This window comes from Somniosus microcephalus, unplaced genomic scaffold, assembly GCF_052327205.1.
Source record: "Somniosus microcephalus isolate GS21.2 unplaced genomic scaffold, FLI_Smic_1.0 scaffold196, whole genome shotgun sequence".
Lineage (NCBI taxonomy): Eukaryota > Metazoa > Chordata > Chondrichthyes > Squaliformes > Somniosidae > Somniosus > Somniosus microcephalus.
In genome coordinates, this window is record NW_028225383.1 from 378,414 (window position 1) to 522,592 (window position 144,179).

Below are 144,179 nucleotides of genomic sequence, written 5' to 3' on the forward strand. Positions count from 1 at the left end.
TGGTTGGTGTCGGGAGCTGGGACCAGTGAGCCGAGGTCCGGTGTGTATAAAAACTCACTTTCGCGGGCTTTCCCTTACAGCGGTTGGAGTCGGGAACTGAGACCAATCTCAGACCGGCGGTGTTATTCCAGAGCCACGTCACGATTCGGAACGTGACGCGAGCAGGAGGGAACAGCTGATTGGGTGTGTAGGGCCAGGTTAATTTGAAAGATAAGCTTCATAGTTTGTAAAGTTTAGAAGGTCTTAATTTTTTTTTTGTGTTGTCATAGTTTCTAGTGCTAGTAACTAAGGGCCCTTGAGTATTTCATTTAATTGGTGGTACTTCATTGATTAAGTTAGTTTAAATTAATTGGTACCTGTGGTAGGCTCCTCCTGCGCCATGTGGGAACACAGGGGCACTTCCTGTGTCCCTGACGACCATGTCTGCAGGAAGTGTAACCAGCTGCAGCTACTGGCAGACCGCATTACGGCACTGGAGCTGCGATTGGTTACATACTGGATTTATTCGCAATGCTGAGGAGGTCAAGGATATCATGCTTAAGCTATTGGTCACACCGCAGGAAATGCTTGCATGGGCAGAAGCGGAATGGGTGACCAAGAGGGAGAGCAGTAGGCGCAGGCAGGTAGTGCAGGAGTCCCCTGTGTTCATCCCCCTCTGAAACAGATATGCCTCCTTGGCTACTGTTGGGGGGGGTAGCTTACCAGGAGAAGGCAACAGCAGCCGACTTCCTGGCACCAGCGGTGGTTCTGCTGCACAGGACGGGTGGAAAAAGAGGGGTAGAGCTATAGTAATAGGGGATTCTATTGCAAGGGGAATAGCTAGGCGTTTCTGCGTCCGCAAACGAGACTCAAGGATGGTGTGTTGCCTCCCTGGTGCAAGGATCAAGGATGTCTCAGAGCAGCTGCAGAACATTTTGGAAGGGGAGGGTGAACAGCCAGTTGTCGTGGTGCATATAGATACCAACGATATAGGTTAAAAACGGATGAGGTCCTAAATGCTGAATATAGGGAGTTAGGAGGTAAATTAAAAAATAGGACCTCAAAGGTAGTAATCTCAGGATTGCTACCAGTGCCACGTGCTAGTCAGCATAGAAATACAAGAATATTTCAGACGAATACGTGGCTAGAGGAATGCTGCAAAGGGTGGGATTCAAATTCCTGGACATTGGCACCGGTTCTGTGGGAGCTGGGACCAGTACAAATCGGACGGTTTGCACCTGGGCAGGACAGGGACCGATGTCCTAGGGGGAGTGTTTGCTAGTGCTCTGGGTTCAAACGAAAATTGTAGGGGGTTGGAAACCAGAGCAGGGAGACAGAGGAAAGGGAAACAAGGTTAGAGGCAAAAGACAGGAAGGAGAAAAACAAAGGTGCCGGTCAGTGAAATCAAGGGTTTAACTCAAACATGGCCACAGTAAATAATAATTCTAAAAGGTCTAAGAGCGTTAAAAGAACAAGGCTGAAGGCTTTGTATCTTAATGCGAGGAGCATTAGTAATAAGGTGGATGAATTAGCTGTACAAATAGAGGGAAACTAATATGTTATGATTGGGTTTTCAGAAACATGGCTCCAGGGTGACCAAGGCTGGGAACTCAACATCCAGGGGTATTCAATATTCAGGAAGATAGGCAATAAGGAAAAGGAGGTGGGGTAGCATTGCTGGTTAAAGAGGCGATTAACACAATTGTAAGGAAGGATATTACCTCTGGTGATGTGGAATCTGTATGGGTGCAACTGAGAAATACCAAGGGGCAGAAAACGTCAGTGAGAGTGGTATACAGTCCCCAAACAGTAAAACGGAGGTTGGGGATGGCATTAAACGGGAAATTAGAGAAGTGTGCAATAATGGCCACAGCAGCTATCATGGGTGACTTTCATCTAAATATAGATTGGGCTAACCACATTAGTAACAATACTGTGGAGGAGGAATCCCTGGAGTGTATAAGGGATGGTTCCCTGGACCAATATGCCGAGGAACCAATCAGAGATCAGGCCATCTTTGACTGGGTATTATGTAATGAGAAACGATTAATTAGCAATCTTGTTTTGCGAGGCCCCTTGGTTCGTAGCGAACATAATATGATTGAATTCTTCATTAAGATGGAGAGTGAAGTAGTTGAATCAGAGAATAGCGTCCTGAATTTAAAGAAAGGAAACTATGATGTTATGAGGCGCGAGTTGGTTATGATTGATTGGGCAATATTAATGAAAGGGTTGAGGGTGGATTGGCAATGGCAAAGATTCAAGGATCACATGGATGAACTACATAATTGTTTCATCCCTGTTTGGCATAAAAATAAAACAAAAAAGGTGACTCAACCGTGGCTAATAAGGGAAATTATGGATAGCATAAGATCCAAAGAGAGGACATATAAATTGGCCAGAAAAAAACAGTAAACCTGCTGATTGGGAGCAGTTTAGGATTCAGCAAAGGAGGAAAAAGGAACTAATTAAGAGGGGGAATATAGAGTATGAGAGTAAGCTTTCAGGGAACATAAAAACTGACGGTAAAATCTATTATAGACATGTGAAGAGAAAAAGATTAGTGAAGTCAAGCGTAGGCCCCTTGCAGTCAGCATCAGAGTAATTTATAATGGGGAACAAAGACATGGCTGACCAGTTAAATACATACTTTGGTTCTGTCTTCACAAAGGAGGACACAAATAACGTCTCAGATATGCCGGGGAACATAGATTCTAATGAGAGGGAGGAACTGAAAGAAATCAGCATTTGTAGGAAATTTGTTTTAGCAAAATTGATGGTATTGAAGGCCGATAAATCCCCAGGGCCTGAAAATTTACATCCTAGGGTACTTAACGAAGTGACCCTAGAAATAGTAGATGCATTGCTGGTCATCTTCCAAAATTCGATAGACTCTGGAAGAGTTCCCATGGATTGGATGGTAGCGAATGTTACCTCACTCGTCAAAAAAGTTGGTAGAGAGAAAACGGGGAATTATAGACCTGATGTAAGCCTGACATCTATAGTGGGGAAAATGCTAGAGTCCATTATAAAATGTGTAATAGCAGAGCACTTGGAAAACAGTGACAGGGTCAGACAAAGTCAACATGGATTTACAACAGGTAAATCGTGCTTGACTAATCTACTGGAATTTGTTGAGGATATAACTGGTAAAATAGATAAGGGAGAAGCAGTGGATGTGGTGTATTTGGACTTTCAGAAGGCTTTTGATAAGGCCCCGCATAAGAGATTGGCGTGTAAAGTTAAGGCACATGGGATTTGGGGCAAGGTAATGACTTGGATAGAGAACCGGTTGGCAGACAGGAAGCAAAGAGTTGGAATAAACATGTCCTTTTCCGAGTGGTTGGCAGTGATTAGTGGGGTACCACAGGATAGGTCTTAGGACCCCAGCTATTCACAATATATATTAATGATCTAGACGAGGGAACTAGACGTAATATCTCCAATTTTGCAGGGGACACAAAGCTGGGTGGGCGTATGTGCTGTGAGGAGGATGCCGAGAAACTCCAGTATGATTTGGACACGTTGGGTAATTGGGAAGATGCATGGCATATGCATCATTATAATGTGGATAAATGCGAGGTTATCCACTTTTGTGGCAAAAGCTGGAAGGCAGATTATTGTAGAATGCCAATAAATTGGGAGAAGGGGAAGTGCAACGAGATCTGGGTGTCCTTGTGCACCAATCGCTGAATGTAAGCATGCAGGTGCAGCAGGCGTTTAAGAAGGCTAATGGCATGTTGGCCTTCGTAGCGAAAGCGTTGGAGTACAGGAACAACGATGTCTTGCTGCAGTTGTACAGAGCCTTGGTGAGACCACATCTTGAGTATAGTATGCAGTTCTGATCGCCTTATCTGAGGAAGGATGTTATTGCCATGGAGGGAGTGCACCGAAGATTCAGCAGACTGATACCTGGGGTGGCAGGAATGATGCATGAGGAGAGATTGGGTCGATAGGGCTTATACTCGCTGGAGTTTAGAAGAATGAGAGGGGATCTCATGGAAACCTATAAAATTCTAACATGATTAGACAGACTAGATGCAGGAAGGCTGCTCCCGATGGCGGGGAGTCCAGAACCAGGGGTCACAGTCTAAGGATAAGGGGTAAGCCATTTAGGACAGTGATGAGGAGGAATATCTTCACCCAGAGAGTGGTGAACCTGTGGAATTCTCTACCACAGGAAGCAGTGGAGACCAATTCATTAAATATACTCAAGAAGGAGATAGATATACTACTTAAGGCTAAATGGATCAAGGGATATGGGGAGAAGGCAGGGGCATGGTACTGAATTTGGATGATCAACCATGATCTCATTGAATGGCAGAGAAGGCTCCAGGGGCCGAATGGCCTACTCCTGCTCCTATCTTCTACGTTTATATGACAGAGCAATGGGAGATCCCAGTCTCTTTGCTCGACCTGTGCTGAGTGAACTGTCCCCTCTCAAGCAGTGTGGTACTGAGCCCCACACACAGAGCAAAAAGATCACAGGTTCCATTCCCGGCCTGTGCTGAGTGAGCTTACCTCTCCCACCAGGTGTGGCACTGAGCCACACAAACCGAGCAGGAAGATCCCAGGCTCCATCCCCAGCCTGTGCTGAGTGAGCTGGCCTCTCTCACCTGGTGTGGTACTGAGTCACACAAACAGTGCAGGAAGATCCCAGGCACTGTCCCCGGCCTGTGCTGAGTGAGCTTACCTCTCTCACCCTTTGTGGTACTGAGCCACAAAAACCGAGCAGGAAGATCCCAGGCACTATCCCTGGCCTGTGCTGAGTTAGCTGACCTCTCTCACCCTTTGTGGTACTGAGCCACACAAACCGAGCAGGAAGATCCCAGGCACTATCCCCAGCCTGTGCTGAGTGAGCTGACCTCTCTCACCCGGTGTGGTACTGAGCCCCACAAACCGAGCAGGAAGATCCCAGGCACTATCGCCGGCCTGTGCTGAGTGAGCTGAACTCTCTCAACCGGTGTGGTACTGAGCCCCACAAACCGAGCAGGAAGATCCCAGGCACTATCCCCGGCCTGTGCTGAGTGAGCTGAACTCTCTCACCCTGTGTGGTACTGAGCCACATAAACCGAGCAGGAAGATCCCAGGCACTATCCCCGGCCTGTGCTGAGTGAGCTGAACTCTCTCACCCGCTGTAGTACTGAGTCCCACAAACAGAGCAGCAAGATCCCAGGTTCCATGCCCGGCCTGTGCTGAGTGAGCTGAACTCTCTCACCCGGTGTGGTACTGAGCCACATAAACAGAGCAGCAAGATCCCAGGCACTATCCCCGGCCTGTGCTGAGTGAGCTGAACTCTCTCACCCGGTGTGGTACTGAGCCCCACAAGCAGAGTAGGAAGATCCCAGGCACTATCATCGGCCTGTGCTGAGTGAGCTGAACTCTCTCACCCTGTGTGGTACTGAGCCACACAAACCGAGCAGGAAGATCCCAGGTTCCATGCCCGGCCTGTGCTGAGTGAGCCGAACTCTCTCACCCTGTGTGGTACTGAGCAGCACACAAACAGAGCAGGAAGTACCCAGCTTCCATCCCCGGCCTGTGCAGTGTGAGCTGCTCTCACCCAGGTATGATATTGAGCCCCACACACAGAGCAGGATGATCCCAGGCTACATTCCTGGCCTGTGCTGAGAGACCTGCGCTCTCTCACCCTGTGTGGTACTGAGCACCATACACACAGAGCAGGGAAATCTCACGCTCCATCCCTGGCCTGTGCTCAGTTTGCTGCCCTGTCTTACGCAGTTTGGTACTGAGCCCCACACACAGAGCAGGAAGATCCCTGACTCCATGACCGGCCATTCCTGTGCGAGCTGACCTCCATCACCCGGTGTGCGAGCTGACCTCCATCACCCGGTTTGGCACTGAGCCCAACACACAGCCGGAAGATTGCAGGCTCCGTCCGCGGGCTTCCATGATTGAGCTGCCCTCTCTCATCTGGTGTGTACTGAGCACCACACACACAGAGCACACGAATATCCCTGTCTCTTTGCTCGACCTCTGCTGAGTGCGCTGACCTCTCTCACCCAGTGTGGTACTGAGCCCCACACGCAGAGCAGGAAGATCCCAGGCTCCAACCCTGGCAATTGCTGTGTGAGCTGCTTTCAAGCAGTATGTTAATGAGCCCCACACACCCAGAGCAGGAAGATCGCAGTTTGCATGCTCGACCTCTGCTGCGTGAGCTACCCTCTCCGGGCAGCACGGTGGCATAGTGGTTAGCACTGTTGCATCACAGCGCCAGTATCCCGGGTTCAAATCTGGCCTCGGGTGTCTGTCTGTGTGGAGTTTGCACATTCTCCCCGTGTTTGTGTGGGTTTTCTCCGGATGCTCTGGTTTCCTCCCACAGTCCAAAGATGTGCGGGTTAGGTTGATTGGCCATGATAAAAACTGGCCCTTAGTGTTAGGGGGGATTAAATACTTGGGGTTACGGGTTACGGGGATAGGGCTTGGGTGGGATGGCTGTCGGTGTAGGGACCGGGTGCTAGGGTTTGGATGATCAGCCATGATCTCATTGAATGGCGGAGCAGGCTCGAAGGGCCGAATAGCCTACTCCTGCTCCTATCTTCTATGTTTCTATGTTTCTCACCCAGTGTGGTACTGAGCCCCACACGCAGAGCAGGAAGATCCCAGTTTCCTTGCTCGACCTGTGCTGAGTGAGCTGATCTCTCTCACCCGCTGTGGTACTGGGCCTCACACACATAGCGGAATGATCACAGACTCCGCCCCCGGCCCGTGCTGATTGAGCAGCTCTGACCCGGGTGTGGCACTGAGCTACACAAAAAGTGCAGGGAGATCCCAGGCTCCATCGCTGGTCTGTGCTCAGTGAGCTGCCCTCTCACACATGGTGTCGTACTGGGTACCACACACAGAGCCGGAAGATCCCAGACACCATGCTCGGCCTGTGCTGAGTGAGCTGTCCTCTCTTACCCGGGTGTGGTAATGAGACTCACTCACAGAGCAGTTCGATCTCAGGCTCCATCCCCGGCCTGTGCTGAGTGAGCTGCCCTCTGTCATCCGGTCTGGTACTGAGCACCACACACACAGATCACAGGAAGATCCCTGTCTCCTTGCTCGACCTGTGCTGAGTGAGCAGCCCTCTCTCACCCGGGTGTGGTACTGAAAAACTCACACAGAGCAGGAATATCTCTGCTCCATACCAGGCCAATGCTCAGTGAGCTGCCTTCTCTCTACCGGTGTGTTTCTGAGCAACACACACACGGAGCGGAGGAAGATCCCAGTCTTCTTGATCGACCTGTGCTCAGTGAACTGCCCTCTCACACCCAGTGTGGCACTGAGCCCTACACACGGAGCATAAAGTTCACCGGCTCCATCCCCAGCTGGGATTGGAAATGAGCCACACAAAGAGAGCAGCAAGATCCCAGGCACGATCTCCGGCCTGTGCTGAATGAGCTGAACTCTCTCACCAGGTGTGGCACGGAGCCCCACAAACCGAGCAGGAAGCTCTCAGGCTCGATCCCCGGCCTGTGCTGAGTGAGCTGACCTCTCTCACTCAGTGAGTTACTGAGCACCACAGACAGAGCTTGAATGTCCCAGGCTCCATTCCCAATAGCAAAATACTGTGGAAGCTGAAAACCTGAAATTACATCAGAAAACGCTGGAAATACTCAGCAGGCCAGGCAGCATTCGCGGAGAGAGAAACAGAGTTAACATTTCAGGTCTGTGACCCTTCATCAGAACTGGAAAAAGCTGGAGATGTAACATATATTAAGTAGTTGCAGAGACAGGATGGCGTGGTGGTGGGAGAGGAGGAAGGAGTTGAAGGAATACACTGTGCTGAGGTAAGAAGCAGGAAAGATAAAATGTTGCAAATAGGAATGGCAAAATCATACATCATGAAAAATAGTTGCAGGGGTTATAGTTTGACATTGTTGAACTCGATGATAAGTCCAGAAGGCTGTAATGTGGCTAATCGAAAGATGAGATGCTTTTCCTCGAGATTACGTTGAGCTTCATTGGAACAATGTAAGAGGCCGAGGACAGAGAGATCAGAGTGGGAGTGAAGCGGATAATTAAAGTGACAGGTGACTGGAAGCTCGGGTTCCCCCTTACAAACTGAAAGGAGGTGTTCTGCTAAGCAGTGACCCAATCTGCGTTTGGTCTCCCCAATGTAGAGGAGACCACATCGTCAGCAGCGAATACAGTATACTAAATTGCAAGAAGTACAAGTAATTCGCTGTTTCACCTGGAAGGGGTGTTTGGGGCCCTGGATAGTGGGAAGGGAGGACGTAAATGGGCAGCTGTTGCATCTTCTGTGCTTGTACAGGAAGGTGCCGGGCAAAGGGGAAGGGGTGCTGGGGGTGATAGAGAACTGGACCAGTGTGTCACGGAGGGAGCGGTCCCTTCAGAATGCTGAAAGGGGAGGTGAGGGGAAGACGTATTTGGTGGTGGGATCACGTTGGATGTGACAGAAATGGTGGAGGATGATCCATTGAATGTGAAGTCTGGTGAGGTGAAAGGTGAGGACAAGGGGAACTATATTGTTTTTCTGGGAGGGAGGGGAAGGGGTAAGATGAGACATGCGGGAAATATAACGGACATGATCAAGGGCCGTGTCAACCACAGTAGAGGGGAATCCTCGGCTGAGGAAAAAGGAAGACATGTTGGAAGTACTGGTATGGAAGGTGGCATCGTCAGAGCAGATGTGGCACAGATGGAGAATGGAGCAGAATCTTTACAGGAAGCGGGGTGGGAGGAAGTGTAATCCAGGTAGTTGTAGGAGTCAGTGGGCCTGTAGTGAATTTTTGTCAATAGCCTAACCCCAGAGATGGAGACAGAGAAGTCGAGGAAGGGAAGATAAAAGTCGATGATGGACCACGTGAGGCTGAGGGAAGGGTGGAAATTGGAAGTGAAGTGAATGAAATTATCTAGTTCAGGGCAAGAGCCGGAAGCGGCACCAATACCATCATCGAAGTACTGGAATAAGAGGTGAGGGAGGAGACTTGAGTCCGACTGGAACATAGAATGTCCCATATATCCCATGAATAGACAGGCATGCCTGGGACCTATGCGTGTTCCCATAGCAAAACCTTTAATTTGGAGGAAGTGAGTGGAGTCAGAGAAGAAGTTGTTCAAAGTGAGAACAAGTTCAGCCAGGCGGCGGAGGATAGTGGTGGATGGGGACTGGTTAAGTCTCTGTTCAAGGAAGAAGCAGAGCATCCTTAGGCCGTCCTGGTGGGGAACGGAGGTGTAGAGGGATTGTACGTCCATTGTGAAATGGAGGCTTATTTTGCATGCTTAAACGAGATTCGGAGAATACAGGCCTAGTTTACTCAATCTCTTCTCATGCGATAGTCACACCATCCCTGGAATCAATTTAGTGAACCTACGTTGCGAGCCCTCTATGGCAAGTATATACTTCCTTAGGAAAGGAGAACAACATTGTACACAGTACTCCAGGTGTGTTCTCACCAAAGCCCAACATAATTGGAGTGAGACTTCTTTAATCCTGTACACAAATCCTCTTGCCTACCATTTGCCTTCCTAATCCTAGCACAGACTGTCCATTTAGTTCCTTTCTCCCCTCCCCCACATTCCCTGCCTCTGCACCTGTTACATATTAGTAAATACTACCAAGTCCGTCTGATTGTTTCTCTGGTCCAGGGAGAATGATGAATATTTAATTATGTTAATCATAACTTTTCCTGCTTTTGTTTTTAATTCAGTGACGCAAATTGTGTATGTGTTTTTCTGCATTTGTGAATCAGTGCTGCATTTCTGATATTATACATGGTGGGTGTGCTGGTTCAACATGACCACGTTTATTAATGGAAGTGATTGAAGTTGGAAATACGGATACCCGTTTTGGTTCAATTCTTTTTAATACTGTGAACTAAAGAATTGCAGCACTTTATATTTGTTGTCTGGCTGCATTGTAATTAATATTCTGATTACATATCTGGATGTACAGCAAGTCAGCGCCATAGGAAAGCCGCTGCTCCTGCTGCTTGTGCAATCATTGCTATATTGAAACGAGGGATGGGCTAATACGTTGAGAACTTTAAAATTAATACAACTTGCACGTATAGGTATGCCTCATTCAGCTCAGCTTGGGCTTTTGAATTGTTTGTCGATGCGTAACTGAGTGACGTTTCTGAATTGTTAATGTATTTTCTGTAGTTCTTTTATATCCCAGTCAATTCGGCCAAGTACTTATTTAAATAGAGTTTGTATATGACGAACTAAAAGCTTTTAATTAATTTTACAGTAAATATACTTGCAGAATGGGCATGTAAATTACAAATTAATTTCAATATGGGTAAGTCTGAGGTGGTGCATTTTGATGGCAGGAATCAGGACCCTAGCTATTCCTTGGAAAATAAAAGTCTAAATGGGGTAGATGTGCAAAGGAATCTAAGGGTATAGATTCACAAATCATCAGAAGTAGCAACGCAGGTTAAAAAGCCCAAAAAGTGCAAATAACACATGGGCTCATTTCTAGAGGAATATTTTTCAAAAGCAGGGAGGTTATGTTAAACTTGCAGAACCTTTTCTGATTGTCTGATGATTTGAGCTGAGGGGGTGGCAATATCTCAATACTGTATATAGGATTTAACTGGTTGTTGTTGCTGTCGTTGTTGTAAAAGTTCCTTTTCTAAAAGTTGCTGTAAAGCTTTTGTTGTAAAATTTGCCCACGGAAGAAAAGGTCATGCTCAAAGGAGTTCATGGCCACTCAACACAAAAAAAGTCGAGGGAACATTGGTGGGGAGGAGCTGATAATATTAGGTCGGGTGTGGAGGAGTTCAGGAAAACAGGTGGGTTCAGGAGGAACTGAGCATATTAGGTGTGGTGGAGAGGAGCTGAGCGTATTGTTGGGTTCAGGAGGAGCGGAGGATATTAGGTGGGGTGGGGAGGAGCTGAGGATATTAGGTGGCAGGGAGGAGCTGAGGATCTTAGTTGGTGTGGGGAGGAGCTGAGGATATTAGGTAGAGTGGAGAGGAGGTGAGGATGTCAGCTGTGGTGGGGAGGAGCTGAGGATATTAGCTGGGGTGGGGAGGAGCTGAATATATTAGGTGGGGTGTGGAGGAGCGGAGGATAATAATGGGGAGGAGCTGAGGATATTAGGTCTGGTAGGGTGGAGCTGAGGAAATTATTTGTGGTGTGGAGGAACTGAGGATATTAGGTGGGGTGAGGAGGAGCTGAGGATATTAGGTGGGGTGGGGAGGAGCAGAGGGTATTAGATGGGGTGGAGAGGAGCTGAGTATATTAGGTGGTTGTGGTGGAGCTGAGGATATTGTTGGGGTGTGGAGAAGCTGAGTATATTAGGTGTGGTGGTGAGCAGCTGAGGATATTAGATGCGGTTGGGAGGTGCTGAGAATATTAGGTGTGTTGGGGAGGAGCTGAGGATATTACATGGGGTGGAGAGGAGCTGAGTATATTAGGTGGGATGTAGAGCAGCTGAGGATATTAGGTGGTTGGGGAGGAGCTGAGCATATTAGTTTTTGTGGGGAGGAGCTGAAGATATTCGTTGGGGTAGGGAGGAGCTGAGGATATTTGGTGGAGTGGGGCGGAGGTGCGGTGGCGAGGAGCTGAGGATAATATTTGGGGTGGGGAGAAGTTTAGGATGTTCGATGCATAAATCGATGTCGAAAGTCACGAAGTAAGGCTGAAGCTTACAGAGCAGATCTGTTATTTGAAATAAATACTATCTTCACCAACCTCTTCTTCAAAATATGTGGTAGAATGTGACAAGCCAGGAGTGTACTCTGCAATAAATCCTCAGATTTCCTGGTATAATTCGAAACCCACATACAGTTGTAGATGTCTGCCTTTAGTAATTATTATTGTTTTTTAATCAATACACTGATGCTTTGCTTCCAATATTGTAAAGACATTTCTCTAGATGGCATCTCACAATCGACATTAGAAAACGTACAGACTGCGCAGTTAAGTGACACATGAACTTGAACATAGATGAATGCGAAGCGATGCACTTTGGTAGGAAAATATAAGCATCATGAGGGTAGTGTGATTAATGCTGTGTATGTGGACTTTGACAAAGTACCACGTGATAAACCTTGTCATAACATTGTAGTTCATGGGATTATTGGGACAGGGCAGCATGGATATCAAATGGGCTAAGGGTCAGAAAGCAGATAGTAGTTGTCACCAGTTGTTATCCAGACGAGAGGGAAGTATACAGTGGTGTGCCACAGGGGTCGCTATTCGGACCAGCGCACTCTTTGTTATGTTTCAATGACCTAGAGTTGGGCATACAGGGCATTGAAACTCGGAAATGTAGCACACAATGAGGAGCATAGCAACATACTTCAAGAGGGTGTGGACTGACTTGTCAACAAGAGAATATAAGAAATAGGAGCAGGAGTAGGCCATTCGACCCTTAGAGCCTGCTCCACCATTCAATATGTTCATGGCTGACTTTCGGCAGAAAAGTCATTCACGCAACACCTTCTAACTGACCCTCATTCCTGTATAGAATGTTATCTCCTTACTCAGTTTACTGGCATATTTTGCAATAAGAAAATAAAATATAATTGGAGCCGAAAGCATGAATCTAAATGCCAAGAATATTTAGCTGGGTCTTTACCCTTATAAACTGCGCATCAGGCTGCAGGGTTTTAGAGCTTCAGATACGACCCTGACATGATCCTACACTTCTCTGACGGCGTTTCTTTCCGAATTAAATTCCTTTGGTTACAACAAAGCCCAAAGTCTGATTCAGTTAGGCAGACACTTGGCAGATGCTATTTAGCACAGACAATTGTGAAGTGAAGAATGAGAAGAGGCAATGTGAACTAAATGGTACAATCTTAAAGGGCTTGCAGAACAGAGGGACCTTGGCATGTATCTACATTTATCTTTGAAGGCGGCTGGAAAATTTGAGAAGTATGTTAATAAAGCATATGGGATCCTTCGCTTTATTAATAAGCAATAGAGTACAAAATCAAGAAAGTTATGAGAAAACTTTATAAAGCAGTGATTTGGCTTCAGGTGGAGTATTGTGTCCAATTCTGGGCACCACACTTTAGGAAAATGTCAAGGCCGTGGAGCGTGTGTAGAAGAGATTTACTAGAATGGTACCAGGGTTAAGGGACTTCAGTTATGTGGAGAGACTGGAAAAGCTGGGGTTGTTCTGATTACAGCAGAGAAGGTTAAGAGGAGGTTTGCTCGAGGTGTTAAAAAGCCTAAATTCATTTAATAGAGTAATTAAGGAGCAACGGTTTCCAGTGGCAGTGGGTTCGGTAACCAGAGGGCATAGATTTACTGTGATTGGCAAAAGAACCCGAAACAACATGAGGAAGCTTTTGTATTACACAGCGAGTTGTTGTGATCGGGGATGGACTGCCTGAAAGGGTGGTGGAAACAGATTCAATAGTAACTTTAAAAGGGCATTTGGAAAAAGTGCTTGAGATAAAATAAAATACTGGGGATAGAGCAGAGGAGTGCGATTAATTGGACAGCTCTACCAAAGAGCCAGCACAGGCACGGTGGGCCGAATGGCCTCCTTCTGTGCTGTATCATTCCATGATTGTATAATCACCGATACCTCAGAAAATAAGAAGCTGAACGTGGCAGAGGAGCAAAGGGCTCTGTGGGAAAGGTGAACAAATAATTAAAAACAGTATCACTGGAGAGCAAAGCAATTAAAATGCTAACAATGAATTGGGGTTTATTTTTAAGGCGATAGAAGTCAAAAGAAGGGAAGTTGGCCAATGGTGGGAAGTCGTGTTTCACAATGATCGGTGCTGGGAACACTTTTGTTCACCATTTACTTAAACAATTAGGATTCAGGAATCGGAAGCGCAATTTCAAACATTATGGATGCCACCCAAATGGGGGTTTACACTTAATACAGAGGAGGACTGCGACAGAATACACGAACACGTTATTAAACTGGCAGAATGTGAATGCAACTTGCAAATTAACCTTATATAGTGAAATGTGAGGTAGCACATTTCATTAGGAAGAATACGGAGGTCACATACTCCTTGGAAAATAAGTTCTAAACGGGGTTGAGGAACAGAGGGATGTAGGTACAGTTACATCAATCAATAAATGTTGCAATGCAGGTTGCTAAAGCCATAAAAACAAAGAAAGCACTGGGAATCATTTCTAGAGGGATAGCATTGTAAAGAATAGAAGTTATGTTAAGCTTGTATGGAACATTGGTTTTACCAAACTTCGTGTGCTGAGAACATGGTCTCCATCTTATAAAAAGGACATAGAGGAACTGGCGAAGGTACAAACAGTATTTACTAGAATGATACCAGAACTGAGACGTTATACCTGTCAGGAAAGACTGAACAGGCCGGGGCTCCTTTCTTTAGGAAAGTGAAGACTGAGGGATAATCAGATAGATTTTTTTGAGATTGTGAAAGAGTTTCATAGGGTAGATTAGAGACGGTGTTTGCACTTGCAGAAGAGACCAGAACTTGGGGTCATAGACTTAAGACAGTCATTAATAAATGTAATGGGGAATTCAGGAGAAACCTTTTCACCAAGTGAATGGTCAGAATGTGGAGCTCGCTACCACGAGGAGCGGTTGATGCGAATAACATCGACACAATTAAAGGGGAGCTAGACAAGCACATGGGGGCAAAGGAATAGAAGGATATTTTTACTGGGTTAGATGAAGGAGGGTGGGTGGAGGCTCCTATGGCGCAAGGACACCAACATGGACATTTTTTGTCGAATGGTCTGTCTCTGTGCTGTAAAAACTTTGTAAATTTTATTAAACATGTGTAGGACCCGGGTCAGGTCACACTTAGGGAACGGTGCATAGTTATGTTCTCCATAATATAAAAAGGACACAGAAGAACTGGAGAAAATGCAAAATATACGTACAAGAACAACAACATATATTTATATAGCGCCTTTAACATAGTAAAATGACCCAAGCGATTCATGGGAGAGTTATTGAACAAAACCTGACCCTGAGCCACATAAGGAGATATTAGGAAAGATGACCAAAAGTATAGTCAAAGAGGTCAGTTTTAAGCAGATTCTTAAAGGAGGAGGGAGATTTAGAGAAGCAGAGAGGTTGTGGGAGGGGATCCTGAGATTAGGCCCCAGGCAGCTGAAAACACAGTAGCCAATGGTGGAGCGGTTATAATCGGGGATGAGCAAGATGCCAGAATTAGAGGAGCACAGAGACCTCGGGATTATAGAGGGGCTGCTGAAGCTTGTGGAGTTAGGGAGGGCGAAGCCATGTAGGGATTTCAAAGCAAGGATGATAATTTTTAAATGGAGGTATTGCCGGAACGGGAGTTACTGTAGGTCAGCGAGCACAGTGGTGGTGGTTTACCGGGATTTGGTGTGGGTTAGGTTACGGCAGCAGAGCATTGGATGAGCTCAAGTTATGGAGGGTGGGAGATGGGAAGCCGTCCAGGAGAAAGTTGGTGCAATCAAAATTAGAGCTACCAAAGGCATTAATGATGGTTTGAGCAGCAGATGAGCTGAGGCAGGGGCAAAGTTCGGCAATGTTACCGAGGTGGAAGTAAGCCGCCCTGGTGATGGAGTGAATATCTGTTCGGAAGATCATCCGGTGGACAAACACGACACCAAGGTTGCAAATAGCACACTGGTGCTCAAGAGAGGGATGGAGTCGATGGCTTGGCAACGGAGTTTGTGAAGGGGGCCAATAGCTTCAATCTTACAAATATTTAGTTGGATGGCACCAGAACTGAAAGATTGCAGCTATCAGGAAAATTTAACAGGTTGGGGCTTTCTGCTATAGAATAGAGAGGACGTTGATGAGGCCTGATAGAGATCTTGAAAATGATGAATGGGTTGGACAGGGTTGATGTGGAGGGATTGTTTGCACTTGTGGGAGAATCCAACACTTGGGGTCATAAATACAAAATAGTTACTAATAAATTCAATAGGGAAATAAGGAGCAATGTCTTTACTCAGACAGTGGTTAGAGTGTGGAACATACTAGCACAGGCAGTGGTTGAGGAAAATACTTTACATTCTTTCAGAATGAAACTAGACGAGTAAATGCTAGAAATGGGATAGAAACAAATTCTGAGAGGCTGAGATGAGGTAGATGCAATGAGAGGAGACTGGTGTGGAGCATATTCACCAGCACAGACTGATTGGGCCGAATGGCCTGTTTCTGTGCTTTTGATGCCATGTAATATAATCGCCTGAACTGCAGCTCAGCTCTGTCTGCCTATCTACTGACCAGGTTCTTACTCTGGAAGCTGCGAATGAATCGCTGCCCTCAATAGCTGAAGGGACACTTTACATAAGAGCTCAGGGTGAAAGCAGCAAACTTGTGGTCCAGTCCCGAAAGAAAATGTGGGAAATGTCAGTCAGAAACAGTGCCGAGTACTAAACACAGTGGTCACCCCGCCGCTGTCTGTATCTTCAGATCTCCAGCGATTGCTGGTGCAATTCAGTGGATGGCAGTCTGGGGATGAATATTACATTCCTGGACTGGAAACACTGGGAGCCACCCCTGGGCTGTGCTCAGTTGTTTCTGATTAATAATGAATTGAATAATTGAGGTAAGCGGATATTTCATCGTCTTCTTCACCTGCTCTCTGAACTTGGACTGGGTCACCCCATAAATAAATGTGTTTGTGCAGCAACTTAAATTCTGCAGCATAAAACCAACTCGTTGAAAGATAAATAAAGAATCATTGTAATACATGGTTCCTGTAATGGTATAATATAAGAAAAAAGTAAAGTAGACCAGCCACACCAGTATGAAGCTGGTGGATATGGTGAAGAGTAAACTCACAGACTTCTTTCTGCTCTCCATCTCTGGGTCTCTGCCAATCTCTCCCTTGCTCTCACCCCTCGGTCCCTTACGGACCCGACCAGCCACTAAAATGTGTCTGAATGTCAGAGCGTTGAGAAACAGAATTAAAGCGAATGGGAGCATTGGGTTTAAAACCGTATTAAACCAATCAAATCCCACCCACCCGGGCTCAGTATAATAGCAAATGATTGCGACACAGTCCCAAAGTACATTGTCGATTATCCTCCTGGGATGATCAATAATGATTGCGACACAGTCCCACAGTACATTGCCAATTATCCTCCTGGGATGATCAATAATGATTGCGACACAGTCCCACAGCACATTGTCGATTATCCTCCTGGTCTGATCAATAATGATTGCGACACAGTCCCACAGCACATTGTCGATTATCCTCCTGGGATGATATATAAAGTAGAAGGGGACGTTTTTTAAACAGAGCAGAATGCCGGTTGTTGCCAGAATCAGAGCCGCAGTTTTCTCGGTGCAATATTTAGTTTTCAGCTTCTGGCAACAAATGGCCAAAAATCGATCAAAGGTGAAAGTGACGGTGAACCAGAATGAACAGTCTGCGGCTCCATGAGACAGGACAGTGATAACACTACATACAGGGGTGATATCCAGGAAACTCACTGGGAAATAATACAGATTGATACGGAACAGTAAGATCTCAGTTCCAATGATCATGAGATCCACCGCTGCCATGCCCACCAGGTAACGAGTGGTGCCGGTAGAGAGGCCGTATTTTCCCCGGGACAGGATCACAATCGCCAGCAAATTCACTATAAAACACAGAAGGGAAAAGAGACAGGAAATTACTGACCACACATTCTCCGTGTCTGGGCCCAGACAGTAAGGGCTGGACTTTAACACCCCCAAAAACAGGTGGGTTGGGGTCGGGTCAGAATTGGACAATATCTTCCTGACCCCAACCCGCCCACTTCCGAGTTAAAGGGACAAAGGACAGGGGGCGGGCAGTGAACCGCACAAAGAAAGCGGGTTGGCAAGGTGAATATTTTAATGAGGTAGGCAGTTTCTGATTTAACCTGTTAAACTATGGCTGGCCAGGCACCCTGGGCCCCGGGAATGATTTCCGCCCCCAAACCCCAAGATCTAAACTTCCCCGAACCCCCATGGATAGAACCGGGCAGTCGGGGTTGGATTTCCCAAAACTGGGGATTGGACACACCCCCCCGGTACCGGTCAAGCCCCCAGAACCAGTCAGACCCCCGGGATCAGTCACACCCCCGGGACTGGTCAGAACCCCGAAACCATGATCGGACACACCGTGGGATCAGACGCCCCATCCAACCCAGTTTCATCCATCGGACCTACCTGGTCCTGCTCCGGAGCGTCCCCACCCCGTCTGACTGGAAGCCCGATTAACAATCAGGCTGACTTCGAGGGTGGGGAACCAGTCAAGGACAAAGGACGTACGCTATGGAGTTAAGACAACCCAACGTTCGAGAATACCTGGACTTCCAGGTATCCTGTCTGATATTCTGCATCCACCCCATACACTCCAGCCATCATACATAACCCGCCTCTGTTAATATCCATGCGAATTTATATGAGCAAATGCAATATACTGAGGCTGATATAAATCTGATATAAACATTAGAAATAGGAGCAGGAGTAGGCCATTCGGCCCTTCGAGCCTGTTTCTCCAATCATTGAGATCATGGCTGCTGTTCTGCCTCAGTTCCATTCACTGGGCTCAAAGCCATGTTGGAAAAATTCAGTATCGCACCGTATGGGGCGCCATTATCGGCCGTGCGCAAAGTTTAGCGCCTGGCGCTAATTATCGCCTCTGACAGCAAACTTGGCTTTTATTGCCCCTGGAATTGATTTGAGCGCTAAAGCAGGTGCTTCACACCAGTCTTAAGGGGCAAAGGCCGAGGAGCGAGGCTACCTCTGAGCGCTGGTGAAGCAAGAAAGGGCCAATCAAAATAAAACTGCAAAGTGCTGCTCAGTACTCAAAACTCCTTCACACAGCGTTAAATATCTCCAGAAGTCTCTCTCTCTCTCTCTCTCTCTCTCTCTCTCTCAGAATGTGTGTTGTAAAGATGTCACTGACAAAAGAAGGCAGGAAGCGGTCACCTTTAAATAGCACTCCCTTAGCCCCTTTCTGACAGAATAACGCTCCGCTCAACTTGCCCTATCACCATCTCGTCTCGGTTTGAATACCTCTTAATGTCTCTTCACTTCTCATTTGTTCACTCCCAGCCTGGCTTCTTAATCTATTTCATTTCCGGTGTTTTTCTGGTCCTGACAAATGGTTTGCCCCAAAACGATGACTCTATTTTCTCTCCACGGATGTTGCTTGGCCTGCTGAGTTTTTCTAGCATTTTCTTTTGTTATTTCGGATTTCCTATATAATTGGAGTAAGATATCTATACTCCTGTACGTAAATCCTCTTGTAATGAAGGCCAGCCTACCATTTGACTTCCTAATGACTTGCTGCACCTGCACATTCACTTTCAGGGACTCATGTACAAGGACAACAGGGTCCCTTTGAGCATCTGCATTTCCCAATCTTTCACCATTTAGAAAATATACTGCCTTTCTGTTTTTTCTACCAGAGTGGATAACTTCACATTTATCCACATTATAATTCATCTGCCATGCTCTTGACCACTCACTGAACGTGTCGAGACCCCATTGAAGCCTCTTCACATTCTCTTCGCAAATGACACTGCCACCTATCTTTGTGTCATCACCAAATTTGGAAATGTTACATTTCGACCCCTCATCCAAATCATTGATATAGATTGTGAATAGCTGGGACCCAAGCACCGATCCTTGCAGTATCCCACTAGTCACAGCCTGCCATCCTGAAAAAGACACGTTTATCCCTACTCTTTGTTTTCTATCTGTTTACCAATTCGCAATCCATTTTAGAATATTACCCCCAATTCCATGTCCCCTAATTTTGTTCACCAACCTCTTGTGTGGGACCTTATCGAAGGCCTTCTGAAAATCAAAATACACCACATCTACCGGTACTCCTTTGTCTACTCCACAAGTTACATCCTCAATGATCTCCAATAGGTTTGTCAAACAGGACTTCCCTTTCATAAATCCATGTTGACTCTGCCCAATCTTACTATTACTTTCTAAGTCCCCAGTTATTGCATCGTTTATAATAGATTCCAGCATTTTTCGAACTACTGATGTGAGGCTAGCAGGTCTGTAGTTCCCCGTTTTCTCTCTCCCACCTTTATTAAGTAGCGGGTTACATTTGCTGTCCTCCAATCTGCCGGAAACGTTCCAGAATCTATAGACTTCTGGATGATGACAACCAATGCGACAACTATTCCAATGGCCACCTCTTTCAAATCCCTAGAATGTAGATCATCCGGTCCTTGAGTCTTATCAACTTTTAGTCACATTAATTTTGCTAGTACTGTTTTTTTACTAATAATAATTTCTTTAAGTTCCTCATTCTCGCCACACCCTTGGTTTTCTCGTATTTCTGGGAGGTTTTTTGTGACTTCCTCAGTGAAGACAGGAGCATAGAATTTATTTAATTTCACTACCATTTCACCATTCCGCATTATAAATTCTCTGTCTCTGACTGCACAGGACCTACATTTACCTTCGCCATCTTTTGCTTTTCACATACCTATAGAAGCTTTTACAATCAGTTTCTATATTTTTCGCTAGTTTGTACTCCCTTTCTTGGTCCCCCTTTGCTGATTTCTAAAAAGATCCCAATCCTCAGGCTGACCGCTTTTTCTGGCAACCTTATAATCTTCCTCCTTTGAATTAATACTGGATTTAATTTAATAAACATACAATGCTGAAAACACTCAGCAGGTCAGTTAGCATTTGTGCAGAGAGAAACAGAGTGAACATTTCAGGTAGATAACCAATCATCAGAACTGGCAGGCATCAGAGATTAATCGTATTAAAGCAATGATAGAGTCAGAGAAAAGTGTGGTTCTTTAAGGAAAGAACAATGTCTGTGATTGGCTGGAGGGCAAGTTGATTGAATGACAAAAGGGACGATGGTGCAAGGCAAATGGGACAATTAGGGAAACAGAAGATGGGTGCAGAGGAGGTGTAAATTGTTACAGCAGAATAACAAGGGGGAGGGCTAGTAGGGAACATGTGGCAGAGTAAGTTGGGCAGACCCCAGGAGTTTGGTCCAGACCGCTGGTCGTGTACCGGGATCACCACCCCAAGCCCCAGCCCACACCTGCTCCACTCTCAGTGGCTCTGCTGGAGCCATACTCCATTACCAGCACATGTCGTCCAAGAAAACGGAGTGGAGGTTATGATCTGAATGTATAAACTTAGTGTTGCGTCCGGAAGGCAATAAACTGCTGAACTGAAAGATATGGTGCTGTTCCACATTGAGTTTAAAAGGGGAACAGTGCAGCAGGCAGAGAAAAGTGAATTCAGAGTGGGCATGAGATATAGAATTAATGTTGCAAGTGACCTGAAGCTCAGGGTCACACCTGCGGACTGAAGGGAGGCGTTCAGCAAAGCAATCACCCAACCTGCGTATAGTCCACACAATGTACAGGAGACTGGATCGTGGGCAGCGAATATGTTATACTAAATTGGAAGAAGTACAAGTAAACAAAGCTTACACGTGGATGGAATGTTTGGGGCCTTGGCTGGCGGGATGGAAAGAGGGGAAAGGGGAGCTGTTGCATCTCCTACGCTTCCAAAGGAAGGTGCCAGGGAAGGTGATTGCTTTTAGGGGTGACAGAAGAGTGCACCAGGGTCTTGCGAGCGCTGGGGGATTGGAGGGCAGGTAAAGATATGTTTGGTGGAGGCCTTAGCTGGTCATGACGGTAATGGCAGAGGATGATCTGTTGAATGTGAAGGCTGTGGCAGTGGAAGCCGAGGACATGGGAACACTATCTGGGTTCTAGCAGGGAGGGCAAGGGGCGATGGGAGCAATGCAGGATTGACATGGCCGAGGGCTCTGTCAATCATAATGGAGGTGAATACTCGACTGAGGAAATATGAAGACAATTCAGAAGCACTGGTGTGGAAGGCGGCATCGTCAGAACATGTTCAACGGTGGTGGTGAATCTTTGAGAATAGAATAGAGCCCTTCCATGAAGCCTGGTGGGAGGAAGTGTACTCAAGATTCCTGTAGAAGTTGGTGGGCTTATAGTAGATAATTGTGGATGGCCTAGACCCTGAAATGAAGGTCGAGAAGTCGAAGAAGGGAAGGGAAGACCACTGTGGTTCACCATTTACATGTTATTCCTGTATTTAAAATGGAAGATAGAACAATTCCAAGGATCTACAGACCAGTTAGTACAAATCGATGGAAGGAAAAATAATGGAATCCTTACACAAAGATGCAGCAGATAAACATCCAGAAACACAAAATATAATAACAAGTAGTCAGCAGGTATTCCAAAAGGGAATCATAGAATGGTTACAGCACAGAAGGAGGCCAATCGGCCCGTCGAGGCCGTGCTCTCTCTCTGCACTTGCACTTCAGCTAGTCTCAATCCCCCACCCTTTTTCCGTAGCTCTGCAATTCCTTTCCTTCCATTCCCTTTTGAAAGCCACGATTGAATCTGCCTCCACCACCCTTTCATACAGTGAATTCCAGATCATAACCACTCATTGCCTTAAAATGCTTTTCCTCATGTCGCCTTTGGATCTTCAGCACATCACCTAAAACCAGTCTTCTCCGGTTCTCGACCGTTACACCGATGGGAAAAGCTTCTCTCTATCTACTCTGTCTACTCTGTCTAGACCCCTTTTGATTTTGATCATATCTATCAAATCTCCTCTCAACCTTCTCTGCTCTAACGAGAGCCACCCCAGCTTCTCTAGTATATTTATGTAACTGAAGCTGCTCATCCCTGGAACCATTCTTGTAAATCTTTTCTGCACCCTCTCTAAGGCCTTCATGCCTTTCCGAAAGTGCCATGCCCAGAATTGGACACAATACTCCACTTGTGGCCGAAAGAATGTTTTATACATGTTTATCATAACTTCCTTGCTTTTGTACTCTATGCATCTATTTATGATCTCAGATTCCCGTAAGCATTTTCAATGCTTTGTCAACCAGCCCTGCCACCTTCAACGATTTTTATACATGCACCCCCAAGTCCCTCTGTTCCTGCACCCCCTTTGGAATGTCTTGCTGGAGTAACCTTCGTGAATTATTTGAATAAGTACCAGAAAGAGTAGTTTAGGGAAATGTAGTAGAAGTAATATACTTTGATTTTTTTAAAGCCATTCGATAAGCTTTCTGATATTTACATATATCAGAAATGCTGTCTACAGAGGTCACGGTCCGTCATCAAAGACCCTACCCACCCCAGCCACAGTCTGTTCACCCTCCTGCCATCTGGGAGACGCTATAGATGCATTCGCACCCATACGACCAGATTTAGGAACAGCTTCTTTCCCAGGGCTGTCATCCTACTGAACTCCACAAATAAACTCTAAAGCCTGCACATCTGCCAATGCAGTTTATTATGGTTATGGTTATGTTTATTTTAATATACTACAAGCCAAATGTATGTTGAATGTTTAAATGTCTTAATCTAAATGTACACTCTCGGGAGCCGCAAGCATACATTTCGTTGTACTGCACTTGTGCACTTACAATGACAATAAAAGTTGATTTGATTTGATTTGATTTGATTTCAAGTACCACATACTGGACTGAATAACGGAGCAAGTGGAGTTAGGAGACAAGCACAGAATGGATTGCAAGATGGCTGCAAGAACAAAAAATAGGGAGTAGAGGAAACAGCTATTTACTCAGATAGGTGGATGTTGAGTAGTGATGTTCCACAAGGATCGGCGTTGCGACCACTGTTGTTCAACATTTACATAAACGCTATTGATTCGGGAAGCAGAAGCACCAATTCTAAATTTGCAGATTAATCCAAATTGGGAATAGTTAATACACAGGAAGAATGCAACACAATACCTAAAGACATTAATAAAGTTGCAGAAAGGGCGTTCAAATGGGAAATTAATCTCAATATAGCTAAGTGAGAGTTACTGCATTTTGGTCGGAAAAATAAGGTTCCCAAATACTCCTTGGAAACTTAGAGTGGGAATGGGGTAGAGGGGTACCGATTTGCAAATCATTTAAAGTAGCAATGCATGGTAACAAGGCCATAAACATGCAAACAAAGCACTAGGGCTCATTTCTAGAGGAATACAATCGTAAAGAAAAGAGGTTAGTTTAAACTTATATAGAATCCTTGGTTATACCACACTTAGCGTACTGTGTGCAATTCTGATCTCCATTTACATAAAGGATATTAAGACACAGGAGAAAGTGCAATTTTTTGACATGGATGACACCAGAACGGGGACATTATAACCATCAGGAAAGATTGATCAGGCTGGGGCTCTTTCTTTACAAAAGATAAGGATGTAGGGTGGCCTAATAGAGGCCATTAAATTTGGAAACGTTAGCATAGGGTAGATGTTTATGCTTGTGACGTGAGTGCAAAATTGGAAATTATCGATTAAAGATAGTCACTAATAATTCCAATACGGAATTGAGCAGAAATTGCATTACTCAGAGATTGGTTAGAATGTGGAACTCGGTAGAACTTGGAGTACTTGAGGCGAATAGCAGAGATGCATTTAAGGGGAAACGAGAGAAGTACACGAGATAGAAAGCAATAGAAGGTTATACTGATAGGGTGAGATGAAGAGGTGTGGGAGCAGGCTCCTGTGGAGCATAAACAGTGGCATAACCTTGTAGGGCCGAATGGCCTGTTGTGTGCTGTAAATTCTAAGGCATTCTCCGTAACTTGAGTACAAATAATCACATTCATCAGTTCATTTAATCATTGTGGATATTGACATGTTTTATTTATTGAAGCATTGCCCTATATATTACAGTATTATCAATGTATTAATGCTATTATTTGCTGCCCCCGGGACTGATCTCTGTATTATGAAAACCTGATATCCATGTTAATCAGTTATATGTGTCCCTCCTCGCAGGGACTCACCTCACTGAGCGAAGGCCAGCGATCAGTGCAGTTTACCTGTGTAGAGACTCTGAATCAGAGATAAGAACTGGTTCGTTAAACTTTAATCAGTTACAGAAGTGGAACAATCAATAACCACAGCCCAATATTAATCCCGTCTAACGATAACATAATGAAATTCAGCGCTGATGACCCACAGATTCTCAGGGCCGTTTTGGGTGAAGGGGATTAATCAGCACCAAAACAGTTAAAGTGTTTACAGTAACTATACATAGAGTAAGAATAAGTCATTATAAAAAGGATTTCAATATTATAACACTGCTGTCCTGCTGTTTACCTTTCATTGATTAGTAAACATCAGTTTCTGTTGGTGCAGTTCAATAGGAAACAAAGCATTATCAATACATTTCACCTTATATATGAAAATAAGCACATAAGAAATAGGAGCAGGAGTAGGACATACGGCCCCTCGAGCCAGCTCCACCATTCAATACCATCATGGCTGATCATCGACCTCAATAGCACTATCCCGCCTGATCTCCATATGCATTGATTCCCCTGGAGTCTAAAAATCCATCTACCTCAGTCTTGATTATTTTCAAAGACTCAGCATTGGCAGGCCTCTGGGGCAGAGAATGCCAAAGATTTACAACCCTCTGAGTGAAGAATATCCTTCTAATCTCAGACTTAATTTGCCTACCCCTGATCCTGAGACGATGCCCCCTAGTTCAAGAGACTCCAACCAGAGGAAACAACCTCTCAGCATCTAACCCTGGCAATCCCCTTCAGAATCCTGAACGTTTCAATGAGATCAACTCTCAATCTTCTAAACTGCAGTGAGTATAGGCCCATTCTACACAATCTCTCATCATAGGACAGCCCTCTCATCCCAGGAATCAATCTCGTGACCCTTCGCTGTAGCACCTCATATGCTTATAACCAAACATCTTCAACAAACAGCAAAAACCTAGCCCTTCGCCATTCATTGCATTCGGAAAACACGAATGCAGCTCCATGGAGGGGAGAGACCAGTTATCTAAAACAATAATTTCAAATTGGAACCGAATTGTTCCACTCTGGTTTGAGAAATTCGGTATAGCCCCGTTTGGGGCGCTAGTCCTGGCGATGCGCAGTTTAGCGCCAGGTGCAATTTAGCGCCACCTAGCGTGATATTGGGCCGTAGCGCCCCTGAAGGTGATTACGGCGCTCAATCAGGCGCTGCTCGATATTCTTAGTGCAATAAAGTCAGTATAGCCGCGTTTGGGACGCTAGTCTTGGCGATGTGCAACTTCTAGCGCCAGGTGAAACTTAGCACCACCTAGCGAGATATTGGGTCGTTGCACCCCTGAAGGTGATTGCGGTGTTAAATCAGGCGCTGCACGAGGCTCCTAAGGCGCTAACCCGGTGGAACAAGCCCAATTTTGCGGCGGTTGGGCGCAGTGCAGGTGCTGTCAATAATCACTTTCCCCGAGACACACTGGCGCTGGACAGCTCTTAAAGGGGCGGCTCAATTAGCCACTGGCACAGAGGTTAGCTCTTGTCCCCGAGAAGCCAGCCTCCTGGGTGAGTCAGGGCCTCGAATTGGTCTGGCACAGGATGAAGGCATCGTGGTTACTGCCTGGGAACTGCACATTCACTGCGAGGATCAGCTGTCAGTGGTCACATTCCAGCTGCACAGTCAAGGAATGGAACCGCTTGCGGCTGCAGAACTCCTCCGAGTTGAATGCAGGTGCCCGCAAAGCCACGTGTGTGCAGTCAATGGCACCCTGCACCATGGGGAAGACAGCCATTGCTGCGAAGCCCTCTGCACCCTCCCACTGCTTGTCTGGGGTCATTGGGAAGGTGATGTTCTGCCGCCTCCTTTTACACAGGGCATCAGTCACTTGACGGATGCAGCAATGCACTGCAAACTGCGAGATGCTGGATATGTCCCCAGATGCAGCCTGAAAAGAGCCGCTCGTGTAGAAGTTCATGGCAACAGTCATCTTCACAGCCACCGCAGAGATGTCCTGCACCTTATCTGAGGCTGCAGATCAGTCCGAAGCGGATGGCACAGCTCAGTCACCACTTCCTTTCTAAAGCGCTGCCTTCTGATACACGGCTCCTCCAACATGTTCATGTAGGAAAACTGCTGTCGGAAAAACCTGCCAGCGTAAGGTCTGGTGTGGCGTCGTCTGTTGGCCCTCCTCCGTCTGGCCATGCCTGCCCCTCTCTCCCTGCATCTCTTTGCCCTTTCCAGATGATTCAGCAGCAGGAAGTTCACCTCCAATGCAGCCCCCATAATAAGTGCGCACAGGATGTTTTCCCATTGTAAATGCTCACCAACAGCAAGGCGATGGTCAGAAGGCTGAAGTTCCTCTGCTTGCGCGGGCTCAATGGTCAAAAGGCTCTCTGTGTGCAGCTCAGCAACTCTTTGTAACTCTCGAAGAGGTTGTGCTCCAAAAATGGCTGCCGCTTTCAAACCACACCAGTCCCCTTTAAATAACGCCCCTCCAGACTGTGAGCGACTGGGGAAGACGCCAGGTAAGCTGTCCTAATTAGCACCAGGTGGTACGGAGGGGGGCGCCACTGAATTCCGGTCCGGGGCACCCAAAAGGCATTGCACACTCAAATGATGTCATGATCTGCCTGCGCCCGGAGCGGACGATGATTTACCGCCGGCGCTAAATGTATGCCCAATATGGGGCGAGGTGCTAGGTTCGCTGCGCCCGGCCGGAAATTGTCTAGCGCCCCACTTCTCAGCCTCTTTAGGCGCTAATTGGTGGCGTTAACAACCGAATTCCTCCCAACTAACAGGAAACAAAAGAGTCGGGGTCAATGGGTCATTTTCCGGTTTAAAACTGTAACTAGTGGGGAGCCACAGGGATCAGTACTGGGGCCTAAAATGTTCACAATAAAGAAATTCGATTGCAAGCGCCACCGATTAACGCCTAAATAGGCCAAAAAATGGGGTGTTAGCCAATTTCCGGGCGGGTGCAGGGAGCCTGGCGCCTCGCCCCATATTAAGCATGGTTTTAGCACGTGCGCTAACTCTTAGCACCCGCTCATGGGCGCAGGCTGATTATGACGTCATTTGAGTGTGCAACACCTTTTCACAGAATCACAGAAACCCCACAGTGCAGATAAAGGCCATTTCGGCCCATCGAGCCTGCACCGACACATATCCCACCCGATCCCCGTAACCCCTACACCAACACATATCCCACCCTATCCCCGTAACCCCACGTATTTAATCCCCCTAACACTAAGGGTCAATTTATCATAGCCAATCAACCTAACCCGCACATCCTTGGACTGTGGGAGGAAACCGGAGCACCCGGAGGAAACCCACGCAAACACAGGGAGAATGTGCAAACTCCACACAGACAGTCGCCCGAGGCCGGATTCGAACCCGGGTCCCTGGCGCTGTGAGGCAACAGTGCTAACCACTATGCCACCGTGCGCACCAGACTGGAAATTCAGTGGCCTAGAAATTGGGTTTTGGCGCAGCGATGGCTTTAGCGCCGGAAGTTAGTGCCGGAGCTAAGTCGCGCTGGGCGGGCCGAAAATTCACTACTTCTGCGCCCAAACGGCTGCCGGCGCTGCTGAAAGCTGTTAGCGCCTGAAAACTGGCGCTATGCGCTGAATTTCGGCGCTATTCCGGCGCTGCGGTGCGGCAGGTTCGGGAAGTGCAGGCCTCCTCCTTCCCTTAAGGAGGAGCTGCCTGCACCCGGCCGCGGCCCGCGCTAATCTTTTTAAAAATGAGCCCGGCACCTCGGACAAGTGCCGGGCTTGCTTCTGTTCCGGTGGGGGGGGGGGGAAGTCCGGGGAGGGAGCTGCGGCCAGGCGGGCGGCGGGAAAGCGGCCGGCCGCCGCGGGGCCTTTAATGCGTCGGCGCAACGTTCTGTAAGGCACCTCTGCCAGAACGTTGCTTGCGGCTGCCACGGGCGAGGCGGCCGCAACTCAATTTCCGAGTTCGGGCGGGTTACCATGGCAACCGGGACGCTGCGCACACCGATGACGTCATCAGTGCCGGCGCAGCGCTACCGGCCTAACGCCGATTTAGGGCCCCTGTCAATTTCAAAACTGGCCATAACTTCGCCGCTAGGCCCTCTAGCGCCTCAAAAGCGGCGCTAAGGCCAGTGAATTTTTGGCCAGTGCCCCCCCCCCCCGCCGTTGCACCTGGTGCTATTAGTGACAGCTTACCTGGAACCTTACCAAGTCGCTCTCGGGCTGCAGGGGCTTTATTTAAAGGGGACTGGTGTGGTTTAAACGCGGCAGCCATTTTTGGAGCACAACTTCTTCGAGAGTTACAATGAGTTGCTGAGCTGCACACAGAGAGCATTTTGACCACTGAGTCCGTGCAGGCAGAGGAACTTCAGCCATCTGAACATCGCCTTGCTGTTGGTGAGCATTTACAAAGGAAAACTTCCTGTGCACACTTATTATGGGGGCTGCATTGGAGGGGAACTTCCTGCTGCTGAATCATCTGGAAAGGGCAAAGATATGCAGGGAGAGAGGGGCAGGCATGGCCAGACGGAGGAGGGCCAGCAGACGTCGCTACACCAGATCTTACACTGGCAGGGTTTTCCGACAGCAGTTTTCCTACATAAACATTTCGGAGAAGCAATGTATCAGAAGCCTGTGATTTAGAAAGGCGATGGTGACTGAGCTGTGCCACCTGCTTCGGACAGATCTGCAGCCTCAGATAAGGTGCAGGACATCTCTGTCGGTGGCTGTAAAGATGACTGTTGCCCTGAACTTCTACACGAGCGGCTCTCTTCAGGCTGCATCTGGGGACATAGCCAGCATCTCGCAGTTTGCGCTGCATTGCTGCATCCGTCAAGTGACTGAAGCCCTGTTGAAAAGGAAGCGGCAGTACCTCTCCTTCCCAGTGACCCCGGACAAGCAGTGGGAGTGCACAGAGGGCATAGAAGCAATAGCGGACTTCCCATGGTGCAGGGAGTCATAGAGTCATAGGATCATAGAGTTATACAGCACAGAAAGAGGCCCTTCGGCCCATCGTTTCTGCGCCATCCATCAATCCCTGTCCAGTCTAATCACATTTTCCAGCATTTGGTCCATAGCCTTGTATGCAATGGCATTTCAAGTGCTCATCCAAATGCTTCTTGAATGTTGTGAGGGTTCCTGCCTCTACCACCCTTTTAGGCAGAAGTTCCAGATTCCAACCACCCCCTGGGTGAAAAAGTTCCTCCTCAAATCCCCTCTAAACCTCCTGCCCCTTACCTTGAATCTATGCCCCCTTGTTATTGACCCCCCTACTAAGGGGAAAAGTTCCTCTTTATCTCCCCTATCTATGCCCCTCATCATTTTGTACACCTCAATCAGGTCCCCCCTCAGCCTTCTTTGCTCCAAGGAATACAACTCCAACCTGTTTAGTCTTTCTTCATAGCTGAGGCGCTCCATCCCAGGTAACATCCTGGTGCATCTTCTCTGCACCCTCTCCAAAGCATTCACATCCTTCCTATAGTGAGGCGACCAGAACTGCACACAGTACTCCAGCTGTGGCCTCAACAGCGTTTTATATAGCTCCATCATAACCTCCCTGCTCTTATATTCTATGCCTCGGCTAATGAAGGCAAGTATCCCATATGCCTTTTTAACCATCTTATCTACCTGTTCCGCTGCCTTCAGGGATCTATGTACATGTACACCAACGTCCCTCTGACCCTCTGTACTTCCTAGGGTCCCACCACTCATTGTGTATTCCCTTGCCTTATTTGTCCATCCAAAATGCATCACCTCGCACTTTTCAGGGTTAAATTCCATTTGTCACATTTCCGCCCATCTGACCAACCCGTTTATATCGTCCTGTAGCCTGAGGCTTTCCTCCTCGCAATTTACCACCCCACCAATTTTCGTGTCATCTGCGAACTTACTGATCATACCTTTTACATTCTCCTCCAATTCATTTATGTCGATCACAAATAGCAAGGGACCCAGCACCGATTCTTGAGGTACCCCACTGGACACAGGCTTCCAGTCACAAAAGCAACCTTCGACCATCACCCTCTGCCTCCTGCCACTCAGCCAGTTTAGGATCCAATGTGCCAATGCACCCTGGATCCCATGGGCTCTTACCTTCTTGACCAGTCTCCTATGCGGGACTTTGTCAAAAGCTTTACTGAAGTCCATGTAAACCACATCCACAGCATTTCCCTCATCCACACACCTAGTCACCCCCTCGAAAAATTCAATCCGATTGGTCAGACATGATTTACCCTTGACAAAGCCATGCTGACTATCCCGATTAATCCTTGCCTCTCCAAGTGGAGACTAATTTAGTCCCTCAGAATTTTTTCCAATAATTTCCCTACCACAGATGCTAGGCTCACTGGCCTGTAATTACCTGGTTTATCCCTGCTACCCTTCTTGAATAATGGTACGACGTTAGCTGTTCTCCAGTCCTCTGGCAGATCCCCTGTGGCCAGAGAGGTTCTGAAAATTTGTGTCAGAGCCCCTGCAATCTCCTCCTTTGCCTCACACAACAGCCTGGGATACATCTCGTCCGGGCCTGGGGATTTATCCACTTTTTGGCCTGCTAAGACCACTAGTACCTCCTCCCTCTCGATGCTAATATGTTCAAGTATGTCACACTCCCCTTGCCCGATTTCTATGTCTACATCGTCTTTCTCTATAGTGAACACAGATGCAAAAAATTCATTTAAAACCCCGCCTACATCAGATTGCGACTTTGGTCCCTAATGGGCCCTACCCTTTCCCTGGTTATCCTCTTGCCCTTAATATACTTATGAAACAGCTTAGGATTTTCCTTTATTTTGCTCGCCAGTGTTATTTCATGGCCCATCCTCGCTCTCCTTATTTCTTTTTTAAATATGCCCCTGCACTTTTTATACTTCTCTAGGGCTTCCTCCGTCTTTAGTCTTTTGTAACTGCCAAAAGCCCCCCTTTTTTTCCTAATGCATTTTTGTATATCCCTTGTCATCCAAGGTTCCCTTTGCTTGTTGGTCCCACCCTTGACCTTTACGGGAACATGTTGGTGTTGTACTCTCTCTATTTCCCTTCTGAAAGTCTCCCGCTGCTTTGATGTGGATTTTCCTATAAGTAGCTGCTCCCAGTCCACTTTGGCCAGATCCTGCCTTATCATATTAAAATCGACCTTCCCCCAATTTAGAACCCTTATTTCCGGGCCGCCTTTGTCTTTTTCCATGACCACCTTAAATCTCACCGAATTATGGTCACTGTCGCCAAAATGCTCTCCTACTGACGCTTCCACCACTTGCCCGGCTACATTCCCAAGAATTAGGTCCAGTACCGCCCCCTCTCTTGTAGGACTTTCTACATGTTGGCTCAAAAAGCCCTCCTGGACGCACTTTAAGCATTCTGCGCCCTCTAAGCCTTTCACAATCTGACTATCCCAATTAATATTGGGGAAGTTGAAATCCCCCACTATTATTACCCTATTATTTTCGCACTTCTCTGAGATTTGCCTACATATCTGTTCCTCTATCTCCCCCTGACTGTTTGGGGGCCTATCGTACGCTCCCAGCAAAGTGCTTGCTCCCTTTTTGTTTTTAAGTTCTACCCATATGGCCTCATTAGAGGAACCCGCTATATATCATCCCTCCTTACAGCAATAATTGACTCCTTAATTAATATAGCAACACCCCCTCCCCTTTTACACCCCCCTCTGTCTCGCCTGAAGATTCTATACCCCGGAATATTGAGCTGCCAGTCCTGACCCTCCCTCAACCATGTCTCCGTGATCGCAACAATATCGTCCTCCCATGTGTTCAACAACAACTTCAGTTCATCCACCTTATTTGCAAGACTCCTTGCATTAAAATAAATGCCTTCCAGCCTTGCCATATTCCCTTTTGCCTTCACATATTTGCCCTGCCTTCCCAGCTGACTTGTTTTTTCTTCCGTATTTGGCTGTAAATCACCCCCTACTATAGCTCCACTCTGTATCCCATCCCCCTGTCAAGTTAGTTTAAACCCCCCCCCAGCAGTGCTAGCAAACCTCCCCGCAAGGATATTGGTCCCCCTCTGGTTCAGGTGTAAACCGTCCGACTTGTACAAGTCCCACCTTTCCCAGAAGCAGACCCAGTGATCCAGGAAACTAAAGCCCTCCCTCCTGCACCATCCCTTCAGCCACGCATTCATCTGTTCTATCTTGCTATTCCTATACTCTCTAGCACGTGGCACCGGGAGTAATCCAGAGATGACACCCTTTGAGGTCCTGCTCCTTAATCTTCTACCTAGCTCCCTAAATTCTTGCTGCAGGACCTCATCCCTCTTTTTACCTATGTCGTTGGTACCAATGTGGACCATGACCTCTGGCTGTTCACCCCCCCTCCAGAGTACCCTGCAGCCGATGAGTGACATCCTTGACCCTGGCACCAGGGAGGCAACAAACCAACCTGGATTCAAGTCTACGGCCACAGAAACGCCTATCTGTTCCCCTTACTATACAATCCCCTACCACTATTGCTCTCCCACTCTTTTTCCTCCCTTCCTGGGCAGCAGGAGCACCCCCAGTGCCAGGAAGTTGGCTGCTGCTGCCTTCCTCTGGTGAGTCATCCCCCTCAACAGTATCCAAATCGGTATACCTGTATGAGAGGGGAATGGCCACAGGGGTCTCCTGCACTACCTGCCTGCTTCTATTGCTCCACCTGGTGGTCACCCATTTCCTTTCTTCCTGTGCAGTCCTTACCTGCGCTGTGACCAACTCACTAAACGTGTTATCCACGACCCTCTCAGCATCGTGAATGCTCCACAACCCATCTACCCGCAGCTCCAGCGCCGCAATGCGGTCTGCTAGTAGCCGCAGCTGGATGCATATCCGGCACACGTGGTCATCAGGGACTCCGGCAGTGTCCCTGAATTCCCACATAGAGCAAGAGGAGCATAACACGGGGCTGGGCTCTCCTGGCATGACTTACCCTTTAATTAATTTAAATTAATTCGCTATCACCAATTAAAGATAGCTCTAAGGCACTTGTACCGTCTAGCAACAGTCCCTGCTACACCAGAAAAGACCTTAGTAACTATAAACTACAGAGTTAAAGTTTAAAAAAGAGAAATGCTCACCAACCAATCATTTACCTGCTCCCTGGTGACGTCACACTCTGATTTATTTGAATTCTTTGATTTCTGGAGTCTCTGACTGCACGCATGTGCCTTTGCGGGCACCTGCCTTCAATCCAGAGGAGTTCCGCAACCGCAAGTGGTTACATTCCTTGAATGTGCAGCTGGTCTATGACCACCGACAGCTGATCCTCGCAGTGAATGTGCAGTTCCCAGGCAGCAGCCACGACGCCTTCCTCCTGCGCCAGAATTCTGGCTTATCGGGCACAAGGGCTATCCTCTGTGCCCGTGGCTAACTGAGCCAACCCTTTAAGAGCTGTGCGGTGCCAGTGTGTCTCGGGGAAAGTGATTATTGCCAGAACCTGCACTGCGCCCCGCCGCCATGAAATTGGGTTGCGCCGCCGCGTTAGCACCTTAGGAGCATCGTGCAGCACCTGCTTTAGCGCCGCAATCAACTTCTGGGTTGCATCGCTCCTAAAGGGGATTGAGGCGCTAATTCAGGCATTACACGGGACTCCTAAGGTGCTAATCTTCCGGCGCAACCCAATATCGGAGCGGACAGGCGCAGCGCAGGTGCTCTCTATTACTGATGACCACGAGATTCCCAGGCGCCGGCCAGCTCTTAAAGGGGTGGGTCAGTCAGCTTCAGCATTCACACACTTCGCCTTGCAGGCCTCAGAATCGGCGCAGGCCCTTCTCTGGCGCTAAAAACTTGGACCAGATGGAGAAGGTGAGACAGAGAGCAGAGCACTTCACCAATGAGTCTCTGGAGCAATTGGTGGCTGCAGTGGAGCACCGGCGAGAAGTTCTCTACCCAGACAATGGCACGAGGCCGAATCATAAGGACTAACGACGAGCTTGGAGGGATGTATGCCAGAGGGTCAACTCCAGCAGCATGGTGACCAGGAGCCCTGTCCAATGCAGAAATAAATTCAACGACATCACTCGGGTCGTGGGGTGAGTGTTGTTTCTGCAAACTTCTGCATCCCTTTATTTGCACCTGACTTTATGGCTACATTGTGGGCTGTGCCCCATTGGCCATCTGCCAGCAAGCACCCATGGCCCTTTCTGGGCACACACATGCGCATTTGACTCAAGGCGTCATGTAAGGGCTCTTGCACCATGGAGGGCATGAGATAATCACTCAGGGCATCATGTAACATAACTTCCCCTCCTTTCCTCTGCAGTCCAAGCTGGCGAGGATTGGCGAAGACCAGCTTTGCACTGGAGGAGGACCTCCACAAGCGGTCACTCTCACGGATCTCGAGGAGAGAGTCCACCCGATTCTTGGAGGACATCTGAGTGGTCCTGAGACCACTGCAGCTGCCAACCCCATTGTCGACAGCGATGGTAAGGTTCTTACCTATTACAACTGTCTCCTTCCACTTGTTCCCCCCACCAGCATGCTTTCTCACTGTGGACCCATGTCATAGCCTTGCCGCAATCTGGCATCCCTTGCTGCCAAGCTGTCCTTTTGCTAAAGCCACTCTTCCACCTCGCTGCTTTCAGATGCTGCATCACCAGCTCGGGAGCTGGGCCCTCAAGCTGCCAGTGCCAGTGCCTCCGAAGGCTCAATGAGAAAATTACTGTCCAACAGAAGGTCAGCAACTCTCTCCAGCCACGATCAGAATGGCCAGGCCAAATGGCTGCAGCTTTTATACTAGTGCTGTCCCTTTAAATAGCACCCCCCGAGTCCGAGAATGGCCTGGGAACGCTCCATCCAACTGTCACTAATACCGCCAGGCGAAAAGGTTGCGGGCGACACCGAATATCCGGTCTGGGGCACCAAAAAGGCGTTGCACACTGAAATGACGTCATGATCTGCCTGCGCCCGCGGGTGACCGAAAAGAGTTAGCGCCGGTGCTAAAAGGATACTCAATATGGGAGGTGGCACTATATTGACTGCGCCCGCCTGAAAATTGGGTAACGCCCCAATTCTCGGGCTCTTTAGGCGCTAATTGCTGGTGCTACCAACCGAATTTCTAGGTTAAGTGTGCAAACATTTGGCAGATGGAGTATCATGTGGGAAAATGCGAGGTTATCAACATTGGTAGGAAACATAAAACTACAAATTATTATTTAAATGGAGAGAGACTTCATAATGCTGTAGTATAGATGGATCTGATCGGCCTCGTAGATGTGATACAAAAAGCTAGCCTGCAGGTGCAGCAAGTAGTTAGGAAGTCTAATGAAATGTTGGCCTTTATTGCAAGGCGATGGAGTATAACATTAGGAAAGACTTGCTTCTACTCTACAGGGCGCTGGTGGGACCACACCTGGAGTACTGCGTTCAGTTTTGGTCTCCTTATTTAGGGAGTGATATATTTGCATTGGAGGCAGTTCAGAGAATGTTCACTAGGTTCATTCCGGAGATGAAGGTGTTGTCTTATGAAGAAAGGCTAAACAGGTTGGGCCCACACACATTGCAGTTTAGAATAAGGACAGGTAATCTTACTAAAATATATAGGCCTAGAAATTCGGTATAGCCCCGTTTGGGGCGTTAGATCTGGTGAAGCGCTAAGAGTACCACCAGCTGCGACTTAGCGCCACCTGGCGCGATATTGTGTCGTTGCGCCACTGATGGTGTTTGCGGCGGTAAATCAGGCGCTGCACGCGACTCTTAAGGCACTAACGTGGAGGCGCTACCCAATATCGCTGTGGCGGGGCGCAGCGCAGGTGCTTTCAATAATCACTTTCCCTGAGACACACTGGCGCCGGCCAGCTCTTAAAGAGGCAGATCAATTGGCATCACCAGACACACTCACTGCCTTGTAGGCCTTCAAAGCGGTGGGAGCCTACCTGTGGCGCACCAGCCTAGCAAGAAATGGAAAGGGTGAGGCAGAGGGCGGAAAGCCTCACTGATGGGGCATTGGATGCTTTGGTTGGTGAAGTGGAATCAAGGCCAAGGAAGATGGTCGGAATGTGATTTATGTTTTGGACAGTCTCCCGGGTGTGAGAGCCATTTATGTGCTAAAGTATTAGTTTTGCTTTCTGTTGCCATAGCTTTCTCATGTTTGAAGGAACCACATTTTGTGTAATGGAACACTTTCTTCATTTACAATGGCCATGCCTGCTATTTACATGCATCTTGCCCTTCACAGGCATGGGGGTATCAGACCGGCTGCAGATCTGGCTGAAGCAGCTGGTACAGCTCAGTCTCCACCTCCTTTCTAAATCGCAGCCTTCTGACACACTGCTCCTCCAGCATTTTCATGTAGGAAAACTGCTGTCGGAAAACCCTGCCAGCGTAATGTCTGCTGTGGCAACGTCTGTTGGCCCTCCTCCGTCTAGCCATGCCCGCACCCCTCTCCCAGCATCTCAGTGCCCTTTCCAGATGATTCAGCAGCAAGACGTTCCCCTCCAATGCAGGACCCATAATAAGTGCCCACAGGATGGTTCCCCGTTGTCAAAGCTCACCAACAGCAAGGCGATGGTCAGAAGGCTGCTGTTCCTCTGCCAGCGTCGGCCCAGTGGTCAAATGACTCTGTGTGCAGGTCAGCAACTCTTTGTAGCTCTCGAGGAAGTTGTGCACCAGAAATGTGTGCCGTTTTTAAACCACACCAGTCCCCTTTAAATAACGCTCCTCCAGCCCGAAAGCGACTTGGTAAGGCCCAGGAAAATTGTCACTAATAGCGCCAGGCGCTTCGGAGGGGGGCGCCACTGAATTTCCCGTCTGGAGCGCCGAAAAGGCGTTGCACACTCAGGTGACATCATAATTAGCCTGCGCCCATGAGCGGGCGCTAAGCGTTAGCGCCGGCGCTAAATGCATACTCAATATGGGGCGAGGCGCTAAACGCCTTGTGCCCCACCGGAATAAGAACATAAGAACATAAGAAATAGGAGCAGGAGTAGGCCAATCGGCCCCTTGAGCATGCTCCACCATTCAATAAGATCATGGCTGATCTGATCCGAACCTCAGATCTTCTATCACTCTGCATCCACCCGAACCCATGTGATCTCCCGAGAGAGGCAAAAAACCAGATAAAAACCCAATGGCCAATTTGGGAGAAAAAAATCTGGGAAATTCCTCTACGACCCATCTAGGCGATCGAAATTCATCCAGGAGATCACTCTGTCACTATATTTTCTACAGTACTTACCTTCTGTAAAGGCGATCTCCACCCCAGCCAGGAACAGGAATAAAACCATCTCCTGAAATCTAACACAGAATTAGAACACAGTAGGAGCAGAAGCAGGCTACACGGCCCTTGGGCCCACTCCACTACCCATAGGGCCATGACCATTCCTAACCTAGACTCATGTCCAATTTCCTGCCCGCTCCCCGTAACCCTTAATTCCCTTTACTTCTAGGAAACTATCTATTTCTGTTTTAAATTTATTTAATGATGTAGCTTCCACAGCTTTCTGGGGCAGCAAATTCCACAAACTCACCACCCTCTGAGTGAAGATGTTTCTCCTCATCTCAGTTTTGAAAGAGCAGCCCCTTATTTTAAGATTATGCCCCCTAGTTCTAGTTTCACCCATCATTGGGAACATCCTCACCGCATCCACCCGATCAAGCCCCTTCACAATCTTATATGTTTCAATAAGATGGCCTCTCATTCTACTGAACTCCAATGAGTAGAGTCCCAATCTACTCAACCTCTCCTCATATGACCACCCCCTCATCCCCGGGATTAACCGAGTGAACCTTCTTTGTACTGACTCGAGTGCAAGTATGTGTAAGGACCGGAACTTGTTGGACCCAACTGCAGTAAGGCAAACTGAGACGAAGGTTAGGTTGTAAAACAAAGGTAGACTTTACTTGACATAAACAAAATAACAACAGCACAGAATACAAGCAAGCAGGCCAGCAAGAGGTATCACCAGGCAGTGCAACTCAAGACTGAGCAATGAACATAAAGTGAACACCATTTAAATAGTAGGCATCTAACAATGCACAGGTGAATACAATAATGAATAAAGAAGGACACAATTAAGAGAGTTCATGGAGCCCCCTGGTGGAGAGGCGAGGCAGAATCTGGGTCATTCCTTACAGGACCGCCCCCCTAGGAACGGCCCCTGACGTTCCCCCAGAATGTCCATGGTGACGACGAAAAAAATTCTGTACTAAATCGCGATCCAGGACGTCCCGGTCCGGGACCCAAGAGCGTTCCTCCGGACCATATCCCTCCCAGTCCACCAGGAACTGGAGGCCCCCGCGAACCCGGCGAGAGTCCATCAGGCGACGGACCGTGTAAGCAGGCTGGCCGTCGATGATGCGGGGAGCAGGAGGAGGCCTCGTGGCGGGTGCTAGGGAACTGCTGGCCACTGGCCGAAGCCGGGAGACATGGAAGGAAGGATGAATCTGAATGGAGCGGGGCAGCTGGAGACGGTAGGACTCCGGGTTGACGTTCCTCAACACCATGGAGGGACCGATGAAACGGGGCGCCAGCTTGCGGGACTCCACTCGCAGCGGGAGATCCTGCGTAGAAAGCCAGACCCTCTGACCAGGACGGAATGAAGGAGCCGGTCTGCGCCGCTTGTTGGCCTGGATCTGCCATTGTCGAGAAGCTCGTTGTAAGGCCAGCCGCGCTCTCCTCCAGGTCCGCCGACAACGCTGGACAAACTTCTCCGCGGACGGAACTCCCACCTCGAGCTCCTGCTCTTGGAGCAGTGGAGGCTGAAAACCGAACTGGCACTCGAACGGCGACAGTCCTGTGGGGGAGCAGCGCAACATGTTGTGCGCGTACTCAGCCCAGATGATGTGACGACTCCAGGTCGCAGGGTTAGCGGACACGAGACACCTCAGGGTCGTCTCCAGGTCTTGGTTGATCCGTTCTGTTTGACCGTTCGACTCAGGGTGGAAACCCGAGGAAAGACTGACAGTAGCTCCAATGAGCTTGTAGAAGGCACTCCAAAACCGGGAGGCGAATTGTGGACCACGGTCAGAAACGATGTCAAGGGGTAAACCGAACAACCTGAAAACATGCTGGACCATGAGCTCGGCTGTCTCTTGGGCTGAGGGAAGCTTGGGCAAGGGCAGAAAACGACAGGCTTTGGAGAAGCGATCTACGATGACCAGAATGACAGTGTTGCCTTGAGATGGTGGAAGGCCTGTGATGAAATCCACCTAGAGGTGTGACCAGGGGCGAGTGGGAATGGGGAGAGGATGCAGCAAACCCTGGGGGCGAGATCGAGGGTTCTTGTTTCGTGCACAAATGGCACAAGCTGCCACGATCGCCTTTACGTCCTTCTCCATGGTGGGCCACCAGAACCTTCTGCGAAGAAACTCCAGTGTCCTGGATGCGCCTGGATGACCGGTGAGCCGCGACGAATGCCCCCCTGCAGGACTTGTGAGCGAGTCGTGTTGGGGACAAAAAGGCGACCGGGTGGGCCGTTGCCAGGGTCTGCCTCCCTCTGTTGCGCCTTTCTGACCAGCGTCTCGATCCCCCAGCAAACCAGTGCTACAATTCGAGAAGTAGAAATAATAGGTTCTGGTTGTCTCTCCCGCTCGGGTGGATCAAATTGCCTGGAGAGAGCATCAGGCTTGAGATTCTTGGAACCTGGACGATATGACAGGACGAAGTCAAAACGATTTAAAAACAGTGCCCAGCGAGCTTGACGAGAGTTAAGTCGTTTGGCCTCCTGGATATAGGCCAGATTCTTATGGTCAGCCCAAACAATGAACGGGTGTTTAGACCCCTCCAACCAATGTCTCCACTCCTCCAGTGCCAACTTAACTGCAAGTAATTCCCTGTTCCCAATATCGTAGTTTCGTTCAGCGGAAGTGTGTCGGCGAGTGAAAAATGCGCAAGGGTGCAATTTGTTGTCGATAGACCGTTGGGACAAAACGGCGCCCACTCCTATATCTGAAGCATCCACCTCGACAATGAAGGGGAGTGAGGGATCCGGAATCACGAGGACAGGAGCAGACGTGAAGCGCCGCTTGAGATCCTCGAAAGACTGCGCAGCCTCAGCGGACCAACTGAACCGGGTAGAGGCGGTCTTGGTGAGTGTGTTAAGAGGGGCAGCAATGGTGCCGAAGTTTCTGATGAATCTCCGATAGAAGTTAGCAAACCCCAAGAAACGTTGCACCTGTTTGAGAGAGGTGGGTGGTGGCCAATCTCGGACAGCTTGGGTCTTGCCAGGGACCATTTGGATGTTGCCGCTGGAGATGAACAAGCCCAGAAATGAAACCGTGGAAAGGTGAAATTCACACTTCTCCACCTTGAAAACAAGAGGTTGTTAAACAAAAGTTGCAGGACTTGTCTTACATGCTGGACATGATCGTGAAGAGTTTTGGAGAAAATGAGAATGTCATCCAGGTCGACAAAAACAAAGCGATTCAGCATGTCTTGGAGAACGTTGTTGATGAGCGCGTGGAACACAGCAGGAGCGTTGGTCAATCCAAAAGGCATAACCAGGTACTCGTAGTGCCCAGTAGGTGTGTTGAACGCCGTCTTCCACTCGTCCCCTTCGCGGACGCGGATGAGGTTGTAGGCGTTGCGGAGGTCCAATTTTGTGAAGGCCGTGGTTCCCTGAAGTAGCTCGAAGGCCGTCGACATGAGTGGAAGAGGATAACGGTTCTTTATAGTAATCCGGTTAAGGCCACGGTAGTCGATTCAGGGACGGAGACCTCCATCTTTCTTACTCACGAAGAAAAAACCAGCACCAGCAGGAGAGGTGGATGGACGGATGAAGCCAGCGGCGAAGGCGTCACGGATGTACTCCTCCATCGCGGTGGTCTCAGGAGCAGATAGGGAAAAGATCCTACCCCTAGGTGGGCATGTCCCAGGCAGGAGGTCAACGGCACAGTCATATGGCCTATGAGGGGGAAGTGATGTGGCTCGAGCCTTACTGAAGACCTCCTTTAGATTCTCATACTCAGGTGGCACTCGGGACAATTCAGAGCGTGATGGGGACTCCTGGGGCTGGGAAGGAGACTTGGCACGAAGACAGGTAGTACGGCAGGCGGAGCCCCATTCCGTAAGCCGGCCGGTAGCCCAATCCAAGCGAGGATTATGGCAGGCCCACCAAGGATAACCCAGAATTAATGGAAACTGGGAAGACTGGATAAGGGAGAATTGGATGGTCTCGAAATGTTGTCCTTCCATGCCCAAACACAGGGGGGCAGTATGATGGTGAATGGTTCCAGAACCCAGGGGTCTTCCATCCAGGGCAACAACAGTGAGGGGGTGATCAGAATGGGTCAGGGGAATCTTGAGCTGTTTAGCTAACCCCAGATCTATGAAGTTACCATCAGACCCCGAATCCACGAGGGCCTTAAGATCATGTTGTTGATTGCCCCAGAAAAGGGAGGATGCCAGCAAAACCCTAGAAACAGTGGTGTCGGAAGGGATGGTTACGCTCGTCTCAGGTCCCTCCGTCCTGGCCGAGCCCTGGCTGTTCCCACCAACTCTGGACAGGAAGAGCGAAAGTGGCCAGTTTCCCCACAATAGAGGCAAGATCCCTCTCTCATTCGGCAATCACGTTCGGGCTGCGAGAGGCGGGTTACTCCCACCCGCATGGGCTCCTCTGGATTGGTCAAAGACAGACTCGGGATGGCGCGAAGGTTCTCAGATGGCTTCGAAGCAGGAAAGGCTCTGGTCTCTGGAAGCGGGGTACAAAAGGAGTGGCGTTCTCTTCGCCTCTCACGGAGACGATTATCCACACGAATGGAGATATCAAAGAGAGACTCCAAATCACTCACCGGATCTCTGGATGCCAGTTTGTCCTTGATCTCATCCGTGAGACAGTGGCAAAAAGTAGCGATGAGCGCCTCCGAATCCCATTGGCTCTCTGCAGCGAGAGTGCGAAACTCAATTGCGTAGTCCGCAACGCTACGAACCCCCTGGCGAAGCCGAAGCAGTTTGTTAGATGCCTCTCTCCCACTGACAGGGTGATCAAAAACCCTTCTCATTTCTTCCGAGAAAAGTTGGTCGTTTGAACATGCCAGAGTTTGCTGTTCCCAGACGGCCGTAGCCCAGGTAAGTGCCTTGACGGTGAGTAGCGAAATGATGTAGGCCACTCGGGAACAGTCACTGGGAAATAATGAACCCTGCAGTTGGAAAGCCAGGGAACACTGGGTTAGGAAACCTCGACATCCTCCTGGATTACCATCGTAGCGCTCGGGTGCAGGCAATCGGGGTTCTTTCAGAGGGAAAGGCGCAACCGTAGGAGCGGGTAACGGTGCTGGAGCAGCTTGGATCACCTGATTCTGGTTCTGGCTCCGATGGAAAGCAATGACGAGGGCCTCCAGCTGATTCTGGCTTCGGGAGAATGCCGTGGCGAGGCACCACAGTTCGCTCAAGATCAGTTGTAGTTGTTCAGAAATTTGTCTTAGCCATTGGTCCTTCTCTGCTGGGTCCATGTTTTGGCTCAGTCTTGCTGTAAGGACCGGAACTCGGTGGACCCAACTGCAGTAATGCAAACTGAGACGAAGGTTAGGTTGTAAAACAAAGGTAGACTTTACTTGACATAAACAAAATAACAACAGCACAGAATACAAGCCAGCAGGCCAGCAAGAGGTATCACCAGGCAGTGCAACTCAAGACTGAGCAATGAACATAAAGTGAACACCACTTAAATAGTAGGCATCTAACAATGCACAGGTGAATACAATAATGAATAAAGGAGGACACAATTATGAGAGTTCATGGAGCCCCCTGGTGGCGAGGCGAGGCAGAATCTGGGTCATTCCTTACAGTATGTCTTTTCTTAAGTATGGACACCAAAACTGTATGCAGTATTCCAGGTGCGGTCTCACCAATATCTTGTACAACTGCATCAATACCTCCCTGTTTTTATATTCCATCCACCTAGCAATAAAAGCCAACATTCCATTGGCCTTCTTGATCACTTGCTGCACCTGCATACTAACTTTTTGATTTTCGTGCACCAGGACCCCCAGATCCCTTTGTACTACAGTACTTTCCAGTTTCTTGCCATTAAGATAATAACTTGCTCTATGATTTTTCCTGCCAAAGTGCATAACCTCACACTTTCCAGAATTTGGCTATCGCCCCAGTTATTGCCCTCTTTAGGCGCTAATTCCTGGTGCATCCAACCCAATTTCTAGGCGCTAGTCCTGGCGATGTGCAAAGTTTGGCGCCAGGCGCAATTTAGCGCCACCTAGTGCGATATTGGGTCATTGCGCCCCTGAAGTTGATTGTGGCGCTAAATCAAGCGCTGCACGAAGCTCCTAAGGTGCTAACCCGGCGGCGCAACCCAAATTTGCGGCGATGGTGCGCAGTGCAGGTGCTGTCAATAATCACTTTCCCCCAGACACAGTGGCGCCGGACAACTATTAAGGGGGCGGCTCAATTTGCCACTGGCACAGAGGATAGCCCTTGTTCCCAAGAAGCCAGCCTCCTGTGTGAGTCAGGGCCTCAAAAAGGTCTGCTGCCGAAGTCTGTCGCAGGATGAAGGCGTCATGGCTGCTGCCTGGGAACTGCGCATTCACTGCGAGGATCAACTGCCAGTGGTCACAGACCAGCTGCACATTCAAGGAATGGAACCCATTGCGGCTGCGGAACTCCTCCGAATTGAATGCAGGTGCCCGCAAAGCCACGTGCGTGCAGTCAATGGCACCCTGCACCATGGAGAAGTCTGCTATTGCAGCGAAGCCCTCTGCGCGCTCCCACTGCTTTTCCGGTGTCATTTTGAAGGAGATGTAATGCTGCCTCCTTTTAAACAGGGCATCAGTCACTTGACGGATGTAGCAATGCACCACAAACTGCGAGATGCTGGCTATGTCCCCAGATGCAGCCTGAAAAGCGCCGCTCGCGTAGAAGTTCAAGGCAACAGTCATCTTCACAGCCACCGACAGAGATGTCCTGCACCTTATCTGAGGCTGCAATTCTGCCTGAAGCAGGTCGCACAGCTCATTCACAACCTCCTTTCTAAATCGCAACCTTCTGAAACACTGCTCTTCCAACATGTTCATGTAGGAAAACTGCTGTCGGAAAACACTGCCAGCGTAAAATCTGGTGTGGCGACGTCTGTTGGCCCTCTTCCGTCTGGCCATGCCTGCCCCTCTCTCCCTGCGTCTCTGTGCCCTTTCCAGATGATTCAGCAGCAGGACGCTCCACTCCAATGCAGCCCCCATAATAAGTGCGCACAGGAAGTTTTCCCGTTGTAAATGCACACCAACAGCAAGGTGATGGTCAGAAGGCTGAAGTTCCTCTGACTGCGCGGACTCTGTGGTGAAAAGGCTCTCTGTGTGCAGCTCAGCAACTCTCTGTTGCTCTCGAAGAAGTTGTGCTCCAAAAATGGCTGCAGCTTTTAAACCACACCAGTCCACTTTAAATAACGCACCCCCAGGCTGAGAGCGACTGGGTAAGGCTTCAGGTAAGCTGTCACTGTAAGCGCCAGGCTCTATGGAGTGGAGCGCCACTGAATTTCTGGTCTGGGGTGCCCAAAAGGTGTTGCACACTCAAATGACGCTATAGTCTGCCTGTGCCCGTGAGCGGGCGCTAAGATTTAGCACCGGCGCTAAATGGATACTCAATATGGGTCGAGGCACTAAGCTCCTTGCGCCCAGCCGGAACTTGGCTAGCGCCCCATTTTTGGCCTCTTTAGACGTTAATCCTCGTGTGGGAATCTCGAACTTGGGTGCATCTCTTCAGGATAAGGGGGTCACCCATTTAAATTTCATTTGACAAATGTCTGCCTATTTCTCTAGTCTGCCTAGTCCTTCCAATGCGCACTACCCTCCAGTATGAAGAATAACCATTCACCACTACTCTTTGCTTTCTGTTCCTTAATCAATTTTTTATCCATGCAGCCTGTTCCCAAGTTTATCCTCAATTTTTCTAAACAGTCTATTATGTGGTATTTTATCCATTGCTTCATGGAAGTCCATATACACAACATCAACCGCACTACCCTCATCAACGTTTACCGTGTCTTCATCAAATACCTCAATGAACTGAGTGAAACACGGCTTGGCTTTAAAAAATCCCTGCTGTCTTTCATTTATTGACCCATATTTTCCCAAATGCCAATGCGTTTTGTCACTGATTAATGTCTCTAAATCTTACCCACCACTAACGTTAGGCTACATGGACTGCAATTACTATGTTTATCAGTCTCCCCTTTTTGAAACATGTGTGTAACAATTGCAGTCCTCCAATGCTCTAGCACCACTCCCATATCCAAGGAAGATTGGAAGCTTGTGGCCAAAGACTGCACAAGTTTCACCTTTACTTCCTTCAGAAACATAGGATGCATCCTATCTAGACCGGGTGACTTTGCTACTTTGAGCACTGCCAACCTTGTAATTGTCTTCTCTTAATATATTTTTTCGAATCCCATTTCTCTACTACCTCCTCCAGCACTGTGACATTGTCAGCATCCTCTTCTGTAGTGAAAACAAAAGCATGCCCTCTTTTTTAACCCTAACCGGCCAACCCTGCTTTTCACTACCCTTTTACTATCTATATGTTTATAAAATATTTTTGGGTCTGCTTTTATGTTAGCCGCTAATTTATTTTCAGAAACTCTCTTTTACCCCACGTTCTCCTGTCTACTTTTATTATACTGCTTGGTTCTAGATTGAATTATGAAGCTGTCGTTTAGAATAAACTTCGTTCTTTCTGTTTCATTTTAATGTTTATATCTCTAGTCATCCCGATGAGCTCGAGCTTTGGATGCTATTTTTTTCTATTTTTGTGAATGGGATCATTGACTGAAATAATCTGTTACACACTCTACTGATGTTTCTCCCTGGGGTTGTAATTTTTACATATGTCAATACACACATACACACAAATATAGTTATGGATTAATCTATCAATCCGTGTCTCCTTGTTTCAATTAGGAAGACGATTGTCCAAACCCGAAATAATTACCCTTATTCTTTCTGACCTGTTGTGTATTTCCAGCAGTTTTGGGGTTTTATTTCACGTTGACTTTCTTTTGTTTATTGTTATAGTCCAGTTTATTAAAACACCGGAAAGGTAAGAGTATATTACGATTTATTACAGAACACAGCAGGTCACTGGGAATGTTACACTTTGTACAGATCAGCTGGTAAACCTACTGCAGTAAGTGATGGACAGGGTCAGCTTAGCAGACTGGGTGATTTCATGATGCAGCTTCCAGGCATCACCTTTACAACTGTCAAAATTAAACCCAACAGTGTATTATCCCAGAACATACATTAACTGGCCCGCCTGCTTCACCTGCTGCTGTTCTGCTAGTCTGCACTCCCACACCCCAGGCTGATTACAATGAGAGTTTGAAAAGTATTATCTAGTGTTTTATGTGTTTTAATCTCACTCCTGTCTCTACCGACCTGTTTGTATTTGTGTCTGTCTGTCTTTCATCGTCTCTGTCTCTCTGTTGTATAACTGTTAATCTCAGTCTGCTTCTCTCTCATTTTTCAATGTTCTTTTAATTTCTGTCTATCGCTTTCTCATTTCTCTTTTTATGGCAGCCTTTGCTTTCTCTTTCCCTCTCTCTATCTCACTCTGTATATCTATGCTGCTGCATGTCTTCATAGAACCTTATTGCATAGAAGTCGGCCGTTCGGCCCATACTGCCTCTGCCGTCCCTGTGAAGAACTCTCCAATTGTCCCACTCCTCGATAGCAAAATACTGCAGATGCTGGAAATCCGAAATAACAACAGAAAATGCTGGAACAATTCACCAGGTCAGGCAACATCCGTGGAGAGAAATTTGAGTTGATGTTTCGGGTCGAAACCCTTCTTCAAAACTGAAAGAAAATAAAATAGACCGAAGGCAGGGCTGCGATCAGACAATAGAAGTAAAAGTGACAATAAAATGTATTTGAAACCAGATGAGGTGGTAATAGGCTGAGATTAGGTGTGAAGTGTACTGGCAGGATAAGAGATAGCTGCCAGGTGGTTGAGGGAAACAAAAGGAAAGGGGGGGGAGGAAAGGATGAACCAAAACAAAGGGGTGGAAAACATTTAAGTAAAAAAGTAATAGGGGCCGAGGTAATGACCTGAAATTGTTGAACTCGATATTGAGTCCGGAAGGCTGCCAAGTGCCTAATCGGAAGATGAGGAGCTCTTCCTCGAGTTTACATTGAGCTTCCGTGGAACAATACAAGAGGCCAAGGACGGTGAGGTCCGAGTGGGAATGGAGCGGTGAATTAAAATGACAGGCGACCGGAAGCTCAGGGTCACCCTTACAGACTGAACGGAGGTGTTCTGCAAAGCAGTCACCCAATATGGGTTTGGTCTCCCCAATGTAGAGGAGACCACATCGTGAGCCGCGAATACAGTATACTAGACTGCAAGAAGTACAAGTAAATCGCTGTTTCACCTGAAAGGGGTGTTTGGGGCCCTGGACAGTGGGAAGGGGGGAGGTATAGGGGCTGGTGTTACATCTCCTGCGCTTGCACGGGAAGGTGCCAGGCGAAGGGGAAGGGCTGTTTGGGGTGATAGTGGAGTGGACCAGGGTGTCTCGGAGGGAGCGTTCCCTATGGAATGCTTAAGGTGGAGGGGAGGGGAAGATGCGTTTGGAGGTGGGATCATTTTGGAGGCAGCGGAAATCACTACAAGCCCACTGACTCCCAAAGCTACTTGGACTACACTTCCTCCCACCCCGCCTCCTGTAAGGACTCTATTCCATTCTTCCAGTTTCTCTGAATTTCTAGCCCTGATAGTTTTGTCAAACGAGATTTCCCTTTCATAAAACCGTGTGGAAGCTGCCTTATCACATTTTAATTTTCCAAGTGCCCTGTTACAACGTCCTTAATACCAGATTCTAGCAATTTCCCTATTATTGATGTCAGGCTAACTGGCCTTAAGATCCTTGTTTTCCGTCTCTCCTTTTGTTACAGTTTGGTTACATTTGCTACCTTCCAATCCTCGAGCATCTTTCTAGAACCTAGGGATTTCTGGAACATCAAAACCAATGCATCAACTAACTCTGCAGCCTCCCATTTTTAAACCCAAGGATATAAGCCTCCAGGTCCAGAAGATTTGTCATCTTTTAGTCCCATTAATTTCTCTATTACCTTTCATTTACTAATATTAATTACTTTAAATACCTCACCCTCGTTAGACCCTTTGTTCCCCACAATTTCCTTTGTGTTTTTGTGTCTTCTACTGTGAAGGCAGAAACAACATATTTGTTTAAAATATCTCTCTTTGTAATTTCCCCTGCGTGTCTGTTTGATTCCTGTATAACTTTCCCTCTGCCTCTCAGTTTATTTCTCCATGTGTCTAAAAATTTAACTCAACTTTCTCTTTCTCACAAATTCCCTCTTTCTCTTAATCTGTGTTATACGTTTTTTGTTCTTTAATATACACATGTGCCTTTCCTGTTGATGGTGTTCCCACTTGTATTTTTTTCTAATTCTATTTTTCTCTTTCTATTTTTCTCCAGCTCATCTTTTACCGGTTTCTCTCTCTGCCTTCTCAGTCTTTCTACCCATTAATTTCTCACTCTCTCCCTCCTTTGGTATATTTCGTTTTCTCTCTTTTCTCTCTCTATCCATTTCACCATCAGCAGCTCATACTCTTTTCTTCTTTACATAGTTCGATTGGCCTCTTTCTTTAACTTGTTTTCTCTGCCACTCTACGCTCTGTAATCACTTTCACTTTCTGTTTCTCTAAATTTCCTTTCTGCCTCTCTCTTCGCTTCATAGTCCTGATCTCTGTTTCTCTCTCTGCTTGCGAATCTCACTATCTCTCATTTCCAGTTGCTTCCTGCCTCTATCTGTATGTTCATCTCTCTAAGTAACTCTCTCCCTCTCACTGTATTTGCCGTCCTCTATCTATCGCTCTATCTATCTATGTCTTTCTGTCTCTCCGTTTATGTGGAGTGCTCCCAATCTGAGCACGCCCACAGCAGCGACTGTGATTGGTGGGTTTGCCCATTGTGCTGCCGGTGCAGGGCGGGCCATTTACCAGAAGTCCCGCTGAGCTCTTTAGTGCCGCCTTTTAGATCAACAATTCAGGTGACGTCTGCAGGTCACCTGACCTATTGTCGCCTCAATATGTCAGATCATCAATACAATGTAATATCACATTTAAGATAATGTCTGGGCTCTCTGCTGCTAATGTAAAATTATATTTCTGCCCAGTGTGAAATGGGGTAAATGGGGGATGAAATGGGATTGTGTTCTAGTGCTTGAAAGCCTTCAGCTATGACTTAACTAATTTAATAATTAGATTGAGTGGGTATTTCACTGCATTCCTCAGCTCCTCTCTGAATTTAGTCTGGGTCACAGCGTAAATACACGTGTTGGTGCAGGAACTCAGAAGCTGCAGCATTGTTGCTGTGTGTTCTGTGATATAATGAGGGTCAGTGGTGGAGTAATAAAGCCGAATATCTGCAATTCGCGCATAAAGTTTATAGAAGACAAGGACCACCCATAACAATATAAAACTGCCAGATAAACTGAAGAGTAAAACGATGGATTTCCTTCGATTCTCCATCTCTGGGTCCTTGTGATTCTCTCCATCGCTGCGGCCCCGCAGTCGCCTGCGGACTCTGCTGGCCGCTAAAATACGTCTGACCGTCAGAGCATTGAGCAGCAAAATCAGAAAGAACGGGACACAAGGGGTTAAAATCAGGTGAAACAACTCATAGACTCCCCATAATGGGGAAGTAAAGAAGCTCAGTTTAGGGTTACAACCCCAGGGAACATCATCAATTATATGCTTAGGTTCATATGCAAAGTACCAGGGGACAGACTCTAAACAGCCCAGCACACTCACTGTTCCGATAACCACAGCCGCCGTTTTCTCGGTGCAATATTTTGTTTTCAGCTGCTCACAACAAATGGCCACAAATCGATCAAAGGTGAAAGCGACTGTGAGCCACACAGAAACCACCGTGGACGCAGAAATCAGGAGGTAAATGAGACTACACACGGAAGTAATGTGCAGGAATATATCTGGGAAATAGATCTGACCAATCCAACTCAATATGGGATCAGAGATGACGACCAGGAGATCGGCCACGGCCATTCCCACCAGGTAGCGAGTGATGCATTTGGTGAGACCGCACTTTCCTCGGGACAGGATCACAATCGCCACCAGGTTAACTGTAAGAGAGAGAAAAGGGAAGCGGATAAGTTACTGATCAGACCTGGAGCCAAAGCAGCAGTTTGACGGGCTCTGGGTGAACATTCCAGCTTTGTTGCTGCATCGAGCGGTGGATACCGGTTCATTGACCTGGGCAGCGCTTTCGGACAGTGAAATGTTTTTAAACATGATTATCGATAATACATTGGGAAATCGATGCAGAAAGTGAATAAAGTGAGCGCCGGATCCACTGGAAGGGTCGAGTCAAGGGTAGAGTGCTGGTGGGGAAGGGAGAAGGGATTTTACACATCCGGAATCCAAAGTGTTAAATCCGGTTTTTGGGCTCCTGACTGAAAGCCTGGAAGGTGCGGGGACAGAGGGAGGTGCTGCTGATCTGTTGCTCTTGATTAACAGAGCTGACAGGGGCTGGCACATTACGGTAAAGGCCGAGAGCTGCTGAGTTTGAGGCTTCGGATCGGATTGAAAGAGGCAGCTGGAGGGCGAGCCAGTGAGTGAGAGTGGGAGGGAGACAAGGAAAAGGACATGTGGGAGTTGGAGGGGAGTCAGGGGCTGCAGGTTTTGGAAAGCGGATAATCTGAAACAATGGAAGAGGAGACAGAAGATTCACTGCCAGGGAAGGAGAGGATGTGATTCGCAGGGAGAGTGCAGCAGAGTGTTAGAGGAAATCTAATACATAGATCGAAGTAACACAACTCAATTCATACATTCTCCCATTAATATATGTGATTAATGATGTCACATACTAACTCGTTGGAGACATAATGTGTTCTATAAATTTACTTAGCATATTCAATTAAAATGACACTAAAAATGTAATAATTTAACCAGCCTCGCTTTTAGTTAATTATGATCAAGCCGAGTTTTTAAAATGGAGTATCCTCATGACGATCAACAAATGCCTGATTCTATTTTTCAATACCAATCAATTATATTTTCATTTATACAGTTAATAAGCTTGAGGACAATAGCAAAATAGTACGAATGCGGGAAATCTGAAACAGCAACAGAAATGCTGGAAACACTCAGTTCTGATGACCTGTTATCGACCTGAAATGTTAACTCTGCATCTCTCTCTACGATGCTGCCTGAACTGCTGTGTGTTTCCAGAATAAGTTTCAGCTGTTCATTCCGATTAATTATTCACACTGCTGTCGCTGTCTCTCTCCCTTCATTCTACCCGGCGTTTTCCTTCTAAGTCTGTTTGTTGATTGCTCCACTCTATCTCCCTGCAATATCTCTGCTGTCTCTCTCAATGCCCCTTTTCAAATCCGAATTAATCCTACATCTTGCGCCTGAATTCTGTTCAACATTCCCATGTTCAATGATCTTATTCTCTGAGTCAGTTTGTTCAATGTTGTAGACTCCGTGAATAATTTAATATTTCTGCAGATCACCGAAGTCTCCACTTGTTCGCCTTCACCTCATCTGTAATGCCTGCAATAAACAGAACATAATGTCTCTTCCAGATAGACCCGGCAATAATTGATGCCCCTTCTCCTGTAATTATAAAGTACAACGTTAGATGGCGCGATTGTTGAATTAACAAAACGCCAACACCACCACTGCTCCTTATAATCTCCATGATCAATAGAAGTGCTCCTGCTTCCAACAGATACATTGCAAACTGACACAGCATAACCCCAAAACATTAAATTTTACAATGAAGCAGCGAAGGAGATGTTAAAGAGTGAGGAGCAAACTCAGTTCAGTCGCCAGACCTCTGAAACGGCGTCAGATACAGACACTGCAAAATAATATTACACAACAGTGAAAGACATTACATACATTGAAATCCCAGTTAAACAGAACCATGTAATTGTGGGGAGGACATTACACCGCCTCCTTGGAACACTGAGACCGTGAGCTGCCTCATTATCAATCACTGGAAACACATTCATGAAAAAAATATTTCAGGACAGATTACTTCCACATCGTGAAACTGTGAACTACTTCTGATGGTCTGATTCCTGCTTTTAGCTCTGTCTCCAATACAGGCAGTGCAGAAAATAAACCTGGAACACTACCAGGGCTGGGTAAACAAATATCATTATGGATATAACGCAGCTATTACAAGACTTCAGAAAAATTGTACAATCCCTCATTCAACTGATGGAGCAGAACAGGTGCTCGTGTAACACATGCTTCTAGAAATCAATGGCCAAGTCCAGCAGCACAGTTGCCACAGATTTAACCATAACGAGCTAGGATAACGGCTCACCAGAAACTCCAACAGCTGCAATAACAGGATAGTAAATGTCTTCTATCTGATAGACTACTGGATATCCCATTTCTGTGAGAAGGGGTGACTTTTGTGGGAGTGGAACCCACAGTTCCGGCAGGCACTCTGAGCTGATACTATGCAATGGGCCCTGATTTATACAGGAGATAAGTCTCCACTGACACTTTTATACCCCTGATCATTGCTATTAGTTACAGACACATGAACAAATACATTACATCAAGACCTATGAGTCTGAAGCAAATAATGTGGTGAATGAATCACAAACAACTCAAAGTCAAGGGCATTATCCTCATCAGACCTCGCTGGGGAATGAGGCTGAAAGCTGTGCTCATTCAGGACTGACCCAACAAAAGGGGCGGCTCCATTTACAGTTATCATGTAATTGTATTGAGCATGTTCACTCCTACTGATTCATTTATAAATGTTATTTATTTCTCCGCAGTGTATAAAGAATCCAGATACACAAGCAGGCCCCTTTCAAGCTGTCCCTGTAGATTCACAATTAATAGTTTGATGTATCAGTCCCTAGCACAAGGACAGTTAAAGATGATGTTCACTATTGAAGCCTAGAAATTACTCTGCGTGATATTAGGGGACGGAAAGTGAACGTGCCTCATTGACATTCCTATCTCCGCTATTTTACTGCAGATGTTTACCATTTATTCTACATGGGTTAACAGATCCCATAAAGTTAGAACAGTGCCACCTCCTGACTACATTCCTCCAATTCTCTCCTGGCCAGCCATCCAACCTGTACCTTTTATCAATGCCAACCAGTCCTAAATTCTGCTGTCAGTGTCCAGCACTGCCCAAGTCCCACTCGCCCATTGCTCTCGGTCTCACTGAGCTCCAGTGTCTCCCAGAAACCCCACCTCGAAGGTTTACATTTAAAATTCTGATCTTGGAGTTTAAATCCTCCATGGCCTCACCCCTCGCCAATTCCACCCTCTCATCCTACCCTGCAGTTAACCCACCCGTGGTCTTGGATACCTCTGCCTCTGGCTTCTTTTGGTGGGACTGCCTCTCTCGGTTCCAGTCTTACCAAACTGACCATAGCCAGAGCATCTCCAGCAACGTCTTAACTTTCCATACCAGCAGCGTTAACTCTCGAGTCTCTGAACTTTCCATTCTTGCCCCGCCTCTTCCTCATCTACATGCTGCCTGTTGTGACATAAGCTACAGACATGGGGTCAGCGTCCACATGTCTGCTGACAAGGCCCAGCTCCAGCTCTCCACCATCTCTGTCTACACTCCACTACCCCTGTGTTATCAGACTGCAACAGTCTGTTTTGCATGAGCTGCGATTTGCTCCTACACGGTGAAGACCGACCCTCCACTATTGGCCCCACCACAATCTGCTAACCCTTTTCAACGATTCCATTCCCCCTCCTGGCTGTTGTCTCAGGCTGAATATGTAACCTCTGACCCCTATTTGTCCTGTGCTATGCTACCGAGCTCGTATCCTCTCAATCACAAGAGACACCTAATTCCGCCCCCATAATAACGCTGGCCTCTGTCCCTGCCTCAGCCCATCGGCATTAAATCCATCAATCAGGAGTTTATCAGCTCCAGACTCTCCGTCCTCTCCTCCAATCTGTCTCCTTTTCATTCCTCGGACACTGGCCTCTCTTTGGTAGGGCTTGACTTGCTGGTTTCCATGATTATCTATCTGATCGGAAACAGGGAATAGAGAGATGTAACGACACAGAAGGGGGTCCTTTAGACCATCGAGCCCATACCGGCCCTCTGCACAGCAATCGAGTCAATCCCATTCCCCCGCTCTATCCCCGTAGCCCTGGTACTTTATTTCTCTCAAATGCCGATGCAGTCTCCCCTTGAAAATATTGAGTATCTCCGCTTCCATCACTTCTGTCGGCAGCGAGTTCCAGGACCTCAACACTTGCTGCAAAAAAAGGTTTTTCCTCACATCCCCGCTGTAACTCTTGCCCAAAACCTTAAGTCTGTGTCCCCTAGTCCCTGTACCATTAACTACTGGGAACAGCCTATGCCAGACTAGCCTATCCAAACCCGCCATGTTATTGTACACTTCTATCAAATCACCCCTCCACCTCCTTTGCACAAATGAAAACAAATCCAACTGCTACAACCTGTCATTGTAGCTAAGATGCCCCATCGCCGGAACCATTTTGGTATATCTCCTCAGCGCCCGCTCAAGTCCCTTCACATCCTTCCTAAGTGTGGTGACCAGGACTGGATGCAATACTCAAGTTGTGGCCTAACTATCAATTTATAAAGTTTCAGCATAACCTCTCTACTATTGTACTCAATGCCCCTATTTATGAAGCCCAACATCCCATATAAGATACCATATCTCCAGCAATGGTTTCTCTCACAATCATCTCCGGCCCACAGCACCGTTCCCTATGATGCCACCCAGGTATCTATCGTCCCCGTCTCTTGTTCCTCCTCTACATGCTTCTCCCATATATATGGGATCTGCTTTTATATGTAAGTTGTCAGTACAAGTTTTAACACTCCATTCACTCTCTAGAGCCCGCTACCTGTGTTGTCAGACTACTTGTTCCACATTCTATTTGGATGAGCCACAATTTTCTCCAATCAAACATTGGCAAGACTAAAGGCCTCATCTTAGCCCCAGCCACATTCCACTTTTGATCAATAGTCCAAATCAACTTATCGATGTTCCTTGTAATTCAAGTTACTTGTGCAGCTGTGTCTATTAAAGACTCTGAACCATATCAATATCTGCTTCTTTCCTGATTAGAACTCGGCCCTTATTGTCAATATCCCGACTGGTATGATTTTATATTCTCTAATACGAAACCACAGACTGTCAATATTGTTGGCTTGAGTGAAGTGACTTCTTTTGTGCAGTGTCTTGTCTCCATTTCCTATTTATTCGAGGTTTTGTGTTTAATTCTCCACATTGCCCATTCATTGCCCTAAAATTGTTTTCCTCCATTACAATCAGACCCACTATGTTGCAGGACCAGTTTGTGAGGTTCTAAGAAATTTAAGGTATTTGCTATGGCCGAGCTATTTCGTGATGCCCTGCTCTCATATTGCAGTGAAGTGCTTGCCAGGGACATCACATGAATGCAGCCGTTTGGCAAGTGTCTCGGAACAGAAACCAAATTGGAACAATTGGAATGGTGCAAAAATCGAACTTTTTCAGAACAGACAAACTCACCTGCAGTCGGCGGGTTTCGAAACTCCATCAGCGATTTCTGATTCATCGCCTTACTGCTCACCTTAGATGGCCGCTGCTTTTGGCTGCAATTTCGGTGCATGCGATCCAAATGCTTTGGTGCACCAGCCAGTTGGGGATCTGTGGAGAATTCAACTTTCATTGCTCAGCTTATCTGGGCAGCGATTCCAAGTTCAGCCACATGATTTATTCGTTGATGGGCTGTGGGCTTCGCTGGAAAGGCCAGCATTTATTGCCCATCCCTAATTACTCTTGAGAAGTTGGTGGTGAGCTGCAGTCGGCGTGGTGAATTTACTCCCACTGTGCTGTTATGGAGGGAGTTCCAAGATTTTACCCAGCAATGATGAAGGAATGGTGATATACTTCCCTGTCAGGGTGGTGCGTAACTTGGATGGGAACTTGTGGGTGATGATGTTCCCATGCACATGCTGCACTTCTCCTTCCTGGTGGTAGAGGTCCCGGGTTTGGGCAGTGCTGTCGAAGAAGCCTTGGCGATTTGCTGCGGTTCATGTTGTAGATGGTGCACACTGCAGCCACTGTACGCCGGTGGTGGAGGGAGGGAATATTTAATGTGGTGGATGGGTGCTGGTCAAGCGAGCTGCTTTGTCCTGGATGGTGACAAATTTCTTGAGTTTTGTTTTAGTTGCAGTCATCCAGGCAAGTGAAAACTATTTCATCACACTCCTTACTTGTGCCTTGTAGATCATGGAAAGGCATTGGTGATTCAGGAGGTGAGACGCTCGCCACAGAATACCCAGCATCTGAAATACTCTTGTGGCTTCAAACTTATGAGGCTGCTCCAATAATGCTTCAAGACAATGGTAACCTGCAGGATGAAAACGCTAGGGCATAGGCGATGGTAATACCATTGAAAATGAAGGGCGTTGTTTATAATCACTTCTTGGAGATAGTCATTGCCTGGCACTTATGTGGTTTGAATGTTACTTGCCACTTATCAAGCCAAGCTACGAAGTTTTGATGCATGCGGACATGGACTGCTTCATTATCTGAGGAGTTGCGAATGGCACTGAGCACTTTCCAAAAATCAGTGTGTATCCCCAATTCTGAAATTCTGACGGAAGGAAGCACACTGATGAAGCAGCTGGAGATGGTTGGACCTAAAACCCTGCCGTGTGGAGCTCCTGCAGCACTGTCCAACGACTGAGATGATTGGCTTCCAACGACCACAAACATCTTCCTTTATGCTAGGCATGACTCCAGCCAGTGGAAAGTTTCCCACCTGATTCGCATTGACTTCAATTTTAATGGGTTCCTTGATGGCACCTCACCACTGTATTTCAACTCTTTTGTGCATGTTCGGAACAAGGCTCTACTGAGGCCTGGAGCCGGGTGGTCCTGGCAGAACCCAAAACTGAGCATGTCAGTTTGCTGATGATTCAGGGTAAATTGATGATGCGGTAATTGGCTGGATGGGATTTGTTCTGCTTTTAGTGTAAGGGACATACCTGGGCAGTTTTCCAATTGTCGGGTAGATGCCATTGTTGTAGCTGTACTGGAACAGCTTGGCTAGAGGTGCGGCTAGTAAAGGAGCACGAGTATTCCGCACGACAGGCGCGATGTTGTCAGGGCCGAGAGCCTTTGGTGTGTCAAGTGCGCTCAGTGGTCCCTGTTAGGGTGCAGCATTATATGCCCAGTGCTGTCTAAGTTCCACCGTTCTTTATGAGATGCCATGGGTATTCTTCATATTGTTTATGTATCGTCATATGCCAGAGCCTTCAATCACTCCGGAAGACTCTAGCTGGTACACTTTCAAAGGTTACCTCTAATTCTTTGCTAACAATGGTAGTACTAGTACCACTGCTGTGATATCCTCGTCCCGGACTTTATTTCGAGCGACTAATAAAGCTATTCCCAGCTGAACCATCATATTATTTGCTATATCCGCGATTTCTTTGAAGCATTTTACTCAGTTGGTGTTCATGAATACACAAAATGATTCGACTGGACTCTCTTTCGTCCACTCCCTTCTGTAAAACATTTGTCACAAATGTCACATGCAGGCTGCACATGCCACTTCTAGAAAGGTCCTGATATTAGTTAGACTCATTAGTTGCTCGTATTACCCTTGAATTCCCAAGCTCTCGCATCAATTCTTCCGTAGACAACAATGTCTTCTAATGCTTCATTACATCATCACCTTCCCAGAAACTATCTATGTCTCTCTGTTTAGTCCTGCTAACCCTGTCGTGGCTTCTATTACTAGTCATTCTGTCAACCCTCGCTTTCTTAGAGATTGTAACTGATTCTCCTTATCTTCCCTATCTTCCACAGCACATGGTTCCTGTTTTCTATTTAAACTCACAATTCCTTCACTAATTCTACCACCATTTTTTATTTAATTGTGAACAACTCCATTCACAAATCTTCACAAAGCTTCTATTTATCACAATAGGTATGATTTCATGCGGAGCATCGTAAAATAATGCTGTTCCTGATTCCATTACATCTAGACTATTAACATATGTTTATTATTGCTGGACTGGACAGTTCATTCCTTTAGGTGGTGTGTCGTTTTTGGGTACATGGTTAGTTTGTCAGTGCCAGAATGATGACTCCATTCGTCCCACCCCCATCATCACAGTGCATGACTTCCCTTCCCAATTCTATATGATGCCTCAACATCCGTAACCAATTTACTGTTTGGGTCAGGGTATTTCCCATCCACCCGGATTTAGGGGAATCTTCCTGGTCTCTGTGGGACTCCCAATCTTCCTAGAGAGTCCGGCTTATGACTCTTTCTGCAATAACATTGAAAATATGTTTTTGAGAGGCTATTCCTCGGTTTGTTACTGAATCGGGATTACAAGATAGAGCTTGATGTCCAAACCCAACCTATTTTGTGTCCTATTCTTCCTCATTTAAGTCACATCTTACTTATATCCATATTTTGGAGGCTATAAGATATGGCCTCGTTGTCTCCAATTTTCAGCTTGTAGCTGCTTTCAATACAACCAAGGCCCCTTGTCCAGATAGAGACAAGGGTTAGGCCTCCCTTATCTTTGTTTTCAGCCTCCCTACACGGTTTCTTTGTTCAAAAGTTAATGGGTGCCTTGAAACTAACTGTAAGGATATCCTAACTTTAACATCATTCTGCTTAATTTTAATTTTAGCCCCTCTTACAGGTACCAACGTGTTTTAATCGTTCTGTATTGCTTCGACGTCGGCGTATATGACTGTGCCTTGAAGATTTTCATTAAATCTGAATATGCTGAGCTACATTAACCATTTCATATCCATAACTGAGCATGTCTGATATCAGTTCTGCAGTGCAAATTCACCGTGTTTCCGCATTGTAGTTGATTTCCACAGAAGAAATCACATTTGCAATATCAAGCGATATGTAAAATCTGATTAAAACCGTTCCTGGGCTTTCAGGTGAATTTATCAAAAGATCGGAGGTGTCTGGAGATCTTTGCTCATCTACACCTTGTAAGCTGCAATACACGTAACAAAACCGCTGCTACGGAGTGGAGATCGAAATTGTGAGCGGATTTTGAGATGATAACTGATGGATTAAAAATGGCAGATGTCAGCATGGGATCCTTTGTCTGTACGGATTCAAAATGCAGGTGGTCAGCATAATGTCCTCTGTTTGGAAGAACACATGGACAGGAAAGAGAAACACCAGATGAAGAGGAAGTCACGTCCACACACACATCACATGAATATGAACATGTCATGCAGAAAGAACTCCAATCAGGGATGGTTGGGATTGAAACTGGCCTATCAGAGGCAGGCAGATGGAGAAATACCAGGGAGCCTATGCCGGAGGGCTCGATACAGGAAAAAAACAGGAGCGAAAACATTAGACGGGCAAAGGGGGCTGTTGAAATGGCAAGTTGATGAGAACCATTTCTAGACTGATCACACGTGGAGGAGTGTATGTATTTATTTATGAAAGTCAGATATGCAGTGGATATATTGCTGGGGATATATTGTTGGGGGTAATTTTATATATGGTTACTGTGGGCATATAAATTGCAGGGATACTTTTATGAACGTTCGAATAAAGTGTGCACATATATATAGCCAGGGTGATATATTGCTGGGGGTACATCTAAGTATGGATTTATTAAAGTGTGGGCATATATGCACATATTATGGATGTACATTTATGTACTCAACTGTGGCCACATACACTGCCAGAATGAATTAATATACTGCGGGCATAGGCATCGCCGATGGTGCTTCTATGTAAGCTTTTATTTTTAAATTGTAAAGTGAATAAAAACCACTTTTAGTGATCACAAACTTACCTGTCATTGTTGTTTTAATTCTCAAATACCGAACAGTAGTAGGAGAAAGTCGTAGACATGTATGGTCCAGATGTCTCTTGTAGTGGCCTGGTTATCAAATGCAGTTTGCTTATTTTTCAGAAGCAACGAGTCAACTATCTCCAAGAGAAAGCTGTCAGTTTAGTATTCCTGACTATACATTACAAACGTTCCCTGAATTTCGCAGTAATATCTGTTGGATATCTGTGGTGAATTGCATTCAGGTGACTTATTCCAATTCACCTCAGAAATTCATTTTCCTTTTTTTTACCATATAGCCTCAACCAATTCCTCTCATTCAATTTTACACAGTGATTAACATTTCATCTGATTCATGAGCCTGCCAGGAAATGTACCGTCCAATACATTATGATCATAAGATCATTGAGATATTGGTCAAACCTTGTCCAAAGTTTTACTGTTTCGTTTGGTTACATTTTACTTAACCAAACATATTGTTGGACCCTCTATTTTCCAAATTACCTGATATGTTATGCCTCATTCCATTTTATCTTTTGGAAATGATTCCAATTTCAAAGAGCAGTTTTGTTTGACTGACAGATCTTTGCAATATTCAATTTTATTAGCTCAAAAAAAATCTTCCTTGTTATAGAGGAATCAACTGGGCTGCACTCCACTCTTTCCATTCAATATAAATGTGAATGTCCCGTTAAACTTCAGGTAAACACATATCAATTTTTCTTATTAATTCCAAATCCAGAAACACGTGATGCCCAGGATGAATGGTTTTACATTAGAGACAGAATTGTTTGCAATTACTTTGAAGGTAACTTCCATAAAAGCCCCCTCCAGAGCACTCTGACGCAGAAGATAATAAATGGTTTGACTGGTAAAGGCCGAGTCTTTGAAAGGCAAGATCGATATTCGAGATCATGACCATTCTGTGCCGTTTAATGCAGATAAGGTCTCAAATTGTTAAATCAGGTGGATCTTTTGCGATGTCATCAACCTCCATCTGGTCCAGGAAACGGCATTCTCCTGTTTATAAGAAAAGAGAAGCAGAGAATCCATTGTGGTTCGGCTTACAAGCCCAAGGGTTTAGTTTATCAGTTTATAATTTACTTCTGTCAAGGTTGGGAAATAACCATTTAAATAATGAATTTAATATTTATTAATGCCCAATATATAAATGTACATTCAGCAATGAAATATGAGATGCCCGGTGTATTAAAACGACAACTGTCAGTGGAAAGGGTTAACTCCGTTGGAGGTTTATAAGAAGGTGGAGAGAAACATTGTCAGAGACCGTTGCATAACTTCATCTAAATTTAAATAAAACTTTCCGAATCCAAAAAGAACCAAACATAATGTTATTGTTTTCAGTCATTGAACTTTTTCAAACTTGCTCAAAATGTCCTGATAAAATCAAACTGCAGAATCGAATTTCAGATTTTCCTTTATTTCGAATTTTCACAACGTGAACCAGGAAGGCATAAATATGTTAGAATTGCTTTATCGATCCCTATCAAAAAAAAATCAGTTAAAACAGCAAAAATCGTTAAAACACCACAATAAAAATTAAAGATATTGTGAAACATTTCTGCAGTTCAATCCTACTGTGGGGGGTCTCCCGACCATCACCTTACTGCTCGGTAGCAGCAGCATTCCGCTTTGTTCACCCACCCCATGAAAATGATTAAAAAGTCAGAATCATCACTACTCTTTGTTTCCTTGGCGCTGGTCAAAAATTCAAAATTTCCAGTTATATTTAATAGACTTATGTCTGGAACTAAAGACTTTCACACAACTTACAACAACCAGAATGTCTCTGTGGTCACAGCAAGACACTGGTTTTCACAGTGTAATAGGTGAGTTAATCTCAATAATTCCAATTTAATTCAGGTCAATATATTATTAAATAAACACAATAGAAAATATAATAATTGAAACAGCATAAAACCTGTTGATATAAACAAGTAAATTAAGTCATCATTCCTCAGCTGCCTTCAGCTATTTTAACAAATAACAGGTAAAATGTTGAATCTAACTGCAGAAAAACGTTTTTTCAATAAAAGACATATTTAACGCTCTTAGCAAAAAGTGAAATGAGAACAGCGCTTCCCACAGCTTGTGGGCTCCTAACCATTCCAACAGGCTTTTATAAAGAGACATTGGTTGAAAACAAAATATTTCCTACACGCTGTGACAGTAGAAAAGGAATAGATTCGTTCCCTATTCTCCTTCTTTATTCCAGCATAAATTACAGTAGATGTTTTCTCTCAACACAAATTAAAATTTATGATTACTTCTGACTTGGAAAAAACTTAGTGGTTGGGAAAAGATATAATTCCAATTGTAGTTCCAGAAATTGCAGTAATTGAGACCGAAATTTTAATTTCGAGGCGGGTAGGGAACGTTAGGTGTGCTTTTCAAATGTTCACATTAATTTAATTTGTAACTTCGAATTTTAAAAAAATGTCTAAGGCAGTAAGAGATTTTTTTTAACAGTAACCCAATTTAAAACAAGTGCTTTGAAGAGTTCGAATTGATTTCCTATCAGACATCATAGCAAACATAACCTTAAAGCTGAATCTTAACTTTGCAAAACAAACTCATTGGAGCATTTCATCGTTGCACAAATACATTTTAGTCAATATTCTGCCCTTGCAGCGCGTTCCTATGCAGAGCTAGACAGGTATCTAACAACTTGATATCTTCCCAAAAAAATCACAAGGCTTGACTTTTCTTGTAAACTTTACTGGAAGATTCCTCCTGTGAAACAGAAATACAATACAGAAGTGGAAGCATACATTAGTACACAAACACATAACTGATATGCATACACAAACATGGGTAAGCATGAGCAACACAGTACGTTTGGCATGTAACTTACCAAAACACGTGAAAACACAGCTTACTGTGAATATACATTTAGCAAACTGAAAGGCATTCTCTTACATTCACTTTAAATTAGCCCTGTAAATATTGCATCAAAATACAGCTACAAGTTAATCGGCTAGACACAGAGAGCGAGCAATTCACTGCTAGCTGTGCAGGTTTGCTTACAGAGAAAGGTTGCAAAACTAAACATTTTCTGCAAAATATAGTGTACACTAATCATCTATAACATTCTCAAGTCGTTACAGACATATAGGCCTAGAAATTCAGTTGGTTGCACCAGCCGTTAGCACCTTAGGAGGAGTAGATGTCGAGCGCTAGGCGCTTAGTGCCCAGACGCAGCATGATCTGTGCCTCGCCCCAACTTCAGTAGGCATTTAGCGCCGGCGCAAAGTCTTTGCGCGCGCTCAGCTGCACGCGCAGATCATGACGTCATTTCCTCGTGCAACGTCGTGCAACGCCCTTTGTGCGCCCCCAACCAGATCTTCAGTCGCGCCAGCCCATTGTGTGCCAGGCGGCCCTAGCGACTGTTGAGTCGAATGGTGCTCAGCCGATGCGGGCCGCGGGGAGTGCAAATTAAAGGGCACTCCTACTCCTTCTTTGTGAGCGACAATGGTAGATTCGTGTTGGTGGTGGTGGTGGTGGTGGTGGTGGTGGTGGTGGTCATCGTCCGGTACCACATAACAGACTGATGGAGAGAAGCCCGCCTCAAAAACACAAATACAGCGGCCGTTCAAAAAACCAAAGCCTCACCGGAGCCAGAGTGTCTGCCGTCAATCAGCAGCTCACCACACCTGCCCTGCGCCCAACTTCCGGTGTTAGCGCCCCGGGTCACCGGCTTTGCGCCTAATGATAGTCGTGCATCGCCTGGTTTAGCGCAGCAGCAACATCTTAGGGTGATGCGACTGAATATCGGCGAATGGGGCTCAACTTTGCGCCGGGTGCAAACTTTAGCGGCCGCCCGACTTTACCACCCCAAAAGTGGTTATACTGAATTTCTAGGCCATAGTGTCCAAGACCGAAACGTAACAGGAAAATAACTTCCAACACCATGTGCTGAGCTGCAGGTCTTGTGATATACAGCAATTTACTTTACAGCACTTACTTTACTGCACTTTACTGCGCTTTACTGCACTTGCTATGTACCAAATATCCACTAGTTAGCGGCACACAATGGGAATCGACCTAAATTAATTAAACCCCTGAATTAAATTGAAAACTAACATAAATTCCGCTTGAAGGCAGGACACTCCCCGCTTGGTACAATTCCATTACAGATACAAAATAAAACCTAAAGAAAACGTCCTTTGGCTGCAAACATACTCAGAATCCTTTCTCTAGGTTTCTTCAGAAAGGAGGACTACGATCTCGGAGACTGGCTTCAGAAACACTTTGACGGTCCCGCCCTTGACAATCTTCACCTCCACCTTGCGGACCCTCTTGTCCCTGCTCGGCAGAGTTTTGACAGCCAGTCACACTGGCCATTCATTTCTGTGCGCTTAGCTGTCTTTCAGCAAGACAACATCTCCCACTTTGACATTTGGCTTGTCTTCTGTCCATTTCCTACGGCTCTGTAGGGTGGACAAATCCTCTCCTCTCCGTCTCTTCAAGACACTGGACTTGCTTCCACTGCCTCCCGTGCAGCTCAGCCATGTCGACGTTTCCAGAGGGGACTGAAATAGCACTCATCTTTTGAGTCAGGAGCATCACTGGGTTGAGGACTGCAGGCATGCCTAAGTTGGTGGACACCGGCACCAGGGGTCTTGCATTCATGATCGCCATGACTTCAGCCATGAGAGTGCTCAAGACGTCGTGTGTGAGACGAGTGGGTCCCGTCCGAAACAGCATAGCGTCCCGAATACGCCTGGCAACACCGATGAGCCTCTCCCATGACCCACCCATGTGGGATGAATGCAGGGGGTTAAACAACCACGTGCATCCTTTCTTTTGCAGGTCTTCGAGAGCCTTCAAGGACTCCTTCCATAGGTTCAATTTTGCTTCTTTTTCTGGGAGGAGTGGAGCATCCCACTCACTCTGATCAGATGAGAGTTACTGTATTAATGCTTTTCCTTGCATTGTTATGGGAGCTACGAACCCCAGAGGGCACTACAAACTGTTGACTGTGGACAGGACACCTCTCCGTGTGAATAGCCTTTCTTCACGGGACACCAGGAATGGGAAGATATCTGTTTCCAGTTTCCAGGAGAGGCCCAGGCTCCGTTGCAGGTGGAGAGGATCCACTCCATGGTCCAAATCCTTTGAGGGGCTGTATTAGTTTGGGGGTTTATTGGTTTGCGGGTCTGTATTAGTTTGTGGAGCTGTATTAGTTCGAGGGGCGGTATTATATTGACTGTCTGTATTAGTTTGAGGAACTGTATGAGCTTGATGGACTGTATTATTTGGAGGTACTGTATTAATTTGTGGGGCAGTATTGTTTGAGGGACTGAATTAGTTTGAGAGTCTGAATAAGTTTGAGGGGCTGTATTAGTTTGACGGGCAGTATTATTTTGAGGGTCTGTATTAGTTTGAGGGACTGTTTTAGTTTGAGGTGCTTTATAAGTTTGAGGTACTGTATTAGTCTGAGGGGCTGAATTATTTTGAGGGACTGTATTAGTTTGAGGAGTTTTATTAGTTTTTGGGTCTGTGTTAGATTGAGGCTCTGTATTAGTTAGAGTGGCCGTATTATTTTGAGGGCCTGTATTATTTTGAGGGACTGTATTAGTTTGAGGAGTTTTATTAGTTTTGGCGTCTGTATTAGTTTGTGAAGCTGTATTAGGTTGAGGGACTGTATTAGTTTGATGTGCTGTATTAAGTTGATTGGATTTATTAATTTGAGGGTCTTTACTATTTTGAGGGACTGTATTAGTTTGAGGGACTGTATTAGATTGAGGGGCTGTATTAGTTTGAGGGACTGTATTAGTTTGAGGGTCTGTATTAGTTTGTGCGACTGTAAAAGACTCAGGGTCTGTATTCGTTTGATGCAATGTATTGGTTTGAGGAGTTTTATTAGATTCTGGGTCCGTATTAATTTGAGGGGCTCTATTAGGCTGAGGGACTGTATTAGTTTGAGGGGCTGTATTACTTTAAGGGACTGTATTAGTTTGAGGGCCTGTATTCGTTTTAGTGTCTGTATTTGTTACAGGGACTATGTTAGTTTGATGGGCTGTATTATTTTGAGGTACTGTATGTAATACCGACTGGAAATGTTATGTATGCTAAGTATGGTTATCAATCTTTAACTTAGACACTATATTATCATTGTTATAAATCCCTGGGTTAAAGTTGCCCATGTGAAGGTTCGGCAAGAACATTTAAGGACACAATGTGACTAAGAGCAGACTTTCCATAATTCTGCACCAATATCAACTGTTGCAGACAGTGAGGCTGTGCAGTCTCCAGGCAGAAACCCCAGGAGGAAAGGGTGGGGTCGGGTTTTTCGAGCGGGAAACGCGAGCGACTGGAAGGAAAGAGGGCAGGAGCTCTGAAAAGAGGGCAGGAGCTCTGAAAAGAGGGCAGGAGCTCTGAAAAGAGGGCAGGAGCTCTGAAAAGAGGGCTCAGGAGGCAAATGGCTGCCGTATCCCGTCCCGGGCTTCCAAACTCGGCCGCCGCCCTTCGTATTAGTAGCTCTGCATCCAGAACTCAAAGTGGGATTCAGTGATCGTGAAGAGAATTCAACGAAGGTGTTCGGAGTCGTAAGTCTTGCAGACATTATACATACCATGAGCTCCAAATTAAGCGCGCCAACAAAAGAGTGCACTCGAATTTGGACACAGGGACCGATTCTCCTTTGAATCCATGTAAATGGAGAATGTATGTTTATTATGTCCAGATTCATTCTAATGTATGCAAATGTCTAATTTAGTTCATTGACCTGTAATATTCTTATACTGTCTGACGTTAAAACTATAAAGTAAGATAATTAGAACTAAGCCATTGTAGTAGTGATCTCCTTACTGGACTATAGAATACTGTCTACAACAGAGACCACATCTCACATATATCTAGAGAACCTTGAAGGGGTTACATTTTGGGGGCTCGTCCGGGATTGTGGTCTATTTATGTTAGTAAACTAACAGTATTGAATGCTCATTGCTAAGAGAGTGGCTTGTGGTTTCTACTGGGCTGTTTGAGCATAAAAGATGGATGTTATTGAGGGTGAAGCTTGGTGCAAACGGAAGCAGATAGCTACTACCCATGCCATTGTGCTGAATGGTGTTGCTAACGATGACCCTGATGATTTCTTGCTAAGGGCTCTGAATTGTGTCAAAGCCTTTGGAAAGGTTAGGATAGTTGAGCGCTGCTTGGATACAGCTACCAAGAAGCAGTTTGTGTTGATCCAGACATCAGAGAACCTGAGAGGTCATGGTTTACCTGGGGCAGTTGGGCTTTCTGAAGAGGCTGGTCCCTGGCCAGTTCAGTTTGTCCCTATCACTGCTAAGGAAGAAGAAGGGTTTCAGACCAAGTTGTTGTCATTATTGAGACAAGAAGGAAAGACTGTTGCTGATGTCAAAAGTCTGATAGGTCCTTCGACCCAGGATATGAACACTCAGTTGGCCAGTGCCATTAGTTCTCTGGTGGATAAATGCTCCAATCTGCCCCTCGAGGCTCAGGGATACCGTAAGGTCCGTATCTTCTCAGGAGTGAGACCAGCTCCCAGTGGGGAAGAGGAGTACGACCCCTGGGCTGAGCAGACCCTGCCTCTGCTAGAGGAATGGCAGTGCAGTGACCATGTGAAGAGGCAGAGAATAGTAGAAAGCCTTAGTTGTCCTGCTGCTGATATTGTAAGATTCTTAAGGCGCAGAACAGCTCTGCTATTTCCTTTGACTACATGCAGGCTCTAGAAACTGCCTTTGGAACTATTGAAACCATTTCAGATTTGATGGTCAGATTCAGAAGCACATTCCAGTGTGAGGGAGAGAAGCTGTCCAGTTATCTGCTGAGAATAGACAAACTGCTGCATTGTATGTTACGGAAAAGAGGGATTGAGTTGCCTGAAATGAATCAATTCCGCATTGAACAGGTTGTGTGAAGTGCATTGCTCGAAGACGTGACTGCTCTTCGCATACGCATGACCCATAAGTTGCGAGATCCACCTACCTTCACTGAGCTGCTAAGGGAAGTCAGAGAGGAGGAGGATATGCTTCAGGCCCGGAATGTAGCAAAGAGTGCTGTGATGTCCAAGCTTGTGACTCCTGTTACAGTTCCTACTCCTAAGGGTGATGTCAACCCTGAGATGGAACAGCTGAAGAAGGAAATAAATGTCATGAGAGCCGAGATGGCATATTTTCGGTCTAAGCCCAACACAGAAAGGGATGACGCACGGGTGCAAAAGGTTGAACACCCTGCGAAGTCTAACAGCAAAATGAATGATTCCTCTAAAGGATATCCCCATGAAGGAGATAGACCTGGAGTCTTTTGTTATAACTGTGGAAAGGATGGACATTTCAAGCGAGAATGTAGAGCTAAGGAAAATCTAAAAAAATGTAAATGACCGTCTCATAAAACTTACCAAGAAGTCGGGAAACTACAAAGGGGCACAGTAACGGAACGGCCTGCTGTCCCTGTAGTTAAGACACGTTCCGCTAAGTGCAAAGATAGACGAGGGGATATGAAAGACATCAGACCTGAAGGTTTAGTAGGGCTGAGTTCTGCTGTATCAATACAGATTGAAGGAATTTATACTAAAGCTATCCTCGACACGGGTTCTCAGGTTACCATACTGTACAGATCCTTCCATGACCGATACCTGACGCATTTGCCATTAACCCCAATCAGTCTTCTGCAGATCTGGAGCCTTAGTCCTGCTGATTACCCATATGATGGCTATTTGTCGCTGAGGTTGGAGTTCTTGGAAGCTGATGTAGGGACCACTGAGACCATTGATGCACTTGTGTTGGTTTGCCCTGACCCCATGGTAAAAGGTGAGGTTTCCATACTGGTTGGCAGTAATACACGCATAGTGAGACGACTCCTGACAAGCTGCAAAGAGCAGGGAGGTGAAAACTTCTTGAGCACCAGACACATTCACCCTGTTTTCATAAAGGCTTTTGAGAAACTGCCTGAACTTTCTTCTGACGCAGATGATAGCAAAAGAGGAACTGTGTGGTACGTTCGAGCCAAACCTATCACCCTGCATCCTGGAGGAGTGGCTAGAATCCCTGGGATACCAAAATTCCCTGGAACGCCAGGTACTGAAGCCATTCTGATAGAGCCACCTGATAATCCTGCAGAAGTGTCACGGTTTCCAAATGAGATTCTGGTGAGACCAGAGTTGCAGACCCCGACAGCTCTGATGTCAAGGAGAGTTACAGTGACCGTGAGGAATATGTCAGGCAAAGGAATCACATTGAGGAAAGGAATGCCGATTGCGCATCTGTTTCCTGTAAATGTAATGTCGTCACATGTGAAGGAAGAGTCCAAAGTTAACTCAACCGGAGATCTGACACCCTCCTCCTTCAACTTTGGAGATTCATTCGTTCCTAAAGAATGGAAGGACCGATTAGTCAGGAAGATGGTGGAGCGGAGAGGAGTTTTCTCTACTCATGAGTTTGATGTTGGTTGTAGTAAGAGTACTCGCCATTCTATCAGAATTACCGAGGATAAACCCTTTCGGGAGAGGTCTCGACGGCTGGCACCAGCTGACATCGAAGCAGTGAGATAGCACCTCTCGCAGTTAAAAGAAGCTGAGATCATTACCGAGTCCAGGAGTCCTTATGCATCTCCTATAGTGGTGGTGAGGAAAAAGAACGGAAAGATTCGGATGTGTGTGGACTTTAGGACGCTTAACAGACGTACTGTTCCCGACCAATACACCGTTCCAAGAATTGAGGATGCACTGGCTTGTCTTAATGGAAGCAAGTGGTCCAGTGTGTTGGATCTCAGAAGTGGACACTACCAAATACCGATGAGTGAATCGGACAAAGAAAAGACAGCCTTTTTATGTCCAGTTGGGTTCTACAAATTTGAAAGGATGCCACGGGGAGTTTCAGGTGCTCCAGCAACTTTTCAAAGAATAATGGAACAAACAGTTGGGGACATGAAAATGCTCGAAGTATTGGTGTACTTGGATGATATCATTGTGTTTGGGGCAACCCTTGAAGAACACGAATCTCGGTTGCTGAATGTGCTTGGTCGCCTGGAGGATGAAGGTCTCAAGCTATCATTGGACAAGTGTCAGTTTTGCCAAACATCCGTGTCCTATGTGGGGCATATTGTATCACAGGATGGAGTTGCCACAGATCCATCCAAGATCGAAGCTGTTACCACATGGCCCAAACCGAACACAGTTACTGCCTTGCGGTCATTTCTTGGGTTCTGCGGATATTACAGGCGCTTTGTGCAGCATTACTCCAAAGTGGCCCATCCTCTGAATCAGCTGCTGGCTGGTTACCTCCCACCAGCCGAGAGGAAGAAAAAGGCTAAAGGTAAAGAGAACAAGGACTACTTCAAACCCTCTCAGCCTTTTGGTGTTAGATGGGATGAGAAATGCGAAGAGGCCTTCAACACCTTAAAGCAAATTCTTACTCAAGCCCCCGTGTTGGCTTTTGCAAACCCACAGCTGCCATATGTCCTACACGTGGATGCCAGTCAAGAAGGGTTGGGTGGTGTGTTGTATCAGGACCAAGGAGCAGGGCTGAGACCTGCAGCGTTCATCATTCGCAGTCTTATGCCATCAGAGCATAACTACCCAACTCATAAGCTAGAATTCTTGGTGCTGAAGTGGGGGGTGGTGGATAAGCTGCAGGATTATCTGTATGGAGCGAAGTTTGAAGTGAGGACAGACAATAATCCATTAACCTATGCGTTGACTTCGGCAATACTTGATGCCACCGGCCACCGCTGGCTTGCTGCACTATCTGCTTACGACTTTAGTCTCAGGTACAGACCTGGGAACCAGAACATTGACGCAGATGCTCTGTCTCGTCGCCCACACTACCAGAAACCAGAGTGGAAAGATGTTGCTTCAGCAAATGTGAAAGTAATGTGTCAGATGTCCGTGGTATCTGGACCAAAGAATTCATTTCATGCCCGAGAGATTGACCACTTGGGAGTGTCAATGCATGCTGTTCCCCAGGCATTTTGCAACCTTTCCAGTTTGGATGTATAAAACTTACCCATGTTGTGTTCATCTGAAATAGCCAAAGAACAGGAGGATCCCTGTATTGATGAGGTGTTTTCAGCTCTCCGTCTGGGTGATATTACACAGATCGACAAATCAAAACATCCTGACTGTCGTCTGCTCCTAAGAGAATGGGACCACTTGGAAATTAGAGAGAGAGTGTTGTGTAGAATCACTCACCCACCCACTAAACCATGCCATTCACAGTTGGTCCTGCCTGAAAAGTACAGGGAAATAGTGATGAAGTCTTTGCATGATGACGCAGGTCATCTGGGAGTAGATAAGGCCTATGGGTTGGTCAAGGACAGATTCTACTGGCCGCGTATGAAGTCTGCGGTTGAGGAGTTCTGCAAGTCCTGTGCACGTTGTGTCCAGAGAAAGACTTTACCTAAAAGAGTTGCTCCTCTGTTTCACATGCAAAGTGATGGACCTCTAGACCTTGTCTGAATGGATTTTCTGTCCATCGAACCCGATTCCAGCAATACCGCAAATGTCTTGGTCATTACAGATCATTATACTCGCGATGCCCAAGCTTTTCCCACAAAGGATCAGAAAGCATCCACCGTTGCCAAAGTGTTGTGGGAGAAATACTTCATCCACTATGGACTGCCAAAGCGAATACACAGTGATCAAGGTAGAGACTTTGAAAGTTGACTTATACATGAGTTGTTGTCCATGCTCAGGACTGAGAAGTCAAGAACAAATCCATACCATCCTCAGGGAGATCCTGAACCTGAGCGGTTTAACCGTAATTTGTTAGACATGCTTGGAACGCTGGATTCAAAGCGAAAGAACAAGTAGAGTCGGCACATTGGACATCTTGTTCATTCTTATAATTGTACCCGAAATGATGCTACTGGTTTTTCACCGCACTACCTCATGTTTGGACATGAAGTGAGGATGCTGGTGGATTTGTGCTTCGGAGTATCCAGTGATGGCACATCACAGAGAACTTACCTCAAGTATGTATCTGACATGAGAAAGGAATTGCAAGCTGCTTATGAACTTGCTGAGTCTGTTTCTGCCAAACAGAATAAAGGAAATAAGCAGAGGTATGACCAGAAGATCCGTTTTTCCCAACTCATGCCTGGTGACCGTGTTCTCATACGGAACCTAGGACTTCAAGGGAAACATAAATTAGCAGACCACTGGGCTTCTACACCTTACATTGTTGAAAGTCAAATGTCACAACTACCTGTGTTTCGGCTAAAACCTGCAGGTGGGAATGGATCCATAGAAATACTGCACCGGAATCATATCCTGCCATTGGGAAAGCAAGTGCATCTGGATCTGCCAGCGGATAATGAGCCGACACCTAGTAGGAGAACCCTGCAGAGAAGAAGAAGGAAAAAACGAGAAACCGGGAAAACTTTGTTCCAGAAGACAGAAAACCCATTTTGGACACAGGGACAGATTATCCTTTGAATCCATGTAAATGGAGAATGTATGTTTACTATGTCTAGATTCATTCTAATATATGCAAATGTCTAATTTAGTTCATTGACCTGTAATCTTCTTATACTATCTGACGTTAAAACTATAAAGTAAGATAATTAGAACTAAGCCATTGTAATAGTGATCTCCTTACTGGACTATAGAAAACTGTCTACAACAGAGACCACATCTCACATATATCTGGAGAGCCGTGAAGGAGTTACATGTATTAGTTTGAGGGGCTGTCTTAGTTTGAGGGACTGTATTAATTTGAGGTTCTGAATTAGTTTGAGGTGCTGTTTTAGTTTGAGGGGCTGTATTAGTTTGAGGGGCTGCATTAGTTTGAGGGTCTGTATTACTTTGTGGGACTGTAAGAGTGCAGGGTCAGTGTTAGTTTGAAGGACTGTATTAGTTTGAGGGACTGTATTAGGTTGAGGGGCTGCATTAGTTATAGGGGCTGTATTAGTTTCAGGGGTTTTGTTAGTTTTAGGAGCTGTTTTAGTATCAGGGGCTGTATTAGTTTGAGGGGCTGTATAAGTTTTAGAGGATGTATCAGCGTGTGTTGCTGAATTAGTTTGAGGGGCTGTACTAGATTGAGCTGAGGTATTAGTTTGAGGGGCTGTACTAATTGAAGGTCTGTATTAGTTTGAGGGGCGGTTTTTGTTTGAGGGGCTGTATTAATTTGAGGGACTGTATCAGTTTTATTGACTGTAATATTTGAGGGGCTGCATTAGTTTGAGAGGCTGTATCACTTTTAGGGGCTGTATTGTCGTGAGGTACTGTATTAGTTTGAGGGACTCTATTAGTTTGAGGGGCTGTGTTAGTTTGATGGGCTGTATTAGTTTGAATGGCTGTATTACTTTTAGTGGCTGTGTTAGTGTGAGTTGCTCTATTTGATTGAGGGGCTGTATTAGTTTGAGGGGCTGTATTAGTTTGGGGGTTTATTGGTTTGCGGGTCTGTATTAGTTTGTGGGGCTGTATTCGTTCGAGGGACTGTATTATTTTATCTCTCTGTATTAGTTTGAGGAACTGTATCAGTTGATGGGCTGCATTATTTTGAGGTACTGTATTAGTTTGTGGGGCAGTATTGTTTGAGGGATTGTATTAGTTTAAGGGTCTGAATAAGTTTGAGGGGCTGTATTAGTTTGACGGGCAGTATTATTTTGAGGGTCTGTATTAGTGTGAGGGACTGTTTTAGTTTGAGGGGCTTTATACGTTTGAGGTACTGTATTAGTCTGAGGGGCTGAATTATTTTGAGGGACTGTATTAGTTTGAGGAATTTTATTAGTTTTTGGGTCTGTGTTAGATTGAGGCTCTCTATTAGTTAGAGCGGCCATATTATTTTGAGGGCCGGTATTATTTTGAGGGACTGTATTAGTTTGAGGAGTTTTATTAGTTATGGGGTCTGTATTAGTTTGTGAAGCTGTCTTGGGTTGAGGGATTGTATTGGTTTGAGGTGCTGTATTAAGTTGAGTGAATTTATTAATTTGAGGGTCTTTACTATTTGGAGGGACTGTATTAGTTTGAGGGACTGTATTAGATTGAATGGCTGTATTAGTTTCAGGAACAGTATTAGTTTGAGGGGCTGTATTTGTTAAGTCTGTGTGTTCTAGTTGTATTTAAGATTAAATACTGAGACAGACTACAAGAATAACGTTTCAACAGGCCTTTACTAGTTGGAGGTCAGGGCTATACTAACAGCAATATCACTACACAGTACTTATATAACGGTGGTCACCACCGGTATTACGTATACAGCAGCCAGAGAAAGTAGTACATCTCTTAAGGTGGAACAGGCTTAAGTTCTCTTAAGGTGGAACAGGTTACATACACCATAATCCTCCCTTTTTAGCTTAACAGTCATATCCCCATTTAACATAACATAATAACATCTATACATATATAACTTCAGGTATAAACAGTTCAAAGATTCAGTCTCTCAGGAGGCCATCTTATTCAGGTTGGATAACGCCTTTCAGTGGTCTCTGGTTCTTGTTGCTGAGGTGACTCCTCTAGTTGGTTTCCTATGTATTGGACGTCATCATCAGGTACATTCCCTGCCGAGGTAGATGCTTCAGGTTCATTAACGTCTTCCACAGTTGTCTCTGTCGCAACCATGGGTTCGATCCTTGCTCTCGATTCTACCAGTTGATCCGCATGACGCCTTATCACATTGTTACCAATATCTATTGAGTACATCAGAGGCCCTTGTCTGGCCCGAATTGCTCCGGACTGCCATTTTTCGTTTCCGTAGTCCCTTGCCAACACTGGTTGTCCTACGTTAAAACTTCGAGTGGTCTTGTTATTAATATGCCAGAACTGTTTGTTTTCCACTTCCCTCCGCACATTTGGTTTTAACAAGTCCAACCTGGACCGCAACCTCCTGTTATAAAACATCATGGCAGGACTTTGGTTAGCCACTGCATGAGCGGCGTTTCGATATGCCATTAGGAAATTGTCCACCTTGTGTTGATCATTGTTCATGGCTTTTATTGCCTTTTTGAATGTTTAGACAAATCTCTCGGCCAACCCGTTTGTCGCCGGATGATATGGGGCAGATGTATAATGTTTCACCCCATTCTTCTTTAAGAATTTTTGGAATTCTTCCGACACGAACTGTGGTCTGTTGTCCGAACATATCTGTTCTGGCCATCCGTTCCTTGCGAATATTGTTCTTAACACCGCAATTGTCTTTTCTGAAGTAGTGGTATTCATCTTGATCACTTCTGGCCATTTGGAATGTGCGTCCACCGCAATTAGGAATATGGAGTCCATGAATGGACCAGCAAAGTCAATATGTACGCGTTGCCATGGGGCTGAAGGCCATTCCCATGGGTGTAGCGGTGCGATCGGAGGGGCATTTTGCACTTTTTGTCACCCAGCGCAGCTTTTCGTCAACTCCTCTACCTGTTGGTCAATACCCGGCCACCATACATAAGCCCTAGCAAGACTTTTCATCTTAACTCCCCCTAGATGACCTTCATGCAGTTCCTTTAGAACTCTTTCCCTTAACTTGGGAGGAATAATCACTCTTGTCCCGTACATCAAAGTACCATGGCAGACGGACAGCTGGTCTCGCCTTGCCAAGAATGCCGGTAACAGAGGATCACCATGTGTTGGCCATCCCTTCACTGTCACCTCGTAGACTCGGGACAGTGTCAGGTCGTTCCTGGTTTCTCTTTCAATACTTGCATTGGTGACTGGTAAACACTCGATGATGGTCGAATGAAATAACTCAACAGGGTCAACTTTCGTCGTCTCTTCTTCTTCAGGTAGTGGCAGGCGCGACAGCCCATCAGCATTGCCATGCTGCTTTGTACCTTTGAATTCTATTTGATATTGATGTGCCCCTAGGAAAAGGGACCATCTCTGGAGTCTCTGTGCTGTCATCACCGAAACACCCTTCTTAGGGTTAAAAATGGATACCAACGGCTGATGGTCTGTCAGAAGTGTGAATTTTTGGCCCTGCAGGTAATGATTAACTTCTTCACTCCCCATACAAGGCTGAGAGCCTCCCTATCGATCTGCGCATAGTTGCGCTCAGCGGAGGTCAATGATCTGGATGCAAACGCAACTGGCCTTTCTGTGCCATTTGGCAACTTCTGTGAGAGTACTGCCCCAATACCATATGGAGAAGCATCACAAGCCAACCGAATAGGCAGTGTTGGGTTGAAGTGAGCCAACACATCCTCTGAGGAGATCAATTCTTTGCTTTTGCGAAATGCCTTCTTACACTTTTCGCTCCATTCCCATGGTACCCCCTTCTGTAAAAGAGCGTTCAGTGGGTGCAGTACCGTGGACAGATTCGGTAGAAACTTATCGTAATAGTTAATCAATCCTTGAAACGACCTCAACTGAGAGACATTATCCGGAGCGGGAGCCTTTACAACTGCCTTTATCTTGTCAGGAGACTTATGAAGCCCCTCCCGGTCAATGACATGACCACAGTACGAGATCCGCTTCTGAAAGAACTCGCATTTCCGCCGAATAACTCGAAGTCCATACTCTTACAGTCTGTTGAGCACCAGTTCCAAGTTTGCGAGGTCTTCTTCATCACCATCTCCTGTAATCAGAATATCGTCCAGGTAACACTGTGTGCCTGGAATTCCCTGTAATACCTGCTCCATGGCCCTCTGCCAAATTGCTCGAGCCGATGCCACTCCAAAAACCAGCCTATTATACTGGTACAAACCTCTATGCATGTTGATCGTGAGGTACTGGCGTGACTCTTCTTCAACCTCCATCTGCAAATACGCCTGCGCCAGGTCTATCTTGGTGAAGTGTTTCCCGCCAGACAACGAAGCAAAAATATCCTCAATCCGCGGAAGCGGATACTGCACCGTGTGAAGCACTGGATTAATGGTTATCTTGAAGTCTCCACAGATGCGAACCTTCCCTGGTTCTCCTGGCTTGTTGCTCGAAGGACGTTTCATAACGGGAACAATGGGCGTAGCCCACTCACTCCAAACTACCTTAGACAGTACACCTGAACGTTCTAGCGCTTTCAATACCGCTTCTACAGCTGGTCGTATTGCATAGGGTACCGGTCTGGCTTTGAAAAATTTTAAGTGTGCATGTTCATCAATCTTGATGTTTGCCGTAATTCCTCTCAGTGTTCCCAGTCCCTGCTGGAACACCTCTTTAGCATCATCCAATATTCTGGACAATCGTTTAGGTTTGACATCTGTTTCCCCGGAATCTACCGTTAGTACCTTTAAGGAGTGCCAGTCCATATTCATTTTCCTAATCCACTCCCGTCCCAGTAGTGGTGGACCTCCTTCAGGTAGCACATATAAGTCCATTACTTGGCTTTCTTTGCCCTTGTGGACCACTTTTACCTCTATCTTTCCGATGGGGTACACTCTTTGCCCCGTGTATGTTTTCAATATAATCTCCGTATCCCGTAGGGGAATATGTTGGAATAACCTTTTGTAATCTTTCTTATTCATGACCGTCAATGCCGATCCAGTGTCCAATTCCATCTTTACTTGGACTCCTGCTATCTGAAGAGTGACCCAAATTGTCTGGAGATCTGCATCCGTACCAACGTTGTGTACTCTTAAGCTACCCAGTTCATTACTGCTGGCGTCTGAATCTGACTTCTGTTCGTTCGAACTGTTCTTTGTCACCTTGTGTACCTTTATGTATTTTCCTTGCGGTGACTTTTTGTTGCTGGTCTTCTTTCCTGACCTGCACACTTTAGCTATGTGGCCAAGCAGCCACACGTTCTGCATTCTTGGTTTTAAAACCAACACTGGTTCTGATCGTGCGTTGTCTTTCCACAACGATAACATTTTACAGTACTCAAAACCAATTGATTTGTACTGAGTTCCGGTGACCGTAGCTGCATTACTGCCGTGCCTCTCGCTGTGGCCTCGTGTGCTGCTGCCATAGTGACCGCTTTCTCAAGTGTCAGCTCATTCTCCTCGAGCAATCGCTTTTGTGTATCTTCTTTTAATAAACCACACAAAAATTTATCTCGTAGTGCCTCTGTCAGTCTCGTTCCAAATTGACAGTACTTTGTTAGCTTACGCAATTCCATTAAATATTCAGCATTGCTTTCCTCCTTCAGCTGCCTTCTGCTGTAAAATTTAAATCGTTCCGCTAGCATCAGCAGCGTGGGGTTTAGGTGATTTTTCAGGACAGTAACAATCTCCTCGAACGTCTTATCCGCCGGTTCATCTGGTGACAAAAGGTGTTTCAATTGCCCGTATGTCTTCGCACCCATTAAGTTTAATAATGTTAGTGCTTTCTCTTCATCTGGGATTTTATTTGCTTTACAATAATTTTGTATGCATGATACATACATAGCCTAATCTTCGATGTCGCTATCAAAGGTATTAATGTTCCCATGTTTAGGCATCGTTGCCATTTAATTTATTTTTACTTTTATCCAAGATGGCGGCTTCCGCGCTCTTGTCTTCATCCTCTGCCTACAAAATGGCGGTTTTCCCGCGCTTGGCGGTCTTCACCCGTCCCCCGACACTGTCTCAGCTTCACCGCGGCTCTCGCGCCTTCAGTTGCCCCCAGACGCTGCGCCTTTTTAGCCCGAATGCGGCCCGGCCCCTTTCACCAGCCGCGATCGCTGTCCCCGTGCTGCGCCTTTCGGCCCGAATGCGGCCCGGCTCTTATCTCCGGTCGTGATCGATCTCACCGCCCTTATTCCTCCGTCTTCCCTCCGCGTCTGTACAGCCAACGCGGCCGACTTTCTGGTCGCGTCGCTGCCCGGCTTACCCACTACCAAGGTAGAAAGAAGATAGCTGACTGCCGCTGATGAAGGCTTCGAGTTCAGGATGTCTTCTGCACTCTGGTTTCTCGATGTCTGCCGCGCGACTTGACTTCCATGACGGTGATGAGGGTGGAAGCCTCTCTTCGATGTCCATTCTGTGGACAAAGCCGCCGTGGATATAACTGCCACAGGGTAAGAATCTGACTCATCACCACTGTAAAGTCTGTGTGTTCTAGTTGTAATTAATAACATACAGACTACAAGATTAAAGTTCAACAGGTCTTTACTGGTTGGAGGTCAGGACTATACTAAATACAATCTTACTACACAGTGCTTATATACCGGTGGTCACCACCGGTATTACGTATACAGCAGCCAGAGAAAGTAGTACATCTCTTAAGGTGGAACAGGCTTAAGTTCTCTTAAGGTGGAACAGGTTACATACACCACAAGGTGTGTATGGGGTTTCACAGTGTATCAGGATCCTGCCAGGTGTGTATGGGGTTTCACAGTATATCAGGATCCTGCCAGGTGTGTATGGGGTTTCACAGTGTATCAGGATCCTGCCAGGTGTGTATGGGGTTTCAGAGTGTATCAGGATCCTGCCAGGTGTGTATGGGGTTTCAGAGTGTATCAGGATCCTGTCAGGTGTATATGGGGTTTCACTGTGTATCAGGATCCTGCCAGGTGTGTATGGGGTTTCACAGTGTATCAGGATCCTGCCAGGTGTGTATGGGGTTTCACAGTGTATCAGGATCCTGCAAGGTGTATATGGGGTTTCACTGTGTATCAGGATCCTGCCAGGTGTATATGGGGGTTCACAGTGTTTCAGGATCGTGCCAGGTATATAGGTGGTTTCCACAGTGTATCAGGATCCTGACAGTTATATATGGGGCTTCAAGGTTTATCAGGTATAACAACAGAAAATGCTGGAAAAACTCAGCAAGTCAGGCAACATCCGTGGAGAGAAATTTGAGTTGACGTTTCGGGTTTGACCCTTCTTCAAAACTGGAGAGAAAAGGAACTAGATCGAAGGCAGGGCTGCGATCGCGATCGGACAAAAGAATTAAAGAACCAAAAGAAGTAAAAGAGATTAGAAGCTAGACGAGATGGTAATAGGCTGTGATTAGGTGTAAAGTGTACTGGCAGGGCAAAAGATAGCTGCCAGGTGTGAGAGAGAAACAAAAGGAAAGGGGGGGGGGGGAAAGGAAAGGAGTGGAAAAATATAAGTGAAAATGAAATAGGGGCCGAGGTTATGATCTGAAATTGTTGAACTCGATATTGAGGCCGGAAGGCTGCAGACTGCCTAATCGGAAGATGAGGTGCTGTTCCTCGAGTTTACGTTGAGCTTCCGTGGAACAGTACAAGAGGCCAAGGACGGTGAGGTCCGAGTGGGAATGGAGCGGTGAATTGAAATGACAGGCGACCGGAAGCTCGGGGTCACCCTTACGGACTGAACGGAGGTGTTCCGCAAAGCGGTCACCCAATCTGCGTTTGGTCTCCCCAATGTAGAGGAGACCGCATCGTGAGCAGCGAATACAGTATACTAGATTGCGAGAAGTACAAGTAAATCGCTGTTTCACCTGGAAGGGGTGTTTGGGGCCCTGGACAGTGGGGAGGGGGGAGGTATAGGGGCAGGTGTTACATCTCCTCCGCTTGCACGGGAAGGTGCCAGGCGAAGGGGAAGGGCTGTTTGGGGTGATAGAGGAGTGGACTAGGGTGTCTCGGAGAGAGCGGTCCCTGCGGAATGCTGAAAGGGGAGGGGAGGGGAAGATACGTTTGGTGGTGGGATCACTTTGGAGGTAGCGGAAATGCCGGAGGATGATCCGTTGAATGTGGAGGCTGGTGGGGTGAAAGGTGAGGACAAGGGGAACCCTATCGTGGTTCCGGGAGGGAGGGGCAGGGGTGAGGGCAGAGGTGTGGGAGATAGAACTGACACGGTCGAGGGCAGTGTCAACCACGGTAGAGGGGAATCCTCGGTTGCGGAAAAAGGAAGACATGTCTGAAGCACTGGTGTGGAAGGTGGCATCGTCGGAGCAGATACGGCGGAGGCGGAGAAACTGGGAGAATGGAATAGAGTCCTTACAGGAAGCGGGGTGGGAGGAAGTGTAGTCCAGGTAGCTGTGGGAGTCAGTGGGCTTGTAGTAAATATTGGTTGATAACCTATCCCCAGAGATGGAGATGGAGAAGTCGAGGAAGGGAAGGGAAGAGTCAGAGATGGACCATGTGAAGGTGAGGGAAGGGTGGAAATTGGAGGCAAAGTGAATGAAATTGTCAAGTTCGGGGCGAGAGCAGGAAACGGCACCGATACAGTCATCAATGTATCGGAAAAAGAGGTGAGGGAGGGGACCCGAGTAGGACTGGAACAAAGATTGTTCCACATAGCCCACGAAAAGGCAGGCATAGCTAGGACCCATGCGGGTACCCATGGCAACACCTTTGATTTGGAGGAAATGAGTGGAGTTAAAGGAGAAGTTGTTCAATGTGAGAACAAGTTCAGCCAGGCGGAGGAGGGTCGTGGTGGATGGGGACTGGTCGGGCCTCTGTTCGAGGAAGAAGCGGAGTGCCCTCAGGCCATCCGGGTGGGGGATGGAGGTGTAGAGGGATTGTACGTCCATGGTGAAAAGGAAGCGGTTGGGGCCAGGAAACTGGAAACTGTTAAAGTGGCGGAGGGCGTCCGAAGAGTCGCGGATGTAGGTGGGAAGAGACTGGACAAGGGGAGAAAAGATAGAGTCAAGATAGGAAGAGATAAGTTCCGTAGGGCAAGAACAGGCTGAAACGATGGGTCTACCAGGGCAGTCCTGTTTGTGGATCTTGGGAAGGAGGTAGAAGCGGGCTGTGCGGGGTTGGGGAACTATGAGGTTGGTGGCAGCGGGGGGAAGATCTCCAGAGGAGATGAGGTCAGTGACAGTCTTGGAAACGGTGGTTTGATGTTCGGTAGTGGGGTCATGGTTCAGGTGGAGGTAGGAGCAGGTGTCGGAGAGTTGGCGTTCAGCTTCCGCTAGGTAGAGGTCAGTACGCCAAACAACAACAGCACCACCCTTGTCAGCGGGTTTAATGACAATGTCAGGGTTGGATCTAAGAGAATGGAGTGCTGCAAGTTCAGAGGGAGGTTTATCAGGTTCCTGCCCGGTGTGTATGGGGTTTCACAATGCATCAGGATCCTGGCAGGTGTTTTGGGGTTTCACAATGTATCAGGATCCTGCAAGTGTGTATGGGTTTTCACAATGTATCAAGATCCTGCCAGGTGGGTATGGGGTTTCACAGTGTTTCAGGATCCTGCCAGGTGGGGATGTGGTTTCACTGTGTATCAGGATCATGGCAGGTGTTTATGGGACTTCACATTGTAACAGGATCCTGCCAGGTGTGTATGGGCTTTCACAGTGTATCAGGATCCTGCAAGTTGTGTGTGGGGTTTCAGAGTGTATCAGGAACCTGCCAGGTGTGTATGGGGTTTCACAGTGTATCAGGATCCTGCCAGGTGGGTATGTGGTTTCACCGTGTATCAGGATCCTGCCAGGTGTGTATGGGGTTTCACAGTGTATCAGGAACCTGCCAGGTGTGTATGGGTTTTCACAATGCATCAGCATCCTCCCAGGTATATATGGGGTTTAACAGTGTAACCGGATCCTGCCAGGTGTCTGTTGGGTTTCACAGTGTATCAGGATCTGGCCAGGTGTGTATGGGGTTTCACAGTTTATCAGGAGCCTGCCAGGTGTGTATGGGGTTTCACAGTGTATCAGGATCCTGCCAGGTGTGTATGGGGTTTCACAATGTATCAGGATCCTGCCAGGTGTGTCTGGGGTTTCACAGTGTATCAGGATCTGGCCAGGTGTGTATGGGGTTTCACAGTTTATCAGGATCCTGCCAGGTGTGTATGGGATTTCACAGTGTATCAGGATCCGGCCAGGTGTGTATGGGGTTTCACAGTTTATCAGGATTCTGCCAGGTGTGTATGGGGTTTCACAGTGTATCAGGATCCTGCCAGGTGTGTATGGGGTTTCACAGTGTATCAGGATCCTGCCAGGTGTGTATGGGGTTTCACAGTGTATCAGGATACTGCGGGGTGTGTGTGGGGTTTAACAGTGTATCAGGATCCTGCAAGGTGTGTATGGAGTTTCACAGTGTATCAGTATCCTGTCAGGTGTGTATGGGGTTTCACAGTGTATCAGGATCCAGCCAGGTGTGTATGGGGTTTCACAGTGTATCAGGACCTTGCCAGGTGTGTATGGGGTTTCACAGTGTATCAGGATCCTGCCAGGTGTGTATGGTGTTTCACAGTATATCAGGATCCTGCCAGATGTGTATGGGGTTTCAGTGTATCAGGATCATGCCAGGAGTGTATGGTGTTTCATAGTGTATCAGGATCCTGCCAGGTGTGTATGGGTTTTCACAGTGTATCAGGGTCCTGCCAGGTATGTACGGGGATTCACACTGTATCAGGATACTGCCAGGTGCGTATGGGGTTTCGCTGTGTTTCTGGATCCTGCCAGGTGTGTATGGGGTTTCACAGTGTATCAGGATCCTGCCAGGTGTGTATGGGGTTTCACAGTGTATCGGAATCCTGCCAGGAGTGTATGGGGTTTCACAGTGTATCGGGATCCTGCCAGGTGTGTATGGGGTTTCACAGTGTATCAGGATCCTGCCAGGTGTTTATGGGGTTTCACAGTGTATCAGGATTCTGACAGGTGTGAATGGAGTTTCACAGTGTTTCAAGATCCTGCCAGGTGTATATGTGGTTTCACAGTGAATCAGGAACCTGCCAGGTGTGTATGGGATTTCACAGAGTATCAGGATGCTGCTCGGTGTGTATAGGGCTTCACAGTGTAACAGGATCCTGCCAGGTGTGTATGGGGTTTCACAGTGTATCAGGATCCTGCCAGGTTTGTATGAGGTTTCACAGTGTATCAGGATTCTGCCAGGTGTGTATGGGGTTTCACAGTGTATCAGGATCCTGCCAGGTTTGTATGAGGTTTCACAGTGTATCAGGATTCTGCCAGGTGTGTATGGGGTTTCACAGTGTATCAGTATCCTGCCAGGTGTGTATGGGGTTTCACAGTGTATCAGGACCCTGCCAGTTCTGTGTGGGGTTTCACAGTGTATCAGGATCCTGCCAGGTGTGTGTGGGGTTTCACAGTGTCTCAGGGTCCTGCCAGGTGTGTGTGGGGTTTCACAATGTATCAGGATGCTGCCAGATGTGTGCGGGGTTTCACAGTGTATAAGGATCCTGCCACGTGTTTATGGGGTTTCACAGTGTATCAGGATCCTGCCAGGTGTGTATGGGGTTTCACAGATTATCAGGATCCTGGCAGGTGTGTTTGGGGTTTCACAGTGTATCAGGATCCTGCCAGGTGTGTATGGGGTTTCACAATGTATCAGGATCCAGCCTGGTGTGTATTGGGTTTCACAGTGTGTCAGAATCCAGCCAGATGTGTATGGGGTTTCACAATGTATCAGGACACTGCCAGGTAGTTAAAGGGTTTCTCAGTGTAAATGGATCCTGCCAGGTGTGTATGGGGTTTCACAGTGTATCAGGATCCTGCCAGGTGTGTGTGGGGTTTCACAGTGTTTCAGGGTCCTTCCAGGTGTGTGTGGGGTTTCACAATGTATCAGGATGCTACCAGGTGTGATTGGGGTTTCACAGTGTATCAGGATCCTGCCTGGTGTGCATTGGGATTCACAGTGTATCAGGATCCTGCCAGGTGTTTATGGGGTTTCACAGTGTATCAGGATCCTGCCAGTTGTGTATGCGGTTTCGCAGTCTATCAGGATCCTGCCAGGTGTGCATGGGTGTCACAGTGTACCTGCTTCCTGCCAGGTGTGTACGGGGTTTCACAGAGTATCAGCTTCCTGGCGGGTGTGTATGGGGTGTCTGAGTGTATCAGGATCCTGCCAGGTGTGTATGGGGTTTCATAGTGTATCAGGATCCTGCCAGCTGTGTATGGGGCTTCACAGTGTATCAGGATCCTGCCAGGTGTGTATGGGGTTTCACAGTTTATCAGGATCCTGCCAGGTGTGTATGGGGATTCAGTGTATCAGGATCTTGCCAGGTGTTTATGGGGTTTCACAGTGTATCAGGACCCTGCCAGGTAGTTAAGGGGTTTGTCAATGTGTCAGCATCCTGCCAGGTGTGTATGTGGTTTCATAGTGTATCAGGGTTCTGCCAGGTTTGTATGGGGTTTCACAGTGTATCAGGAACATGCCAGGTGTGTATGGGGTTTCACAGTGTATCAGGGTCCTGCCAGGTGTGTATGGGGTTTCACAGTGTATCAGGATCCTGCCAGGTGTGTATGGGGTTTCACAGTTTATCAGGATCCTGCCAGGTGTGTATGGGGTTTCACAGTGTTTCTGGATCCTGCCAGGTGTGTATGGGGTTTCACAGTGTATCAGGATCCTGCCAGGTGTGTATGGGGTTTCACAGTGTATCAGGATCCTGCCAGGTGTGTATAGGGTTTCACAGTGTATCAGGATCCTGCCAGGTGTGTATGGGGTTTCACAGTGTATCAGCATCCTGCCAGGTGTGTATGAGATTTCGCAGTGTATAAGGATCCTGCCGTGTGTGTGTGGTTTCACAGTGTATCAGGATCCTTCCTGGTGTGTATGGGGTTTCACATTGTATCAGTATCCTGCCAGGTGTGTATGGGGTTTCACAGTGTATCAGGATCCTGCCAGGTGTGTATAGGGTTTCACAGTGTCTCAGGATCCTGCCAGGTGTGTTTGGGGTTTCACATTGTATCAGGATCCTGCCAGGTGTGTATGGGGTTTCACAGTGTATCAGGATCCTGCCAGGTGTGTATGGGGTTTCAGAGTGCATCAGTATCCTGCCAGGTGTGTATCGGGTTTCTCAGTGTATCAGTATCCTGCCAGTGTGTATGGGGTTTCACAATGTATCAGGATCCTGCCAGGTGTGTATTGGATTTCACAGTGTATCAGGATCCTGCCAGGTGTGTATGGGTTTTCACAGTTTATCAGGATCCTGCCAGGTGTTAATGGGTTTTACAGTGTATCAGGATCCTGCGAGTTGTGTATGGGTTTCACTGTTTATCCGGATCCTGACAGGTTTGTATGTGGTTTCACAGTGTATCAGGATCCTGCCAGATGTGTATGGGGTTTCACAGTGTATCGGTATCCTGCCAGGTGTGTATGGGTTTCAAAGTGTATCCGGATCCTGCCAGGTGTGTATGGGGTTTCACAGTGTATCAGGATCCTGCCAGGCGTGTATGGGGTTTCACAGTGTATCAGCATCCTGCCAGGTGTGTGTGGGTTTCACTGTGTATCCGGATCCTGCCAGGTGTGTATGGGGTTTCTCAGTGTATCAGGATCCTGCCAGGTGTCTATGGGGTTTCACAGTGTATCAGGATCCTGCCAGGTGTGTATGGGGTTTCACAGTGTATCAGGATCCTGCCAGGTACGTATGGGATTGCACAGTGTATCAGGATCCTGCCAGGTGTGTATTGGGTTTCACATTGTATCAGGAACCTGCCAGGTGTGTATGGGGTTTCACAGTGTATCAGGATCTTGCAAGGTGTGTATGGGGTTCCACAGTGTATCAGAATCCTGCCAGGTGTGTATGGGATTTCACAGTGTATCAGTATGATAGATTCATAGAGTCATAGAGATATACAGCACAGAAAGAGGCCCTTCGGCCCATCGTGTCTGCGCCGTCCATCAATCCCTGTCCAGTCTAATCCCATTTTCCAGCATTTGGTCCATAGCCTTGTATGCAATGGCATTTCAAGTTCTCATCCAAGTGCTTCTTGAATGTTGTGCAGTTTCCTGCCTCTACCACCCTTTCAGGCAGTGAGTTCCAGATTCCAACCACCCTCTGGGTGAAAATGTTCCTCCTCAAATCCCCTCTAAATCACCTGCCCCTTACCCTGAATCTATGCCCCCTTGTTATTGACCCCACTACTAAGGGGAAAAGTTCCTCTTTATCTTCCCTATCTATGCCCCTCATCATTTTGTGCACCTCACTCAGGTCCCCCCTCAGCCTTCTTTGCTCCAAGGAAAACAACCCCAGCCTGTTTAGTCTTTCTTCATGGCTGAGGCGCTCCATCCCAGGTAACATCCTGGGGAATCTTCTCTGCACCCTCTCCAAAGCAATCACATCCTTCCTATAGTGAGGCGACCAGAACTGCACACAAGACTCCAGCTGTGGCCTTAACAGCGTTTTGTACAGCTCCATCATAACCTCCCTGCTCTTATATTCTATGCCTCGGCTAATGAAGGCAAGTATCCCATATGCCTTTTTAACCACCTTATCTACCTGTTCCGCTGCCTTCAGGGATCTATGTACATGTACACCAAGGTCCCTCTGACCCTCTGTACTTCCTCGGGTCCTACCACTCATTGTGTATTCCCTTGCCTTATTTGTCCGTCCAAAATGCATCACCTCGCACTTTTCAGGGGTAAATTCCAATTGCCACTTTTCCGCCCATCTGACCAACCCGTTTATATCGTCCTGCAGCCTGAGGCTTTCATCCTCGCAATTTACCACCCCACCAATTTTCGTGTCATCCGCGAACTTACTGATCAAAGCTTTCACATTCTCATCCAAATCATTTATGTAGATCACAAACAGCAAGGGACCCAGCACCGAACCCTGAGGTACCCCACTGGACACAGGCTTCTAGCCACAAAAGCAACCTTCGACCATCACCCTCTGCCTCCTGCCACTCAGCCAGTTTAGGATCCAACGCAACAAGGCACCCTGGATCCCATGGGCTCTTACCTTCTTAACCAGTCTCCTATGCGGGACTTTGTCAAAACCTTTGCTGAAGTCCATGTAAACCACATCCACAGCATTTCCCTCATCCACACACCTAGCCGCCCCCTCGAAAAATTCAATCAGATTTGTCAGACATGATTTACCCTTGACAAAGCCATGCTGACTATCCCCGATTAATCCTTGCCTCTCCAAGTGGAGACTAATTTTGTCCTCAGAATTTTTTTCCAATAATTTCCCTACCACAGATGTTAGGCTCACAGGCCTGTCATTCCCTGGTTTATCCCTGTTACCCTTCTTGTATAATGGTACTACGTTAGCTGTTCTCCAGTCCTCTGGTACATCTCCTGTGGCCAGAGAGGTTCTGAAAATTTGTGTCAGCTCCCCTGCAATCTCCTCCTTTGCCTCATACAACAGCCTGGGATACATCTCGTCCGGGCCTGGGGATTTATCCAATTTTTGCCCTGCTAAAACCGCTAGTACCTCCTCCCTCTCGATGCTAATATGTTCAAGTATGTCCCAGTCCCCTTGCCCGATTTCTATGTCTACATCGTCGTTCTCCATAGTGAACACAGATGCAAAAAATTCATTTATAACCCCGCCTACATCATCTGGCTCTACACACAGATTGCCACTTTGGTCCCTAATGGGCCCTACCCTTTCCCTGGTTATCCTCTTGCCCTTAATATACTGATAAAACTTCTTAGGATTTTCCTTTATTTTGCTCGCCAGTGTTATTTCATGGCCCCTCCTCGCCCTCCTAATTTCTTTTTTAAATATGCCCCTGCACTTTTTATACTCCTCTCGGGCTTCTTCCGTCTTCAGTCTTTTGTAACTGCCAAAAGCCCCCCTTTTTTCCCTAATGCATTTTTGTATATCCCTTGTCATCCAAGGTTCCCTTTGCTTGTTGGTCCCACCCTTGACGTTTACAGGAACATGTTGGCGTTGTACTCTCTCTATTTCCCTTCTGAAAGTCTCCCACTGTTTTGATGTGGATTTTCCTATAAGGAGCTGCTCCCAGTCCAGTTTGGCCAGATCCTGCCTTATCGTATTAAAATCGGCCTTCCCCCAATTTAGAACCCTTATTTCCGGGCCGTCTTTGTCTTTTTCCGTGACCACCTTAAATCTCACCGAGTTATGGTCACTGTCGCCAAAATGCTCTCCTACTGACACTTCCACCACTTGCCCGGCTACATTCCCCAGAATTAGGTCCAATACCGCCCCCTCTCTTGTAGGACTTTCTACATGCTGGCTCAAAAAGCTCTCCTGGATGCACTTTAAGAATTCTGCACCCTCTAACCCTTTCACACTCTGAATATCCCAATTAATATTGGGGAAGTTGAAATCCCCCACGATTATTACCCGATTATTTTCGCACTTCTCTGAGATTTGCCTTCATATCTGTTCCTCTATCTCCCCCTCACTGTTTGGGGGCATATAGTACACTCCCAGCAAAGTGCTTGCCCCCTTTTTGTTTTTAAGTTCTGCCCATTTGGCCTCATTAGAGGACCCCGCTAATATATCATCCCTCCTTACAGCAGTAATTGACTCCTTAATTAATATTGCAACTCCCCCTCCACTTTTACACCCCCCTCTGTCTCGCCTGAAGCTTCTATACCCCGTAATATTGAGCTGCCATTCCTGACCCTCCCTCAACCATGTCTCTGTGATAGCAACAACATCGTACTCCCATGTGATCAACAACAACATCAGTTCATCCACCTTATTTGCAAGACTCCTTGCATTAAAATAAATGCCTTCCAGCCCTGCCATAGTCCCTTTTGAATTCACATGTTTGCTCTGCCTTCCCAGCTGACTTGTTTTTTCCTCCGTATTTGGCTGTAAATCACCCCAAACTATAGCTCCACTCATTACCCCATCCCCCTGCCAGGTTAGCTTAAACCCACTCCAGCAGTGCTAGCAAACCTCCCCGCTGTGAGGATCCTGCCAGGTGTGTATGGGATTTCAGTGTATCAGGATCCTGCCAGGTGTGTATGGGGTTTCACAGTGAATCAGGATCCTGCCAGGTGTGTATGTGGTTTCACAGTGTATCAGGATCCTGCCAGGTGTGTATGGGGTTTCGCAGTGTATCAGGATCCTGCCAGGTGTGTATGGGGTTTCATAGTGTATCAGGATCCTGCCAGGTGTGTATGGGGCTTCACAGTGTATCACGAACCTGCCAGGTGTGTATGGGGTTTCACAGTGTATCAGGATCCTGCCTGGTGTGTATGGGGTTTCACAGTGTATCAGGGACCTGCCAGGTGTGTATGGGGTTTCACAGTGTATCAGGACCCTGCCAGGTGTGCATGGAGATTCACAGTGTATCAGGTTCCTGCAAGGTGTGTATGGGGTTTCACAATGTATCAGGAATCTGCCAGGTGTGTATGGGGCTTCACAGTGTATCAGGATTCCGCCAGGTGTGTATGGGGTTTCACAGTGTATCAGGATCCTGCCAGGTGTGTATGGGGCTTCACAAAGTATCAGGATCCTGCCAGGTGGGTATGGGCTTTCACACTGTATCAGGATCCTGCCAGTTGTGTGTGTGGGGCTTCACAGTGTATCAGGATCCTGCCAGGTGTATATGTGGTTTCACAGTGTATCAGGATCCTGCCAGGTGTGTATGGGGTTTCACAGTGTATCTGGATCCTGCCAGGTGTGTATGGGGTTTCACAGTGTATCAGGAACCTGCCAGGTGTGTATGGGGTTTCACAGTGTATCAGGATCCTGCCAGGTGTGTATGGGGTTTCACAGTGTATCAGGATCCTGCCAGATGTATATGGGGTTTCACAGTATATCAGGATCCTGCCAGATGTGTGTGGTGTTTCACAGTGTATCAGGATCCTGCCAGGTGTGTATGGGGTTTCAGTATATCTGGATCCTGCCAGGTGTATATGTGGTTTCACAGTGTATCAGTATCCTGACAGGTGTGTATGGGGTTTCACAGTGTATCAGGATCCTGCCATTTATGTATTTGTTTTCACAGTGTATCAGGATCCTGCCAGTTGTGTATGGGGTTTCACAGTGTATTAGGATCCTGCCAGGTGTGTATGGGGTTTCCCAGTGTATCAGTATCCTGCCAGGTGTGTATTGGGTTCCACAGTGTACAAGGATCATGCCAGGTGTGTATGGGGTTTCACAGTTTATCAGGATCCTGACAGGTTTGTATGGGGTTTCACTGTGTATCAGGATCCTGCCAGGTGTGTATCGGGATTCACAGTGCATCAGGATCCTGCCAGGTATGTATGGGGTTTCGCAGTGAATCAGGAACCTCCCAGGTGTGTATGGGGTTTCACAGTGTATCAGGATCCTGCCAGGTGTGTATGGTGTTTCACAGTGTATCAGGATCCCGCCAGGTGTGTATGGGGTTTCACAGTTGATCAGGATCCTGCCAGTTGTGTATGGGGTTTCACAGTGTATCAGGCTCCTACCAGGTGTGTGTTTGTTTTCATAGTGTATCAGGATCCTTCCAGGTGTATATGTGGTCTCACAGTGTATCAGGATCCTGCCAGGTGTGTATGGGGTTTCACAGTGTATCAGGTCCCTGCCAGGTCATTATGGGGTTTCACAGTGTATCAGGATCCTATCAGTTCTGTATGTGGTTTCACAGTGTATCTGGATCCTGCCAGGTGTGTATGGAGTTTCACTGTATATCAGGATCCTTCCAGGTCTGTATGTGGTTTCACAGTATATCAAGATCCTGCCGGTGTGTAAGGGGTTTCACTGTATATCAGGATCCTGCCAGGTTTGTATGGGGTTTCACAGTGTATCAGGAACCTGCCAGGTGTGTATGGGGTTTCACAGTGTATCAGGATCCTGCCAGGTGTGTATGGGGTTTCACAATGTATCAGGATCCTGCCAGGGGGGTATGGGGTTTCACAGTGTATCAGGATCCTGCCAGTTGTGTGTGTGGGGCTTCACAGTTTATCAGGATCCTGCCAGGTGTGTATGGGGTTTCACAGTGTATCAGGATCCTGCCAGGTGTATGTGGGGTTTCACAGTGTATCAGGATCCTGCCAGGTGTGTATGGGGTTTCACAGTGTATCAGGAACCTGCCAGGTGTATATGGGGTTTCACAGTGTATCAGGAACCTGCCAGGTGTGTATGGGGTTTCACAGTGTATCAGGATCCTGCCAGGTGTGTATGGGGTTTCACAGTGTATCAGGATCCTGCCAGGTGTGTATGGGGTTTCAGTGTATCAGGATCCTGCCAGGTGCGTATGGGTTTTCACAGTGAATCAGGATCCTGCCAGGTGTGTATGAGGTTTCACAGTGTATCAGGAACCTGCCAGGTGTGTATGGGGTTTTACAGTGTATCAGGATCCTGCCAGGTGTGTATGGGGTTTCACCGCGTATCAGGAACCTCCCAGATGTATATGGGGTTTCACAGTGTATCAGGATCCTGCCAGGTGTGTATGGGGTTTCACAGTGTATCAGGATCCTGCCAGGTGTGTATGGGGTTTCACAGTGTATCAGGATCCTGCCAGGTGTATATGGGGTTTCACAGTGTATCAGGATCCTGCCAGGTGTGTATGGGGTTTCACAGTGTATCAGGATCCTGCCAGATGTGTATGGGGTTTCACAGTATGTATGGATCCTGCCAGATGTGTATGGGGATTCACAGTGTATCAGGATGCTGCCAGGTGTGTATGGGGTTTCAGTATATCGGGATCCTGCCAGGTTTCTATGGGGTTTCACAGTGTATCAGTATCCTGCCAGGTGTGTATGGGGTTTCACAGTGTATCAGGATGCTGCAAGGTATGTATTTAGTTTCACAGTGTATCAGGATCCTGCCAGGTGTGTATGGGGATTCACAGTGTATCAGGATCCTGCCAGGTGTGTATGGGGATTCCCAGTGTATCAGTATCCTGCCAGGTGTGTATGGGGTTCCACAGTGTATAAGGATCCTGACATGTGTGTATGGGGTTTCACAGTTTATCAGGATCCTGACAGGTTTGTATGGGGTTTCACAGTGTATCAGGATCCTGCCAGGTGTGTATGGCGATTCACAGTGTATCAGGATCCTGCCAGGTATGTATGGGGTTTCGCAGTGTATCAGGAACCTGCCAGGTGTGTATGGGGTTTCACAGTGTATCAGGATCCTGCCAGGTGTGTATGGGGTTTCACAGTGTATCAGGATCCTACCTGGTGTGTATGGGGTTTCACAGTGTATCAGGATCCTGCCAGGTGTGTATGGGGTTTCACAGTGTATCAGGATCCTGCCAGCTGTGTATGGGGTTTCAGTGTATCATGATCCTGCCAGGTGCGTATGGGTTTTCACAGTGAATCAGGATCCTGCCAGGTGTGTATGTGGTTTCACAGTGTATCAGGAACCTGCCAGGTTTGTATGGGGTTTTACAGTGTATCAAGATCCTGCCAGGTGTGTATGGGGTTTCACCGCGTATCAGGAACCTCCCAGGTGTATATGGGGTTTCACATTGTATCAGGATCCTGCCAGGTGTGTATGGGGTTTCACAGTGTATCAGGATCCTGCCAGATGTGTATGGGGTTTCACAGTATATCAGGATCCTGCCAGATGTGTATGGGGTTTCACAGTGTATCAGGATCCTGCCAGGTGTGTATGGGGTTTCAGTATATCAGGATCCTGCCAGGTTTCTATGGGGTTTCACAGTGTATCAGTATCCTGCCAGGTGTGTATGGGGTTTCACAGTGTATCAGGATGCTGCCAGGTATGTATTTGGTTTCTCAGTGTATCAGGATCCTGCCAGGTGTGTATGGGGATTCACAGTGTATCAGGATCCTGACATGTGTGTATGGGGTTTCCCAGTGTATCAGTATCCTGCCAGGTGTGTATGGGGTTCCACAGTGTATAAGGATCCTGCCAGGTGTGTATGGGGTTTCACAGTTTATCAGGATCCTGACAGGTTTGTTTGGGGTTTCACAGTGTATCAGGATTCTGCCAGGTGTGTATGGGGATTCACTGTGTATCAGGATCCTGCCAGGTATGTATGGGGTTTCGCAGTGTATCAGGAACCTGCCAGGTGTGAATGGGGCTTCACAGTGTATCAGGATCATGCCAGGTGTGTATGGGGTTTCACAGTGTATCAGGATCCCGCCAGGTGTGTATGGGGTTTCACAGTTGATCAGGATCCTGCCAGTTGTGTATGGGGTTTCACAGTGTATCAGGATGCTACCAGGTGTGTGTGTGTTTTCATAGTGTATCAGGATCCTTCCAGGTGTATATGTGGTTTCACAGTGTATCAGGATCCTGCCGGGTGTGTATGGGGTTTCACAGTATATCAGGTCCCTGCCAGGTCATTATGGGGTTTCACAATGTATCAGCATCCTGCCAGGTCTGTATGTGGTTTCACAGTGTATCTGGATCCTGCCTGGTGTGTATGGAGTTTCACTGTATATCACGATCCTTCCAGGTCTGTATGTGGTTTCACAGTATATCAAGATCCTGCCGGTGTGTAAGGGGTTTCACTGTATATCAGGATCCTGCCAGGTGTGTATGGGGTTTCACAGTGTATCAGGATCCTGCCAGGTGTGTATGGGGTTTCACAGTGTATCAGGATCCTGCCAGGTGTGTATGGGGTTTCACAGTGTATCAGGATCCTGCCAGGTGTGTATAGGGTTTCACAGTGTATCAGGATCCTGCCAGGTGTGTATGGGGTTTCACAGTGTATCAGCATCCTGCCAGGTGTGTATGAGATTTCGCAGTGTATAAGGATCCTGCCGTGTGTGTGGGGTTTCACAGTGTATCAGGATCCTTCCTGGTGTGTATGGGGTTTCACATTGTATCAGGATCCTGCCAGGTGTGTATGGGGCTTCACAGTGTATCAGGATCCTGCCAGGTGTGTATAGGGTTTCACAGTGTCTCAGGATCCTGCCAGGTGTGTTTGGGGTTTCACATTGTATCAGGATCCTGCCAGGTGTGTATGGGGTTTCACAGTGTATCAGGATCCTGCCAGGTGTGTATGGGGTTTCAGAGTGCATCAGTATCCTGACAGGTGTGTATGGGGTTTCACAGTTTATCAGGATCCTGCCAGGTGTGTATGGGGCTTCACAGTGTATCAGGATCCTGCCAGGTGTGTATAGGGTTTCACAGTGTCTCAGGATCCTGCCAGGTGTGTTTGGGGTTTCACATTGTATCAGGATCCTGCCAGGTGTGTATGGGGTTTCACAATGTATCAGGATCCTGCCAGGTGTGTATTGGATTTCACAGTGTATCAGGATCCTGCCAGGTGTGTATGGGTTTTCACAGTTTATCAGGATCCTGCCAGGTGTTAATGGGTTTTACAGTGTATCAGGATCCTGCGAGTTGTGTATGGGTTTCACTGTTTATCCGGATCCTGCCAGGTTTGTATGTGGTTTCACAGTGAATCAGGATCCTGCCAGATGTGTATGGGGTTTCACAGTGTATCAGGATCCTGCCAGGTGTGTATGGGTTTCAAAGTGTATCCGGATCCTGCCAGGTGTGTATGGGTTTTCACAGTGTATCAGGATCCTGCCAGGTGTGTATGGGGATTCACAGTGTATCAGCATCCTGCCAGGTGTGTATGGGTTTCACAGTGTATCCGGATCCTGCCAGGTGTGTATGGGGTTTCTCAGTGTATCAGGATCCTGCCAGGTGTCTATGGGGTTTCACAGTGTATCAGGATCCTGCCAGGTGTGTATGGGGTTTCACAGTGTATCAGGATCCTGCCAGGTACGTATGGGATTGCACAGTGTATCAGGATCCTGCCAGGTGTGTATTGGGTTTCACATTGTATCAGGAACCTGCCAGGTGTGTATGGGTTTTCACAGTGTATCAGGATCTTGCAAGGTGTGTATGGGGTTCCACAGTGTATCAGAATCCTGCCAGGTGTGTATGGGATTTCACAGTGTATCAGTATGATAGAGTCATAGAGTCGTAGAGATATACAGCACAGAAAGAGGCCCTTCGGCCCATCGTGTCTGCGCCGTCCATCAATCCCTGTCCAGTCTAATCCCATTTTCCAGCATTTGGTCCATAGCCTTGTATGCAATGGCATTTCAAGTGCTCATCCAAGTGCTTCTTGAATGTTGTGCAGCTTCCTGCCTCTACCACCCTTTCAGGCAGTGAGTTCCAGATTCCAACCACCCTCTGGGTGAAAATGTTCCTCCTCAAATCCCCTCTAAATCACCTGCCCCTTACCCTGAATCTATGCCCCCTTGTTATTGACCCCACTACTAAGGGGAAAAGTTCCTCTTTATCTTCCCTATATATGCCCCTCATCATTTTGTGCACCTCACTCAGGTCCCCCCTCAGCCTTCTTTGCTCCAAGGAAAACAACCCCAGCCTGTTTAGTCTTTCTTCATGGCTGAGGCGCTCCATCCCAGGTAACATCCTGGGGAATCTTCTCTGCACCCTCTCCAAAGCAATCACATCCTTCCTATAGTGAGGCGACCAGAACTGCACACAAGACTCCAGCTGTGGCCTTAACAGCGTTTTGTACAGCTCCATCATAACCTCCCTGCTCTTATATTCTATGCCTCGGCTAATGAAGGCAAGTATCCCATATGCCTTTTTAACCACCTTATCTACCTGTTCCGCTGCCTTCAGGGATCTATGTACATGTACACCAAGGTCCCTCTGACCCTCTGTACTTCCTCGGGTCCTACCACTCATTGTGTATTCCCTTGCCTTATTTGTCCGTCCAAAATGCATCACCTCGCACTTTTCAGGGTTAAATTCCAATTGCCACTTTTCCGCCCATCTGACCAACCCGTTTATATCGTCCTGCAGCCTGAGGCTTTCATCCTCGCAATTTACCACCCCACCAATTTTCGTGTCATCCGCGAACTTACTGATCAAAGCTTTCACATTCTCATCCAAATCATTTATGTAGATCACAAACAGCAAGGGACCCAGCACCGATCCCTGAGGTACCCCACTGGACACAGGCTTCTAGCCACAAAAGCAACCTTCGACCATCACCCTCTGCCTCCTGCCACTCAGCCAGTTTAGGATCCAACGCAACAAGGCAACCTGGATCCCATGGGCTCTTACCTTCTTAACCAGTCTCCTATGCGAGACTTTGTCAAAACCATTGCTGAAGTCCATGTAAACCACATCCACAGCATTTCCCTCATCCACACACCTAGCCGCCCCCTCGAAAAATTCAATCAGATTTGTCAGACATGATTTACCCTTGACAAAGCCATGCTGATTATCCCCGATTAATCCTTGCCTCTCCAAGTGGAGACTAATTTTGTCCTCAGAATTTTTTTCCAATAATTTCCCTACCACAGATGTTAGGCTCACTGGCCTGTCATTCCCAGGTTTATCCCTGTTACCCTTCTTGTATAATGGTACTACTTTAGCTGTTCTCCAGTCCTCTGGTACATCCCCTGTGGCCAGAGAGGTTCTGAAAATTTGTGTCAGCTCCCCTGCAATCTCCTCCTTTGCCTCATACAACAGCCTGGGATACATCTCGTCCGGGCCTGGGGATTTATCCAATTTTTGCCCTGCTAAAACCGCTAGTACCTCCTCCCTCTCGATGCTAATATGTTCAAGTATGTCACAGTCCCCTTGCCCGATTTCTATGTCTACATCGTCGTTCTCCATAGTGAACACAGATGCAAAAAATTCATTTATAACCCCGCCTACATCATCTGGCTCTACACACAGATTGCCACTTTGGTCCCTAATGGGCCCTACCCTTTCCCTGGTTATCCTCTTGCCCTTAATATACTTATAAAACTTCTTAGGATTTTCCTTTATTTTGCTCGCCAGTGTTATTTCATGGCCCCTCCTCGCCCTCCTAATTTCTTTTTTAAATATGCCCCTGCACTTTTTATACTCCTCTCGGGCTTCTTCCGTCTTCAGTCTTTTGTAACTGCCAAAAGCCCCCCTTTTTTCCCTAATGCATTTTTGTATATCCCTTGTCATCCAAGGTTCCCTTTGCTTGTTGGTCCCACCCTTGACGTTTACAGGAACATGTTGGCGTTGTACTCTCTCTATTTCCCTTCTGAAAGTTTCCCACTGTTTTGATGTGGATTTTCCTATAAGTAGCTGCTCCCAGTCCAGTTTGGCCAGATCCTGCCTTATCGTATTAAAATCGGCCTTCCCCCAATTTAGAACCCTTATTTCCGGGCCGTCTTTGTCTTTTTCCGTGACCACCTTAAATCTCACCGAGTTATGGTCACTGTCGCCAAAATGCTCTCCTACTGACACTTCCAACACTTGCCCGGCTACATTCCCCAGAATTAGGTCCAGTACCGCCCCCTCTCTTGTAGGACTCTCTACATGCTGGCTCAAAAAGCTCTCCTGGATGCACTTTAAGAATTCTGCACCCTCTAAGCCTTTCACACTCCGACTATCCCAATTAATATTGGGGAAGTTGAAATCCCCCACTATTATTACCCGATTATTTTCGCACTTCTCTGAGATTTGCCTACATATCTGTTCCTCTATCTCCCCCTCACTGTTTGGGGGCATATAGTACACTCCCAGCAAAGTGCTTGCCCCCTTTTTGTTTTTAAGTTCTGCCCATTTGGCCTCATTAGAGGACCCCGCTAATATATCATCCCTCCTTACAGCAGTAATTGACTCCTTAATTAATATTGCAACTCCCCCTCCACTTTTACACCCCCCTCTGTCTCGCCTGAAGATTCTATACCCCGGAATATTGAGCTGCCACTCCTGACCCTCCCTCAACCATGTCTCTGTGATAGCAACAACATCGTACTCCCATGTGATCAACAACAACTTCAGTTCATCCACCTTATTTGCAAGACTCCTTGCATTAAAATAAATGCCTTCCAGCCCTGCCATAGTCCCTTTTGCATTCACATGTTTGCTCTGCCTTCCCAGCTGACTTGTTTTTTCCTCCGTATTTGGCTGTAAATCACCCCATACTTTAGCTCCACTCTTTAACCCATCCCCCTGCCAGGTTAGCTTAAACCCACCCCAGCAGTGCTAGCAAACCTCCCCGCTTTGAGGATCCTGCCAGGTGTGTATGGGGTTTCAGTGTATCAGGATCCTGCCAGGTGTGTATGGGGTTTTACAGTGAATCAGGATCCTGCCAGTGTATCAGGATCCTGCCAGGTGTGTATGGGGTTTCGCAGTGTATCAGGATCCTGCCAGGTATGTATGGGGTTTCATAGTGTATCAGGATCCTGCCAGGTGTGTATGGGGTTTCACAGTGTATCACGATCCTGCCAGGTGTGTATGGGGTTTCACAGTGTATCAGGATCCTGCCTGTTGTGTATGGGGTTTCACAGTGTATCAGGGACCTGCCAGGTGTGTATGGGGTTTCGCAGTGTATCAGGACCCTGCCAGGTGTGCATGGGGATTCACAGTGTATCAGGTTCCTGCAAGGTGTGTATGGGGTTTCACAATGTATCAGGAATCTGCCAGGTGTGTATGGGGCTTCACAGTGTATCAGGATTCCGCCAGGTGTGTATGGGGTTTCACAGTGTATCAGGATCCTGCCAGGTGTGTATGGGGCTTCACAATGTATCAGGATCCTGCCAGGTGGGTATGGGCTTTCACACTGTATCAGGATCCTGCCAGTTGTGTGTGTGGGGCTTCACAGTGTATCAGGATCCTGCCAGGTGTGCATGGGGTTTCACAGTGTATCAGGATCCTGCCAGGTGTATATGGGATTTAACAGTGTATCAGGATCCTGACAGGTGTGTTTGGGGTATCACAGTGTAGCAGGAACCTGCCAGGTGTGTATGGGGTTTCACAGTGTATCAGGAACCTGCCAGGTGTGTATGGGGTTTCACTGTGTATCAGGATCCTGCCAGGTGTGTATGGGGTTTCACAGTGTATCAGGATCATACCTGGTGTATATGGGGTTTCACAGTGTATCAGGATCCTGCCATGTGTGTATGGGGTTTCACAGTGTATCAGGATCCTGCCAGGTGTGTATTTGGTTTCAGTGTATCAGGATCCTGCCAGTTGCGTATGGGTTTTCACAGTGAATCAGAATCCTGCCAGGTGTGTATGTGGTTTCACAGTGTATCAGGAACCTGCCAGGTGTGTATGGGGTTTCACAGTGTAACAGGATCCTGCCAGGTGTGTATGGGGTTTCACAGTGTATCAGGATCCTGCCAGGTGTGTATGGGGTTTCACAGTGTATCAGGATCCTACCTGGTGTGTATGGGGTTTCACAGTGTATCAGGATCCTGCCAGGTGTGTATGGGGTTTCACAGTGTATCAGGATCCTGCCAGATGTGTATGGTGTTTCACAGTGTATCAGGATCCTGCCAGGTGTGTATGGGGTTTCAGTATATCAGGATCCTGCCAGGTGTGTATGTGGTTTCACAGTGTATCAGTATCCTGCCAGGTGTGTATGGGTTTTCACAGTGTATCAGGATCCTGCCATGTATGTACTTGTTTTCACAGTGTATCAGGATCCTGCCAGGTGTGTATGGGGTTTCACAGTGTATTAGGATCCTGCCAGGTGTGTATGGGGTTTACCAGTGTATCAGTATCCTGCCAGGAGTGTATTGGGTTCCACAGTGTACAAGGATAATGCCAGTTGTGTATGGGGTTTCACAGTTTATCAGGATCCTGACAGGTTTGTATGGAGTTTCACAGTGTATCAGGATCCTGCCAGGTGTGTATGGGGATTCACAGTGCATCAGGATCCTGCCAGGTATGTATGGGGTTTCGCAGTGAATCAGGAACCTGCCAGGTGTGTATGGGGTTTCACAGTGTATCAGGATCCTGCCAGGTGTGCATGGTGTTTCACAGTGTATCAGGATCATACCTGGTGTATATGGGGTTTCACAGTGTATCAGGATCCTGCCATGTGTGTATGGGGTTTCACAGTGTATCAGGATCCTGCCAGGTGTGTATTTGGTTTCAGTGTATCAGGATCCTGCTAGTTGCGTATGGGTTTTCACAGTGAATCAGAATCCTGCCAGGTGTGTATGTGGTTTCACAGTGTATCAGGAACCTGCCAGGTGTGTATGGGGTTTCACAGTGTAACAGGATCCTGCCAGGTGTGTATGGGGTTTCACAGTGTATCAGGATCCTGCCAGGTGTGTATGGGGTTTCACAGTGTATCAGGATCCTACCTGGTGTGTATGGGGTTTCACAGTGTATCAGGATCCTGCCAGGTGTGTATGGGGCTTCACAGTGTATCAGGATCCTGCCAGATGTGTATGGTGTTTCACAGTGTATCAGGATCCTGCCAGGTGAGTATGGGGTTTCAGTATATCAGGATCCTGCCAGGTGTGTATGTGGTTTCACAGTGTATCAGTATCCTGCCAGGTGTGTATGGGTTTTCACAGTGTATCAGGATCCTGCCATGTATGTACTTGTTTTCACAGTGTATCAGGATCCTGCCAGGTGTGTATGGGGTTTCACAGTGTATTAGGATCCTGCCAGGTGTGTATGGGGTTTACCAGTGTATCAGTATCCTGCCAGGAGTGTATTGGGTTCCACAGTGTACAAGGATAATGCCAGTTGTGTATGGGGTTTCACAGTTTATCAGGATCCTGACAGGTTTGTATGGAGTTTCACAGTGTATCAGGATCCTGCCAGGTGTGTATGGGGATTCACAGTGCATCAGGATCCTGCCAGGTATGTATGGGGTTTCGCAGTGAATCAGGAACCTGCCAGGTGTGTATGGGGTTTCACAGTGTATCAGGATCCTGCCAGGTGTGTATGGGGTTTCACAGTGTATCAGGATCCCGCCAGGTGTGTATGGGGTTTCACAGTTGATCAGGATCCTGCCAGTTGTGTATGGGGTTTCACAGTGTATCAGGCTCCTACCAGGTGTGTGTGTGTTTTCATAGTGTATCAGGATCCTTCCAGGTGTATATGTGGTCTCACAGTGTATCAGGATCCTGCCAGGTGTGTATGGGGTTTCACAGTGTATCAGGACCCTGCCAGGTCATTATGGGATTTCACAGTTTATCAGGATCCTATCAGTTCTGTATGTGGTTTCACAGTGTATCTGGATCCTGCCAGGTGTGTATGGAGTTTCACTGTATATCAGGATCCTTCCAGGTCTGTATGTGGTTTCACAGTATATCAAGATCCTGCCGGTGTGTAAGGGGTTTCACTGTATATCACGATCCTGCCAGGTGTGTATGGGGTTTCACTGTATATCAGGATCCTGCCAGGTTTGTATGGGGTTTCACAGTGTATCAGGAACCTGCCAGTTGTGTATGGGGTTTCACAGTGTATCAGGATCCTGCCAGGTGTGTATGGTGTTTCACAATGTATCAGGATCCTGCCAGGTGGGTATGGGGTTTCACAGTGTATCAGGATCCTGCCAGTTGTGTGTGTGGGGCTTCACAGTTTATCAGGATCCTGCCAGGTGTGTATGGGGTTTCACAGTGTATCAGGATCCTGCCAGGTGTATGTGGGGTTTCACAGTGTATCAGGATCCTGCCAGGTGTGTATGGGGTTTCACAGTGTATCAGGAACCTGCCAGGTGTGTATGGGGTTTCACAGTGTATCAGGAACCTGCCAGGTGTGTATGGGGTTTCACAGTGTATCAGGAGCCTGCCAGGTGTGTATGGGGTTTCACAGTGTATCAGGATCCTACCTGGTATGTATGGGGTTTCACAGTGTATCAGGATCCTGCCAGGTGTGTATGGGGTTTCACAGTGTATCAGGATCCTGCCAGGTGTGTATGGGGTTTCAGTATATCAGGATCCTGCCAGGTGCGTATGGGTTTTCACAGTGAATCAGGATCCTGCCAGGTGTGTATGTGGTTTCACAGTGTATCAGGAACCTGCCAGGTGTGTATGGGGTTTTACAGTGTATCAGGATCCTGCCAGGTGTGCATGGGATTTCACCGCGTATCAGGAAACTCCCAGGTGTATATGGGGTTTCACAGTGTATCAGGATACTGCCAGGTGTGTATGGGGTTTCACAGTGTATCAGGATCCTGCCAGGTGTGTATGGGGTTTCACAGTGTATCAGGATCCTGCCAGGTGTATATGGAGTTTCACAGTGTATCAGGATACTGCCAGGTGTGTATGGGGTTTCACAGTGTATCAGGATCCTGCCAGATGTGTATGGGGTTTCACAGTATGTATGGATCCTGCCAGATGTGTATGGGGTTTCACAGTGCATCAGGATCCTGCCAGGTGTGTATGGGGTTTCAGTATATCATGATCCTGCCAGTTTTCTATGGAGTTTCACAGTGTATCAGGATCCTGCCAGGTGTGTATGGGGTTTCACAGTGTATCAGGATCATACCTGGTGTGTATGGGGTTTCACAGGATATCAGGATCCTGCCATGTGTGTATGGGGTTTCACAGTGTATCAGGATCCTGCCAGGTGTGTATTTGGTTTCAGTGTATCAGGATCCTGCCAGGTGCGTATTGGTTTTCACAGTGAATCAGAATCCTGCCAGGTGTGTATGTGGTTTCACAGTGTATCAGGATCCTGCCAGGTGTGTATGGGGTTTCACAGTGTATCTGGATCCTGCCAGGTGTGTATGGGGTTTCACAGTGTATCAGGATCCTGCCAGGTGTGTATGGCGTTTCACAGTGTATCAGGATCCTGCCAGGTGTGTATGGGGTTTCACAGTGTATCAGGATCCTGCCAGATGTATATGGGGTTTCACAGTATATCAGGATCCTGCCAGATGTGTATGGTGTTTCACAGTGTATCAGGATCCTGCCAGGTGTGTATGGGGTTTCAGTATATCAGGATCCTGCCAGGTGTGTATGTGGTTTCACAGTGTATCAGTATCCTGCCAGGTGTGTATGGGGTTTCACAGTGTATCAGGATCCTGCCATGTATGTATTTGTTTTCACAGTGTATCAGGATCCTGCCAGGTGTGTATGGGGTTTCACAGTGTATTAGGATCCTGCCAGATGTGTATGGGGTTTCCCAGTGTATCAGTATCCTGCCAGTTGTGTAAGGGGTTCCACAGTGTACAAGGATCATGCCAGGTGTGTATGGGATTTCACAGTTTATCAGGATCCTGACAGGTTTGTATGGGGTTTCACAGTGTATCAGGATCCTGCCAGGTGTGTATGGGGATTCACAGTGCATCAGGATCCTGCCAGGTCTGTATGTGGTTTCGCAGTGAATCAGGAACCTGCCAGGTGTGTATGGGGTTTCACAGTGTATCAGGATCCTGCCAGGTGTGTATGGGGTTTCACAGTGTATCAGGATCCCGCCAGGTGTGTATGGGGTTTCACAGTTGATCAGGATCCTGCCAGTTGTGTATGGGGTTTCACAGTGTATCAGGCTCCTACCAGGTGTGTGTGTGTTTTCATAGTGTATCAGGATCCTTCCAGGTGTATATGTGGTCTCACAGTGTATCAGGATCCTGCCAGATGTGTATGGGGTTTCACAGTGTATCAGGATCCTGCCAGGTGTGTATGGGGTTTCAGTATATCATGATCCTGCCAGGTTTCTATGGAGTTTCACAGTGTATCAGTATCCTGCCAGGTGTGTATGGGGATTCACAGTGTATCAGGATCCTGCCAGGTGTGTATGGGGTTTCCCAGTGTATCAGTATCCTGCCAGGTGTGTATGGGGTTCCACAGTGTATAAGGATCCTGCCAGGTGTGTATGGGGTTTCACTGTTTATCAGGATCCTGACAGGTTTGTATGGGGTTTCACAGTGTATCAGGATCCTGCCAGGTGTGTATGGGGATTCACTGTGTATCAGGATCCTGCCAGGTATGTATGGGGTTTCACAGTGTATCAGGAACCTGCCAGGTGTGTATGGGGTTTCACAGTGTATCAGGATCCTGCCAGGTGTGTATGGGGTTTCACAGTGTATCAGGATCCTACCTGGTGTGTATGGGTTTTCACAGTGAATCAGGATCCTGCCAGGTGTGTATGTGGTTTCACAGTGTATCAGGATCCTGCCAGGTGTGTATGGGGTTTCACCGCGTATCAGGAACCTCCCAGGTGTATATGGGGTTTCACATTGTATCAGGATCCTGCCAGGTGTGTATGGGGTTTCACAGTGTATCAGGATCCTGCCAGATGTGTATGGGGTTTCACAGTATATCAGGATCCTGCCAGATGTGTATGGGGTTTCACAGTGTATCAGGATCCTGCCAGGTGTGTATGGGGTTTCAGTATATCAGGATCCTGCCAGGTTTCTATGGGGTTTCACAGTGTATCAGTATCCTGCCAGGTGTGTATGGGGTTTCACAGTGTATCAGGATGCTGCCAGGTATGTATTTGGTTTCACAGTGTATCAGGATCCTGCCAGGTGTGTATGGGGATTCACAGTGTATCAGGATCCTGACAGGTGTGTATGGGGTTTCCCAGTGTATCAGTATCCTGCCAGGTGTGTATGGGGTTCCACAGTGTATAAGGATCCTGCCAGGTGTGTATGGGGTTTCACAGTGTATCAGGATCCTGCGAGTTGTGTATGGGGATTCACTGTGTATCAGGATCCTGCCAGGTATGTATGGGGTTTCGCAGTGTATCAGGAACCTGCCAGGTGTGAATGGGGCTTAACAGTGTATCAGGATCCTGTCAGATGTGTATGGGGTTTCACAGTGTATCAGGATCCCGCCAGGTGTGTATGGGGTTTCACAGTTGATCAGGATCCTGCCAGTTGTGTATGGGGTTTCACAGTGTATCAGGATGCTACCAGGTGTGTGTGTGTTTTCATAGTGTATCAGGATCCTTCCAGGTATATATGTGGTTTCACAGTGTATCAGGATCCTGCCAGGTGTGTATGGGGTTTCACAGTATATCAGGACCCTGCCAGGTCATTATGGGGTTTCACAGTGTATCAGGATCCTGCCAGGTCTGTATGTGGTTTCGCAGTGTATCTGGATCCTGCCCGGTGTGTATGGAGTTTCACTGTATATCAGGATCCTTCCAGGTCTGTATGTGGTTTCACAGTACATCAAGATCCTGCCGGTGTGTAAGGGGTTTCACTGTATATCAGGATCCTGCCAGGTGTGTATGGGGTTTCACAGTGTATCAGGATCCTGCCAGGTGTGTATGGGGTTTCACAGTGTATCAGGATCCTGCCAGGTGTGTATGGGGTTTCACAGTGTATCAGGATCCTGCCAGTTGTGTATAGGGTTTCACAGTGTATCAGGATCCTGCCAGGTGTGTATGGGGTTTCACAGTGTATCAGCATCCTGCCAGGTGTGTATGAGATTTCGCAGTGTATAAGGATCCTGCCATGTGTGTGGGGTTTCACAGTGTATCAGGATCCTTCCTGGTGTGTATGGGGTTTCACATTGTATCAGGATCCTGCCAGGTGTGTATGGGGCTTCACAGTGTATCAGGATCCTGCCAGGTGTGTATCGGGTTTCACAGTGTCTCAGGATCCTGCCAGGTGTGTTTGGGGTTTCACATTGTATCAGGATCCTGCCAGGTGTGTATGGGTTTTCACAGTGTATCAGGATCCTGGCAGGTGTGTATGGGGTTTCACAGTGCATCAGTATCCTGCCAGGTGTGTATGGGGTTTCACAGTGTACCAGGACCCTGCGATGTGTGTTTGGGGTTTCACAGTGTACCAGGAACCTGCGATGTGTGTTTGGGGTTTCACAGTGTACCAGGACCCTGCGATGTGTGCATGGGGTTTCACAGTGTACCAGGACCCTGCGATGTGTGTTTTGGGTTTCACAGTGTACCAGGACCCTGCGATGTGTGTTTGGGGTTTCACAGTGTACCAGGACCCTGCGATGTGTGTTTGGGGTTTCACAGTGTACAAGGACCCTGCGATGTGTGTTTGGGGTTTCACAGTGTATCAGGATCCTGCCAGGTGTGTATGGGGTTTCACAATGTATCAGGATCCTGCCAGGTGGGTATGGGGTTTCACAGTGTATCAGGATCCTGCCAGTTGTGTGTGTGGGGCTTCACAGTTTATCAGGATTCTGCCAGGTGTGTATGGGGTTTCACAGTGTATCAGGATCCTGCCAGGTGTATGTGGGGTTTCACAGTGTATCAGGATCCTGCCAGGTGTGTATGGGGTTTCACAGTGTATCAGGAGCCTGCCAGGTGTGTATGGGGTTTCACAGTGTCTCAGGATCCTACCTGGTATGTATGGGGTTTCACAGTGTATCAGGATCCTGCCAGGTGTGTATGGGGTTTCACAGTGTATCAGGATCCTGCCAGGTGTATATGGGGTTTCAGTATATCAGGATCCTGCCAGGTGCGTATGGGTTTTCACAGTGAATCAGGATCCTGCCAGGTGTGTATGTGGTTTCACAGTGTATCAGGAACCTGCCAGGTGTGTATGGGGTTTTACAGTGTATCAGGATCCTGCCAGGTGTGTATGGGGTTTCACCGCGTATCAGGAACCTCCCAGGTGTATATGGGGTTTCACAGTGTATCAGGATACTGCCAGGTGTGTATGGGGTTTCACAGTGTATCAGGATCCTGCCAGGTGTGTATGGGGTTTCACAGTGTATCAGGATCCTGCCAGGTGTATATGGGGTTTCACAGTGTATCAGGATCCTGCCAGGTGTGTATGGGGTTTCACAGTGTATCAGGATCCTGCCAGATGTGTATGGGGTTTCACAGTATGTATGGATCCTGCCAGATGTGTATGGGGTTTCACAGTGCATCAGGATCCTGCCAGGTGTGTATGGGGTTTCAGTATATCATGATCCTGCCAGTTTTCTATGGAGTTTCACAGTGTATCAGGATCCTGCCAGGTGTGTATGGGGTTTCACAGTGTATCAGGATCATACCTGGTGTGTATGGGGTTTCACAGTGTATCAGGATCCTGCCATGTGTGTATGGGGTTTCACAGTGTATCAGGATCCTGCCAGGTGTGTATTTGGTTTCAGTGTATCAGGATCCTGCCAGGTGCGTATTGGTTTTCACAGTGAATCAGAATCCTGCCAGGTGTGTATGTGGTTTCACAGTGTATCAGGATCCTGCCAGGTGTGTATGGGGTTTCACAGTGTATCTGGATCCTGCCAGGTGTGTATGGGGTTTCACAGTGTATCAGGATCCTGCCAGGTGTGTATGGGGTTTCACAGTGTATCAGGATCCTGCCAGGTGTGTATGGGGTTTCACAGTATATCAGGATCCTGCCAGATGTATATGGGGTTTCACAGTATATCAGGATCCTGCCAGATGTGTATGGTGTTTCACAGTGTATCAGGATCCTGCCAGGTGTGTATGGGGTTTCAGTATATCAGGATCCTGCCAGGTGTGTATGTGGTTTCACAGTGTATCAGTATCCTGCCAGGTGTGTATGGGGTTTCACAGTGTATCAGGATCCTGCCATGTATGTATTTGTTTTCACAGTGTATCAGGATCCTGCCAGGTGTGTATGGGGTTTCACAGTGTATTAGGATCCTGCCAGATGTGTATGGGGTTTCCCAGTGTATCAGTATCCTGCCAGTTGTGTAAGGGGTTCCACAGTGTACAAGGATCATGCCAGGTGTGTATGGGATTTCACAGTTTATCAGGATCCTGACAGGTTTGTATGGGGTTTCACAGTGTATCAGGATCCTGCCAGGTGTGTATGGGGATTCACAGTGCATCAGGATCCTGCCAGGTCTGTATGTGGTTTCGCAGTGAATCAGGAACCTGCCAGGTGTGTATGGGGTTTCACAGTGTATCAGGATCCTGCCAGGTGTGTATGGGGTTTCACAGTGTATCAGGATCCCGCCAGGTGTGTATGGGGTTTCACAGTTGATCAGGATCCTGCCAGTTGTGTATGGGGTTTCACAGTGTATCAGGCTCCTACCAGGTGTGTGTGTGTTTTCATAGTGTATCAGGATCCTTCCAGGTGTATATGTGGTCTCACAGTGTATCAGGATCCTGCCAGATGTGTATGGGGTTTCACAGTGTATCAGGATCCTGCCAGGTGTGTATGGGGTTTCAGTATATCATGATCCTGCCAGGTTTCTATGGAGTTTCACAGTGTATCAGTATCCTGCCAGGTGTGTATGGGGATTCACAGTGTATCAGGATCCTGCCAGGTGTGTATGGGGTTTCCCAGTGTATCAGTATCCTGCCAGGTGTGTATGGGGTTCCACAGTGTATAAGGATCCTGCCAGGTGTGTATGGGGTTTCACAGTTTATCAGGATCCTGACAGGTTTGTATGGGGTTTCACAGTGTATCAGGATCCTGCCAGGTGTGTATGGGGATTCACAGTGTATCAGGATCCTGCCAGGTATGTATGGGGTTTCACAGTGTATCAGGAACCTGCCAGGTGTGTATGGGGTTTCACAGTGTATCAGGATCCTGCCAGGTGTGTATGGGGTTTCACAGTGTATCAGGATCCTACCTGGTGTGTATGGGTTTTCACAGTGAATCAGGATCCTGCCAGGTGTGTATGTGGTTTCACAGTGTATCAGGATCCTGCCAGGTGTGTATGGGGTTTCACCGCGTATCAGGAACCTCCCAGGTGTATATGGGGTTTCACATTGTATCAGGATCCTGCCAGGTGTGTATGGGGTTTCACAGTGTATCAGGATCCTGCCAGATGTGTATGGGGTTTCACAGTATATCAGGATCCTGCCAGATGTGTATGGGGTTTCACAGTGTATCAGGATCCTGCCAGGTGTGTATGGGGTTTCAGTATATCAGGATCCTGCCAGGTTTCTATGGGGTTTCACAGTGTATCAGTATCCTGCCAGGTGTGTATGGGGTTTCACAGTGTATCAGGATGCTGCCAGGTATCTATTTGGTTTCACAGTGTATCAGGATCCTGCCAGGTGTGTATGGGGATTCACAGTGTATCAGGATCCTGACAGGTGTGTATGGGGTTTCCCAGTGTATCAGTATCCTGCCAGGTGTGTATGGGGTTCCACAGTGTATAAGGATCCTGCCAGGTGTGTATGGGGTTTCACAATGTATCAGGATCCTGCGAGTTGTGTATGGGGATTCACTGTGTATCAGGATCCTGCCAGGTATGTATGGGGTTTCGCAGTGTATCAGGAACCTGCCAGGTGTGAATGGGGCTTAACAGTGTATCAGGATCCTGCCAGATGTGTATGGGGTTTCACAGTGTATCAGGATCCCGCCAGGTGTGTATGGGGTTTCACAGTTGATCAGGATCCTGCCAGTTGTGTATGGGGTTTCACAGTGTATCAGGATGCTACCAGGTGTGTGTGTGTTTTCATAGTGTATCAGGATCCTTCCAGGTATATATGTGGTTTCACAGTGTATCAGGATCCTGCCAGGTGTGTATGGGGTTTCACAGTATATCAGGACCCTGCCAGGTCATTATGGGGTTTCACAGTGTATCAGGATCCTGCCAGGTCTGTATGTGGTTTCGCAGTGTATCTGGATCCTGCCCGGTGTGTATGGAGTTTCACTGTATATCAGGATCCTTCCAGGTCTGTATGTGGTTTCACAGTATATCAAGATCCTGCCGGTGTGTAAGGGGTTTCACTGTATATCAGGATCCTGCCAGGTGTGTATGGGGTTTCACAGTGTATCAGGATCCTGCCAGGTGTGTATGGGGTTTCACAGTGTATCAGGATCCTGCCAGGTGTGTATGGGGTTTCACAGTGTATCAGGATCCTGCCAGTTGTGTATAGGGTTTCACAGTGTATCAGGATCCTGCCAGGTGTGTATGGGGTTTCACAGTGTATCAGCATCCTGCCAGGTGTGTATGAGATTTCGCAGTGTATAAGGATCCTGCCATGTGTGTGGGGTTTCACAGTGTATCAGGATCCTTCCTGGTGTGTATGGGGTTTCACATTGTATCAGGATCCTGCCAGGTGTGTATGGGGCTTCACAGTGTATCAGGATCCTGCCAGGTGTGTATCGGGTTTCACAGTGTCTCAGGATCCTGCCAGGTGTGTTTGGGGTTTCACATTGTATCAGGATCCTGCCAGGTGTGTATGGGGTTTCACAGTGTATCAGGATCCTGGCAGGTGTGTATGGGGTTTCACAGTGCATCAGTATCCTGCCAGGTGTGTATGGGGTTTCACAGTGTACCAGGACCCTGCGATGTGTGTTTCGGGTTTCACAGTGTACCAGGAACCTGCGATGTGTGTTTGGGGTTTCACAGTGTACCAGGACCCTGCGATGTGTGCATGGGGTTTCACAGTGTACCAGGACCCTGCGATGTGTGTTTGGGGTTTCACAGTGTACCAGGACCCTGCGATGTGTGTTTGGGGTTTCACAGTGTACCAGGACCCTGCGATGTGTGTTTGGGGTTTCACAGTGTACAAGGACCCTGCGATGTGTGTTTGGGGTTTCACAGTGTACCAGGACCCTGCGATGTGTGTTTGGGTTTTCACAGTGTACCAGGACCCTGCGATGTGTGTTTGGGGTTTCACAGTGTAACAGGACCCTGCGATGTGTGTTTGGGGTTTCACAGTGTACCAGGACCCTGCGATGTGTGTTTGGGGTCTCACAGTGTACCAGGACCCTGCGATGTGTGTTTGGGGTTTCACAGTGTAACAGGACCCTGCGATGTGTGTTTGGGGTTTCACAGTGTACCAGGGCCCTGCGATGTGTGTTTGGGGTTTCACAGTGTACCAGGACCCTGCGATGTGTGTTTGGGGTTTCACAGTGTACCAGGGCCCTGCGATGTGTGTTTGGGGTTTCACAGTGTAACAGGACCCTGCGATGTGTGTTTGGGGTTTCACAGTGTACCAGGACCCTGCGATGTGTGTTTGGGGTTTCACAGTGTACCAGAACCCTGCGATGTGTGTTTGGGGTTTCACAGTGTACCAGGACCCTGCGATGTGTGTTTCGGGTTTCACAGTGTACCAGGACCCTGCGATGTGTGTTTGGGGTTTCACAGTGTACCAGGACCCTGCGATGTGTGTTTGGGGTTTCACAGTGTACCAGGACCCTGCGATGTGTGTTTGGGGTTTCACAGTGTACCAGGACCCTGCGATGTGTGTTTGGGGTTTCACAATCTACCAGGATCCTGCCACGTGTAGGCAATGAGCAGTTGGATTAACTGGAGAATACAAGACCTCTAAATTTACCAATAATTCCAAAATCTGAGTTAATTGTAAATTGAACCTATGCAGAACTTTGGTGGATTAATCACGAATCCAAATGCCGTTTAATGCTGTATCTCCAGCCTTTGTACCACTGACTGGCAGATTCTGACAACCTCTCAACAAACGGCTACTGTCAAACATTCTGATTCTCAAGTGAAATAAAATTTCCTCACTTACCTTTCAGGTGACTGGGTACTTCGGATAAACTTTGTCCGATGTTCATGCAAACAAATGGGTCACAACCTGTTGAAATCAATGACCTTTCATGAAATCAGATCTGTGTGATATTATAGTAAACTCTGCAGTGTTTGAATCTGAATTTACATTCCATGTGTGATGTTACCGTACCATGTTCCTCTATTTCTTTCAGTATTTTGTCCAGCATTGGTAACCTGTGGTGTATTTTCACCAAGGATTCCCACATCACCCTTCGGGCCCCAGAGCCTTTCTCCATCACCAGAGTTAGGAGAAGTTTGGAACTGTCCGCCCGGTTTCCCTCCTCCGCGAGCTCAGTGACTTTCTGTAAAGAATAGTAATGAATGTATTGAGGTGCGGAGTCAAAGACAAGCACTGATAATGAGATGGAAAGGACCTGCATAGTGATGGGATCTCCCCATTGTTCTGAGCACAGAAGGTAATCACTGGGACGGGTACTGATCCATTTTGAACAAGAGCTATATATTCTGTAAACATCTAGATTCGCTCATTAACGGGAAATAATTGAGATAGAAGGAAAATAGAAATCAGAAATATTGTTCTAGGAGAGTGAGGAATCAAAGAGAATCAGCAATAGTTTTAATGGGATTAGTTCTCTCTCTCCCTCAGTGTCCAACATGACATCAGATTCCTGATTGACAATATGATACACTCGTTTCTCACACTTACTTCCTGCTGTCACACTTTGTTAATATACTGAGAAATAAACACCAGCGAATCAGAACTCCCCTGGCAGGAAAGGGATGAATCTGAAGTGAGGGAAGCAGCTGCAAAACTTCCTGGGAAATTAAACTGACTGATGGAAAAAACCACTGTTGGTTAATTCGTCAGCAGAATCGACCAATAATAAAAATAATGGCAACAATTCCAATCACGCCAATCGCATGCTTCTCCTGCAATTGAAATGACAGACACTGAATTTTTGCACAATCACTGTCAGTATGAAATCTCAGTAACCGGAAGCACGTGTCCACCAATGGATAGTCAGGACTTCAATCACCAACTTATATCTATATAGGGCTTTTAAAGTGGAAACTAGTCCCAGGGTGTTTCAGAGAGGCGGAATCAAACAATGAACCCGAGGCAAAGCATCTTAATTAGCGGATGTGCTCTGAACCTGGAGGAAAGGTAAGGGTTAAGGAGCAGAGGGAGGTGGGGGCAGAGGGGTTGATGGAGTGAATTCCTGAGCGTGGGGCTCAAGACAACTGAACGCTCAGCCAACAGTGGTGGTGTGAAGGACAGCGTGCAAAAGAAGCCAGAATCAGAGCAACGGAGAATTCCCATGGCATGGCAGGCTTTAGGGCTGGAGTGGGTTAGAGAGATAGGAAGGGTCGAGGACATTAAGTTATTTAAAGAGCAGAATGGGAATTTTAAAATGAAGGCATTCGAGGAGCGGGAGCCAGGAAAGGTTAGTGAGCACACGAGAGATATTTGAATGACAACTGGGCAGGTTGCGGGCAGCAGAATTTGGGAGTTGCTGAAGATTAGAGAGGGTTTAAGGAGGGAGGCCGGCCAGGGGAGCATTGGGACAGTCGGGTTTAGAGATGGGCCGAGGCAGGGGCGGGCAATGTTACGGGGATAGAAGTAGGCGATCTTTGTGATGGTGAGTATATGGTGCAGGGACTACAGCTCAAGGTTGGGTGTGGAGATGGTGAACAGCCTAGCTTAGTCACCAGCAGTGGACGGGGAGGGAGATGGAATCAAGCAATGAGGAGATGGAACTTCTGGTGGAGTAGCAGACGATTGCATCAGTCTTTCCAATGTTTAACTGGAGGAAAATGGGGAGTGACGTTCCACACCAAGATAGCAGCAGCAGGTCATTTACACAGATGCATTTAGTTTTGGAAACTCAATTATAGGAAGGAAATACATCTCTTTGAAAAACTGTTCAGCACGTTCACTGGGATGTGGAATTCCTTTTATAAAGGGAGCTTGAGAACTTAGGGCTCATGCTTTGCGAGTTGAGCGGATTAGGTGAGGAGTTGATGGAAGTCTTCAATTTCTGAAAGCTTATGATGAAAGAAATGTTTACAGATGGTTTCCACTTTCTGGTCAAAAGCCACGAATTTAGGCAAATTCGAAGTATTAAGGGTGAGGGTGGACACACTTTTTTCCGTACATGGTGGTTAAAATGTATAATTTACTCCCACAAACTTTGAGGAAGCAAGTCGATAAATTGTTATATAAGATAATTTGCTTTCGAGAAAAAGCAATGTTAGAGTGCATGGATTGAACAGATGGATAGCATTAGACTAGGTGGGATATTAACAGTACTGGGTAGTAAACAGGATGTTGGGATTAGACTAGGTGGGCTATTAACGGTAAGTGTAGTGAACAGGACCTTGGGATTAGACCAGCTGGGATATTAAAGTTAATGGGTAGTGAGCAGGAGGTTGGGATTAGATTAGGTGGGATATTAACGGTAATGGGTAGTGAGCAGGAGGTTGAGATTAGCCTAGCTGAGATATTCACGATAATGGGTAGTGAGCAGGAGGTTGGGTTTAGACTAGATGGGATATTAATGGTAATGGGTAGTGAGCAGGAGGTTAGGATTAGACTAGGTGGGATATTAACGGTAATGGGTAGAGAGCAGGATGTTGAGATTAGATTGATGGGATATTAACGGTAATGGGTAGTGAGCAGGAGTTTGGGATTAGACTAGGTGGGATATTAACGGTAATGGGCTGTGAGCATGAGGTTGGGATTAGACTAGGTGGGATATTAACTGTAATGGGCAGTGAGCAGGAGTTTGGGATTAGACTAGATGGGATATTGACTGTAATGGGCAGTGAGCAGGAGTTTGGGATTAGACTAGGTGGGATATTAACAGTTATGCATAGTGAGCAGGAGGTTGGGATTACACTCGTTGGGATATTAACTGTAATGGGCAGTGAGTAGGAGTTTGGGATTAGGCTAGGTGGGATATTAATTGTAATGGACAGTGAGCAGGAGGTTGGGATTAGACTCGTTGGGATATTAACAGTAATGGGCAGTGAGCAGGAGGTTGGGATTAGACTAGGTGGGATATTAACGGTAATGGGTAGTGAGCAGAGGTTGGGATTAGACTAGGTGGGATATTAACAGTTATGGGTAGTGAGCAGGAGGTTGGGATTAGACTAGATGGGATATTAACTGTAATGGGCAGTGAGCAGGAGGATGAGATTAGACTAGGTGGGATATTAATTGTAATGGACAGTGAGCAGGAGGTGGGTTAACCTAGGTGGGATATTAATTGTAATGGGCAGTGAGCAGGAGGTTGGGATTAGACTAGTTGGGATGTTAATTTTAATGGACAGTGAGCAGGAGGTTGGGATTAGGCTCGTTGGAATATTAACAGTAATGGGCAGTGAGCAGGAGGTTGGGATTAGACTAGGTGGGATATTAATTGTAATGGACAGTGAGCAGGAGGTTGGGATTAGACTAGGTGGGATATTAATTGTAATAGGCAGTGAGCAGAAGGTTGGGATTAGACTAGGTGGGGTATTAATTTAAATGGACTGTGAGCAGGAGGTTGGGATTAGACTAGGTGGGATATTAACGGCAATGGACAGAGAGCAGAAGGTTGGGATTAACCAGGTGGGATATTAACGGTAATGGGCAGTGAGCACGAGGTTGGGATTAGACTAGGTGGGATATTAATTGTAATGGGCAGTGAGCAGGAGGTTGGGATTAACCTCGGTGACTCGGACGAGAAAACAAACAATTGCACTATTTTGAATGGGGAGAGTCCCGTTTTCCATCCCCACACTGCTTTTTTGGATTTTTTCCTTTATTTTTGTCTCAATCTTTCACCATATGAGCTCTTCTGTTTTTTAATGTCTTTTCTTTAACCCAGAGGTGATTTTTGTGTGTCATCTAACATTTCCCCGATTTACTAACAAGTAGTTTCCTGGTCACTCAGCTCATTGTCTTCCCTCTAACTCCTGCCTGTTGCCTCCGGTCTCTCCTTTCCCAGTCCCAGTAAAACCGTTTCCCTTTGTTTTCAGTCCACACAAGAGTTATACCTGAACCGTTCCCCTGTCCTTTGTACAGATACTGATGGATCCGCTGGGTATTTTCACCTCTTCGTATCATTGTTTCAGATTCACAATATTTGCAGTTTTATCCATTTCTTTGATATTTTGCCAATTCCATTCTTTAACATTCTACGATTCCAATATTTGATATTGCAACAATTCTCAGTGGCAGTGAGGAAACCAAATCAAATCAGATGTTGGATGTGCTAACAGATCAATATTAAGCAGATGTAGTGAGATAATCCCGCTAATTTATTAATCATTGGTGTGACGGTACTTAGAATACTGTTTTGATTTCCTCAGTTAACAAGGTTATCGCAGCTATCGAAGAGATCGACTAGAGTGATTGAGAGAGTGGAGGGGTTGGATTAGGAGGAGATATTGTGTAAATTGGGCCTGTTCTCACTGGAAGAGAAAAGGTTGAGAGGTGATGTGATTACTGGTTCACTTTGTCCAGTGTATTAGAAACAGAGGACACAACAAGTGCTTGAAGGGTAAATTCAAAACTACTCTGTGGAAAAAAATTTCAGTGAGCGAGTGGTCAATCTGGGGAACAGGCTCCCTCAGGAGACGGTGGAAGCAATTAATATTGAATCATTAAACGGCAAATTAGATAGATTTATTTCAGAAAATCATATGTTGGGTTGTAGTATATGAATATTTTGAGATGTGACAGGTGGTATGTAGCATGCTTGGGAGGAAGAGATGACTTTGGATCTAAGGTTCACAAAGCTCTCCACCTCTGGGATTTTCCTCAACTCATGAGTCTGTTGTAGATTAATTAATAGAGATCGGTCAGTCAACAACTCCATCATCATTGTAGCATTCAATACCAGGGTTAGGAGGGGACTTACACAGACTGGTCTTTGCTCATCAAGCAATTCCTTTGCTCCTATGTTAGAATATTCTGTCAGCGCTGCGATGTTAGAATAATCTAAACTCATTCTTTGTCCCTTCCACTCACGTGATACACTTGTCCACTGAAATGGTCCTCGCCTGTTAACCAGAGACCGAGTCCCTCCACACCCTCTTCAAACGCCTGTTCCAGTCTGTCCCGGTAGAATTTCGTCAACTGGAACAGCTGGTAATCATCGCACTTTGTGAAGAACTTATTGATTGTCGAGTTCGGATCTGTGAACACAAAGAACCACATTAACAAACAGCTTCTAAAAACCCGCATACATCACATGTGTTACATTCCATCAATCTATATAGGCAATTCTGTGTGCAAATTTGTCAAACACGACTTATTGACAGCTAATCAGTTCCAGCCACCCGGATCATCCCCTCTATCTGTAAATGTTCACTAATTTGTCCTTCAAATAGAGATTCCAGGAGTTTGCTCACAACACAGTCTCCCCCTCTATCTCATTCCCACCACAAAATATCATATTTACATTCCTATTCTTTAAATGTGTACATATAGATTATATCTTAAGATAGCTCCAGGGAACATCCTAGTGTTCCAGGGTGGACATAGAACCATTTAGTAATACTGGTATCCACAAATATATTTTCACTCTCCTCAAAATGTTATAATCAGGATCATTTCTTTCCGACACCCATTCAAAACTAAATTCTGTCTCATAGTTAATAGATCACAGCATCCAGTGGACAAGGGCAGAAGGTGCATGGGGACACCATCACCTCCCATTTACCCTCCAAGTCACACAGCGACCACACTTGGACCAGGCCCGACCTGTTAGTCATCATCGTTGGGTCAAAATCATGGAAACCTCTACCCAAGTGTTCCTGTTTCAACAATTTTATTTATTCCACTCTCTAGTCTCGGATCTGGACATTCCCCACCTTCCAGTCAAATCAACCGATACCCTCCCACTGCTCCACTCGCCCACCCTCCCACTACTCCATTCACCCACCCACCCACTGCTCCATTCACCCACCCTCCCGCTGCACCACTCATCCACCCTCCCGCTGCTCCACTCACCCACCCTCCCGCTGTTCCATTCACCCACCCTCCCGCTACTCCATTCACCCACCCTCCCACTGTTCCATTCACCCACCCTCCCGCTGCTCCATTCAACCACCCTCCCGCCGCTCCATTCACCACCCTCCCGCTGCTCCATTCACCCACCCTCCCACTGCTCCATTCACCCACCCTCCCGCTGCTCCATTCACCCACCCTCCCACTGCTCCATTCACCCACCCTCCCACTGCCCCATTCACCCACCCTCCCGCTGCTCCATTCACCCACCCTCCCGCTGCTACATTCACCCACCCTCCCGCTGCTCCATTCACCCACCCTCCCGCTGCTCCAGTCACCCACCCTCCCGCTGCTCCATTCACCCATTCCATAAAATGATTGCTGCTGGTCGGTTCAGATCACGGCCGTCCCTTCCCTTCTCCATGAACTCACTCTATTGCTCCAAGAACGTGAACTCTTCCCTCCTGCTCCAGCCTTTCCGCCCTACATTGACCTGCCTCATATCTCCCTCCTTATGCAGCGCAGTGCAAAGCATTCCAGAGACCACCACCTTGAGGCCGTGATTTGTAGACCTGAGCCTCAGTCTTAATATTCCCTTATTGCTCTCCTATTCTTGTACCCCACCTGCCTCTCCAGAACGCCCCACTCGGAGTGGCCTCCTGCTCAGGAAGACCATCCTCTGAGTCACTGTCTCTATCCACATTACAGTCACCAATTCTAGGTATGTATTGGACATTTCCAGTATTCAGGGTCTGGCTCCACCTGTGACTGCAGTACCCCTCCATATCGTCACTCACTTCCCTCTTCCTACTCAGCCCCTATCCTAATCCCTCTTCCTGTGTGAGCTGCAGGTTGTTGCACGAGATCTGGACCCTTTGTTGGGACAGAAATGATATTTAAATGAATTTTCTGAACCTACCTTTGTCCTTTCTCATTCTTGAAGATGTTGGATATTCTCCCCTGTTTGGAGCTTCAGCCATGTTGGTGACAGGCGTTCCCAGATTCTAACGCTCTGCATTAAATACAATATTATTAAGAGGTCTAGATGGAAATATTGAAATAAAAAGCAGAACGTTGCCTTGTTAAACATGATATCAAGTCCCTCCTCCCCATCAGTACAACAGCAGTTAGATCTGGGATCGAACATTTCCATAGTGTTACGATCAACACTCCACATCAGGTGTGACACAGACAGCTGCCCAGTGAAATCCAGGGAGTCCCGCTGAGCATCACAACCGAGTACCACGCGGGCTCCCGTCGGCCGAGAATCCGCACTGGGAGCAACCATTGGTGAGATTTACTCACAGTACAGGCTGAGACTCCACACTGGGAGCACCCATTGGTGAGATGTACTCACACAGTGCAGGCCGAGACTCTGCACTGGGAGCACCCATTGGTGAGATTTACTCACACAGTGCAGGCCGAGACTCTGCACTGGGAGAACCCATTGGTGAGATTTACTCACACAGTACAGGCCGAGACTCTGCACTGGGAGCAACCATTGGTGAGATTTACTCACACAGTACAGGCCGAGACTCCGCACTGAGAGCAACCATTGGTGAGATTTACTCACAGTACAGGCCGAGACTCTGCACTGGGAGCACCCACTGGTGAGATTTACTCACACAGTGCAGGCCGAGACTCTGCACTGGGAGCACCCATTGGTGAGATTTACTCACACAGTACAGGCCGAGAATCTGCACTGGGAGCAACCATTGGTGAGATTTACTCACACAGTGCAGGCCAAGACTCTGCACAGGGAGCACCCATTGGTAAGATTTACTCACACAGTACAGGCCGAGACTCTGCACTGGGAGCAACCATTGGTGAGATGTACCCTAACAGTGCAGGCCGAGACTCTGCACTGGGAGCAACTATTGGTGAGATATACTCAAACAGTGCAGGCCGAGGCTCCGCACTGGGAGCACCCATTGGTGAGATTTACTCACAGTACAGGCTGAGACTCCACACTGGGAGCACCCATTGGTGAGATGTACTCACACAGTGCAGGCCGAGACTCCGCACTGGGAGAACCCATTGGTGAGATTTACTCACACAGTACAGGCCGAGACTCTGCACTGGGAGCAACCATTAGTGAGATTTACTCACACAATACAGGCCGAGAATCCGCACTGAGAGCAACCATTGGTGAGATTTACTCACAGTACAGGCCGAGACTCTGCACTGGGAGCACCCACTGGTGAGATTTACTCAAACAGTGCAGGCCGAGACTCTGCAATGGGAGGACCCATTGCTGAGATTTACTCACACAGTGCAGGCCGAGACTCTGCACTGGGAGCACCCATTGGTGAGATTTACTCACAGAACAGGCCGAGACACTGCACTGGGAGCACCCATTGGCGAGATTTATTCACACAGTGCAGGCCGAGAATCTACACTGGGAGCACCCATTGTTGAGATTTACTCACACAGTACAGGCCGAGAGTCTGCACTGGGAGCAACCATTGGTGAGATTTAATCACACAGTGCAGGCCGAGACTCTGCACTGGGAGCGCCCTTTGGTGAGGTTTACTCACACAGTACAGGCTGAGACTCTTCACTGGGAGCACCCATTGGTGAGATTTACTCACACAGTGCAGGCCGAGACTCTGCACAGGGAGCGCCCATTGGTAAGATTTACTCACACAGTACAGGCCGAGACTCTGCACAGGGAGCACCCATTGGTGAGATGTACCCTAACAGTGCAGGCCGAGACTCTGCACTGGGAGCACCCATTGGTGAGATTTACTCACAGTACAGGCCGAGTCTCTGCACTGGGAGCAACCATTGGTGAGATTTACTCACACAGTTCAGGCCGAGACTCCGCACTGGGATCACCCATTGGTGAGATTTACTCACAGTACAGGCCGAGACTCCGCACTGGGAGCACCCATTGGTGAGATTTACTCACACAGTACAGGCCGAGACTCTGCACTGGGAGCACCCATTGGTGAGATTTACTCACACAGTACAGGCCGAGACTCCGCACTGGGAGCACCCATTGGTGAGATTTACTCACACAGTGCAGGCCGAGACTCTGCACAGGGAGCACCCATTAGTGAGATTTACTCAGACAGTGCAGGCCGAGACTCCGCACTGGGAGCAAACATTGATAAGATTTACTCAGACAGTGCAGGCCGGGACTCCGCACTGGGGGCACCCATTGGTGAGATTTACTCACACAGTACACGCCGAGACTCTGCACTGGGAGCACCCATTGGTGAGATTTACTCATACAGTGCAGGCCAAGACTCTGCACAGGGAGCACCCATTGGTAAGATTTACTCACACAGTGCAGGCCGAGACTCCGCACTGGGAGCACCCATTGGTGAGATGTACCCTAACAGTGCAGGCCGAGACTCCGCACTGGGAGCACCCATTGGTGAGATATACCCTAACAGTGCGGGCCAAAACCAGCCTTATTACTGAGGTAGAGAATATTCTGCAGGTAAATATGGAGCGGGTGATCATTGATAAATTATATGATCCTTCACTGTACACAAAGTGGCGGTATTGACTTATGTTATTTACAGATATTTGTTGAGTTTTGATATTAATTATGGTATTTTATGAATATGTTATGAATCCACATACAGAATATACAGCTAGTCGGGATTCCTCTGGTCTCCATGAGCAGTGAGGTTGTCGTGGGTTCATGGAGGTGTGATCTGGTTAGAGTGAGGAGAGGGTGAAATGCACAAGAGGGCTGAGTCTGAGGAACAGAGAGATCTTGGTGGTGGGGGAGTGAAGGACTGGAGGAGGTTACAGAGACAGGGAGTGCCAGATCAATGAATGGGGTTTAAACGAGGGTGAGAGTTTTAATTTGGAGTTGCTGGGGGACCAGGAGCCAAGGTAGGTTCACAAGGACAGGGTGAGCGGTTAGCAGGGTTTTGATGCACTTAATTCATGGTGCGTGAAAGGATAAAAGCCAACCCGTACAGCATTGGAAAAATCAAGTCTACAGTGAGAAAAGCATGGAAGAGGATTTCAGCAGCAGATGGGCTGAAGCAGGGATGAAACATAGAAACATAGAGATAGGAACAGGAGTAGGCCATTCGGCCCTTCGAGCCTGCTACGCCATTCAATGAGATCATGGCTGATCTTCGTCTGAGATCTTAGCTGATCTTACCAGTTCAGTACCCCGTCCCCGCCTTTTCTCCGTAACCCTTAATCCCCTTAGCCTTCAGAAATATATCCAATTCTCTCTTGAAAATATTTATTGAATTAGCCTTTACAGCCCTCTGTGGCAGGGAATTCCACAGGCTCACCACTCTTTGAGTGAAGAAATTCTTCCTCATCTCTGTTTTAAATGATTTGCCCGCTATTTTTAGACTGTGGCCCCTGGTTCTGTGCTCCCCTGCCATTGGAAACATTCTCTCTGAATTCAGCCTGTCCAGGCCTGCCATAATTTTATATGTTTCGATGAGATCCCCTCTCAATCTTCTAAACTCCAGTGAGTACAAGCCCAAACTATTCAATCTCTCCTCGTATGTCATTCCCGCCATTCCAGGTATCAGCCTGGTGAATCGCCGCTGCACTCTTTCCATGGCAAGAACATCCTTCCGCAGATGGGGCGACCAAAACTGTACACAATACTCCAGATGCGGTCTCACCAGCACCTTGTACAGCTGTAGTAAGGTATCCCTATTCCTATACTCGAACCCCCTTGATATGAAGGCCAACATACCATTTGCCTTCTTAATCGCCTGTTGCACCTGCATGCTCTCCTTCAGTGACTGGTGCACAAGAACACCCAGGTCCCTCTGCACTTCCCCATCTCCCAATCTATTGCCATTTAGATAATAATCTACCCTCCTGTTTTTACCCCCAAAGTGGATAACCTCGCATTTATCCACATTATAGTGCATCTGCCACGTATCCGCCCATTCCCCCAACCTGTCCAAATCGCACTGTAGCCTCCTGACATCCTCATCAGAGCCCACCCCTGCTCCTAGTTTAGTGTCGTCAGCGAATTTGGAAATATTGCATCCAATTCCCTGATCCAGATCATTTATATATATTGTGAACAGCTGGGGTCCCAGGACAGATCCTTGCGGCACCCCGCTGGTCACTGCCTGCCACTCCAAAAACGAGCCGTTTATTCCAACTCTCTGTTTTCTATCCGCCAGCCAGTTCTCTATCCACGTTAATACTTTGCCACCAATCCCATGAGTCTTAATTTTGCATGATAATCTTTTGTGTGGAACCTTATCGAAGGCTTTCTGGAAGTCAAGGTACACCACATCCACTGGCTCTCCCCCATCTATTTTACCAGTTACTTCCTCAAAAAATTCCAGCAGATTAGTCAAACACGATTTACCCTTTGTAAATCCATGTTGACTCTGTCCGATCCTTTCCCCATTTGTCAAGTGCTCCGCTATTTTATCCTTAATAATGGACTCTCGCATTTTGCCCACAACCGATGTAAGGCTTACTGGTCTATAATTCCCTGCTTTCTCTCTACCCCCCTTTTTAAATATTGGGGTAACATTAGCTACCCTCCAATCCACGGGTACTGTTCCCGAGTCAATGGAGTTCCGGAAGATGATCCTTAGAGCATCTGCTATCTCCAGGGCCACCTCCTTAAGTACCCTAGGATGTAATTTATCAGGCCCCGGGGATTTGTCGGCCTTCAGTCCCCTCAACTTACCCAACACCATATCCCTAGAGATACTAATTTCTGTCAGCTCCTCCCTCTCATTAGTCCCTATGTTTGCCGATATTCCTGGGAGGTTATTTGTGTCCTCCTTTGTGAATACAGAACCAAAGTATGAGTTTAATTGGTCTGCCATTTCCTTATTCTCCATTATATATTCTCCCGAATCGGACTGCAAGGGACCGACTTGGGATTTTACCAGTCTTTTCCTCCTGATATACCGATAAAAGCTTTTGCAGTCTGTCTTTATGTTTGCTGCAAGTTTACTTTCGTATTCTATTTTCCCCTTCCTGATTAATCCCTTTGTCCTCTTTTGCTGTATCCTGTACTGCCCCCAATCTTCCGGTCTGGTGCTTTTTTTTGCCAGTTGATATGCCCTTTTTTTTGATTTTATGCTGTCCCTAATTTCCCTCGTTATCCACGGTTGAGCCACCTTTTTAGGTTTATTTTTATGCCAAACCGGTATAAACATGTTCTGGAATTCTTCCATTCTATCTTTGAATGCTTGCCATTGTCTATCCACTGTCAATCCCCCCAGAAACACCACCCAATCAATCTTACCCAATTCCCGTCTCATACCCTCGTAATTCCCTTTATGAAGAATGCTGATGTTACTCAGTTGGAAGTAGACGGTCTTTGTGATGAGAGGAGATCAGGTCAGAAGCTCAGCTTGGTGCCAGTAGAACACTGAGGTTGTGAACAATCCGGGACATTGGCTGGGACGGGGAGGGAATCACTGGCGAGGGAACAGAATTCATGGCAGGGGGCGAAGACCATGTCCTGGGTCTTCCCAATGAGTAATTGGAGAAATATGTAGGTCATCACAGACTGGCTGTGGGATAAGCAGTGTGAGAAACCATAAGCATTGGAGGGTCGAGAGAGGGACTGGAGAGGGAGAGCAGAGGGGACGGAGAGAGAGGGAGAGCGGAGGGGCCGGAGAGGGAGAGCAGAGGGGCCGGAGAGTGAGAGCAGAGGGGCTGGAGAGGGGGAGAGAGTGGCCGGAGAGGGAGAGCAGAGGGGCCGGAGAGAGAGGGAGAGCAGAGGGAACGGAGAGGGAGAGCAGAGGGGCCGGAGAGGGAGAGCAGAGGGGCCGAAGAGGGAGAGCAGAGGGGCCGGAGAGGGAGAGCAGAGGGGCCGGAGAGGGAGAGCAGAGGGGCTGGAGAGGGAGAGCAGAGGGGCTGGGGAGGGAGAGTAGAGGGGCTGGAGAGGGAGAGCAGGGGGGCCAGAGATGGAGAGCAGAGGGGCTGGAGAGGGAGAGCAGAGGGGCCGGAGAGGGAGAGCAGAGGGGCCGGAGAGGGAGAGAGGGGCTGGAGAGGGAGAGCAGAGGGGCCGGAGAGGGGGACAGGGGCTGGAGAGGGAGAGCAGAGGGGCCGGAGAGGGAGAGCAGAGGGGCCGGAGAGAGAGAGCAGAAGGGCCGGAGAGGGAGAGCAGAGGGCCTGGAGAGGGAGAGCAGAGGGGCTGGAGAGGGATAGCAGAGGGGCGGGAGAGAGAGTGCAGAATGGCCGGAGAGGGAGAGCAGAGGGGCCGGAGAGGGAGAGCAGAGGGGCCGGAGAGGGAGAGCAGAGGGGCTGGAGAGGGAGAGCAGAGGGGCCGGAGAGGGAGAGCAGAGGGGCCAGAGAGGGAGAGCAGAGGGGCTGGAGTGGGAGAGCAGAGGGGCCGGAGAGGGAGAGCAGAGGGGCCGGAGAGGGAGAGCAGAGGGGCCGGAGAGGGAGAGCAGAGGGGCTGGAGAGGGAGAGCAGAGGGGCCGGAGAGAGAGAGAAGAGGGGCTGGAGAGGGAGAGCAGAGGGGCAGGAGAGGGAGAGCAGAGGGGCCGGAGAGGGAGAGCAGAGGGGCTGGAGAGGGAGAGCTGAGGGGCCGGAGAGGGAGAGAGGGGCTGGAGAGGGAGAGCAGAGGGGCTGGAGAGGGAGAGCAGAGGGGCCGGAGATAGAGAGCAGAGGGGCCGCAGAGGGAGAGTAGAGTGGCCGGGGAGGGAGAGAGGGGCTGGAGAGGGAGAGCATTGGGGCCGGAGAGGGAGAGCAGAGGGGCTGGAGAGGGAGAGAGAGGCCGGAGAGGGAGAGCAGAGGGGCCGGAGAGGGAGAGCAGAGGGGCTGCAGAGGGAAAGCAGAGGGGCCGGAGAGGGAGCGCAGAGGGGCCGGAGAGAGAGAGCAGAGGGGCCGGAGAGGGAGAGCAGAGGGGCCGGAGAGAGAGAGCAGAGGGGCCGGAGAGGGAGAGCAGAGGGTCTGGAGAGGGAGAGCAGAGGGGCTGGAGAGGGAGAGCAGAGGGGCCGGAGAGGGAAAGCAGAGGGGCTGGAGAGGGAGAGCAGAGGGACCGGAGAGGGAGAGCAGAGGGGCCGGAGAGGGAGAGAGGGGCTGGAGAGTGAGAGCAGAGGGGCCAGAGAGGGGGACAGAGGCTGGAGAGGGAGAGCAGAGGGGCCGGAGAGGGAGAGCAGAGGGGCCGGAGAGAGAGAGCAGAAGGGCCGGAGAGGGAGAGCAGAGGGCCTGGAGAGGGAGAGCAGAGGGGCTGGAGAGGGATAGCAGAGGGTCGGGAGAGAGAGAGCAGATGGGCCGGAGAGGGAGAGCAGAGGGGCCGGAGAGGGAGAGCAGAGGGGCCGGAGAGGGAGAGCAGAGGGGCTGGAGAGGGAGAGCAGAGGGGCCGGAGAGGGAGAGCAGAGGGGCCAGAGAGGGAGAGCAGAGGGGCTGGAGCGGGAGAGCAGAGGGGCCGGAGAGGGAGAGCAGAGGGGCCGGAGAGGGAGAGCAGAGGGGCCGGAGAGGGAGAGCAGAGGGGCTGGAGAGGGCGAGCAGAGGGGCTGGAGAGGGAGAGCAGAGGGGCCGGAGAGAGAGAAGAGGGGCTGGAGAGGGAGAGCAGAGGGGCAGGAGAGGGAGAGCAGAGGGGCCGGAGATGGAGAGCAGAGGGGCTGGAGAGGGAGAGCAGAGGTGCCGAAGAGGGAGAGAGGGGCTGGAGAGGGAGAACAGAGGGGCTGGAGAGGGAGAGCAGAGGGGCCGCAGAGGGAGAGTAGAGGGGCCGGGGAGGGAGAGAGGGGCTGGAGAGGGAGAGCAGTGGGGCCGGAGAGGGAGAGCAGAGGGGCTGGAGACGGAGAGAGAGGCCGGAGAGGGAGAGCAGAGGGGCCGGAGAGGGAGAGCAGAGGGGCTGGAGAGGGAGAGCAGAGCGGCCGGAGATGGAGCGCAGAGGGGCCGGAGAGAGAGAGCAGAGGGGCCGGAGAGGGAGAGCAGAGGGGCCGGAGAGAGAGAGCAGAGGGGCCGGAGAGGGAGAGCAGAGGGGCTGGAGAGGGAGAGCAGAGGGGCTGGAGAGGGAGAGCAGAGTGGCAGGAGAGGGAAAGCAGAGGGGCCGGAGGGGGAGAGCAGAGGGGCCGGAGAGAGAGAGCAGAGGGGCCGGAGAGGGAGAGCAGAGGGGCCGGAGAGGGAGAGCAGGGGGTCTGGAGAGGGAGAGCAGAGGGGCCGGAGAGGGAGAGCAGAGGGGCCGGAGAGGGGGAGCAGAGGGGCTGGAGAGGGAGAGCAGAGGTGCCGGAGAGAGAGAGCAGAGGGGCTGGAGAGGGAGAGCAGAGGGGCCGGAGAGAGAGAGCAGAGGGGCTGGAGAGGGAGAGCAGAGGTGCTGGAGAGGGTGAGCAGAAGGGCTGGAGAGAGAGAGCAGAGGGGCTGGAGAGGGAGAGCAGAGGGGCCGGAGAGAGAGTGCAGAGGGGCTGGAGAGGGAGAGCAGAGGGTCTGGAGAGGTAGAGCAGAGGGGCTGGAGAGGGACAGCAGATGGGCCGGAGAGGGAGAGCAGAGGGGCCGGAGAGGGAGTGAGGGGGCGGAGAGAGAGAGCAGAGGGGCTGGAGAGGGATAGCAGAGGGGCCGGAGAGGGAGAGAGGGGTTGGAGAGGGAGAGCAGAGGGGCTGGAGAGGGGGAGCAGAGGGGCCGGAGATAGAGAGCAGAGGGGCCGGAGAGGGAGAGAGGGGCTGGAGAGGGAGAGCAGAGGGGCCGGAGAGGGAGACCAGAGGGGCTGGAAGGGGAGAGAGAGGCCGGAGAGGGAGAGCAGAGGGGCCGGAGAGGGAGAGCAGAGGGGCTGGTGAGGGAAAGCAGAGGGGCCGGAGAGGGAGCGCAGGGGGGGCCGGAGAGAGAGAGCAGAGGGGCCGGAGAGGGAGAGCAGAGGGGCCGGAGAGAGAGAGCAGAGTGGCCGGAGAGGGAGAGCAGAGGGGCTGGACAGGGAGAGCAGAGGGGCCGGAGAGGGAGAGCAGAGGGGCCAGAGAGGGAAAGCAGAGGGGCCGGAGAGGGAGAGCAGAGGGGCCGGAGAGGGAGAGCAGAGGGGCCGGAGAGGGAGAGCAGAGGGTCTGGAGAGGGGGAGCAGAGGGGCTAGAGAGGGAGAGCAGAGGCGCCGGAGAGAGAGAGCAGATGGGCCGGAGAGGGAGAGCAGAGGGGCCGGAGAGAGAGAGCAGAGGGGCTGGAGAGGGAGAACAGAGGTGCTGGAGAGGGTGAGCAGAAGGGCTGGAGAGAGAGAGCAGAGGGGCTGGAGAGGGAGAGCAGAGGGGCCGGAGAGGGAGAGCAGAGGGGCTGGAGAGGGGGAGAGAGTGGCCGGAGAGGGAGAGCAGAGGGGCCGGAGAGAGAGGGAGAGCAGAGGGAACGGAGAGGGAGAGCAGAGGGGCCGGAGAGGGAGAGCAGAGGGGCCGGAGTGGGAGAGCAGAGGGGCCGGAGAGGGAGAGCAGAGGGGCCGGAGAGGGAGAGCAGAGGGGCTGGAGAGGGAGAGCAGAGGGGCTGGGGAGGGAGAGCAGAGGGGCTGGAGAGGGAGAGCAGATGGGCCAGAGATGGAGAGCAGAGGGGCTGGATTGGGAGAGCAGATGGGCCGGAGAGGGAGAGCAGAGGGGCCGGAGAAGGAGAGAGGGGCTGGAGAGGGAGAGCAGAGGGGCCGGAGAGGGAGAGCAGAGGGGCCGGAGAGAGAGAGCAGAGGGGCCGGAGAGGGAGAGCAGAGGGCCTGGAGAGGGAGAGCAGAGCGGCTGGAGAGGGATAGCAGAGGGGCGGGAGAGAGAGAGCAGATGGGCCGGAGAGGGAGAGCAGAGGGGCCGGAGAGGGAGAGCAGAGGGGCCGGAGAGGGAGTGCAGAAGGGCTGGAGAGGGAGAGCAGTGGGGCCGGAGAGGGAGAGCAGAGGGGCCAGAGAGGGAGAGCAGAGGGGCTGGAGCGGGAGAGCAGAGGGGCCGGAGAGGGAGAGCAGAGGGGCCGGAGAGGGAGAGAGGGGCTGGAGAGGGAGAGCAGAGGGGCCGGAGAGGGAGAGCAGAGGGGCCGGAGAGAGAGAGCAGAGGGGCCGGAGAGGGAGAGCAGAGGGCCTGGAGAGGGAGAGCAGAGGGGCTAGAGAGGGATAGCAGAGGGGCGGGAGAGAGAGAGCAGATGGGCCGGAGAGGGAGAGCAGAGTGGCCGGAGAGGGAGAGCAGAGGGGCTGGAGCGGGAGAGCAGAGGGGCCGGAGAGGGAGAGCAGAGGGGCCGGAGAGGGAGAGCAGAGGGGCCGGAGAGGGAGAGCAGAGGGCCTGGAGAGGGAGAGCAGAGGGGCTGGAGAGGGAGAGCAGAGGGGCAGGAGAGGGAGAGCAGAGGGGCCGGAGAGGGAGAGCAGAGGGGCTGGAGAGGGAGACCAGAGGGGCCGGAGAGGGAGAGAGGGGCTGGAGAGGGAGAGCAGAGGGGCTGGAGAGGGAGAGCAGAGGGGCCGCAGAGGGAGAGCAGAGGGGCCGGGGAGGGAGAGAGGGGCTGGAGAGGGAGAGCAGTGGGGCCGGAGAGGGAGGGCAGAGGGGCTGGAGAGGGAGAGATAGGTCGGAGAGGGAGAGCAGAGGGGCCGGAGAGGGAGAGCAGAAAGGCTGGAGAGGGAGAGCAGAGGGGCCGGAGAGGGAGAGCAGAGGGGCCGGAGAGAGAGAGCAGAGGGGCCAGAGAGGGAGAGCAGAGGGGCCTGAGAGGGAGAGCAGAGGGTCTGGAGAGGGAGAGCAGAGGGTCCGGAGAGGGAAAGCAGAGGGGCCGGAGAGGGAGAGCAGAGGGGCCGGAGAGAGAGAGCAGAGGGGCCGGAGAGGGAGAGCAGAGGGGCCTGAGAGGGAGAGCAGAGGGTCTGGAGAGGGAGAGCAGAGGGGCCGGAGAGGGAGAGCAGAGCGGCCGGAGATGGAGAGCAGAGGGGCCGGAGAGAGAGAGCAGAGGGGCCGGAGAGGGAGAGCAGAGGGGCCGGAGAGGGGGAGCAGAGGGGCTGGAGAGGGAGAGCAGAGGTGCCGGAGAGAGAGAGCAGAGGGGCCGGAGAGGGAGAGCAGAGGGGCCGGAGAGAGAGAGCAGAAGGGCTGGAGAGGGAGAGCAGAGGTGCTGGAGAGGGTGAGCAGAAGGGCTGGAGAGAGAGAGCAGGGGGGCTGGAGAGGGAGAGCAGAGGGGCCGGAGAGAGAGAGCAGAGGGGCTGGAGAGGGAGAGCAGAGGGGCTGGAGAGGGAGAGCAGAGGGGCTGGAGGGGGAGAGCAGATGGGCCGGAGAGGGAGAGCAGAGGGGCCGGAGAGGGAGAGAGGGGCCGGAGAGAGAGAGCAGAGGGGCTGGAGAGGGATAGAAGAGGGGCCGGAGAGGGAGAGAGGGGCTGGAGAGGGAGAGCAGAGGGGCTGGAGAGGGGGAGCAGAGGGGCCGGAGATAGAGAGCAGAGGGGCCGGAGAGGGTGAGAGGGGCTGGAGAGGGAGAGCAGAGGGGCCGGAGAGGGAGAGCAGAGGGGCAGGAAGGGGAGAGAGAGGCCGGAGAGGGAGAGCAGAGGGGCCGGAGAGGGAGAGCAGAGGGGCCGGAGAGGGAGAGCAGAGGGGCCGGAGAGGGAGCGCAGAGGGGCCGGAGAGAGAGAGGAGAGGGGCCGGAGAGGGAGAGCAGAGGGGCCGGAGAGAGAGAGCAGAGTGGCTGGAGAGGGAGAGCAGAGGGGCTTGACAGGGAGAGCAGAGGGGCTGGAGAGGGAGAGCAGAGGGGCCAGAGAGGGAAAGCAGAGGGGCCAGAGAGGGAGAGCAGAGGGGCCGGAGAGAGAGAGCAGAGGGGCCGGAGAGGGAGAGCAGAGGGTCTGGAGAGGGGGAGCAGAGGGGCTAGAGAGGGAGAGCAGACGCGCCGGAGAGAGAGAGCAGATGGGCCGGAGAGGGAGAGCAGAGGGTCCGGAGAGAGAGAGCAGAGGGGCTGGAGAGGGAGAGCAGAGGTGCTGGAGAGGGTGAGCAGAAGGGCTGGAGAGAGAGAGCAGAGGGGCTGGAGAGGGAGAGCAGAGGGTCCAGAGAGAGAGAGCAGAGGGGCTGGAGAGGGAGAGCAGAGGGGCCGGAGAGGGAGAGCAGAGGGGCCGGAGAGGGAGAGCAGAGGGGCCGGAGAGGGAGAGCAGAGGGGCCGGAGAGGGACAGCAGAGGGGCCGGAGAGGGAGAGCAGAGGGACTGGAGAGGGTGAGCAGAGGGGCTGGGGAGGGAGAGCAGAGGGGCTGGAGAGGGAGAGCAGAGGGTCCAGAGATGGAGAGCAGAGGGGCTGGAGAGGGAGAGCAGAGGGGCTGGAGAGGGAGAGCAGAGGGGCCGGAGAGGGAGAGAGGGGCCGGAGAGGGAGAGCAGAGGGGCCGGAGAGGGGGACAGTGGCTGGAGAGGGAGAGCAGAGGGGCCGGAGAGGGACAGCAGAGGGGCGGGAGAGAGAGAGCAGAGGGGCCGGAGAGGGAGTGCAGCGGGGCTGGAGAGGGACAGCAGAGGGGCTGGAGAGGGATAGCAGAGGGGCGGGAGAGAGAGAGCAGATGGGCCGGAGAGGGAGAGCAGAGGGGCCGGAGAGGGAGAGCAGAGGGGCCGGAGAGGGAGAGCAGAGGGGCTGGAGAGGGAGAGCAGAGGGGCCGGAGAGGGAGCGCAGAGGGGCCGGAGAGAGAGAGCAGAGGGGCCAGAGAGGGAGAGCAGAGGGGCCGGAGAGAGAGGGCAGAGGGGCCGGAGAGGGAGAGCAGAGGGGCGGGAGAGGGAGAGCAGTGGGGCTGGAGAGGGAGAGCAGAGGGGCCGGAGAGGGAAAGCAGAGGGGCCGGAGAGGGAGAGCAGAGGGGCCGGAGAGAGAGAGCAGAGGGGCCGGAGAGGGAGAGCAGAGGGGCCGGAGAGGGAGAGCAGAGGGTCTGGAGAGGGAGAGCAGAAGGGCCGGAGAGGGAGAGCAGAGCGGCTGGAGATGGAGAGCAGAGGGGCTGGAGAGAGAGAGCAGAGGGGCCGGAGAGGGAGAGCAGAGGGGCCGGGGAGGGGGAGCAGAGGGGCTGGAGAGGGAGAGCAGAGGTGCCGGAGAGAGAGAGCAGAGGGGCTGTAGAGGGAGAGCAGAGGTGCTGGAGAGGGAGGGCAGAAGGGCTGGAGAGAGAGAGCAGAGGGGCTGGAGAGGGAGAGCAGAGGGGCCGGAGAGAGAGAGCAAAGGGGCTGGAGAGGGAGAGCAGAGGGGCTGGAGAGGGAGAGCAGATGGGCCAGAGAGGGAGAGCAGAGGGGCCGGAGAGGGAGAGAGGGGCCGGAGAGAGAGAGCAGAGGGGCTGGAGAGGGAGAGCAGAGGGGCCGGAGAGGGAGAGAGGGGCTGGAGAGGGAGAGCAGAGGGGCTGGAGAGGGGGAGCAGAGGGGCCGGAGATAGAGAGCAGAGGGGCCGGAGAGGGAGAGGGGGCTGGAGAGGGAGAGCAGAGGGGCCGGAGAGGGAGAGCAGAGGGGCTGGAAGGGGAGAGAGAGGCCGGAGAGGGAGAGCAGAGGGGCCGGAGAGGGAGAGCAGAGGGGCTGGAGAGGGAGAGCAGAGGGGCCGGAGAGGGAGAGCAGAGGGGCCGGAGAGAGAGAGCAGAGTGGCCGGAGAGGGAGAGCAGACGTGCTGGACAGGGAGAGCAGAGGGGCTGGAGAGGGAGAGTAGAGGGGCCAGAGAGGGAAAGCAGAGGGGCCGGAGAGAGAGAGCAGAGGGGCCGGAGTGGGAGAGCAGAGGGGCTGGAGAGGGAGAGCAGTGGGTCTGGAGAGGGGGAGCAGAGGGGCTAGAGAGGGAGAGCAGAGGCGCCGGAGAGAGAGAGCAGAGGGGCCGGAGAGGGAGAGCAGAGAGGCCGGAGAGAGAGAGCAGAGGGGCTGGAGAGGGAGAGCAGAGGTGCTGGAGAGGGAGAGCAGAGGGGACGGAGAGGGAGAGCAGAGGGGCCGGAGAGGGAGAGCAGAAGGGCCGGAGAGGGACAGCAGAGGGGCCGGTGAGGGAGAGCAGAGGGGCTGGAGAGGGAGAGCAGAGGGGCTGGGGAGGGAGAGCAGAGGGGCTGGAGAGGGAGAGCAGAGGGGCCAGAGATGGAGAGCAGAGGGGCTGGAGATGGAGTGCAGAGGGGCCGGAGAGGGAGAGCAGAGGGGCCGGAGAGGGAGAGAGGGGCCGGAGAGGGAGAGCAGAGGGGCCGGACAGGGGGACAGGAGCTGGAGAGGGAGAGCAGAGGGGCAGGAGAGGGAGAGCAGAGGGGCGGGAGAGAGATAGCAGAGGGGCCGGAGAGGGAGAGCAGAGGGGCTGGAGAGGGAGAGCAGAGGGGCTGGAGAGGGACAGCAGAGGGGCGGGAGAGAGAGAGCAGATGGGCCGGAGAGGGAGAGCAGAGGGGCCGGAGTGGGTGAGCAGAACGGCCGGAGAGGGAGAGCAGAGGGGCTGGAGAGGGAGAGCAGAAGGGCTGGAGAGGGAGAGCAGAGGTGCTGGAGAGGGTGAGCAGAAGGGCTGGAGAGAGAGAGCAGGGGGGCTGGAGAGGGAGAGCAGAGGGGCCGGAGAGAGAGAGCAGAGGGGCTGGAGAGGGAGAGCAGAGGGGCTGGAGAGGGAGAGCAGAGGGGCTGGAGAGGGAGAGCAGATGGGCCGGAGAGGGAGAGCAGAGGGGCCGGAGAGGGAGAGAGGGGCCGGAGAGAGAGAGCAGAGGGGCTGGAGAGGGATAGAAGAGGGGCCGGAGAGGGAGAGAGGGGCTGGAGAGGGAGAGCAGAGGGGCTGGAGAGGGGGAGCAGAGGGGCCGGAGATAGAGAGCAGAGGGTCCGGAGAGGGTGAGAGGGGCTGGAGAGGGAGAGCAGAGGGGCCGGAGAGGGAGAGCAGAGGGGCAGGAAGGGGAGAGAGAGGCCGGAGAGGGAGAGCAGAGGGGCCGGAGAGGGAGAGCAGAGGGGCCGGAGAGGGAGAGCAGAGGGGCCGGAGAGGGAGCGCAGAGGGGCCGGAGAGAGAGAGGAGAGGGGCCGGAGAGGGAGAGCAGAGGGGCCGGAGAGAGAGAGCAGAGTGGCTGGAGAGGGAGAGCAGAGGGGCTGGACAGGGAGAGCAGAGGGGCTGGAGAGGGAGAGCAGAGGGGCCAGAGAGGGAAAGCAGAGGGGCCAGAGAGGGAGAGCAGAGGGGCCGGAGAGAGAGAGCAGAGGGGCCGGAGAGGGAGAGCAGAGGGGCCGGAGAGGGAGAGCATAGGGGCCGGAGAGGGACAGCAGAGGGGCCGGAGAGGGAGAGCAGAGGGACTGGAGAGGGTGAGCAGAGGGGCTGGGGAGGGAGAGCAGAGGGGCTGGAGAGGGAGAGCAGAGGGGCCAGAGATGGAGAGCAGAGGGGCTGGAGAGGGAGAGCAGAGGGGCCGGAGAGGGAGGGCAGAGGGGCCGGAGAGGGAGAGAGGGGCCGGAGAGGGAGAGCAGAGGGGCCGGAGAGGGGGACAGTGGCTGGAGAGGGAGAGCAGAGGGGCCGGAGAGGGACAGCAGAGGGGCGGGAGAGAGAGAGCAGAGGGGCCGGAGAGGGAGAGCAGAGGGGCCGGAGAGGGAGAGCAGAGGGGCCGGAGAGGGAGAGCAGAGGGGCCGGAGAGGGAGAGCAGAGGGGCCGGAGAGGGAGCGCAGAGGGGCCGGAGAGAGAGAGGAGAGGGGCCGGAGAGGGAGAGCAGAGGGGCCGGAGAGAGAGAGCAGAGTGGCTGGAGAGGGAGAGCAGAGGGGCTGGACAGGGAGAGCAGAGGGGCTGGAGAGGGAGAGCAGAGGGGCCAGAGAGGGAAAGCAGAGGGGCCAGAGAGGGAGAGCAGAGGGGCCGGAGAGAGAGAGCAGAGGGGCCGGAGAGGGAGAGCAGAGGGTCTGGAGAGGGGGAGCAGAGGGGCTAGAGAGGGAGAGCAGACGCGCCGGAGAGAGAGAGCAGATGGGCCGGAGAGGGAGAGCAGAGGGGCCGGAGAGAGACAGCAGAGGGGCTGGAGAGGGAGAGCAGAGGTGCTGGAGAGGGTGAGCAGAAGGGCTGGAGAGAGAGAGCAGAGGGGCTGGAGAGGGAGAGCAGAGGGTCCGGAGAGAGAGAGCAGAGGGGCTGGAGAGGGAGAGCAGAGGGGCCGGAGAGGGAGAGCAGAGGGGCCGGAGAGGGAGAGCAGAGGGGCCGGAGAGGGAGAGCAGAGGGGCCGGAGAGGGACAGCAGAGGGGCCGGAGAGGGAGAGCAGAGGGGCCGGAGAGGGAGAGCAGAGGGGCCGGAGAGGGAGCGCAGAGGGGCCGGAGAGAGAGAGGAGAGGGGCCGGAGAGGGAGAGCAGAGGGGCCGGAGAGAGAGAGCAGAGTGGCTGGAGAGGGAGAGCAGAGGGGCTGGACAGGGAGAGCAGAGCGGCTGGAGAGGGAGAGCAGAGGGGCCGGAGAGGGAAAGCAGAGGGGCCAGAGAGGGAGAGCAGAGGGGCCGGAGAGAGAGAGCAGAGGGGCCGGAGAGGGAGAGCAGAGGGGCCGGAGAGGGAGAGCAGAGGGGCCGGAGAGGGACAGCAGAGGGGCCGGAGAGGGAGAGCAGAGGGACTGGAGAGGGTGAGCAGAGGGGCTGGGGAGGGAGAGCAGAGGGGCTGGAGAGGGAGAGCAGAGGGGCCAGAGATGGAGAGCAGAGGGGCTGGAGAGGGAGAGCAGAGGGGCCGGAGAGGGAGGGCAGAGGGGCCGGAGAGGGAGAGAGGGGCCGGAGAGGGAGAGCAGAGGGGCCGGAGAGGGGGACAGTGGCTGGAGAGGGAGAGCAGAGGGGCCGGAGAGGGACAGCAGAGGGGCGGGAGAGAGAGAGCAGAGGGGCCGGAGAGGGAGTGCAGCGGGGCTGGAGAGGGATAGCAGAGGGGCGGGAGAGAGAGAGCAGATGGGCCGGAGAGGGAGAGCAGAGGGGCCGGAGAGGGAGAGCAGAGGGGCCGGAGAGGGAGAGCAGAGGGGCCGGAGAGGGAGAGCAGAGGGGCCGGAGAGGGAGCGCAGAGGGGCCGGAGAGAGAGAGGAGAGGGGCCGGAGAGGGAGAGCAGAGGGGCCGGAGAGAGAGAGCAGAGTGGCTGGAGAGGGAGAGCAGAGGGGCTGGACAGGGAGAGCAGAGGGGCTGGAGAGGGAGAGCAGAGGGGCCAGAGAGGGAAAGCAGAGGGGCCAGAGAGGGAGAGCAGAGGGGCCGGAGAGAGAGAGCAGAGGGGCCGGAGAGGGAGAGCAGAGGGTCTGGAGAGGGGGAGCAGAGGGGCTAGAGAGGGAGAGCAGATGCGCCGGAGAGAGAGAGCAGATGGGCCGGAGAGGGAGAGCAGAGGGGCCGGAGAGAGACAGCAGAGGGGCTGGAGAGGGAGAGCAGAGGTGCTGGAGAGGGTGAGCAGAAGGGCTGGAGAGAGAGAGCAGAGGGGCTGGAGAGGGAGAGCAGAGGGTCCGGAGAGAGAGAGCAGAGGGGCTGGAGAGGGAGAGCAGAGGGGCCGGAGAGGGAGAGCAGAGGGGCCGGAGAGGGAGAGCAGAGGGGCCGGAGAGGGAGAGCAGAGGGGCCGGGGAGGGACAGCAGAGGGGCCGGAGAGGGAGAGCGGAGGGACTGTAGAGGGTGAGCAGAGGGGCTGGGGAGGGAGAGCAGAGGGGCTGGAGAGGGAGAGCAGAGGGGCCAGAGATGGAGAGCAGAGGGGCTGGAGAGGGAGAGCAGAGGGGCCGGAGAGGGAGAGCAGAGGAGCCGGAGAGGGAGAGAGGGGCCGGAGAGGGAGAGCAGAGGGGCCGGAGAGGGGGACAGTGGCTGGAGAGGGAGAGCAGAGGGGCCGGAGAGGGACAGCAGAGGGGCGGGAGAGAGAGAGCAGAGGGGCCGGAGAGGGAGTGCAGCGGGGCTGGAGAGGGACAGCAGAGGGGCTGGAGAGGGATAGCAGAGGGGCGGGAGAGAGAGAGCAGATGGGCCGGAGAGGGAGAGCAGAGGGGCCGGAGAGGGAGAGCAGAGGGGCCGGAGAGGGAGAGCAGAGGGGCTGGAGAGGGAGAGCAGAGGGGCCGGAGAGGGAGCGCAGAGGGGCCGGAGAGAGAGAGCAGAGGGGCCAGAGAGGGAGAGCAGAGGGGCCGGAGAGAGAGAGCAGAGGGGCCGGAGAGGGAGAGCAGAGGGGCTGGAGAGGGAGAGCAGTGGGGCTGGAGAGGGAGAGCAGAGGGGCCGGAGAGGGAAAGCAGAGGGGCCGGAGAGGGAGAGCAGAGGGGCCGGAGAGAGAGAGCAGAGGGGCCGGAGAGGGAGAGCAGAGGGGCCGGAGAGGGAGAGCAGAGGGTCTGGAGAGGGAGAGCAGAAGGGCCGGAGAGGGAGAGCAGAGCGGCCGGAGATGGAGAGCAGAGGGGCTGGAGAGAGAGAGCAGAGGGCGGGAGAGGGAGAGCAGAGGGGCCGGGGAGGGGGAGCAGAGGGGCTGGAGAGGGAGAGCAGAGGTGCCGGAGAGAGAGAGCAGAGGGGCTGTAGAGGGAGAGCAGAGGTGCTGGAGAGGGAGGGCAGAAGGGCTGGAGAGAGAGAGCAGAGGGGCTGGAGAGGGAGAGCAGAGGGGCCGGAGAGAGAGAGCAAAGGGGCTGGAGAGGGAGAGCAGAGGGGCTGGAGAGGGAGAGCAGATGGGCCAGAGAGGGAGAGCAGAGGGGCCGGAGAGGGAGAGAGGGGCCGGAGAGAGAGAGCAGAGGGGCTGGAGAGGGAGAGCAGAGGGGCCGGAGAGGGAGAGAGGGGCTGGAGAGGGAGAGCAGAGGGGCTGGAGAGGGGGAGCAGAGGGGCCGGAGAGTGAGAGCAGAGGGGCTGGAAGGGGAGAGAGAGGCCGGAGAGGGAGAGCAGAGGGGCCGGAGAGGGAGAGCAGAGGGGCTGGAGAGGGAGAGCAGAGGGGCCGGAGAGGGAGAGCAGAGGGGCCGGAGAGAGAGAGCAGAGTGGCCGGAGAGGGAGAGCAGACGGGCTGGACAGGGAGAGCAGAGGGGCTGGAGAGGGAGAGTAGAGGGGCCAGAGAGGGAAAGCAGAGGGGCCGGAGAGGGAGAGCAGAGGGGCCGGAGTGGGAGAGCAGAGGGGCTGGACAGGGAGAGCAGTGGGTCTGGAGAGGGGGAGCAGAGGGGCTAGAGAGGGAGAGCAGAGGCGCCGGAGAGAGAGAGCAGAGGGGCCGGAGAGGGAGAGCAGAGAGGCCGGAGAGAGAGAGCAGAGGGGCTGGAGAGGGAGAGCAGAGGTGCTGGAGAGGGAGAGCAGAGGGGCCGGAGAGGGAGAGCAGAGGGGCCGGAGAGGGAGAGCAGAAGGGCCGGAGAGGGACAGCAGAGGGGCCGGTGAGGGAGAGCAGAGGGGCTGGAGAGGGAGAGCAGAGGGGCTGGGGAGGGAGAGCAGAGGGGCTGGAGAGGGAGAGCAGAGGGGCCAGAGATGGAGAGCAGAGGGGCTGGAGATGGAGAGCAGAGGGGCCGGAGAGGGAGAGCAGAGGGGCCGGAGAGGGAGAGAGGGGCCGGAGAGGGAGAGCAGAGGGGCCGGACAGGGGGACAGGAGCTGGAGAGGGAGAGCAGAGGGGCCGGAGAGGGAGAGCAGAGGGGCGGGAGAGAGATAGCAGAGGGGCCGGAGAGGGAGAGCAGAGGGGCTGGAGAGGGAGAGCAGAGGGGCTGGAGAGGGACAGCAGAGGGGCGGGAGAGAGAGAGCAGATGGGCCGGAGAGGGAGAGCAGAGGGGCCGGAGTGGGTGAGCAGAACGGCCGGAGAGGGAGAGCAGAGGGGCTGGAGAGGGAGAGCAGAGGGGCCGGAGAGGGAGAGCAGAGGGGCCGGAGAGGGAGAGCAGAGGGGCTGGAGAGGGAGAGCAGAGGTGCTGGAGAGGGAGAGCAGAGGGGCCGGAGAGAGAGAGAAGAGGGGCTGGAAAGGGAGAGCAGAGGGGCAGGAGAGGGAGAGCAGAGGGGCCGGAGAGGGAGAGCAGAGGGGCTGGAATGGGAGAGCAGAGTGGCCGGAGAGGGAGAGAGGGGCTGGAGAGGGAGAGCAGAGGGGCTGGAAAGGGAGAGCAGAGGGGCCGGAGAGGGAGAGCAGAGCGGCTGGAGAGGGAGAGAGAGGCTGGAGAGGGAGAGCAGAGGGGCCGGAGAGGGAGAGCATAGGGGCTGGAGAGGGAGTGCAGAGGGGCCGCAGAGAGAGAGCAGAGGGGCCGGAGAGGGAGAGCAGAGGGGCCGGAGAGAGAGAGCAGAGGGGCCGGAGAGGGAGAGCAGAGGGTCTGGAGAGGGAGAGCAGAGGGGCCGGAGAGGGAGAGCAGAGGGGCCGGAGAGGGAAAGCAGAGGGGCCGGAGAGGGAGAGCAGAGGGGCCGGAGAGGGAGAGCAGAGGGGCCGGAGAGGGAGAGTGGGGCTGGAGAGTGAGAGCAGAGGGGCCAGAGAGGGGGACAGAGGCTGGAGAGGGAGAGCAGAGGGGCCGGAGAGGGAGAGCAGAGGGGCCGGAGAGAGAAAGCAGAAGGGCCGGAGAGGGAGAGCAGAGGGCCTGGAGAGGGAGAGCAGAGGGGCTGGAGAGGGATAGCAGAGGGGCGGGAGAGAGAGAGCAGATGGGCCGGAGAGGGAGAGCAGAGGGGCCGGAGAGGAAGAGCAGAGGGGCCGGAGAGGGAGAGCAGAGGGGCTGGAGAGGGAGAGCAGAGGGGCCGGAGAGGGAGAGCAGAGGGGCCAGAGAGGGAGAGCAGAGGGGCTGGAGCGGGAGAGCAGAGGGGCCGGAGAGGGAGAGCAGAGGGGCCGGAGAGGGAGAGCAGAGGGGCCGGAGAGGGAGAGCAGAGGGGCTGGAGAGGGCGAGCAGAGGGGCTGGAGAGGGAGAGCAGAGGGGCCGGAGAGAGAGAAGAGGGGCTGGAGAGGGAGAGCAGAGGGGCAGGAGAGGGAGAGCAGAGGGGCCGGAGATGGAGAGCAGAGGGGCTGGAGAGGGAGAGCAGAGGGGCCGAAGAGGGAGAGAGGGGCTGGAGAGGGAGAACAGAGGGGCTGGAGAGGGAGAGCAGAGGGGCCGCAGAGGGAGAGTAGAGGGGCCGGGGAGGGAGAGAGGGGCTGGAGAGGGAGAGCAGTGGGGCCGGAGAGGGAGAGCAGAGGGGCTGGAGAGGGAGAGAGAGGCCGGAGAGGGAGAGCAGAGGGGCCGGAGAGGGAGAGCAGAGGGGCTGGAGAGGGAGAGCAGAGTGGCCGGAGATGGAGCGCAGAGGGGCCGGAGAGAGAGAGCAGAGGGGCCGGAGAGGGAGAGCAGGGGGGCCGGAGAGAGAGAGCAGAGGGGCCGGAGAGGGAGAGCAGAGGGGCTGGAGAGGGAGAGCAGAGGGGCTGGAGAGGGAGAGCAGAGGGGCAGGAGAGGGAAAGCAGAGGGGACGGAGAGGGAGAGCAGAGGGGCCGGAGAGAGAGAGCAGAGGGGCCGGAGAGGGAGAGAAGAGGGGCCGGAGAGGGAGAGCAGAGGGTCTGGAGAGGGAGAGCAGAGGGGCCGCAGAGGGAGAGTAGAGGGGCCGGGGAGGGAGAGAGGGGCTGGAGAGGGAGAGCAGTGGGGCCGGAGAGGGAGAGCCCCATACCATCCCGCCACCAATGGATTGTCTGAAAGGTTTGTCCAGACCTTCAAGAAGGCCACAAAGGCCATGGGTAATGAAGACATAAAACTTCAGCACAAGGTGGATAACTTCTTGTTTGCATACAGGAATGCAACACATATGGTTCCAAACCAAACTCCTGCCATGATGTTCTTCAATAGAAGCCTAAGATGCCGGCTGGATTTGATCAAGCCAAACATCAGAAGGGACGTGGAGAACCAGCAATTTCAAGGCATGAATGAAAGGCCAACTAGAACCTTCCAGATAGGTCAACATGTTTTGTCCCGGGACTACCGTACCGAGAAATGGCAGCCTGGAACTAGCTGCACACGACTAGGACCACTGATGTATACCGTGGACATCGGAGAAAGCATAATAGGGCGCCATGCTGACCAAATCATAGAGTCAATCGAAAAGGGACAACCTACACCACAACTCTACACGCCTAATGAGGAAGTAGAGATACCCATATCTACCTCCGATCCGGTGATACTGGAACCCGATGAACCCGACACTGGCATTCAAGCCGAATCAGCCTTGCCAAAAGAACCTACTACACCACCAGAAACTACTGCACCACCGAGGCGTTATCTGGACCGAGTCAGGAAGCCTCCAGACAGACTGACTTATAATTAATTAACTACAGCAATGTGTAGATTATTTTTCTTGTAACATGTAATTAATGATTACTTAAAAATATTATGTACTGGTTGACTAAAAGGGGAGGAATTGCAGTGTATGTGCCTTTAAGAGCCCCCTGTGTACTGTAATGCTGGTAATGGCCAATCGGGCTATATTAGCCTGTATATTGTGTTGTATCAGTTAGTTCCCCTCCAGGCTTTGTTCAGTAAACACCTTTAAAACCAACTGCTGTCTTCAGTGTCCCTATTAACACACGGACACAACAACGCACAACTTCAACTCCATCATCAAGTTTGCTGATGACACTACCGTTGTAGGCCTGATCACAGATGGCAACGAGACAGGCTGCAGGGAGGAGGTAAGAGCCCTAGGACAATGGTGCAAGTACAACAACCTCTCCCTGAGCATCAGCAAACAAAGGAGATGATCGTGGACTACAGGAAGCGGCAGGGGGAGGGACACACCCCAATCTACATCGAAGGGGCTGAGTTGGAGAGGGTCAGCAGCTTCAAATTACTGGGTGTATTCATTACGGAGGACTTAACGTGGTCCAATCACATCGACGTTGTAACCAAGAAGGCATGCCAACGCCTGTTCTTCCTCAGACGACTGAAGAAATTTGGAATGGCCCCCCAGATTCTCACCAACTTCTACCGGTGCACCATCGAGTGTATCCTGTCCGGCTGTATCACTACCTGGTATGGCAACTGCACTGCCACAGACTGCAAGGCTCTACAGATGGTAGTGAAAGCTGCACAACACACTATAGGAATTAAACTACCTGCTGTGCAGGATATCTACCCCGAGAGGTGCCGGGGGATGGCCCTGAGAATCATTAAAGACGCAAGTCACCCCAGCCACAACCTGTTCGCCCTGCTCCCGTCTGGTAAGAGATACGGAAGCATACGGTCTCGTACCAACAGGTTCGAAACAGCTTCTACCCCCAGGCCATAAGACTCATGAACGATTAATTTATTATTAATTACTGTTGTTTTATTTATTATTAATGTCTTTCTATTCGTATTTCTGTTAGTATTTTATCGTTATGCCATATTTATTCCAATGTTGGGAGGACTCGTAAAAATCAACATTTCATTGTGCAGTACACACGTCTGCTGCATATATGACAAATAAAATTGAATTGAATTGAATTGAATTGAAAATAAAACAAAACAATGTGACTCAACCGTGGCTAACAAGGGAAATTAGGGATAGCATAAGATCCAAGGTGAGGACATATAAATTGGCCAGGCAAAAGCAGCAAACCTGAGGAATCGGAGCAAGTTAGGATTCAGCAAAGAAGGACAAAGAGATTAATTAAGAGGGGGGAAATAGAGTATGTGTGTAAGCTTTCAGGGAGAATAGAAACTAACTGTAAAAGCTTCTATAGATATGTGAAGAGCAAACGATTGGTGAAGTGAAGCGTAGGTCTGTTGCAGTCAGGATCAGCGGAATTTATAATGGCGAACAAAGAAATGATAGACCAATTAATTACTTACTTTGATTCTGTCTTCACAAATGAGGACACAATTAACTTCCCAAAGATGTCGGGAAACCTCGGGTCTAATGAGAGGGTGGAACTGAATGAAATCAGAATTTGTAGGGAAATGATCTAAGGGAAATTGACGGGATTGATGGCCGATAAATCCCCAGGGCCTGATAATCTACATCCATGGTACATAAGGAAGTGGCCCTACAACTAGTAGATGTATTGCTTGTCATCTTCCAAAATTCTAAAGTCTCTGGAATAGCTAATGTTACCCCACTATTCAAAAAATATGGTATAGAGAAAATGGGGAATTATAGACTGGGGGGCTGGCATCGGTAGTTGGGAAAATGCTAGAGTCCACAATAAAAGAGTTAATAGCAGAGCACTTGGAAAACAGAGACAGGATCGGACAAAGTCAAAATGGATTTACAAAAGCTTAATCGTGCTTAACTACTCTACTGGAATTTTTTGAGGATGTAACTGGTAGAATAGGTAAGGGAGAACCAGTGGATGTGGTGTATTTGGACTTTAAAAGGCTTTCGATAAGGTCCCGTATAAGGGATTAGCGTGTACAGTTAAAGCACCTGGGATTGGGGGCAAGGTACTGACTTGGAGAGAGAACTGGTTGGCAGATAGGAAGCAAGAGTTGGAATAAACGGGTCTTTTTCTGAGTGGCATGCAGTGACAAGTGGGGATCCGCAGGGTTCGGTGCTAGGACCCGAGCTATTCACAATTTATATTAATGATCTAGAGGAGGGAACTAGATGTAATATCTCCAAGTTTGCAGATGACACAAAGCTGGTTGGGCGTGTGTGCTGTGAGGAGGATGCCTAGAATCTCCAGTATGATTTGAACAGGTTGGGTGATTATATTGCATGTGCCATGCATCAGCCCAATGTGGATAAATGCGAGGTTATCCACTTTGGTGGCAAAAACAGGATGACAGTTTATTATCTGTATGGCAATATGTTGGGAGAAAGGGAAGTTCAACGAGACCTGGGTGTCCTTGTGCACCAGTCGCTGAAGGTAAGCATGCAGGTGCAGCAGGCGGTTCAGAAGGCAAATGGTATGTTGGCCTTCGTAGCGAGAGGATTCCAGTTCAGCAACAAGGATGTCTTGTTGCAGTTGTGCAGGGCCTTGTTGCGAACACACCTTGAGTATTGCGTGCAGTTTTAGCTGGCTTATCTGAGGAAGGATGTTCTTGCCATGGAGGGAGAGCAGCGAAGATTCACCAGACTGATACATGGGATGGCAGGAATGACGTATGAGGAGAGATTGGGATGATTGGGCTTATACTCTCTGGTGTTTAAAAGAATGAGGATGGATCTCTTTTATAAAATTCTAGCAGGACTAGACAGACTAGATGCAGGAAGGATGTTCCCGCTGATGGGTGAGTCCAGATCCAGGGGTCACAGTCTAAAGATAAGGGGAATGCCATTTAGGACAGAGATGAGGAGGAATATTTTCACCGAGAGAGTGGTGATCCTGTGGAATTCTCTAACACAGATGGCAATTTAGGCCAATTCATTAAATATATTCAAGAATGAGTAGGTATATTTCTTAAGGCTAAAAGGATCAATGGATATGGGGAGATGACAGGGACTGGGTACTGAATTTGGAAGCTCAACCATGATCTCATTGAATGGCGGAGCAGACTCGAGGAGCCGAATGGCCAACTCCTGGTCCTATCCTCTATGTTTCTATGTTTACTGTAACAGCAATATACTCGACACCGCTCACTGTAAGATTCTGAGATACTCATATGCTCCTCACACCTAACTGTAACACTCTAATATACCCCACTCCCCTCACTGTAACGCTCTGACATACCCCACACCTCTCACTGTAACACTCTGATATACCCCACACCCTCAACTGTAAAACTCTGATATACCCCACACCCTCAACTGTAACGCTCTGATACACAACACACGCCTCAAGGTAACTCGTTGATTTACGCCACACCCCTCACTGTAACGCACTGATACAGAACACACGCCTCATGGTAACGCTCTGATATACCCACACC

At 49.5% G+C, this 144,179-nt stretch overlaps 1 protein-coding gene across 1 annotated transcript; it reads right to left on the bottom strand.

Moving 5' to 3' along the window:
- Window positions 1–49,632: 49,632 nt before the first annotated feature.
- On the bottom strand, window positions 49,633–118,760 carry LOC147082068 (putative G protein-coupled receptor 139). The gene is made up of 5 exons (XM_085980482.1): window positions 118,700–118,760; window positions 111,781–111,846; window positions 60,397–60,483; window positions 56,102–56,239; window positions 49,633–50,686 (listed from the first exon to the last, which is right to left on the bottom strand). Exons 1-5 carry the CDS (start codon window positions 118,758–118,760, stop codon window positions 49,782–49,784), a joined length of 1,257 nt encoding a protein of 418 aa, XP_085836608.1. The 3' UTR covers window positions 49,633–49,781.
- Between the last annotated feature and the right edge of the window lie 25,419 nt (window positions 118,761–144,179).

What these genes read in the sequence shown, in the direction of transcription:
- LOC147082068 (XM_085980482.1), bottom strand. Translation starts at nt 118,760, where the DNA reads ATGGCTGAAGCTCCAAACAGGGGAGAATATCCAACATCTTCAAGAATG. An exon ending in AAGAATGAGAAAGGACAAAG is followed by an intron (nt 111,847 to 118,699) that starts GTAGGTTCAGAA and finishes TGATTTCAACAG; the next exon opens with GTTGTGACCCATTTGTTTGC. An exon ending in TCGAAACCCGCCGACTGCAG is followed by an intron (nt 50,687 to 56,101) that starts GTGAGTTTGTCT and finishes TCTCTCTTACAG; the next exon opens with TTAACCTGGTGGCGATTGTG.